This window comes from Carassius gibelio, chromosome A7 (assembly GCF_023724105.1).
Source record: "Carassius gibelio isolate Cgi1373 ecotype wild population from Czech Republic chromosome A7, carGib1.2-hapl.c, whole genome shotgun sequence".
In the NCBI taxonomy this organism is placed as follows: Eukaryota; Metazoa; Chordata; class Actinopteri; order Cypriniformes; family Cyprinidae; genus Carassius; species Carassius gibelio.
Genome location: NC_068377.1, coordinates 28,445,659 through 28,589,837, shown reverse-complemented (window position 1 = coordinate 28,589,837; position 144,179 = coordinate 28,445,659). Strand labels below are relative to the sequence as shown.

At 38.0% G+C, this 144,179-nt stretch overlaps 6 protein-coding genes, 1 long non-coding RNA gene and 1 other non-coding gene across 57 annotated transcripts; 4 read left to right on the top strand and 4 right to left on the bottom strand.

Moving 5' to 3' along the window:
• Positions 1–4,696: 4,696 nt before the first annotated feature.
• Positions 4,697–9,862, top strand: LOC128016325 (histidine N-acetyltransferase-like). The gene is made up of 3 exons (XM_052600812.1): positions 4,697–5,325; positions 8,240–8,464; positions 9,255–9,862. Exons 1-3 carry the CDS (start codon positions 5,137–5,139, stop codon positions 9,825–9,827), a joined length of 987 nt encoding a protein of 328 aa, XP_052456772.1. The 5' UTR covers positions 4,697–5,136; the 3' UTR covers positions 9,828–9,862.
• Positions 9,863–31,550: 21,688 nt separating this feature from the next.
• LOC128017072 (neurosecretory protein VGF-like) lies at positions 31,551–37,476 on the top strand. The gene is made up of 2 exons (XM_052602211.1): positions 31,551–31,958; positions 33,989–37,476. The coding sequence occupies exon 2, from the start codon at positions 34,010–34,012 to the stop codon at positions 35,936–35,938; it is 1,929 nt and encodes a 642-aa protein (XP_052458171.1). The 5' UTR covers positions 31,551–31,958; positions 33,989–34,009; the 3' UTR covers positions 35,939–37,476.
• A 5,232-nt stretch (positions 37,477–42,708) lies between these two features.
• LOC128017071 (AP-1 complex subunit sigma-1A) lies at positions 42,709–49,625 on the bottom strand. The gene is made up of 5 exons (XM_052602210.1): positions 49,454–49,625; positions 47,015–47,193; positions 45,925–46,033; positions 44,146–44,283; positions 42,709–43,928 (listed from the first exon to the last, which is right to left on the bottom strand). The coding sequence occupies exons 1-5, from the start codon at positions 49,454–49,456 to the stop codon at positions 43,881–43,883; spliced, it is 477 nt and encodes a 158-aa protein (XP_052458170.1). The 5' UTR covers positions 49,457–49,625; the 3' UTR covers positions 42,709–43,880.
• Positions 49,626–50,470: 845 nt separating this feature from the next.
• On the bottom strand, positions 50,471–53,881 carry LOC128017068 (plasminogen activator inhibitor 1). The gene is made up of 9 exons (XM_052602209.1): positions 53,723–53,881; positions 52,871–53,120; positions 52,428–52,652; positions 52,074–52,268; positions 51,780–51,978; positions 51,576–51,676; positions 51,371–51,457; positions 51,173–51,256; positions 50,471–51,050 (listed from the first exon to the last, which is right to left on the bottom strand). The coding sequence occupies exons 2-9, from the start codon at positions 53,109–53,111 to the stop codon at positions 51,004–51,006; spliced, it is 1,179 nt and encodes a 392-aa protein (XP_052458169.1). The 5' UTR covers positions 53,112–53,120; positions 53,723–53,881; the 3' UTR covers positions 50,471–51,003.
• Positions 53,882–58,359: 4,478 nt separating this feature from the next.
• LOC128017070 (uncharacterized) lies at positions 58,360–68,865 on the bottom strand. The gene is made up of 3 exons (XR_008184361.1): positions 68,372–68,865; positions 61,651–61,710; positions 58,360–61,072 (listed from the first exon to the last, which is right to left on the bottom strand). It is a non-coding gene; the product is annotated as an uncharacterized LOC128017070 (long non-coding RNA).
• On the top strand, positions 65,691–65,764 carry trnat-agu (transfer RNA threonine (anticodon AGU)). The gene has a single exon. It is a non-coding gene; the product is annotated as a tRNA-Thr (tRNA).
• An 11,703-nt stretch (positions 68,866–80,568) lies between the features above and the next one.
• LOC128017062 (IgGFc-binding protein-like) lies at positions 80,569–127,464 on the top strand. 50 transcript variants are annotated; one of them, XM_052602165.1, is made up of 105 exons: positions 86,002–86,124; positions 86,204–86,342; positions 86,431–86,572; positions 86,667–86,863; positions 86,962–87,100; positions 87,379–87,495; positions 87,660–87,784; positions 88,122–88,267; positions 88,472–88,615; positions 88,728–88,835; positions 88,999–89,168; positions 89,402–89,604; positions 89,699–89,840; positions 90,164–90,357; positions 90,441–90,585; positions 90,783–91,027; positions 91,159–91,307; positions 91,390–91,518; positions 91,598–91,736; positions 91,825–91,966; positions 92,061–92,257; positions 92,356–92,494; positions 92,772–92,888; positions 93,053–93,177; positions 93,515–93,660; positions 93,865–94,008; positions 94,121–94,228; positions 94,392–94,561; positions 94,795–94,997; positions 95,092–95,233; positions 95,557–95,750; positions 95,834–95,978; positions 96,176–96,420; positions 96,552–96,700; positions 96,783–96,911; positions 96,991–97,129; positions 97,218–97,359; positions 97,454–97,650; positions 97,749–97,887; positions 98,165–98,281; positions 98,446–98,570; positions 98,908–99,053; positions 99,258–99,401; positions 99,514–99,621; positions 99,785–99,954; positions 105,561–105,763; positions 105,858–105,999; positions 106,323–106,516; positions 106,600–106,744; positions 106,942–107,186; positions 107,318–107,466; positions 107,549–107,677; positions 107,761–107,899; positions 107,988–108,129; positions 108,224–108,420; positions 108,519–108,657; positions 108,935–109,051; positions 109,216–109,340; positions 109,678–109,823; positions 110,026–110,169; positions 110,282–110,389; positions 110,553–110,722; positions 110,959–111,161; positions 111,256–111,397; positions 111,721–111,914; positions 112,008–112,152; positions 112,350–112,594; positions 112,726–112,874; positions 112,957–113,085; positions 113,169–113,307; positions 113,396–113,537; positions 113,632–113,828; positions 113,927–114,065; positions 114,566–114,682; positions 114,886–115,010; positions 115,333–115,478; positions 115,683–115,826; positions 115,939–116,046; positions 116,210–116,379; positions 116,616–116,818; positions 117,851–117,992; positions 118,119–118,366; positions 118,467–118,644; positions 118,757–118,865; positions 118,994–119,088; positions 119,649–119,825; positions 120,128–120,330; positions 120,495–120,639; positions 120,762–121,003; positions 121,216–121,380; positions 121,596–121,723; positions 121,878–122,149; positions 122,433–122,641; positions 123,139–123,283; positions 123,529–123,776; positions 123,905–124,034; positions 124,148–124,346; positions 124,442–124,603; positions 124,781–124,911; positions 125,692–125,894; positions 126,000–126,135; positions 126,502–126,645; positions 126,767–126,857; positions 127,006–127,058; positions 127,143–127,464. In XM_052602165.1, exons 5-105 carry the CDS (start codon positions 87,052–87,054, stop codon positions 127,217–127,219), a joined length of 15,630 nt encoding a protein of 5,209 aa, XP_052458125.1. In that variant the 5' UTR covers positions 86,002–86,124; positions 86,204–86,342; positions 86,431–86,572; positions 86,667–86,863; positions 86,962–87,051; the 3' UTR covers positions 127,220–127,464. The 50 variants fall into 50 exon arrangements, with proteins under 50 accessions (XP_052458123.1, XP_052458128.1, XP_052458126.1 ...); XM_052602163.1 differs by lacking the exons at positions 86,002–86,124; positions 86,204–86,342; positions 86,431–86,572; ... (9 more) ...; positions 89,699–89,840; positions 90,164–90,357 and adding exons at positions 80,569–80,658; positions 81,222–81,247; positions 81,872–82,015; ... (7 more) ...; positions 84,641–84,678; positions 84,770–84,963; XM_052602168.1 differs by lacking the exons at positions 86,002–86,124; positions 86,204–86,342; positions 86,431–86,572; ... (9 more) ...; positions 89,699–89,840; positions 90,164–90,357 and adding exons at positions 80,583–80,658; positions 81,222–81,247; positions 81,872–82,015; ... (7 more) ...; positions 84,640–84,678; positions 84,770–84,963.
• A 1,879-nt stretch (positions 127,465–129,343) lies between these two features.
• On the bottom strand, positions 129,344–143,864 carry LOC128017067 (trafficking protein particle complex subunit 14-like). Its single transcript, XM_052602208.1, has 10 exons — positions 143,071–143,864; positions 138,907–139,002; positions 138,476–138,605; positions 136,782–136,868; positions 136,134–136,254; positions 132,756–132,903; positions 132,369–132,603; positions 131,038–131,174; positions 130,710–130,909; positions 129,344–129,765 (listed from the first exon to the last, which is right to left on the bottom strand). The coding sequence occupies exons 1-10, from the start codon at positions 143,578–143,580 to the stop codon at positions 129,612–129,614; spliced, it is 1,818 nt and encodes a 605-aa protein (XP_052458168.1). The 5' UTR covers positions 143,581–143,864; the 3' UTR covers positions 129,344–129,611.
• Positions 143,865–144,179: the final 315 nt, after the last annotated feature.

Sequence of the window (144,179 nt, the reverse complement as noted above, 5' to 3'; positions counted from 1 at the left end):
CTTTCCCCTTCTGTACACAAAGGAAACTATTTGGAAGAATGTTTGCAACCAAGCAGATCTTGGGCAACACTTACTGCCGAAGTAGGAAAATAAAATGTCTTAACTCATCATTAGTTCATAGTCAAGTAATTATTAATTCAGGTATTAGTACATGATGATTCATGTACTGTTATTGTAAAGTGTTACCTAGATGGCTTTATTAATAGTATGTTTACTGAGCTTGGTCTTTTTTTAAACACTTTTTTAATGCATTAAGCCATGTACTTTCACGTTCAGTGCTTTAGAATGTTCCAATCATTCATTTGTGAATTTGAGTGATCCAGAAGATAAAATTTGCAGCAGTTAACATCTCGTGATTTAATAAAACCGATATAGTGAATCAAGTTTACAATAAACAACTGTGCATTATAATAAAGGCTTTGCAAAACTGCACAGCATTTTTAAACAATATACTCCGTTCTACACCACCTACGCACACGTTCTATCATGCATGTCTATGAAAAAAAAAAGTTAAAGTTAAGTGACATTCAGCCAAGTATGGTGACCCATACTCAGAATTTGTGTTCTGCATTTAACCCATCCAAAGTGCACACACACATCAGTGAACACACACAAACCATGAACACACACCTGGAGCAGTAGGGAGCCATTTATGCTGTGGCACCCGGGGAGCAGTTGGGGGTTGCACAATGGGCAAGGGGGTTGCTCAAGGGCACCTAAGTCGTGGTATTGCGCCTTTCCTTGATGATCGAAAGATGATCGAACCAATCAGAGTAGGCATGGGGCGGAGTGACACGTGCAGCCTCGTCTCAATCTGCAGGCTGCAGCCGGTTGTACTTGTATCTCAGGACTCTCCAGTTTCAGTCTGTTAAATAGTAAGGTGTTGCCAAAGCCATGTTTGTTAGAAGAAACAGTCGAGCAACAGAAAAGGACAGCAGTTTGTAAGTGTTTTGCCTTGGTTTTCTTGTTGTTCTTCAGTTGTGATTACTAGGAAATTTTTTTCATTTACTGTTTTTTTTACTATGGTAAATATGTTCTGAAGTGGCATTTGATCTCTCGTTTGCCTATTGCGGGACTCTCCAGTTTCGGTTTGTTAAATAGTAAGGCATGGCCATAGCCAGTGAAAGTACTTATTTACCTGTTATTTACTAGTTAAATAGTAAGGCATGGCCATAGCCAGTGAAAGTACTTATTTACCTGTTATTTACTAGTTCAAAATTATGTGCCCTCCAGAAGTTTGCGTTCTGATCGAGTGAACGACGCCTTGTAGTGCCATCCCAAAGATGTTCAAAAATCACTTTCATGGACCTTTTCCTGGATTGTGCTCAGCTGGTGGAATGACCTCCCAATCTCAATTCGAACAGCGGAGTCTTTACTCATGTTAAAAAAAACTCATGCTGCCTGCACCGATATTAGGTGTAGGCCAGGGCTCGGAACAAGTAGTTCCACTCACCATTGCTAAAGCACTACCTCACTGGGTGAGATCGGATAACACTGGGAAAACTTACCCGTTCTGCTTGGAACAGGAATGTTGCGGAAACCCAATCCTTCCCTAAGGAGTTTTCAGGAGCAAATACACATATAGCATACGTTTAGGTGTATATGGAGAACTTTGAGGTGATTGAAACCCTCTTGGGAAGGCAGACGTCTGCTGGGGAAACACACACTCTAACGATATAACGTGGACTATAAACATACAAGTACCGCAGCCTTCCATGGTTCTCATGGATTCATCATGAAGGCCTGGCGCCGGACAATACGGACAATATGTCTGTGGTGGCCTACATAAACCATCAAGGGGGTCTGAGGTCTCGCCCTCTATGCAGACTGGTGCATCAGATCCTATTGTGGTCCCAAGGGAAATTGTTGTCTCTCAGAGCAACATACATCCCAGGGAATCAGAATCAGGGAGCAGACATCCTGTCGAGGCAGGGGCTGAGGCCCGGGGAGTGGAGACTCCACCCCGAGTCCATATGTCAGAGGTTCGGCCCAGTGGAAGTGGATTTATTCGCGTCTCGAGAGACGACTCACTGTCCACTGTGGTTCTCCCTCACACATCCAGCCCCACTGGGGTTGGATGCCATGGTACAGATGTGGCCGAGGCTGCGTCTGTATGCCTTTCCCCCGATCGCTCTGCTCCCGGGAGTTCTAGAGAGGGTTCGTCGCAACGGCATCAGTTTATTATTGGTAGCCCCATTGAACTATGGAAACTGTGGGTCTGGCCCCTGAGGGGGCACAGTACCGAGAGGCCGGCCTGTCAGCAGGAGTAGTGGAGACCATACTCAGCTCTAGGGCTCCCTCCACGAGGAAATTGTACGGCCTAAAATGGAATGTTGTCACCGTTTGGTGCAGAGAGTGTGAGGTGGACCCAGTTAACTGCCCAGTGGCTTCAGTGCTGGAGTTCCACCAAGACCTTACCCCGTCCACTCTCAAGGTGTACGTGGCTGCCATTTCGGCTTTCCACACTCCTCTGAGTGATTTGCCTCTGGGGAGACAGCCGTTGGTCGTACTTTTCCTCCGTGGGGCTTGGAGGATGAGACCTGCGGCTCGTACCAGGGTTCCCACTTGGGACCTGGCGGTGGTTCTCGGAGGGTTGGTTGAGGCCCCCTTCGAACTGCTGGAGTTGGCTGAGGCCAAGAACCTTTCCCTTAAGGTGGCTTTCTTGTTGGCCATTACTTCTCTGAGGAGGGTAGGAGATCTCCAGGCGCTCTCTATATCTGATGGGTGCCTGGAGTTTGCTCCAGGCGACATCAAAGCCATCCCACTTCCTACGCCAGGCTATTTGCCCAAGGTGCCGTCTAATGTGGCACGGCCTACGGTTCTGCAGGCTTTTCATCCTCCACCTCACGTGACGGCGGATGAGGAGAGACTTCACTTGCTCTGCCCTGTCAGAGCTTTGAAGATATATATCCAGAGGTCCTCCTCATGGCGGACGTCAGACCAGTTGTTAGTCTGTTTCGGGTCGCCCAAGAAGGGGCTTCCTGCTTCCAAACAGACCATTAGCAACTGGATTGTCCAAGCTATATCAATGGCCTACCAGGTGCGCAAATTGCCTTCACCTCTGGCTGTGAGGGCTCATTCAACTAGAAGCATGGCGTCCTCTAGAGCCCTCCTCTTAGGGGCCCCCATCCAGGAGGTCTGCGATGCAGCAGGATGGGCCACCCCTCACACTTTCATTAGATTTTACAGCCTGGACATTTCATCGACACCGGGCACCCTTGTGCTCTCGTCCTAAGTGTGCCTGTGCGCAGCTTCACACTAGGACAGGCAGGGCTCATTGTGGCATAGTGGGTACTCGTCCCCCAAAGTGTCATTCGACGCAGTTTGATGTTCCCTCGAAGGGGAACGTCTCGGGTTACGACTGTAACCCTTGTTCCCCGAGAAGGGGAATGAGAACTGCGTCTTGTCGCCACACCTCCCCCTGCCTGGGAGCGCTTGCTTCATCACAAAAGCTATCTCTGTTGTGTGCCGGCGTCCTTTTTATAGCTTCCACGTATGCCGTCACACATTACGTCATGACGCAACACCAATCAAGATTGGCTCAGTTTCATTCATACTTCAGAGGCACTATGCTGAGGGGCTTCCCCCAAAGTGTCGTTCGACGCAGTTCTCGTTCCCCTTCCCGGGAACAAGGGTTACAGTCGTAACCCGAGACATTCACCGTAGACACAGCTGAGCAGACAGGCTTCGAGGTGAAAAGCTGGTATGCATTGCACCTGCTGCCTTGTAATATTCACGCTGTGATCAGCGGCTTGATTAATTTACACTCAAAGTAGATTGGTCTATCAAAGCGATATCCCAATTTCGTCAGTCACTGATGTAACTAGAGATGTTCCGATACCCTTTTTCTCTTCACGATACCGATTCCAATACCTGGGATCAGGGTATTGGCCAATACCGAATACTGATCCAATACCTGGGTGTGTACCTGTGTATACAGCTGTATATACTACTAGCCCTGTGTAAATTGCTAGAATTATTTTATGGTGTGCTTCAGACTTTTATTACAATATTTTTATTATTTGACATGAATTTGACAGTAATATTATTTCTTTTCTTAAGCGAAAAAAAACTTCAAATGCAGCCAAAAATCTAACACTGCAAACTAAAAAAGGTATTTTAGCTTACAATATACGTAACTGTATAAAAAAACTGCAACAAATGAGTCTAGGAATATAAAAAATGATATATTAGTCAGATAATCTCTTTACAACAAAACAATTTGTAAAAAAAAAAAATATTATTATTATTAATAGAGACGTATTATTATTACTAAACCGAACATTTATTTTGATGGGTTGCCATGAAGATCTTTAAGTGTCTGTTTATGATATGACCATTTTCTCAAATTAAATGGTCAATTCTCATGAAGTGACGGTTTATGCATTCATGTCCTCATATAGTGACACAAGGCAGAGACTACAAAACAGTGAGCTCCCATGCATCTGCGCCCGTCACCCACAGAGATGTAGAATTTGCAGGAGTAATATTTAAATAGACTAACACGGAAGCAACTGAACGCAGCTGCAGGTACTCTGGAGTTGGTAATTTACTACCGGTACTACAGAGACGCTGGTATCATCACATTTTTTACATTTTCAGCACCGACTTGGTAGTAAAGTGCCAGTACTTGAGGCATCCCTAGTCGCCGTTTTACTGTCTGGTTGGTCCAGTCTGAAATACTGCTAAACAGCGGACATACTGCTAACCACTGATCTATAATATAGAAGTGGCTTCAATGTCTGTTGGCAGTTTAGAAAGCGATGAGCGATCCAGTCATATATAGATCAGTGCTGCTAACGCGTTTTCATTTCTTCTTCACTGTTCTAAACAGGGGTTGCTTGTGGCAACACAGCACAACTTCCTTTGTTTCAATGCATTCTGAGCAGCGAAGAAGAACCGTGCAGTGGTTAGGCAAAGCTAGCGGTCATAACTAGGTCTTGAAAATGGTATCGGATCAGTATCAAATCGGATCAGATCAGTTCATGTACTCGCCAATGCCAGAATTTGTTGTGGTATCGGTGATATTTCCGATACTAGTATTGGAATCGGAACAACTCTAGAAGTGACGTCGAGAGTGACTGACTGAAAGGGACCTGTATTTACAATCCCCAGGTAACCTGTGCAGAAGTAACAATGGATTCACAATGTGTGGGTGAAATTGATGGACTGACCTTCTTTCTGGCCAAATCCGAGGATTACGATGATGTGATGGCCATCTCTCAAGACATATATAGTGGCAACGATTACCTTCCTCATCGTTATCACTCCTGGATGACTGAGCCAGGAAGAGTGGTTATTATAGCACGGAGAGGAAGGAAGCTGGTAAGAGATACAAGAGTAAAAATGTTTGATAGATTTTATGAGTTTTCTAATTGTAGTTTTAACCTCAGCCAGAAGCTATGAGTGAATATTTTCCTTGTTTAACGGCAAGACTGTTACATTTTATTTTTCAGCACTGTCTTGATTTCAGCAAGTAGACATATTATATTATCAAACTCAAAATAGGATGTTTAAGAAATTAACAAAAAATACGACAATAATGTACAGTATGTGAAAAATGTGATTTTTGAAAATTAAACTGCATATTTCATTACACCAAATAATGTTCTTTTTCACGGCATCATATGACCCCTTTAATGGGCTACTCAATTCAGTAACTCTTATGATAAGAAAAAGTTAATTGGTAAAAAAATGTATGATGTGTCTCTGAGAACTGCAAGACTGGACATTGTTAATAAAGGCAACATTTTAACTTGTGGCTAAAATGAACCACATCAATGCATGTGTTTTCTGCGGTGCACAGTTGATTGGCTCATGGCCCATATACTTGAATGCAGTATCTGACATTTATACCACTGGACAATTTCGCTCTTCATATACTCACAGTCTAGGGTGGTCAAATAAGACCAGCACCATTGTAATTGTTTGTTACTATCATTTCATTAGTATTATTTTGTACTGTTGACCACTAGTGAACTTCTACTGGCTGCCCTAAAGTACCATTAAGCTACTAGGGGCACTTTAGCACATTGGATTTTGTAACTAGCATACTGAATATTAAGAAAAGCAGACCACTTTTTTCTCTTTTTGTTAACAGTAAAATCATAAATAGTATTTTAATATACTATACTATTAATCTCAAAGATGCGTAGCATCTGCTTAGGATCAGGTACGATCGTTTGGGCTTTATGTTGTAGGGATTCCTTTAGCCTTTTGACATTTGCATATAAATTACAGAATCTGGCCCCATAGACTCTCTCTCTCTCTCTCTCTCTCTCTCTCTCTCACACACACACACACACACACACACACACACACACACACACACACACACACACACACATTCACACATGTTTGCTTTTGTGAAAATTGGGGACATCCCATAGGCATAATGTTTTTTATACTGTACAAACTGTATCATCTATGGCCCTATACACCAACCCTACACCTAACCCTAACCCTCAAAGGAAACTTTGTGCATTTTTACTTTCGCAAAAAAACTAATTCTGTACGATTTATAAGGTTTTTTTTTTTTTTTTTAAATGGGGACATGGGTTATGTCTTCATAAGTCACCCTCTCCTTGTAATACTTGTGTCATACCCATGTCATTATACAGAGTTGTGTCCTGATATGTCATAAAAACAAGAGCACACACACACACACACACATTTTATTTATTTAGACTATAATTAATCAGTTACAAATGTATTTAGTATATGTATGTATTGTTTTTTATGTTTCACTATTGTAGTAGCCTAGTTACAATATTTGTATTAGTTAGACTTTCAATGCTTATATCCAGGTATAAGTGTGTATCTCTGCTTTAAGATCTTCATACTATTTGTACCATAGTTTGGGTTATGAGTTAATCACTCCAGTCAAACATGCAAATGTAGGTATCACTGGGACAAAGAAACACTTTCCCCTGAAACTATATGACTTGTTACTGGTCAATTCAACCAAAAGGGGTGTTATCGGCAAACTTGGTACACTTCATCAACACCATGATCTGAGGGTCCATGCCAAGGTTGGGAACGGCACCACCTATGGTTGTTTGAGATACCAAAAAACAAAAAACAAATTGTTGCCTATATTTTCTGAAAAATCAGTCTGAAAATTATGATCTTGATGTCCATGGATTCTTTGGATCATTCCAAATCTGTGAATTTTGTCAAGATTGGCTGATCCACAAATTTTGAAATTTGTCATAAATTGCAATATCTTTTGAACCACTGGACATATCTGCACAAAAATCAGTAGGGATTATGAACACCAAGTCCCCTGAGGTACCTCGGAGGTTTGGAGAGAGCGCCACCTAGTGTTCAAGAGATATAACGATTCTTGCATTACCCCTTATAACTTTTGAAGTAATTTATAAATTTTTGTTATTTTTATGTAATTTTGTTCCTTGTGTTATGTCGAATCCGATGTTGTCTCATTTGTAATTTTCCAACATGGTGTCTGTCTGCTATATTGAATTGAATATAAAACAGTTTTTTTGCTACTTCTCCCACAAATCTTGTTCAGTTTTGTTCAAAATTTGATCAGATGATCTTCAGACCGAGCCGGATAGAAATGACTAAACAGATTTTTAATATTCACTCCCATTCCTGTGATGTACCTCTCGGAAGTTGACCGTGCCTGTGCTAGTTGATTTATGCTAGTTAGCTTAGCATGCTAGATGGTTAGCATGCTAACACGTTTCTATTCACTCTGAGACTCTTTAGGTGTTTGGTTAACCCTAAACAACATTAGAATTTTTAGCTTAGCATTCTAATCTGGTTTAAATGCTAATTCAGGCTTTTGAGAGCTCATTCTCACACTTTAACTTTTCTTCTGTGGCATGTCAAATGCGTGTCAACTAATGTGGCTCACTCTATTAAGGCACTGGTTCTGAACCTGTGAGGTCATGCGTTTGAATCCAGGGTGGCTAATGTTGTTTCTGTTCCATATGTTGAATTTTCTATGTGTGTTCACATTAAATCAAACACGTGTATTGTTCATTCTCATCTGAACTTCTGTTCGATTTCAAAGTTTTCTACTTCTGAACCGATCTATTGTCCTGATGTACATTCCATTTCTGCCATTTTTCTTCTTCCCGCTCTGCTCTCGACTAAAGCCCTTCAGGGCTTGGCCTCGGTATCGCTGCTTGCAGCTATATTTTCAATTAACTATCACAATCATAAACATGCTAGTGTTTTATAATTTTGCAATAATTATCCTGTGTGCCTTTAGGTGGCTCTTGAATCAGGCCTAGTGGTTGATGGAGGTGAAACTGTAATAATTGAGGGATTAAGAGTGTGCCCAAAAGAAAGGGGCTGTAGTATAGCTGGAGTGATCCAGAGATTTGTTGATGGCTATATAAAGAAGGTCTACCCTAATGTGAAGACCAAGCGCCTCACCAGAAGAGATGACCCAGGGCCTGAAAAACTGCGCAAGTTCACACTTTTAGCCAGACGGGTAAGTTAAAACTTGAAAAGTGAGTATTATACATAAACATTATTTAATGTATTATGATCACTGTCCTAAATAAATAACTTTTTCATTGTTGGGATGCAAGCAAATCAAATCTCATTGCAAAGTATTAAATGCATAAAATGGATGACAATCATACTTTCATCATTTTTTTCTTTTAATTTGTTCTAAATAAGCTGCGAAAGAAAGTTTAGAGATCAATATTCATTTAAAAAAATGTTTTGGAAATCTACATTTTGTATCTCTTATTATTTTATATTGCTATTTTTGATAGAAGTTATAAATTAATTATGCACTCCATTAATGTTTATTCTTTTTTATTGACTTCTTCTCACTACCCTTTGATCCATACCAGTAATAGTAATAGTAAGAGTCCTTCGGATGAGATGTTAAACAGAGGTTCTTACTCTCTGTGGTCATTAAAAATCCTAGGATGTCTTTCGAAAAGAGTAGGGGTGTAACCCCGGCATCCTGGCCAAATTTCCCCATTGGCCTCTGACCATCATGGCCTCCTAATCATCCCCATACACTGATTGGCATCTGCACTCTGTCTCCTCTCCACCAGTAAGCTGGTGTGTGGTGGGCGTTCTGGTGCAACATGGCTGCCGTCGCATCCTCCAGGTGGATGCTGCACATTGGTTGAGGAGATTCACCCCCTTTCATTTAAAAGTGCTTTGAGTACTCAGAAAAGTAATATATAAATGTAACAAATTATTATTATTAATGCCACTAATATTAACAGTAATATTTATCTCCATTTTCTCTTTCTATCCAGGCCGCTCTTTCTCTGCAGGGGGATTCTGAAGGTTTTAATAAATTTGTCTCGGATCTGAAGGAAAAACTGGTTGTGTCAGAGGAGACCAACGGCAGCTGTCCTTTAGTGCCAGTTAAGAACTTGGATGCTCTTAAGGCCTTTCTATTTGATTCAGATTTGCCATCCAGACTTCAGCTTCCAGGGGGCGCTATCATCCAGGACTGTCAGCCCTTAAAACTCATGGAAAGTAACCTTCACATCTTGGCAAGGCGAAACCTAACATGGTTTGTAGATGGTTCTGGTAAGAAACCCCTGTTCATGAGCTTCCATACACCTCCCTATCCTATTCCGTATAACGGAGGTTCTCTATGCTTTATTATCGACCTGTTTGGGACGGATACTTCTTTAGCAAAGAAGGCACTAACAACTCACCTGAACAGTGTGAAAAGTGAGATTCAAGGCTTGGTTTGGGTTCATATTTTTATGCATCAGACTCTATGGAAAGATTTAAAGCAGTTTTGTGTGAGCCATGACATGGAAGTGAAGCTGTCACATAAATCCTGGGAGCAGCTCTTTTTGGAAAAAGAGCTATAATAACATCTATAGGATGGAGAAAAGAAATAGATGCCAGCGATAAAGAAAGATTACATTGTTTGATGATTGAAGTTGTAATTAGTAATTAGTTGTCAACTTTGCTTGAACTATTTGTTCAACAAATTAAATAGTTTTAAGATACTGTAAAATTGAAGAACTTTTGTAATTTATGTATGCCCTTAAGAAAAAAAAGGAGTTTATTCAAGTGTGCTAATAGTATACTGGTACACTAAAAATAGGAAAGTTTGCTTTTAATTATCTTTTTATATACTTCTCAGAAATGGGCTTTATGTACTTCTCAGGAATATACTTTAAATGAGATTTAAGTATACTTGACTTTTACTTACAAAAAGTCTAAATAAATTTGAACTATACTTCTGCTCCTAGAATCTGTGTTTTCATTATTATACGGTAGAGGGCGCTTGTACACAAAAACCAAAAAACAAAAAAAAAAACAAGTGAAGAAGAAAAATAAACACCAGATACTAACACATGTGACACGATCGTCTGACATGAAACAGCACCAAAACTGTAACATTATAGAATAAAATGTCAACTGATGAAGAGCTAATAATTACAATTAAGCTCTCCAATGTTGATCGAGGTCATCTACGTTTTGATTATCATTCTGAATCCAGTTCATAGTCTTTTTTTTCCAGCTTTTTTGTTTAAAATTTTATTTCTTTATTTTTATTGAAACTTACTCACGTTAAAGTATTTACAAAAATAATGCATGAAGCTTGAATAAAATGTTTTTGTTTACAAGCAGATACCCTGTTCTTTCTTTGGGTGTTTTGTATGTTCAGATATTCATATAGGCTAACAAAATATATTCAAATTAAAACCTAAATAGGGACATAAAGTTAACTTAAAGGAAACTTATGAGTGTACTTGCAGTATAAAACTACTAAACTAGTAGATTACTGAGACTATACTTCAAAGTGTACAAAGTATTTCATTAGTAAACTATGAGTATACCTATACAGGTACATTCACTTTTAGTATAATTGCAGTACAATAAGAGGTAAACTATTAGTGTACTCAAAGTTTGCTACTGTTATACTTAACTTATACTTTTATATACTAGAAAGTGGGCCAATTTAGTCCCAAGGAGTATTGAAACAGTACACTTACAAGTATACTACTAGAACATTTATATATTTATACTTGCTACATAAAGTATACTTAAAAATATACTTGAACTTTACTTAAGTATAGTTAGTAAAATAAACTTGAAGTATACTACTTTTTGGTAAGGGTGAGTAAAACAAGGCACAGTGAAACAAACTCTGTGAATTCAGTACTTATCCAACGTTGATGTCAGAAACATAAAGCATGTATTTGTTCCTCTATGCCTCATGAGTACAGGATGATTTATGAATTGAGATTTTAAAATTAAAAGCATTTTAAACCGATTGTGTTAAGAATTTAATGTTTAATATAATAAATTAAAATGATGGCTATTTATCAATGCTGAAAACAGTTATGTTGGTTAATATAGTTGTACAAACAGTGCACTGTAAAAAATAAAATTTTAATTAATTAACTTTAATTTCAAACTTAACAAAACCAAAGGTAATTAAACCTTAATTAACTACAATTTATTTTAATCAAGCACAAATACTTACTTTTTAAAGTTAAAACAATGCATTACTTATTCTAATATTGAATTTTAAGTTGTTATAGTCACATTTGATTGAATTTGAGATTTATTAATTTCTTTAAAACTTTAACTGACCCAAACTTGGTTGTGTGTGTGTGTGTGTATATGTTATTTGTTTATCCTTTAACAATTTAATTATACATCTTAGACTAATAGAAAATATATAATTATATGTAACTATGAACAACAATAACTTCAAAAAAAAAAATTTTTTTAATAATAAATACAACAAACCCCGAGTCATGGTCTCTTACTGTATGTATAGTAAATTACAGCTGTTCAGCAACTGATAATGGCAGTGACAAGAAAAAGGGAGGTTAACACTTTGGAAAATCAGCCTCTTTTTCCACTACAGTGTTTCGTAATTGCGTTTCATGATGGAAAAGTACACAAGGAGTCCTTGTAGAAAATATGTGACGTCTGAGAAACAGGAAACTGTGTAATGGATGAGCTGAGAATCTATCCATCAGCAAACTATTCCCCTCCTCTCTCCATCTATGTTGTTCGTCTCTCTCGATCATATTCGTTTCTGTTTCTTTCTCTTTTGTAATTCTCTCCCCTCTGCTTTGCGACCATGATTTATGTCTTTCTGTCATGCTTGCCGCTTCCATCGTTCTAACTGTTTCACCTCTGTCCTTTCGTTTCTCCTCCTCCATTAGTTTCATGTCACTCTTGCTCTGCTGAAGCACTTGGCTTGTATTTATACTCATTAGGTCCAGTTCTGTCTCTCAAATAATGTCCATCCATTCCTCGTAACAGACCTTATGACAGAGGGTCTCATGACAAAGCAGATCACGTTCTCCCTCACTCTTTCCACCAGCAAACATGAAGATACCCATCCAGACACATAATTATAGCCATTAACTTCATTAAATGCACTGATGGAATAAGTGGAGATATCTTGTGCACTCACACTATCTTGGATTAGAGATGTATTCTGCATTGCGTGCATGCTGTTATGAAAATCTTACTTAACTTTTATTTATCCAGATTTCTTCTAATTTGTAACTTGTTATTCATACATTCATTATTAACATTCATACTTAACTTCATCTGTCACATCCTTTCTTACATTTTAACATGGTACACTGAATTATTAACATATGAGAAAGGCTTGGTCATAACTTCACAACTGCGTCACTGACAAACTCATTAACAACTTATCAGTCACTTCAGAGCACAAACTGGATGGTATTCGCTGGATCACAGTGGAGAAAGTGAAAGATGCTAGCAATGAAAAGTTATTAAAGTACTTGAACTTAAAGGGTTAGTTCACCCAATAATCAAAATTATGTCATTAATAACTCACCCTCGTGTCGTTCTAAACCCGTGAGACCTCCGTTCATCTTCGGAACACAGTTTAAGATATTTTAGATTTAGTCAGAGAGCTCTCAGTCCCTCCATTGAAGCTGTGTGTACGGTCTACTGTCCATGTCCAGAAAGGTAAGAAAAACATCATCAAAGTAGTCCATGTGACATCAGAGGGTCACTTAGAATTTTCTGAAGCATCAAGAATACATTTTGGTCCAAAAAAAAAAAAAATTACGACAAAGATAACACGTCAGCAGCGTCACTGCAATGTCATGAACGCACTCACAACAGACCCGGAAGAGAAGACAATGCTGAATAAAGTCGTAATTTTTGTTATCTTTGTGATTATAGCTGTCGGACTAAAAGTAAAATAATTTAAACTGTGTTCCGAAGACGAACGGAGGTCTTACGGGTTTGGAACGACATGACAATAATTTTTATATTTGCGTGAACTAACCCTTTAATAGCATTTACAATATTTCTAAATCGATCACTGTGATTTTAATCATATTTTTAGATAACAGTTTTCCAATTCCCAAGTTTAAAATGTATACAGTTTATATATATATATATATATATATATATATATATATATATATATATATATATATATATATATATATATATATATATATATATTTTTTTTTTTTTTTTTTTTTTTTTTTTTTTTTTTTTACAAAATCACGATCACAAACTAATTTTACAATTAATTTACATTTATCTAAAATACTACTGAATTTTAAGAAATTTTAATTGTGTTTAACATTATATGAAACAAATAATGTATTAACAGTAACCAGAAGTGTTTGACGACTTCCAATTTGAAGTTGATGCTCAAATGAGAAATGCTTTTTGAGCCAGTTTTCCACACAGATTAAACCAAGGCTTGGACTTGGACTAATAGGAGACTGGTATAACTGGCAGTGAAATTTAATCTTGGATTTCACATAACCTGTCTGAGAAACCTATGTCCTGTCTGTAGTTAACTATCAGCCATAGAGCAGGCAGGAACAAAGAAGGCCTCTTTTGAAAAGCTATTATTAATGAAATTCAGTAAATCAGGGATCCTACATGCTGAGGAAAATATGCATTATCTTGTGAACCCAATATACAAGAATATGTGAAGCAAAATGAAAGATTTTCTCTGTACTGTGCAAAATGCAGCCGAAAATACTGCATTAAAAAATAATAATAATGTAAATGAAAGGAAAAAAACTATTTATATATATCATTTTTAAGACACTTACAGTATGTTATAGAAAAGTTTACTCATGTATCACTTACCTGAAATACTTGAGTTGTTTTCTTAAGATACAGTATTGTTCAAAATAATAGCAGTACAATGTGACTAACCAGAATAATCAAGGTTTTTCGTATATTTTTTTATTGCTACGTGGCAAACAAGTTACCAGTAGGTTCAGTAGATTCTCAGAAAACAAATGAGACCCAGCATTCATGATATGCACGCTCTTAAGGCTGTGCAATTGGGCAATTAGTTGAATTAGTTGAAAGGGGTGTGTTCAAAAAAATAGCAGTGTGGCATTCAATCACTGAGGTCATCAATTTTGTGAAGAAACAGGTGTGAATCAGGTGGCCCCTATTTAAGGATGAAGCCAACACTTGTTGAACATGCATTTGAAAGCTGAGGAAAATGGGTCGTTCAAGACATTGTTCAGAAGAACAGCGTACTTTGATTAAAAAGTTGATTAGAGAGGGGAAAACCTATAAAGAGGTGCAAAAAATGATAGGCTGTTCAGCTAAAATGATCTCCAATGCCTTAAAATGGAGAGCAAAACCAGAGAGACGTGGAAGAAAACGGAAGACAACCATCAAAATGGATAGAAGAATAACCAGAATGGCAAAGGCTCAGCCAATGATCACCTCCAGGATGATCAAAGACAGTCTGGAGTTACCTGTAAGTACTGTGACAGTTAGAAGACGTCTGTGTGAAGCTAATCTATTTTCAAGAATCCCCCGCAAAGTCCCTCTGTTAAAAAAAAGGCATGTGCAGAAGAGGTTACAATTTGCCAAAGAACACATCAACTGGCCTAAAGAGAAATGGAGGAACATTTTGTGGACTGATGAGAGTAAAATTGTTCTTTTTGGGTCCAAGGGCCACAGGCAGTTTGTGAGACGACCCCCAAACTCTGAATTCAAGCCACAGTACACAGTGAAGACAGTGAAGCATGGAGGTGCAAGCATCATGATATGGGCATGTTTCTCCTACTATGGTGTTGGGCCTATTTATCGCATACCAGGGATCATGGATCAGTTTGCATATGTTAAAATACTTGAAGAGGTCATGTTGCCCTATGCTGAAGAGGACATGCCCTTGAAATGGTTGTTTCAACAAGACAATGACCCAAAACACACTAGTAAACGGGCAAAGTCTTGGTTCCAAACCAACAAAATTAATGTTATGGAGTGGCCAGCCCAATCTCCAGACCTTAATCCAATTGAGAACTTGTGGGGTGATATCAAAAATGCTGTTTCTGAAGCAAAACCAAGAAATGTGAATGAATTGTGGAATGTTGTTAAAGAATCATGGAGTGGAATAACAGCTGAGAGGTGCCACAAGTTGGTTGACTCCATGCCACACAGATGTCAAGCAGTTTTAAAAAACTGTGGTCATACAACTAAATATTAGTTTAGTGATTCACAGGATTGCTAAATCCCAGAAAAAAAAAATGTTTGTACAAAATAGTTTTGAGTTTGTACAGTCAAAGGTAGACACTGCTATTTTTTTGAACACACCCCTTTCAACTAATTGCCCAATTGCACAGCCTTAAGAGCGTGCATATCATGAATGCTGGGTCTCATTTGTTTTCTGACAATCTACTGAACCTACTGGTAACTTGTTTGCCACGTAGCAATAAAAAATATACTAAAAACCTTGATTATTCTGGTTAGTCACATTGTACTGCTATTATTTTGAACAATACTGTACTGTACTTACCTGAATTCAGGCAGTTGTAAGAATTAGGGCATTTCTGTACATTTGGTTAAGGTTACTATTTTTTATATATATATATATATATATATATATATATATATATATATATATATATATATATATATATATATATATATATATATATATATATGTATATTTAAAAAAATTATCTTGCATGCATTTTTATATTAATATCTTTCAAACGACTTTAAATTTTTTCGGCTCAAGGTCAGGCATAGACCTTGAGTCAAAAATAAGATCATTGATTGCCTTATGACTATCTCTCTGGAGGATCTGGAGGGCCCCTAAAGTAATCCTCTTTCTCTTTCCTTCAGCAGCACAAGTACAAACTGCAGATTGTCAGTAGTCTAATAATAATAGAAAGATAGTAATTTGAAAACATATTTAATGGACCGCGACAGCAATTTCTTACAGTCTAAATTGCATTGTGTAGGTCATATATGACCTTAGGGGAACATTCATTTACTTAATTATTGAGAATCTTTAATATTACTCTCATTTTATGTTTTTTCAAATGAATGTGTGTAATTTCTCTAGTAATGCGGGCACTACATCAGTAGAAAGAAATTGCATGTATGACAATATCGGGTTCTGGAACTAATGCCTCTGTTTTCTATACAGTAGAAAAGACTGCAGTTCTATTTTTCCACCAAAAGTGAGCAGCACTGAGATGCATCTCGGGTTCATAATGGACTACTGTCCTGTCATTCAGAGCTATAACAGGAGAAGTGATAGTGTGGCTGATAGTGTGTCTGTACAGGTGAAGATTCAAGGAATATAGTAGCAAATTGGTATTTAGAAGTTTTGCTCAACTTTTGGAGACTGCATTGGAAAAAGGATCACCCCTCCTTAAAAATGACTAAACTCAATCAGGTGTAGCTTATCACCTTCTCAATGGAACACAAAGCCATTTGACTTTGTGATCAGTTGTGGTCATTTTGATCAGCTCAACATTAAAAGAGCTTTCCTGGAGCATTTCAGTCCCGTAGTGCAACTGAAGCAAAAAGTCAGAGCCCAGACTCAAACCCCATTCAAAATCTATGGAATTACTTGACGACTACAGTCCACAAACACTCACCATCGAATTGAACTTTCCACACAGTCTTTACAGTGGATGATCAATCAGTTTTCCACTGTTATTAAATTGTTCTTTTTACTTGCAAATTAATATTTCTTCTAAATGAGTAGAGAAAACAACTCACGTCACAGTTTTTTTGACTTTGCTTTTGTTTCCAGATGCTAATTTAATTTAATAACCTCCTCATCATGACTCAACCTCCCGATAAGTGTCCATATGTCTTTCTCAACCTGTTGACTCAGATCCGGATTGCCTGAGCAGCAAAGGCCTCTAGTAATGATACAACGTGGAACGAATGCAATGCAAAATTCTACATCATTTCCCAAACAATACATCAATCAGTGTAGCTTCACTTCTATTTTTAGTTTAGTGCTTGACAAATTAGTCTGTTGCTTGAAGACAGAGGACAGGCTTTAAATGATCAACATTGGGACAAAATTACACAGAAGCAATCATGATGCCATGGCAGTTCTTAATCACAGGAAATAAGCCTAGGAATGAAGGATGATGAGCGCCATTAGGCCCAGTGCATGTTGGGTAAAGAGGCAGTAATGAGAGAAACATTAAATTAGTATAATTCTCACTCACAGGGGAACAGTCTTGTGTGTGTGTGTGTGTGTGTGTGTGTGTGAGTGTGATGTAGGGATTGGAGAAAGGAGGAAAATAGGGAGGAAGAAAGACTGTGCAGGAGGGAATGAGTTAAATCAAAGTTTTTAACATGGAAATTGACTGAAAGTGAGAGTGACGTGACATTCAGCCAAGTCAGAATTCATGCTCTGCATTTAACCCATCCGAAGTGCACACACACAGAGCAGTGAACACAAACACACACTGTGAACACACACTCAGAGCAGTGGGCAGCCATTTATGCTGCGGCGCCCAGGGAGCAGTTGGGGGTTCGATGCCTTGCTCAAGGGCACCTAAGTCATGGTATTGAGAGCACTGTACATGCACTCCCCCACCTACAATTCCTGCCGGCCTGAGACTCAAACTCACAACCCTTCGTTTGCGAGTCCGACTCTCTAACCATTAGGCAATGACTTCCCCTGCTTCTGTATTCTAAAAAATATATACATATACACTGCTGGAATTTTGGATTTTTTTTCCTGTTTATGAAAGAAGTCTCTTATGCCATCAAGGCTGCATGTATTTGATCAAACAATTTTAATATTGTGAAAAATTATTACAAGTTAATTTTTTTTTTTTATTATTATTCCTGTGAATGTAAAGCTGAATTTTTATCAGCCACTACCCCAGTCATTAGTGTCCCATGATCCTTCAGAAATTTCTTAAAAAATAAACACAATTAAATGGTATTTTTGATCAAATAAATGCAGTCTCACAGAGAATAAGAGATTGAGGTGTAGAACATAACAGTGGAACATTAATCAACAGCATCAGCCTTAAAATGGCTCACACACTTATAATGATGCAGAAAAATCATAGTCACAAAGCTTGTCACACGTCATGTTCTAGTCATCTGCTGAAGCAAGAATAAATACATTTCTAGTAGAATAGTACAGAGTTATTCTTGTGTCTTTTTTATTCAATCAAACATATTGTGAAAGCAAAACACATTTTACTGTAATTGAAAAATAAAATAATATACTAAAAACACCCACTGCGTGGTCCAAGTTATGGCATGAAGAGGGTGTGTTTTCAGTCGGTGGCAGTAATGCACCATTTTTTTATTTTTGTCAACTGCCAATAAAACCTTGAAAGAAGAAGTAGAGGAGGGTACGTGTTAACACATGGGCTAAATACAGTCTAATGTCTTAACGAAATCTACATTTTGATCATTTTACTGTAACAATTTTAATGACCTTCAACTTATTAATGCAAAATACAGCTGAATGAGCTTCCTATAGGCAGAGCAGGCAATTACATACCTACAGTATAGGGCCTCATGCTTTTGGCAGGGCCTCCATAAAGGTAACCAGGCATCCCTGATATCTTGACATTTAACCACCAATATTTTATGTAGTCCGCAGCGATGCTTACAGGCAATGTAAGTACCAGTGTTACATAAGGTGTGTGTGCGTGTATGTGTGATTTCCAAACCTGCTTACAGCTTTAAAACTCTACAAAATAAACTATGAGTCATCACAGTATGCACTGCGGACATGTGTAATTCTATTCTATCCTTCTCTGCCTTCATAAACTGATTACTTTCTTTATTTTCACACATAAACAAGCTTTATACAGTACAATTAAACCTTCCAAAATAGCAGCAAAGGCATCCGCTGTGAGAAGAAGTGACATAACAGTTGATAGAGTGAAGGGATCTTGGGTTTGCCTTAAGCACAAAGGAAAAACAATATGCCTGCCTCAAATGTTACACGTGCTTTAAGGATTTAAAGTGATGGTAGATATATTTTAATTTCAGTCAGCTTTGCCAAAACGAACACTGAAGATTCCAAGGCTAGTTGGATGAGACTAAAATTGAATTAGGGCAAATGGAACTGAATAGGGCAAAACAGCATCACATTCTTGAGGAAAAATCTGCTGCCCTCTTCCAGAAAGTTGTTAATGGGAGGAAAGTTTACCTTCCAACACAGTGGTAAAAAGAGAAAAAGGTGAATTGCATGATCTAGTCAGAACCCAGACTTAAACCCCATTAAAAAAATCATGTCTTAAAATTAATTGAAGACTGCAGTCTACAAACGCTCACTATCAAATTAAACTGAACTTGAGCAGGTCTGCAAAGAAGAGTAGACAAATATTGCAAAGTCTAGATGTGCAAAGTTAGTAGAGACAGAGACATATCTCAACAGACTAAATGCTGTAATTAGCAAAAGGTGCTTCAACAAAATACTGACACGGGGGTGATCCTTTTTCCAACTTCTGTTATTTTATTTTTTTCACATGTTGGTGTATATTTCACCTGGACAGTATACAGCTAAATAAAATAATGCGGTCCATCTTCTATTAGTAATCCCATTCTGGCCGGGCCGAGTATGTTTCTTGGATCTGATTTCTTTTATCGATGGCGCTCCATGCATGGGAGATTCCCATCAGAAGGGATCTCCTCTCACAGGCGGAAGACACAATATTCCACCTTCGCCTGGACCTATGGAAGTTATGGGTGTTGTCTCTGAGGGGGCACGACTCATAGCTTCTGGTCTCTCAACTGAGGTTCCTGAGACCATCCTTCTATTCAGAAGTCCCTCCACGAGGAAACTGTACGCCTTGAGGTAGAAACCTTTCACCCCCTGGTGTGAAGACGGCCAGCTCAACCCAGTTAATTGCCCAGTTGGGACAATTCTGGAGTTCCTGCAGGCCCTTCTCTCTGCAGGGTTGACCCACTCCACCCTAAAGTTCTATGTGGCGGCCATTGCAGTCTACCATGCCCCTCTTGGAGGCCAGAAGAAGCTTATGCTAAGTGGTTGATCAGGATGCTATCCTAAAACCTTGAGTCCACTGATCTCCCCTCACCACTGGGAGTCAAGGTACACTCAACCAGAAGTATGACAGCTTCCAAGGCCTTCTTGTTAGGTGTGTCTATGCAGGACAGCTGCAACGCAGTTGGATGGTCCACGCCCCTCACATTCGTTCGATTTTATGGTTTAGATCTGTGAGCCACTCCCCGCTCTTATATTCTCTTGCCTTAGCTGTGCTCCTTGTATACACATTAAGCAGGAACTTGCAAGTCTGGCAGCGTGGGCATTCTCATTCCCATTGCTTTTTCGGACACACCGCGAGTTCCTGAAGGTTCCAGGTTACTTATGTAACCATGGTTCTCTGAAAGAAACGAGACGCTGCATCTCAAGGCCATGCTTCCGGCATCCCTGCCGTCTCGAACCATGTTTATATATACTTAACCTGGGAGGTTTTAAAGGGGGTGATTCTTTTGTATGTATGCTCCTTATTATAAATACAGTTGTTTGTTTAGCACTTATCATCTTGTTGTCAAAATGAAGTGCAAAATCATCCTTTGCACTTCGTTCTCATCTATGCCTTTTATCTCACTCATCCTTTTCTGTTTCACTTTTCTCCTCATCTGTTCATGGTCTAGTGGTGAGCAAAAAAGACTGCAGGCATGAAACCTCATTACTGGGAAGACAGAGTGAACGAAAGAAAAAGACACAATTAGGGGGACCACTTGAGAAATGAGAGGAGAACAAAATGAAGAGGGACGACAAAGGCAATTTATGACAAGAAACAGCTGAAAGAGTGAAAGAGGAAGAGGGATAGACAAAGAGCAAAGGGAAGAAGAGCAAGGCTTTGTCAGTTAAAGATTTAAGGTTGCTCCTCAAATGAATAAAAGCTTTAATGAGCATCAGTAAAGGTGATAAATAAAAATATAGCTAAATATCATTAACCACTCTCTGTGTGGCTAAAAACTCTCTCTCACACACACAAAACTTCTTTCATCACGAATCAAAATCTGAAAAAACTCAGATGTGACTACAGTATTAAAAACTGCTGATCACAGGCTTCAGCAAAAGGTTCATCAGATGAACAAATCACTATCAAACCATCTGCTAAGTCTCTGCTTCAGTATGCAATTCTTTGCAATGCAATGGCTTTATCCCAAATGCACAACCATGACAAAAAGTCTATTGCTGAGAAAAGAATGATCTAGTGTCTTGTAAAAAAGGGCTGGATATCAGATGAAGCACACCATCAATGTAAAACTAGCTCAGTTTAGTTGGGTGTAGGGTTTAGTCATTTAGCATTCACCGTGTGGCCGTTGATAAGCCTGACAACCAAATGTGCATCATCAATACTGTCTTCTGTTGTGGTTGCACTGATTAAAGTCACTACATTTTAGCAGCATAAGGCTCTCGTAAGGTGCTATGTGACAGTAACTGAGATTATGATGATGCACTTCTTCATCATGCAGTCATTATTAATCATGAAAGTACTTGTTGCGTCAGCATCATGCTGGTTGCGGGATTTAAAGTAAAACAAACAGGAAGCTTCACTGTCATTGCAACAAGCTGTTCCTTCATCTGGTCCTGTAGCAGTTTATAACAGAGATAGTGGCCAACGTGATTGTGGCCAATCTCACACACAGTCAAAACGAGCATGAGCCACAGTAGCACGAGACAGCAAAATATATATATTACACACACAAACAAAAACTAAACACATTTTATTTAGCACTGTAAAAAACCTATACCTCAATTTAAGTTCAGTAAGTAAATTCAGTTTCTACCACACATTTTTAAGTATAATTATTTTATAAACAACTGGCTGTACAAGTAATAATAATAAAAACATTTTTTTTAAAAACATGTTGCCATGACTAATTGATCATATAATTTTTACAGTGTACCATTCAAAAGTTTGTCATTGGTAAGATACACTCGTGAATGCTGCATTTATTTGATAACAAATACTGTAAAAACAGTGATATTGTACAATTATATTACAGTTAATTATAACAGTTAAAAATAACTAATAATAATACTTTGTTACAGTACTTACTGGTATTTTTGGGTTTTTATATTTAAGCCAACTTTTACTTTTACTCCACTACACATTTCAGTATATTACATTACATACATTATTCCAGCATACACAAAATGTATACCTTTCCCCCCGATACATTTCCCCGAAGCATATTCATTACTTACTACAAAATAGTCAGAAGTCAGAAGAACACAGACTGCAGGAAAGCAGGTTTGAAGAATCAGTTGTCTGGCGTCTGCAAGTTAGACTCCTAAAAACTCCCTTTGCTCATGTGCAAACAAGTGCGCACATGATTCATTTTCCACTCAAGTTGAGGCTGGTGTGTGCGACAATGAGTAAATACAGCTTTATAAAACAAAAACTGTGTCCATCTTCATTTCAGGCTGGAAAGCAACAAAATGTTGTTATTTTAAAGGGGGAGGGGGTCTGTTCATCTGTCTGGTTTCGACAATATATATAAAAAATGGACCAAAATATAAGAAAAAGTCTGAAGATGTTTCTAGTTACAAGCTTGAAAATATAGATGTGTTTTAAAATTTATGATATATTTTTGTCGTGTGAAAATATATTATTTCAGTGTATGGGTCAATTAACATTGTTTCCAAAGGTCTCATGTGGCATGAAAACATCCATTAGCATGATAGCAGATATAACTCATTTGCCTCTGTTAACAGGTACTAATACATTGGCACAACTGAGTACACTGTCACCTCATCAGTAATGAATTGCTTTGGGGCTACATGTGTACACGCTAGTGATCTGAAGTGGAGGTGTGCAGATAAAATCTTGTCCAGCCCTCCCTTCCATAAGGCACAAGTGAACAAAAAGCATGGGTGGCATGGACCTCTGTAACAATTCATTCAATATGTGTCTTTTCTTATGTTTTAATGAGTAAATATTGCATAAACGCTGCTCTATCAGCCCGTTTTGTTGTTCCATTCATGCACTGCTCTCTTTAGGCTTTCACTGTCTGTATTAACAATGATTATGGTCAGCTAACAGGCTGATAAGAAGAAATAATCAGAGTTGGACCTGTTTGTGAACAGTCTTTCACAAAGTCTAAAGCAATCAAGGAATGTGTTTGTATACGTGTGCTTCTTTGTTCTTTGGCAGTCCAGCTCTCAATATGGTCAATGTCTGTTTGTGTGTGTAAAACAAACAAACAAAACACGTCTGACCTTTTTCTGTCAATCTCCACATCTGTTCATAGATTATGTGTGTGTGTGCGTGTATCACTACAGTGCGTATAAATTGGCTGGCCATAATTAAATGCACAGACCTCTCCACTATCTCCACCTCCAGCACCGCACCAGTGACGCACGAGCCAGCAGCAGGAGAGTGAGTCATACAGCCCCCGGGAGCCGCACCCCTCCTTCCTCAATCTTTCTCTGCCTCTCTCTCCTTCTCATTCATTCCTTTTGCTTACATTGTTTTCATTGTCCTTTTTCTCTGTTGTCCTTTCACTCACTTTAGCATTCAGTGTATTCTTAAAAACTCTCAGTCATGCATCACCTTGTTTTTCTCTTTGATTGTTCTGTTCACTTTGCTTGCTTCCTCTCACATGCACACATGTTTATAGCTTTACAGACAATGCTTGTTTTAGTGTTACAAATATGCAGTATTCTGTTATCAGGCAAAGATGAAGGTGTCAAATTAATATCCATATGGCAGTAATATAGATCTATAATATAAAATGTTTCAATGGTGGTTGGTTGACATCCTGTTAACACAATAAACATGTTAGGCAGCGATTACAGCTTGTGCTTGTGATGATTAAAATATTTAAAATATCAAAAACATTTGAGGAAGAAAAAAATAAAAAATAAATAAATATATATATATATATATATATATATATATATATATATAGGCAATATAATTTCTGTATAATGTATTTTAAAATGTATTGTTTAACATAATTGCACTAATAGCACTATGGAATGAAAAAAAAAACATTCACAATTCAAAATACTGGTTAAACACCAGTGAAAAAAAATCATTATTAAAAATGTATTCATATTAACACAGGACATTGGGCACTATTTTATGACATTGGAACTTTTCTGAGTGTAAACAAGCCTAGTGCCAAACCACTGGCCTGTGGAAAAGCACATTTACCAGCATTACATAAATTTGACCCTCCCTCGCAGCTCAGTAAGCTTTACTGGCATCGTATTGAGGGTTGATGTGGCAGTATGCGGAGTGAGAAGTATGTGCATGGGTGTTTTATCAACAGATGACACACCATCTGGAGGCTAAAGGTAATGGTGTGATCAAGCACATGACTGCACACATTTGCTGCCACAGAATCTCTATGATGCTCATTAATCATTGCAGATTTAATGAATAAAAATTTCATGTAGTAATATGAATATGACAAAATTGTCCTAACAGAATCTTAAGGTGTGAGTGAGTTCATGTGTGTGGGAAAGAGCTTGTGAAATGACGTTGAGAAACTGTGTAGACAGTCGTAGGAATTGCAGTGGCCTCTCTCTCTCTCTCTCTCTCTCTCTCCCTGCCCACACGTGTGCAGTGGGGGGTGAAAGTGTGTGGGAGAGAGTCCAGTTCCAAACAAGGCGGTAAATCGTCAGGTCCAATAACATCAGCTCTATTGCACTACAACAAAACCACAGAAAAACAGAGGAAAAGAACGACTAATGCGTATTGACATTATGGGGCGTCTGAAATTAAAAGGGGAAATAAGTGCATTATTTATTTTTTAAAGGATAATTAAATCTTAATTCATTAGCATTCTATGTGCCAAAAGCAAGATTGCATTTGACAAATGAACACTCTTGAAAATAAAGGTTCCAAAAGCTGGTTTTCACACCATTTTTGGGTTTCCCACAGAGCCTTTCAGTGAGCATTTACATTATTATTTGCTATATTTAACAAATAATCCAACAGACCCCTCACCAAACAACCAGACTGGGTGCCAGGATGTCTTTGAACGACCCCCAGGACACTGGTTACCATGGCAGCCAGGACATCTCAGTCAACATAGCTGTTATGGCCAAATGTAATCCTGAGATTTACACTCACTTAATTCACTGTGGAACAGACACATACTGTCTATAGAAAATTGCTTATTTCAGTAATTCACAGATAACCATTTCCATGAATGAACATTGTGTATACTGTATAATTGCTATTTTGTATATTGTCTTTTGTATTGTTGTATCATATACTGTTTTATGCATGCCTTATGTTAGAATTATTACATAGTGTAACCCCATTGGTACCACGTTTGATATCAAAATAACCTTTGTTTAGTCCACCATCCATTGGGGCATACCACCTCCTCATAACATGCATTGTGTGCTTGTTATATTAATCTTTCCCACCAAATGTTTACATTACCATTGGCTTACTGACCCCCCTGGAGGTTTGACCTTGCCAGAAGTTGAAAGTTGAGTTGAGTGCTTTCTTCTCAAGCACTCTTAACTTCTTGTCTCTCAGACATCCCGTCCAACCACGACCCGCGGGGACTCCCCACACCATCAAGACATCAAAGTTGCAGCAAGTCATGTTGCAAGACAAGTTTTGTGTCAGTGTTTATTTAATAAAATTTGTGCACAAATTACATGTGTTTCTGATTCTGCCACTGCTTGTGGATAATGTCCCTTTAATGATCCAATCTTGTAACGTGCTCTAATGCACTAGTACTGTAAGAAAGTTATTTTCTGTGGCCACACCAATATAATTTCTTAGAGCTGGCATGACATTACACTAAATGTTTGCTGGAAGAAACATTAGTTGATGGTAATATTAATTCTGCTACAGTTACTACTGGCAGCTGATACAAATAATTGTAATTAACTGTAATTATTTGTATTACCCTTTTGAGATAATCTGCTACAGTACATATGTACATAAAGTACCTATATTAAATCCTTCTTAAAGTACCAAAGAAGATTCTTGATGGACCCATATATGTCAATAAAAACCTTTATTTTTAAAGGGTATTTGTAAACTGAAGTAGCAATACAGATACATGAGTGTAATGCATTATTGAAAAAGAAAAATGTAGGCCAGTACTTGGTTCTTAATTGGATTTTGAGATATGGGCATATGAAATCCCGAAATGGGGAATGGTGACTTTGGGTCCCCTGAAAATATGATTTAAAACATGCTGTGTATTGTAAATAACAATGATTTATACTTGAAATAATTGTGTAAGTGGTAAAACATAAACAGGGATAAAATGAGTTATAAGTTTAGAAACATTTTGAGTCTCCCTCTCCCTTGCCTCACAGTGCTTTGGTTAGACAACAGTTGGCTTTGTTCTCTCTCAACGCTGTGTGTAAGGATATTTTATTCACTTCTGATTATTTTCTATTTAATACAGATGATGTTAACATATTTTCAGTGAGTTTGCCATGTCAACAATAATAAAAAAGTTAAAAACTCAAGCCCGAAAACGGCCCGAAACTCAAAATCACAACCTTTGGATTACGAGTCCAAATCTCTAACCATTAGGTCACAACTTCTCAGACTCTGTTACCTGCTTGAGGGGAAATGGTTGTCAGGTTTTCATAACAAAACCCACCCAATTTCTACTTAAAAGTAACCAAAAACTATACCAAACTATCTGTGTTTTAAGGGGGTCCCCCAGTAAAAATCGAGTTCTGGGTGCTAAACTACATGTTATTAGGGTCGCTTCAACCTGCGGACATGAAAAACAAATCACGACAACAGTGATAAGTAGCCCAATTCCCAAAACCGTGGACCTGGCAACACTGTGATTGACAGTAGCCTAATGTCTACAACGGACATGAGCGATGTCACGGCGCAACCACAACAGCTTGAAGTTGTCTGCTTTGGCAAAGTCTCCCTGCTGCACTAATAGAAGTAAGCCATTCCTCTGTGTATACATATCTTTACAAGTATAATTTTAGCTGTATTATTTATGTCCCCTTCAAAAATGTTATCTTTATTGTCCCCCCCTATTGTTAGTAAGGCTCATCATTCTATACTTTTCCTCCCAGAACACGTTCAATTTCAGGCCCATCTGTTTTTTACTTTAATGCATCAGTTTTTGAATCAATGCTTAAAACATGCAGCTCAGGCTCAAATAAAGCTGGCTAATCTTACAGAGATAAAGCCCAGAATAAAAGTCAGTAGAGTTTATCTTTGTTTAGTACAGCTAATGTGAAAATGGTTTTAAAGGTTGAGATAACTATCACAATTTGTACAGTATGTACTTACATATAAAGGTGATGAAAGTGGTTTCCAAGGCTTAGAAATTAAAAGATGTAAGCTTAGACAGTGTTTCAATATGTTCAATATGTATCAATATCAATGACACTAAAAAGGTCACTAGGCCTGGATGCTCTGGGCGGGTGATGGGGGAGGGGGGGTGAATCATTCAGCATGTTCTTTACCTCCTTCATAGTTGCCTTTGTCTGGTTGAGTCCCTATTTTCATCTTGTTGTCAAATCAGCTGTGGTAAAAGAATATTTGAATGGTTTGCTGGAACCCAGAATGTGTCAAAAGTGATTCTGTTGTTTTTGATCTTCTAACAATTAAGTCATGTAGGCCATTCATCAACATCGTGGACGCTTATAAATCACATCAGGCTGTGGTTTTTCACTCTAAATTGAATCTGCAGGGAGGAGGTAAATACCATGCTATTTCAAAGACAAGTAGCCACAGATTAAATCTAAACAGTTTCATAAGAGTCCGGCTGTGCAGAGCACTGAAGTGCATTGCAAATATCAGTTTATCAAAATGATGTCCTCTAGCTACCAATTGTTTGCCTTTTTACAAGTTACAAATAATATGTCCCCATTCTATATCATGACAGATCAGTTTAGTGGGAAACTTTCTTTTCATGAGGAATCCAAATGAAAAAAACTGATCAAGTGATTTCTCTGTATGGATGTATTTGCATGACGAAAACATAGCATTAAGAAAAGACTGTGGTCAGCTGTAAAATCTACTGTACAGATGATAGATCTAACTCAACATTGGCTGTGGCATGTTGACAATCAGTTACATAAGCCTAGTCAAACACTGAATTGTTCAATTATATGATCACTGATTGAAGCTTGCGAAAAAAAAAGTTTCTTTGGCAGAATGACGACAACAACAACAACAACAAAGAAGACATTGTAAGGTTGCAGTCATAACAAAAGGCTTACTAAAAAATTTAAACAGCTGAATGCATGCTCTGTAAGTGCTGCATTATATAGATTATACAGTATAGTGTATTGACAACGTGACACATCCATGTATGACCACATTCCATTGCTGGCAGTTTTAGAGGACAATCAATATACGCAATGGAAATATATAATGGTATTTTAAAGATTATTTGTTCACTTTAACAGTCTTAAAATATAATGTACTTCAGCATATATGCGATTCCCACCACAGATGTGGGCTGTTCCATAAATAGAACCATCAATGGCTCTGCATGTCTCTTCACTGGCAGTTCATTTTCCAACATTGGTAAATTATTGATTCCCATGGCCGTGTACAAATGTGCACTTTTTTTTTTTTTTACATTTTGTCACATCATGTCATTTCATGCAATTCACTTGAACATAAATGTACTTTTATCCCATTTGTGTTGGGTAGTATAGGGTGAACATATGTCATGGTTGGGAATTCCTTAACTGCCTAAAATTTCCAGGTGTTGGCTTTGTTTTTGCTATTGACATGCTCTCTAAAGTCCTTATACATTATATGTACATGTATTTACATGCTTTGGCAGTACTAAGGTAGATCCCATCTTCTTTCAGGCAGTGTTTGATCAACTATGTACAACTTTTTTGTCATTACCCTCAGTAAGCACGAAAACAGTTAGGATTACAAACCAAAACCCAGACATTTTAGGCAATTTAAATATATGGCCATCCTAGTGTTAGGCCTGCATGAATCTTTTTTGTTGTTATTTGGCATGGAAACTGGGAATGTGGTTCCTTGTTCCCAGCATGTTTTGATTGGGAATACATGGGAAATGCACCAAAAAAAAAAAAAAAAACTTAAGATTACCCATTGCCTACTATTGGGCCAAATGAGAAATACTGTGTTAATTAATGTGACTGGAATTTGTTTCCGCTATTGATTTAAATGGAACAACCCCGAATATTTGTTATATCAAAGGTAGGCGTTTTTCAAAATGGGAAGGTGGTGCTCGCATGTTGTCAAATTGACAGGGGAACTCTATTTGGATAGTACTGTGTTAGCAAGAATCTCCTCGCATTGTTTGCACGTAAGCGTGGGCAGGAAGGCTCTGTCACATATCCAGTCTAAGGGCATCCCTCCCACGGTTAGTTGTTTAAATCGATAATAAATGGATTATTATTTTTTTTAAAGCGCCCTTGGAAGGCTTGGGGTGCATAAATTATGTTTGCTGTAGCACGAGAGATTCATCTGGGGAAGACCAAGACACAGTGGATGCCGCAACATTAACTCGCAGTCAGAGCCGGGAGAACAAACGATCAGTTTGCGCCGCCTCCGCCTTTGCAAAGAACGCCAACGCGGCGTTTCCCATCCTGCGACTTACGCAGCCCAGGGCGGAAATGATGGAAGTGGAAGAATTTCTCTTTCGGCTTCAGGAGATCATAGTGGGATAGGTCATTTGTCAACAGAGTGCTGTTATTACTCGGAGGCAGAACGTACCTCTTCAGTTGCCTGCTCCTGTGACACAATCGACATGCAGAGACACTATCTTTTCCAACAGCCATGTCAAGCCACTGTCAACTCATTCTCACAATGGGCTAATCCAATTAGTTCAAGTTTAACATAATTAGTATTAAACTTTAGATCGATATATTAACGGTTCTTTAATTGCAACAGGAAAAAGAAGATTTAAGCACATTTAAAATAATTTAACTAATGGCTCTAGAGCTTCCTCGCTAGTTCTATGGTCTGAAGAAAATTGGGGGAGGAGTACAATAAAGAGAACGCTTGGACTGCATGAAAAGAGCACCCCACAGTTTTCTAAATTAGGCTACTTTACGTGGATAAGTGTTTTAATCACCGGTTTAGCTCGTGCAGAGATGCGGCCTTTTCCATCGTCCATTCTGCATCTATGTTCTTGACAACAACTTAATGCGTGTCGATCTGCTCAAGTACAGACCTTCCACGTTGGTTGGTTAGCCCTGTAAAACAATTTCACTAGTGATGCTGCAAAACTTAATACGTGCAAAATGAACAATTTTCATTTTAAAAGGAAAAAGAAGTGGTCCGCCCGGAAACATTCTGAAAACAAGCTTGAAAATAAAAAAGGGAATGATTAGGTCTGCACCACCGAGTTCATCATAACATTAATGAATTTAATTATATAGCCAAAGTTGCTTAAAGCTATCATTGCTTTATCGTTGCTTAAAGGTTTCATCATCCTAGTGCCAAACAAACCCTTTGTTTTGTCCGTGAAAAAAAATAAAGTAGATGTTGGGGATGACAGTCTCAGTCACATTTACTTTAGTAGAGAAAAAAGATGGAGTGAATGGTGACTGAGACTGTTCCTAACATCTACTAAAACAACATAAGGGTGAATAATAATGACAGAAAAAAATACCTTTTGGGTGATCTAGGCTTTTAAAATTTCAGCTGTTTGTTCAAACAGATAAAGTGGTCACTGAAAACTATACTGCTGACAAAAGGCATTTTTTTCTTTCACTTTTTTTCTTTCACAGTCGAACTGCTCATTCATTACATTTACCAACTATAGCGTCTCTGTAACACTCCTGTAATCCTAACAATTAGGAAGGAAATGTGCATTAAATAGCCTATAGAACGAAATACAACTTTACATTAGATGTGGCATAACGCTGATTGTCAGCAATGATGCATTCTACACAATAGGCTATTGTTGCAAATTTAAATAGTGTTTACTTCTCGAGAACATTTTAAGATACCATAACCTGTCGTATCTATGCAGCTTAAAAACTGTCGTTTCATCACGTTGGATAAGTGGCATACAGAAACACTATATAGGCTAATAACATTGTAGTTTAAACGTTTATTGTCCAATTGCACCTTGTAGAAAAATGCGTTCAGACATACATTTCAAACCATCCTGTCATGTTACGAGTGCGGAACAAAACGTGTAGGCTATAATATGCGATTGTGGTCGCTTTTTCACCCTGTACTGAGGATTCATTCGCCAGCTGTTTCTTCTGTGAATTTCATGGTGTAATTACATTAATACGTTTTCTAGTGAGGCAATGCACATCGTGATGAGGATCGTTGGTTCCTTTGTGTTGCGCTGTCAGCATGCAGCTGCATCTGGAAGAGATCGGTCTCGCTCTCCCCGGGTTGTCTAGCCCTCTCTACTCGGCGAAAAAAAAAGTACTATTTCATTCATCCCGTTTCCTTCCATTCATCTGGGCACTGCAGCGTAGCGGAGACTCGAGGTTCGATCAGCACGAAAATTCTTATCAATGGAGAGGGTGACGTCAATGAGCTAGAGTGACGTGCAGTCACGTGGGCGCAGCGGGGCCGAAATAAAAACACGGAGAGCTGACCGTGGTACTGAAAATATCCCAAAGCGCCGTGGAAGAAAAGCCAAACAGACGACTTTTACAAACGAAAACACTTTACAAACAAAACTGCAACATTCAACCAAATAATTTATTATTGAAGCGGATCCTTATAGGCTACCTAGATAACTTAAATACAAAGTTTGAAGAGGAGACAATTTGTGCGTCGGACTGCCCACTGACAGGATTCCCGGTAAGTCCCGGTTTTCTTTTTATAGTAACAAGCAATATAATGGTAGAAGCCTTGGGAAAATAAATGTATATTATAATAGGGACAGAAGGAACTAAATAAAAACGTAAAATATTTTCTATATTAGTATAAAAAACCCTTCAAAAACACATTTAAAAATGTGCATATAAAAAAGTAGTTAATATATACAAAGTATAACATTTAATAAAATCTACATAATTATTGGTAAAGGCGGTAATGCAACTTATTAATACCACTTTAGTGATACTAAATATTGCAGTGATGACTTATACACGTAATGATGACGATGATAGGTCTAATCAATAGCACAGCTCTCATAATGATTTTTACCACGCCCTTGCTAATGCTTTCATCATCTTTCTCATCACCATAGCACCAGATACCCAAAATAACAACATCGAGTCCAATCACAAAAGCACACGAGAGACACGGAGATAAAAACATGTTGTTTTACTTTGACTTGCCTTGACTTTTGCCTGTTGGAGTCCAGTCTGACTTTAATTTTACATACGTATGGAGCAGAGAAATGTTGACACGACATTTTACAGCAGTGAGTTCACGATATGTTTTCATGTTGATTGGGTTCAATTTGTGATTACATTATGGCCAGGTTTAAATCTTAATTCTAATAGATCTGTTTTAAGACAGAAGATTAAGGGCCTACTTGAGGACAAGGGTTCTTAGAGCCGGATTGCTTACGTGCTTTGTTGATGAGAACTCCCCAGTGTGCGCTGTCATTGGCGGCAGTTAAAGAGGGCGTAAGGAGTTGTGGCTACATTGTGGAGACATGATTTCTAATACTAACAAGTGAATCACTCCAAATTGGAGAGGATATATATACTTTTTTTATCAAAATGAGAAAGAGTTTCTGCAGCATTTCACATATGGCAAACACTGATGTCAAACTTTAGACTTGTAAATCCATGCATTCAAAGCGACTTGGCACATATTTGACGATTGCAGCAGTATTTGCTCGAGCAACGGCAAGTGGAAATCTAGCTACACAACCAGATTTAACCATAAACATCCGTGTCGTGATAAGCATACCATGAGCTCCACAATCGCTTAATTTTCAGTTCAAACTTAATTTGAGATAACTATGCTGTTTTATCCACGTTCATTGATATTGCGCTTCCGAAGCTTTGAAATCCAAATTGCATGGGGTGTTTCATCCATACGAGTATTTTTTTTTTTTTTTTTGGTGGGGATCTCAAACTTGTTTTTCATGGTCATACTAAGATCCTCAGATCATGTTTGTATTGCTTACTCATTAACCTCCCCCCCATCGGAAGGGCTCCCCCTAAGGCGCTTTTCCTCCTAAATGTACTTTATTAGGACCGCGCTGCGTGTGCGAGCAATAACGTGCACAAAATCGTTTCCGAGCCTTCACGAAACGCACCAGCTCAAGCCACAGAGCCAATTAGAATGCCTTTCCAATTTCAGCCAAGCAGCAGGTAATAAAACATAAATTATACCTTACAGATACACCACCACCGATTATTATTATTATTATTATTATTGTGTGTGTGTGTGTGTGTGTGTGTGTGTGTGAAATATAAATATGGTATGTTATTTTAGTTTGTTGTATGATCTCTCCAGAACATAAGAATACTCACAGGATGACAAAGGAAAAAAAATTGCTCAAGTGCACATTAACAATAGTTCTTCCATTACAGCAATAAGAAAATGGGTCATGAAATCCTCTCAGCAAATGCAAGTAATTCATAAAAATATTTATATATAATAGACAGTGAGTGTTGCATTCAGGCAGTCTGCAAAGAAGTGAATCACAAAATGTGTCCATCTTACCTGAGAAAATCCTTCATCTTTTGCTATATTGCTGTAAAGTAATGTGTACTCAAATTCATTTTCAAATTCAAATTCATTCAATACTACATAATTGTCACAAAAGTACATCAAAACACCATATACATATAAAGCACACATATAAAATAAGTTATTTGGCAGTATCAGATTTGATCTTTGACCATTTTTGTACTTTTGTCTTTCAGATTCAACACATATGTGCGGTCATGATCTGGTGCCAACAAACTTCAAATGTCCCATTCATTTTCCTGTTCATGTTATTTAGCCTCACGTTCAATCCTGCAACCTTCAGTCCAGTGACCGCAGATAGAAACACAGCAAGTGACAACTATGCAGCATCCTCCTCCGCTCAATATACTGAACCAGCTGAGGAACAGGGCATGCTACATGAAGAAAATGAAGATGATGATGAACTCTTCAAAGACGTGGATCCTAGAACTCTAGCAGCAGTCCTTCTCGAGGCCCTCAACCAGCCCCAGAAGGAAAAGATGAGTGAACGAGAAGATAAGGGAACAGAAGTGGAAAAGGAGAAGGATCTTCAGGGTGCAACAAGAGACCAAGATAGTCATAAAGAGCTGGAGCTGGTCATGGCAGCTGCTGCAGCCCAAGGAAAAGATGAGAAAGAAAGAGAGGAGGAAGAGGAGAAAAAAAGGGCTGAGGAGGAGGAACGGCTAACGGAAAAAGTGACGAGCCGCACCACCAGTCAGACACTACCATTAAATGAGCAGGTGGACCCACAGGAGGGGACCACAAAAGAGGAGTTGATCAAGGAGAAGGAGAGGCAGGAGCCAGAGAGAGGAGAACTGGCGGAGGAGGAAGAGCAGCTGAGTCCAGAGGAAGTGAAGAATTTGGAGACTATGTTAGAGGAATTCCAGAGCTACAGCACAGCCACTAAGAGAGAGCGTGACACGTCCACAGGCCAGAGGGAGAGCCGTGGGGAGTATTTCGATTACCTGGACCTTAATGGCCTAATGAACAATAAGATCAAGCCTAAAGCTAAAGGCAATGACCTAGCACTGTCCAAGAAGAAGCTAAAGTGGCAGCTTGAACAAGAAAAGAACAAAATTCTGAATACAGGCAATTTCATGGATGACTTTACCAACAACCTTGCTGACCCAGAGGAAGAAGAGGAAGACCAAGAGGACGAAGAGCAGCTGAGCCCTGAACAAGAGGAAACTCTGGCCAAAGCAGAGCAAGAGGAGGTACGAAGACAAGCAGCAGAAGCACAAAGAGCCAAAGCGGAGGAAGAAAAGCTTGCAGATATTGCATCCGACATGCTCCTGAAATACATCATGAAACAGGACAAGAAAAAGTACCAAGACAACAATGGTGCAGAAGACAAGCGCTCTGATGAGGAGGACACTGGTAATGATGATGATGACATTGACCCACAGACTATCGATAAGCTGATTGAGATCTCCAGCAAGCTGCATCTTCCTGCTGATGATGTGGTGGACATCATTAACGATGTGGAGAAGAAGAAGAAAAAAGATGCTCCTGAAAATCTCCCGTGGCAACGTCCTCTCGTGCCGCCTCCAGCCCCCGTTGGACCTTCTATGCCGTTACGGAAATCTCATCCTTCAAAACCTCCTCAACCGAACACAAACCCATTAAAAGTCTGGTTCAAAGAAAGGGCCTCGGTCAAGCCCAGCAAGCAAGACATTTGGACGAGGCAGCAGTGGCCCTTTCGTACTTACCCTTCCTACAATATCTATCAAAAACCCTACCGGGCATATTACCCAATCTATGTCCCACCTACAAACCCAAGATCCCGCTACTATCCCAAGCCTTCTTTCTCCCTCAATGACGTCTTGGGAAACTCACTGGACTATGACTTTGATTACTCCCCCAGACGGAAGTCTCATCTCTGGGCACAGTCTCGCCAAAGACTTCAACCAGCCTTCCAGAGAAACCTCTACTTCCCTCACTCTCAGACTTTCAAAGCTGTACCTTTGCCTAAACCCCGGTCACCTCTGCGTCATTGGCCGTCCTTCTATTACCCAGCCCGAGCTCCTGTAGTCACCAGGGAGGATGATTACTATAGTCCGCTGAGGCAGCCGCCACAGGACAGTGAAGAGAAGCTGGAGAACTTCATTGAGAGGGTCTTTATGAAACATCCCAGGATGTTTCATTAAGCAGACTGGGGGAAAAACAGATTGACGAGGTAAAGGAGGAGTAGGGGAAAGCGAAAGGGAACAACTTAAAGACTGTTCATAGCCAACCTATCACATTCTGGTTTCCTTTGCTGAAAATAAGTTCCATCATACTCATTTATTTGCTTCAGACAGAACATATTTAGGACCTTCATGTCCACACCTTCTACCCCTTGAGAGACTGAAAGACCAGCAAAGCTACTGGAGCAGTGAGAGGAAAGGGTGCTTAAATATTTCAAATACCCAACACTGCATGAAGGAGCAGATACCTGATAACATGAAACACCATGTTTTCATCCAATTCAAAGACATTCAAGATGGAATCTTAAAAGACTTGCCAGTATTACGGAAGCAACTCCATTTACCAAGACTTATTTAAGTACCTTGTTTTGTTTTATATATTTTGGACATTTCAAATGACAGTGGTCAATATCATTGATCACAATGTAGAAGGATAGCAAAAAATATTCTAATTGCACCTTTAAAGAATGCAAACACGTAGATTTATTCAAACAGAGAAACCATCACAGTGCCATAATGGTGGAAATATACATTTAGTTTATTCCATACACCAAATGTATTAAGTCTTACTTGAACCTCAAAGTATTCTGCTTGAGCATTTACCAATTGTGTGTTCACTTGTGAAACAAAGAGGACACACTCGAAGTCTTGTACATAGAATTAGTTTCTTATCGCTGTCTGCATTTAGAATGCGTTTATACCATTGTTTTTTATGCAAAAAGATAGATAGTTGGTGCGAAGGACATTCATACATTCCAACGATTTCTAAGAAACAAATTTATTATTTCATAGAAGCCGTTTTGAATACAACTTTTAATTGCCTTAAGACACTCTCTTCCCCTTTTCAGATGAGCAGCATTTTTGTCACAGAGTGGGTGAAAGGTTTGTTCTCAAGCTCATAAACTGGAAAGCAGTGATCAGCCTTTTAACATGTTTTACAAATAAAACAAATATATAAAGAGAATTAAAAACATTTCATGTTTGTGGTTTCAAATGTGTCAAATGTTAATGGATCTTTCAAGAGTAACCTTGACTGTACGACAGTTTCCAAAAATCAATCGCTGGGCCAATGAGAGCTCAGTCAAAATAGCATAGACCATCTATTAAATCAAATGATTACCATTCACATGGGAAGGAAGTAATCTAGATCTACTCAATATCAGTGTTATAATTAAGCAAAAGTGTAAATCAGTAAAATCATATTTCCCTTATAAAATAGTTGAACCAGTGGAGGAGAAGAATTTCTGCATGTTGCTGTAAACTTGCACCTAAAAATATCTTTAAAGAAATTATGAGCATTAAAAAAATATATGAATGTCTAGTGAATCCAAGTAAAAATGCCATTGAGTCTTGTGTGAGGAAAAAATGTTTATGTCCTTTCTAGATGCATCTTGGACGTAACGTAATAAACATGCGTTTGCTGGATGTAAATAACCGCATGTTGATGACTAGTTTTGCTACACAGAGAGAAATAAATAAACTTGACTATTTTTTATTAAGATTGTTTCTAAATTCCTTCTTGGAAAGAACTTGGTTGTGAGATTTGCACACATCTCATACATTTATTTACACACTGTTAGTTCCTGCATATAGCACACTCAAATTAAATTCAGCACGAATTGCTACAAATTTAAAGATTTGATCAACCTTGTTCCATTACTTGATGGTACCATAAAACCTTATAACAGACAAAAGCATGTTGAGACAATATACTTACAATATACAATATACTGAGATCAGAGTACATTACCAAAAGGAAGTTAAACGTTAACATTCACAGAGCCAGAGTGAAAATCTTTCAATGATGATCTCTCTAATGAGCTCATTTGATCAGCAATTAACTGAACAAAATGTGTGAACCCCAGAGCCAATCAATGCCATGTAATGTCTCTGTAATTGCATGCCAAGTCAAATTTTCTCTTAGCTTTGATATGCTGTACGTGAGCAAACACAGACATGTATATGAAAGCACATATTATTAAGGACAAAGGAATATTAAAATGTGGCTAGAGGACATATTTACTGTTGAAAAGGGTTATGACAAGAAACTGTACGCTATGTAACAAGCAAGGAAGCAGGGCAGGGGTCTTGACTAATGAGAGACTGAGCACCTTAGCACTAACTAGGACTGCTGCGTGCAATCAAAGACTTTCAGCAAGGAAGGCTGTTCTAGGTGAGAGACGTCCCACTATCACACCACATAAGACAGGTTTAGGAGTGAAGTTTGCTTTGCATTCATGTAAATAAACTTGAAGGGATAGTTCACTGAAGAAAATAAAATCTGTTATCATTTACTCGCCTTCATGTCTTGAAGTCATAGGAATCCCAAATAAAATAGATTTTCATTATATGAAGAAAAAAATAAGTTTTTTTTTTTTTCTCTATCTGCTTTTATGTTCAGTGTAAGAATGAAAATCATGCAGGTTTGGAAAAACATGAGGGTGATTAGATGATGACAGAACTTTTTTTGGATCAACTATTTTGAAAGAATATAACTCACCTGCATTAAAAAGCCTATATACAGTAAATGAAGCCCAAATTAATTACTTTTGTCCTTGCTCATGTTTAATTAGTTACCACACTCTAATGGCTTGAATTAGTTTTTAATTAGTCTTAAAAATTCTAACAGTACAGTACGATGCACTTATATAAAATCAAACCCATTCATTGACAGAAAGTCAGAAATCTATATATATTTTGACTGGTAAATTACACAAAAATACAGATGAAGAATATGATTTTTGTAGTGCATTTAGAGGGTTTTTAAAAATTATTATTCAATGTGACTGTTGGACAATCTCCCCAGAACAAACAGAATTGTAGTGCTAATACTTAACCATTAGGCTACCACTACTCATATAACATCAATTTTATTCCTATTAATTTATTGATATAATTCTATCTCTTACGAAACTGTTCTGCAAAAGTGATTAGATTACAACCTCAAGGGTACAACAACAGTAGTCAAACATGGTTTTGTGAACAGGGACCTTCATATGCAAAGTCCTTAACACTTAATCACTTGATACCAGGATTTTTTTCAATTCACAATGTTATCAACAACTATTCGAGACAATGCAACAAACAAGTAGCTACAGGAACAATTTCCAGTGAATAGACTGATAAAAAGAGAAAACGAGGAAGATTTTCAGAAAAATGGACAGAAAATTAAGGAAACAACATAAGACCAAGACAAAGAAAATGACAGACTGTTGAATTGTAATCAACAACAAAAAGGCTTGGAATATAGAGATACCAAAGAAGTGGCGAGAGGTAGTCAATAATAATGTTAATGAAGAAAGTGAGGGGGTGGAAGAGAGAAAGAGAAATAGAGAGAATGGGGCGATGAAGAGGTTGATAAGGAGAGCGCAGCCCACGGAGGAGCAATGATTCATGAGTCACATGGTTGAGAGGTGAGTCATACTCGCTCTACTGCAGAACCCTCAGCCTCCAACACACACTGACAAACCTTTGTCATATTCACTTACTCAGGCTCAGCCACTGGGAAGAGTAATTGTCAAATTCAGTCTTTGATGTAATTGTCAAAAAACAGATTCTATATTACCACCCAATTCAATTAAATAAAAGAGAAACATTTAACAATGCGTGTTAAATACAATTGTGCACAATTAGGCAATTTTGCACACTGACAAATGCCAGAAAAGAAAGCATGTGCACTGATCAAAAAGAAAAACACTCCCTTCCTGTGACACCTGCGCACCAGCACACAAGCAAAATCACAAACATGATTTGTTTGCCCTGAAGGCTTGCCCAGAAAACAGTGCAATGAAAATGCATTTTGTTCTCTTGATCAAATATCGAATCCGTCCAACATTCTCTATAACTCAAAACCCAACACCCCCGATATAGAAAAAAAAAAGAGATCAGCATAATGGGAAAACCCACGGTAAGCCCATATGTCCCGCCTCTGCTAAAAACAATCTCTGCCAAGTCCATCAGCATATTGGCCTGGACTCTGGAGCAGCCTTCACATATCATTATGGAGGTGGGAAGCTGTAGCGTGGGTTTGCCTGTAAACATTGTCCCAAGATCAGCTTACATTGGCAATCATCCAAACAAAAAAAAAACGGATGGAAGAAAATATCCTAACCTTACACGATTTAAAGGGCAAGTCCAAAATAATAAGGCCAAATTACAAAACAATGTATTACTGAATGGACTCCTCACAGGGACAGAGATAAGTTCTATGGGGCTCCGTTTCCAGAAAGGTCTCACAGGTTAACCTAAACTTCATAGGAGTGGCCTTTATAAAGCTAAAGAAAGATTGAGACTCACTCTTTATAGTGGATGAAGAGTTGCTGTCCATAAGGATAATGGGAAAGGAGTAACAACAAGACATTAAAAATTCATCATGAGGTAGGTAGAGAGGCCAGGCAATTATGATGGGTGGAAGGAGGTGGGGGAGTGAGACACAGAGAGAGAGGGAGAGAGAGAGGGAGAGATAGAGAGAGAGGGAGAGATGGGGGGGGGGGGGGGGGGCACTTGGCAGAAATTTTCCACTGGCTCCAGATCAACAGAAAAAAAACTCATCCAGGGGAGAAATGAGGGCAGTCATCCATCAAACCATCAGTGCGAGATCAGCATATTATACTTACTGTCATAAAATTTGCTCCACAGAAGCTAAACACTGTTTCAGGTTATCTCAAAGACAAGTTTGATAAACTTTGCAATTATAATGACTCACTCATCAAATTACACACTGCAGAAATGTATCGGCTGCAAAGGCCACTTTGAGGATGAGGCTGTATGTTTTGTTGGCTTGGAGTTTGCATAATTGCCATTATCTTGTGGATCTCTAAAGGTAAATATAATGGCATTGATGCAACAAAAGGTAACAGATTCTGGACTATTGTGAACACGCAATAAAAAAAAACAAAAACAAAAAAAAAAAACAAAAAAAGAGCATGAACTGTCACTAGCGAAGGAACATCTTATCTGTCTATAAAAGGTGCATATTTTTACCTAGGGTATGCTTTAGGGGTAGATAAGGTATAAAAATGTACCTTTAAAATGAATATACAGGGATATGCTAGATTGATAGAAAAAAAAGTTTTTCACTTTAAAAACATTTCTTCTGGACAATATAATCCATAATAACACATTCTCCATCTTTTTCTGTCTTCTCACATCCACTGGCATGTTTGTTTTGGACCAGTTTTGGAATATTTGCCGCTTGTAAATGGTGCTTTATCTCTGCATATTTCTCTCCTGATTCAAACAAGATTACTTTTACCAATGGAAATAAAATCTATAATACATAATAAAACAAAATCTATAGATACAGGACTCATATTTTAGCTGGATGAAGTTAAAACATCTTAATGATTAATTTGTTCATCACAAACACAGACTTAATTTGATGTGGATTATTGTGATGTTTTTATCAGCTGTTTGACTCTTATTCTGACAGCAACCATTCACTGCAGAGGATTCATTGGTGAGCATGTGATGTAAGGCTAAATTTCTCTAAATATTCAGATGAAGAAACAAACTCTTCTACAACTTGGATGACCTGAGGATGAGTACATTTTCAGCTAATTTAAATTTGTGTGTGTACTATTCCCTGAAGGACAACTATAGCTATTGAACCAGTACCCTTAAAAGGTACAATGTTTTCACTTTTATAAGGGAACAAAATATATATGCATAGCCATACATTGAATATACATTGTTTTAGGCCCACTTTTAATTACCTGTATGATTTTAACTAAATGTTTTGTTTTTTACAGGGGTAAAAAGATTTAAAACTGCAAATATACAGGAAAATAATATTAACAAATTATTTTATGCAGAATTTGATCCATTACATGAATGCTGCACTCATATTGGGGGAAACAATACATTAGTGGACTTCCAAACTTGTAAGCAGACATGCAATTTGACAGGAAGGTGAAAAGCCGAAAGGCACATGACAGTGTCCCTAGAAACGGTCTACTGTCCATATCGACAGAGGAGATAAAGGGAGACACTCTGACCAACAGCTGAGCTTTTAGACAAAGGAGGGAGGACTGCAATCACGCTGAGGCTCAAATCATTCGACACCTTCACACTGGTGAAAATCACATCAGATTTCTGTTTTCATAAATCCCCAAACAAGGGGAAGGAAACACAAACAGACAAAAATAAGTCACGTTGAGAAAAGTGCAGTCGAAAAAGAACCACCTTTATGCAAATTATTAGCTCACACAAAACTGAATTTTTTTTTTTTTTTTTCGTCTTGAACACATGCTGTTGTGTGATGGACTCCATCAACATAATTTTTTACTCTTGAAAGCATATCTTCACCTGTAAAATCTTTTTTCTAATTTTCCATTGCTCCTTCATTTTCTTTTATTTGCCACATTGATGGTGCAGTCAGCTTCACTGCACCACTGTCACAAATGACTGACTGGTGACTCATCCACTTACATACTCAATATCACTCGCTCTTCATTTTCTCTCTTCAGCACTTTGCTCTAGCATCTTTGCTCTACACACACACAAATAATAATAAATTCCTGACAAAGCCTCCTTTTTTCCAGTCAGTGCAAACATTATACCAACCGAGGTCACAGCATGATGGATGTAAAAAAAAATAAAAAAAATTAAACAAACGAAAAAGGTTGGACGAAATGCTCCACAAGTTTCCCCTAGAAACAGTAACTGCTTTCATTGGGTATAAGGTTATATATAAAAAAGAGATGAGGAACAAATGTCAATGTACTTGAAAGTTTAGGCTGAAATTGTGTTTTATTATTTATAAAATTACATTCACACATAATTCTGTTTTGGTAACCTGACAGATTTTACACAGGTAAAAACATGCCCTCATGCTGAATTATTCAATTGCTTAAAAAAAAAAAGAAAAGAAGAAGAAAAGAAACACAGTTAATCTCAAAATGTTCCCTTGTTTCACACCACGTTTAAAAAGCTATGTAAATACATCACACTTAATATCAAAGCCCTCTTCTGTTATCTGAAACAAGCTACAAATACTCCCTTACTTATTATAACTCAAACGCCACGCTTGCGGTCAGAAACACGTCTTTGGAAAGCAGGATGTAGATCAAGACAAACAGGAAAGAGCTTTCACGCCATTTGTGGTTGAGATTCAGTGTCCTGTCCTCGAAGTAACACACATTCAGACGCTTTACTACTGAGGCTCAAGGGACAGAACAAAATGAATAGACCGCACAATATAGTCCATTCAGTATCGTAACCATTTAAAAAGGTCTATTTAATATTCCTCCCATTTGGTGAATATATCTTCAAAATCGATCCATTAGAAGAAGAAAAAAAACATTAGAAGATTTACTTATGATCCATATGCTGCAATAGCACGTCATTTAAAGTGTTACAAGTACAAATATTTGCATCTTACACAAATAAACATGGCTGGATGGTCAATGTCATTGTTTCCTGAGCAGCTACAGCAGATGTATAGTAATGGCATTTAGGAAGATTCAATTTGGGGGTTTTATCTCCTACAGATAGCTTTTCCAAAGCAGGTCACTTGATCAATGTAACAATAAATCATTCTTTGAAGAAAAAAATTAATAGCTGAGATTGCATGACCTGTTAAAATAGCAAGGCTCAGCTCATTTTTCTAAATATGTTTCTGATTGATAGATTTGAGTGTCTATCTGCAACTCTCTTTCTACAGTGTCTCTTAAGAAAGATGAGATCCCAGCTAGGCAGCCATTTAAAAATTTAAAAAGACAAAAAAAAAAAGGTTGGAATTGAAATACAATCACATGCTGATCTCAGTAGTACCAAAATTAACCCCACCAACCCTCTCTTGTTCCCCAGTTCTCCTCCCACCCTTTGGACCCATTCACATAAACCCACATGTCGCAGTAGTACCTAAATTAAACATCTGTCTTGACTGCATTGGAAACTAGTACTAGGCCAGCCCCATCTCCTCTAGGACGCTCCTGGGTGACTCATCCTCCTGTCCGGAGAAAAGGAGAAAAGTGTTTCCACTGAGGGGTCCTCACAGTGTACTTTACACAATGCACAGTGATAACTTAACTTGGCAGCTTACAATGTGCAATACTCTTGATAATTTAAAAGAATAAGGAGCCACAAGATGAGAATTCAAGTAACATGTCTGGACTTGCCCAGGCAAACAACATTCAAAAATACATAAATAACATGCATGCACACACCTCTTGTAGAAGGTCGGCTTGCTCGATGGCCTTCAGCACGCTCTTCTTGGATGTGTCCTGAATTTCTCCCCCCATAAGAAACTCGTCCAGGATAAAGTAAGCTTTCTCAAAGTTAAAAATAATGTCAAGCTCACAAACCTACATTGGGTACAACGCACACAAAAAACAGTGGAGACGTGAGCACAATCTTGTTTACATGCACAATAATCTGCTCTTATTCTATCACATAAATAAGTCAAAATTCCAGTTCAAAGAAATATGAATAAGACAGCAGTTATATGCCTATATTATTCAATGAGAATTCTGTCTCAAGGAAACATTACAGTTCAAACAAACATTTTTTCCCCATATTTTTGAGAGAAAATCGCATGCTAACCAATGCTGCATGAAAATTAATCAAAAAATACAGCAAAGGCAGTGATATTGTGAAATATTACAGTATTCAGTGTCACATGATTTTTCAGAAATCATTTTGTTATACTGATTTGGTGCTGAAGAAACATTGTGACATTGATATTATCAATAATGTAAAAAATCTGCTTGTGGAAAAAGTATTACCTACTGTTTTCAGGATTCTTTGATGAATACATAGAAATTTCAAGAGCAGCATTTATTTAATAACATCTATTTATAACATTACAGATGTCACTACTCTTAATTTAGATCAATTTAATGCATCATTGATGAAAAGAAATATTAATTCATTTCTAAACCTTGAACTTTTACATGAAAAGTATTACAATTTGAACTGAAAAAAGTACATTATTTAGGACTGTCATTAACTTTAACTTTCTGCAAATCAGTAACTGACTTGACTCATCAATAATGAAACTTGTTAATGAAACGATAATGAAACGATTCAGAAAATTTGTTGCGCGAACTACTAAAGTCAATGTTTCTTAATAAACGGCAAGAACAACCAAAATCGACGCTCTCAACGGCCAAGTCGCACCGCGCCGCTCCTCGACGCCGGCTCACATTGAAAATGAATGACTTCCGGCCACTTTGACGCTCTCGACGCTGGCGGTGTGAACGCACAGTTGGCCGTTGAGAGCGTCGAGGAGAGTTGAAATCAGGGCAACTTTATGGTAATGATCTATGACGCGGTTGGGCAGCAACCAATCGGAACGTAGAAGTCCACCGCTTGAGAGGATTCCAGAGAACGCAGCTCCGACCATAAAAACATAAAAACATATAAAACGACATAAAAAATAGATTAAAAGTGATACGTGGACCAAGGTGTCTGAGATTGTTCATTTTAAGTAAAGGATCTTAATATTTAGTCCACAACAATATTTAATGAGGTTAACTTATAACTTTACCCTCCTTGTGGTTAGTCTGCACGAGATCAACAAGCTGTTTGCTTTGCGGCCGCTTTAAATTCAAAATAAGCATTCGATCTACGTCAGAGCGTCTGAGCGCTCACGAATCTTTCTGCAGCGTCGTGAGCAGAGCGGCAAGAGCGATTTTTGACGCTCTAGACGCCGGCGGTGTGAACGCACAGTTATTGTTGATAAATGACAGGCAACCAGAAAAAAAGCAGCAAATAACATCAACATGGTAGGAGATAAAAGGCTTCATGTGACATTTACTGAGAAAAACAGACATAGGAGGATAAAAGTAGAGAAGAGGACAGACAAAAAAGGCAAAAAAAGATGTGAAAGTAAGGAGAATTTCACAGGTCTTGTGTTGCTGTGATGTGAGGTATGAATTAGTGAGAAAGGAGGAGAGAAAGAGAGAGGCCAGATGAAAGAGGAGCGGTGGCGAGGAATGACTCACGCTGCCAAAGTACTTATCCAGCAGCTCCACAAAGCGATGGATGACCTCCAGAGTAATCAGCTCATTGTCCTGCTCCTCCACCGCACAGCAGAAATATAGACTGGCATACCTGCATACACACACACAAACACACCTCTAATAAATGGACGCATTAGATGTAACCCAATTAAAAAGTGCATACGAAGGCAATCATGTAAACAAACCAAAAATTAGATGGAAATTAGATATCTTGCCTAGGCAACTAACTGAACATTCAACTCTGATATATATATGTTTGTGTGTATAATAAATTAATAAATATAATAATATTAATTCTATAATTGTAGAAGAGCCAAATGACTATTAAAACAAATGAACCCTATGTATTTCTAATAAATCAATTAGAAAGAAAAAAGCATGTGTAAAAACTACACTGCAGGTGCTGGTTGGATGTCTGGGGAGTAGATATGGTGGATGATGACAACAATGACATGAAAGTGTCTCTGAAATACTCTACACTCTTTCTTAGTGCGTGGAAGTGACCATTGAAAATGTAATAAGGAATGACCCAACATGTATGCATGACTGCAGAAATGTTATAGTGAAACCTAATTCTAAATCAAACCTCTATGACATAAAGTAGATGCCGAATCAAGTACATATTAGATGGATTGCAGGTGAAAAACAAAAACAAGCTTCACAATGAAGAACAAGCTGGCTTTTCTTTCAGTGCCCCCTTGTGACTAGAATCGATGACCACCTCTCTTCACCTCTTTTTATTGTCTATCTTGAGTGCAGTAATAGCATTAGATACATACAAAAAGGGCATATTATTATGCAGTGCAAAGGGGCACGAGAGGTTGCTAATGAATTAAGGCAAAGATGAAATGAATTTTGATGTTTCAAACAATTCTACTCTTCAATAACACAAAAAATGAGTCATCCTTCACAAGTTTGATGTACACGTTACTAGACAGTTAAGAGTAAAAAAAAACAGGTCAGCGGGAATATATATGTGAGAACGTATTTGTGAGAAACCAACAACTAGAGAGACATTTATAATCAACATTTCTATCTCACAAAGGCATCAAAAGCATGTGTGGTTTTCTACCTCTTGTAGACTATCTTTAGATCTCTCCATTCCAGGAAGCTGCACATTTTGGGTTTTCTGGCCAGAACCACCTGCATGAGCTCTCGGACCATCTTTTTCTTGTCACGCTCAGCTGTAGCCGTGTACCATTTCTGGAGCCGCAGCTTCCCCTGCCGGCTGAACAGAAGCATAAAGCGCATCTACAGAGACACAGGAGAGGATCACATTTAGAAAAAAAATTATTTCCTACCAGACAATACTCCATATGGCAGAGAATGTTGAGCTAAATAAATAAAAAAACAAACCAGTCTCTGGAAATAAATAATTGGAGTAGTGTTATTTTAGTATAATTTATATACTATTATAGTATTTATTAATATTTACAAGCTTTTTGTGTGCCTGTGTAGTTTATATTTATTTTATTTTATATGATTTATTTATTTTTATATTTTAGTATTTATTTTTAGCTAGATTTTTTTTTAATTTCAGATTTTGTGATTTTAGTATTTCAACTTAAACTTATTTAATTTCAGGTAGTCGTCAAAAAGGTTTCAATTAACAATAATAACACTGAATTTCATAATTAAATACCAAATAAGAAGACCAAAAATATATAACAACAATTTTACTATTTTTTTAAAATTATTAGACATGTAGGTTTTATGAACTCATATTAAGTAAGAAACTACTAGTTTTAGAAATTCACACACCACTACAGAACTAGGCAAGTAAAAACCAAAAGCAATTAAAACTAACAAATAAAAAATATATATTCAATTTAGCTACACATTCAAATAAATTACAACCAAAAACTTTGATGTTGGTAAAAAAATAAAATAAAATAAAAATAAAAAAAAACATCATCTGCATGCATAGTGGGAAAATAAATAAAAAAAACACAAGAAGAAATTACCTCTTTTGCTCCTAATAGAACTTCAGTATCATCCATCATTATAAAATTAGAAAGTGAGCTGGCCTATACATGTCAGAAGTGTTAAATATTTAAGAGGAGAGCTGAAGAGCACTGTATCTGCTCCCATTTGACATGGCCCACATTTCCAACACGGTGCATTCAGCTCAATTCACTTGAAAGGCTAACTATCACATTTTTTGATTAAAGAGCTAGTAAAAACCCACAAAAGCTCACATTAGTTTAATTGTGGAACATTCTTTCCAGCTTGCTAAATTAAGGATTTATACTTTGTGCCAGAATTTATCAGCCTACCCTTGAATAGTCTAAAACTGATGTACTGTGCTTGGCAATGAAAGGCTCAGATGTGGGACAAAAAATGTATTGAGGCCAAAGATGAGAATAGTAACCTCCTAAGGGAAGGAGAGTCTCTTCTTCGACGCTATAAAAAAAGGATTCAAGTGCATATTTAGAGGTCAAATCAAGTGACAGTTTAGCATCCACACATACAGACAAGTTTGTTAAAACCGTGCACTGTTTTTACTTGATCGGTGCAATGCCTTATAACACTTGTTAGTAGTTTAAACACACAACTATCTGACATTAAATTCACACATTTATGAAATTCTACTGTTGAGAAAGAACATGAAAATCTACCGTCTACTGTCTGCTACACTACTCATCTTTACTTACAGCGATGAATGTTTTCTGCCGTTTGTCTAGTACCACAGAAAGAGGGGGGGAAAACGAAAGGTCTTATTTTGAGAAATAAATGCTCTCTTTAGACTGATACTTAAGTAACATGTGTTTATAGATCTCATCTAAGCAAAAGCAAGTTCAGGTCTGTCAGTTTACTTATCATGACAAACAGGGAAATGTTGAACAGACGTTATAGTTTGCTTCCATCTGCTATGATCATTAGTGCTTTCTTCAGTTAAACACTGATGTACTACGTGCTGGATATTATCTCTCAGAGCAGCACTTCCTTTCATGCTTAACTGATTAAACAAAGGAAATATGTTGTGAAATACTTCTATATATTTTTGAGAGAACACAATGTTTTGACACCATAAACCACAGTGAAATGTACTGTGTGGGATTAAAGGCTGACTCGCAGTTCATCTGAATCTCACTCAAATACAAAGCAGCAACTAGATAGAAAACCGTTTCCGGGTCGAATCAACAGTCAAAAGACAGCTTTAAAGCTGAAGCATTCAGGAAATGCTTCGTATGAAAATGCAAGCAGTGAACAGCGTTCAGGTGATTCATTAATAGTGTGCCAACTTCACATATTAAATCCAGCTGTCAAACTGACCGGCTGGTGAACAAACGCTTTGCATTAACGTTACATCACAACGTGATGATATTAATTTATTTGATAAATAAACTGTCCACACTGAACAGACCACCTATAGGGCCCGACAGGTGAGATGTGATTATGAAACAGGGTTTGATGTGTCCAGGAAGCTGACTGTACTAACTTAGCCTTAGCTAGCTGTTAGCTCTTCCTGAAAAGTGCAGATTAATGTCTCTGTAAGAGTATAACTTACCATTTTGAAGGCTTATTGAGAGCAGTCAGTTATTGTCAGTGAAGAGCAAACCGCTTTTCGGTAAATACCGCAAGATATTATCAATACATGTCTAGTTGACTGCTCGTAGTCTCACAGCCCCATTGAAGCAGCTTGGAGTCGCGTTACCCAGTTTGTGAACGAATCGCTCTTTTGAGTCGGATCTTTTCAATGCATCATTTAAACCGATTCGTTAATGAATTGAACACTAGGGTAAACATCTTTATTAATGAAACTTATTCGAAAACTCGTAATACACAGTACAACAACATTTTAGAGTGCTTAATAGTCTTTGCTACGTCGACACGCCAGGGACCACATTTGATCATGACGGAGTTCTGGCATAGCGTGAAAGAACAATTGAGTCGGTTTGTTTAATCGAACAGTTTGAAAGAACCGATTCGCAAATTCGAGCCGGACTTCCCGTCGCTGGAGAGGCGTTGGGTAGCGTCATCATCACCAGCGCGCACGCGCTCTGCGCGTCCCTGTCCCCACAAGACCTGGCAGAAATTCCTCATGCTGTACTGCCTTTACAAGAAATTAATTCCCACTTCTAACAAAAATAAAATAACGTATGTTTTATGTGTTTACGTTTACAAAGCTAAGTTGTGTTTTTTCTTATCTATTTGTAAACCTTAACAGTTTTGCCTCTGACATCTGGGTAAGATGTTCAGATGTTGTTGCCATGACAAAACAGGGGGCTGATTCAGGTTTCCATGGTAACAGAGATAGGGTGGGTTACAGACATTAATATTTTAGTTCCAGATTCGTGCTGCTCACTTTGGGTCATTCATTGCAACAATCATCATGGCAAATTAAATCACAATGACATTTATACTGCCAGCTAGCGCATTTATCTGAAAGGTTATTAGTCCAATAGCACAATCCATTTATCCAATAAGTGTTGCAATTTATTTGACTTTTTTTTTTTTTTTTGCCAAACTTTGAACACAAGATGTCGCCAGCTCCAAAGTAATTGAATAAAGAACGTAAAACGAATTCATGTGTGCGTATGGTCCCTTTTATTATAAAATAAAGCCATTTTAATAAACCGTATTCAAGAAAATATAACATTCGACAATAAATTAATATAAATATGCTACTGTAAAATACAACTTAAAAAAATAAACAAATTAAACAGATGAAACAAAGCAAACAAATGAATTCACTCTTGAAATTATTAGTGCATGTAGAAGCACTGTCTGCAGAGCCTATAAAATTTGTTCATCAAATGTCCCTGATTGTTTCAGCCATATGTTTCAAACAGTAATGCTTTCTTTTTATAGTACATATATATATATATATATATATATATATATATATATATATATATATATATATATATATATATATATCGTTTCTCCCCCATAGCAGGACACATACTGAATAAACAATTATATGTTGCTTAAAGTTTCAATTTAAACTAGAACTCCAAGCATCTCCTGACTTCAGTAGTATGTTGTGTGCAGACTTGTTGGCAGTTTCTTTGGTCCTTCTGTTCACGTGGTTACTTCAGGCACAACCAAGGTGTGTTAGTTTTCCTGAGGCTGGTTTACTTGCCCGCTAAACAACAACGCACCTGTGAATTTAAACAGGGGATATTAATGGAGACAACCAACAACTCCACCGACACATATCCAGATAAAGCAAGCAAAATTAAATGTAACAAGTTAAAGGAATAGAAATGAAAGCACAACTGACCGGTGGGTTTGTGCTGAATGAGGAAATAGAAGGGTCTGTCCAGAGTGATCTCCTCAACAGCCATCCGAGAGTAGATAACAGCCGCTGTGGAATCACAGAAAAAAAAAAAAAAAAGTAAATATGCATTTTGTTTTCACTATAATGACAGTTAATGCAATTAAATAACTGTTGCAGTGTATTGCAATTTGTAGTCTATACCTGTGGCAGATGAGCCTTTAGTTCCTTCTTCATTCACCTCAAGTTTTACTCTCTGAAGGACCTTGGATACACATAAAAGTTCCTCAGCTAATTGGACAAAAAGAGAGAGAAAACAACTTTAGAAAGTGAATCCATTACCATTTATTCTTTAAAACAAAACCCATATCATTGCCAAAAATCAAATCTGGTTATTTCCCATACTCACTGGTAATGCGAGAGAAATCAGCTTTGCTCTGGCTGAAGATTTCTCCAAGACCCATCTTGCTCAGTGTGGACTTCAGATCAATTTCTGTATCCATGGAGAACCTGAGATATCATCATGTTATAACACATACATTAGGCCTCGTATTTTAATATGTTCATCACAATATAAAAATCCTACAAAGGTTTGCAGAAATAGATGCGTCACCTTGGAATAGCAAGTTGTTTGTTAATCTTTCTCATCTGTTTTCTCCATTGGTCAATCTTGCTGCTTCTCAGCTCTGTCTTCAAGGCCAAAAGAGGCACATCCCTCTCAAATGGCATCACCAGAAGCATACTTAGTGACTCCCCCTCATAAGGCACCTCAATGACATCATAGTCCACACCGTCTTCAGTCACAAACTCACCTAGATGGAGAAAAATGTTGTAAATAACCATTACAAATTTCTTTATTTTCTTATCAGTTTTAAACATATCATTTAAACAAATCATTGACACTCACCACAGTTGAATTTTGAAGTCATAGTCATCATAGGAACGGATACGGCACTGCCGTTGACTCTGTGGAATAGCTGTTCCCTGGTAAGTTTAGGGTCAAACGGTGTCTTCCAGACCCCATGGAAGTGGATGGCATTCAACAGGACCAACCGTGTCAGTTCACTCAACACCCCAGAGGGGAGGAAGTCCTTAATCATTCCTAATAAATGAAACATAAATCAGTTAATCGTCTTGTAAATGCGTATGGTGAGTGAGCTTACATTTAACCATTTAGCAGGCATTTTTATTCACACTGATGTACAAATGAGGAACATCACAGGAAATGCAATCAAATTAGAAGGTACTTTAAATTACTTACCACCAGTGTGGTCGGATGTCCAGGAGTTAATCAACTTCCGGGCCATCTCTGGTTGGCTGAAGTTTATTTGGTGAGGGACACTCTGGAAGGCTTTGGTCAGGCTGCGCATAAAAATCTTTTCTAGGATTATCTTCTTGTCAACCATGACACCGCTGGCCACTTCTACCCAGTCTTCACTGGCCAGATCTCTCTGAAGAAGCCTCTGTAGCTTTGGCATTCCTCGTGCTATCAAAGAGAAATAGGGAATCAGAAAAACAGCAATCTTTACACAGTGCATTATGTAAGATAGGAGTTAAACATAAGAATGCAAGATATAAATGATACACAAAAGCCTATTCTCTACATATATATGCTTTATTAAAATGATCCATTCTGAATTATGTAATTTTTCTAAGCTATTCCAGAACATAATAGAATTACATCAACTGCTCTCATTCATCTACCTTGCAGTGAGTAGCCCATCTTGGAGGTGAGCATTCGAAGAGTGCTGCCATAAGCACCCAACTGAGCCATGCCTAGCACTGAAGAGATGCCATAGGGAGAGAGAACCAGATTTCTGTCCGGAGCAGATTGGATGGCTTCGGAGAACACCTGCAGCCCAAAATCTGTCTGTTTCTCCTGCATAAGGTTGCACAAGCTTGACCCACAAAGGGTAAAGATCAGCAGTACACTCAGGCTCTGCATTCTGAATAACTGAGGAAGACAAGTTAGAAGAAGTGTCAGCAGTCAATTGTAAATAGTACAGATTTTATGAAAAAGAAAAAGAAAAAGCTCCATTAGGTTTTTTTTCTTTGTCACAATACAGGTGTCTTCACTTGGCAAAACCACTGAGACCTATAAATGTTTGCACCTCCTCCAAAAACAGAACAAGCTGCTGCTTTACTTTCCCTTGTGAAAATTCTCCCTCATGTGCAAGACACAACACCCACCATTCAAACACAATAACATGCCATTTCTGTTTTGACTCATGCCTCAAAGAATAATACAGCACTTAAGAACATGTGTCTATAAACACGTATCCCAGTTTTAAGATTCATATCTTTATTCTGTGTATTATGTCTGGGTAAACAACTTGTCATATATATCAATTAACAATTAAATTATCCAATTTCACATCTTATTCAGTTCTGCCAATGCCATTCAGTTCAAAACTCATGGGAAAAATCTAACAGAACAAGCAATCATTCACTTGAGCTAAATACGACCATAAGTTTACAACTTTAAAAAGCTCCACATTGGTTATATAAGTTTTGAGTCCATTTGCGGTATGATGCAAAACAAGAATATAAAATTACCTGGAAGACGCTTTAATTTTGAAGAGATCCTTTGTAGATTTAGCTGGTTACTGTGATCTTCAGTGCAGCGCAAGCCTTGAACTGCCCTAAATGTGTGTTGTGAGTAGATCTGTCGCTATTTAAAGTACTTGAGACCTCCCCTTCAGACGCGCACACACACACTAGCGGAAAGTAATGACGTCATCATCGTCTGCCTTTTCATCAGCCTCTACCCTTTTTCACACAGACAAACATAAACACTTTTTCACCCAGTCTCTTTCCTGGTCTGTCTCTCCTTTTTTCACAGTCTAAGTCATAGCAACGTTTAGTCTACTCATTGCCAATTTTGGCAGCATAAAGTATTTGAAGTTTCTTTGTTTAAAGAAAACTCTCGCATCTTCCTTTAAATCAGTTTATTAATGAATGTTATTATTTAATTATCATTTGTCGACTTCAACAACAGTACATATTTACATAATATGTAATAATGAAACGGCAATTATTTACAAAAAACAATTACTCAAGAACAAAACTAGTTTTAGCAAGCACACCTAATCAATTTTAATAAGGCCACTGACAGGACTGGATGTTTTAAAATCTATGCAGTGTCAGGACTGGATGTTTTAACACCAAAATATAAAAGCTGACATAATTCATACCCTTATCACTCTATTCAGCAACCACAATAACTGTAAAAATAGGTTCTTCATCTGAAATCATTAAGAACATTAGGCTGAAGTAACACTGACCCACCTTTCGGAAAGATGACACATCACATGACCATATTTGGTCTACTATAAGCACATTCCTTCAAACATGCTCATGAGGAAGGCCACATTCTCGATAAGGGATATAGGAAATTGTAAGGACCAGAACGGAAGGACAGGAGACATGGAAAACTTGTCTAATGATCCCTGATTTTAGCTTTACTATCAAGACCAGTGTCCTCAGAGACTATGACACAAACTAAATGTTTAAAGAAAGTCTGCAGAGAAGCAGGTCTATATAACAGGGGAAACACACACAAGCCAGTTACTTCTTGTGAGGAATGTTAAAGCACTTATCAACTGTTTTACTGAAATACAATATCTTAGCAACTGGAAGAGCTTTAAAAAACCAGACAATAATAATGTGTCAAAATGAAAATTCACAGGTCATAAAGATTGTATACTCTGAATACAAACATTATGTCATGCTTTAATTAAGTTCACAGAAGTTCTTTATGTCTTTGTTTTCAATTCTTGCATGCAAGTTACAAACAGTTAAATACATTGTTAAATGTACTATAATATCTCCTCTCTCTTGACTTTTGTTATATATACACACTTATGATGATGATACAAGGGGCAACTTTTTTGAACAATGTTGCTTGGGCACTTTCCCACTGAGAATGGGTAACACATTTCTATCTGGAAACTTTAGATTGATTGTGGGCCCTGTATTATACCTGGTTGCCCCTTTAAAGGCATTGACCAGCAACATTACTCAAAAAGGAGCCTTGTGTATCATCACCTTTACACATAGGTGTCTTAAGAATTTAGACTTCATTCCCTCTAACATAATGGCCTATATAAGTCTCTTTGTGTCTATGTTTTGCCACGGGATTTACTAGGATATACACAAGCTCCAGTCTGGATCCAGAACACCTGAGAAGAGATGATGCTGACTCTCAGAGGACCTCAGATGATGGTAATCCTGAATCAACAAACAGAACAAACAAATATTGCTACATGTGTGACTGCATCATATAATAACTATTAATTCTTAATAATATTAATAATGTTAATTGTCTAGCTGACTACGTCTTGTATAAATGTTTCTGAAATATCCTGTCACACGTGCACAAACTGACCATCACCACTTATAAGCTGTTACTAATTATTGCAGAAACATAATTTTCTGTAAAGTTGCTTTGTAACGATTTGTATTGTAAAAAGCGCTATACAAATAAACCTGAATTGAAAATTGAATTGAATATAAAAATTCTGCTATATCATGGATTATTTTATTAGTACTCTAACAGACAAAATACTTATCTGGTACAGTAACATTTTACTTTTAACTCCCTCATAATAATTGTGTCATGTTGTCATGTCAACTGAGCCTCTCCTCCAGTAAACTTTTGAATGGAAAATTGGACTCACAGCACTCAGAAGTTACGCCAACTCCATTTCCCACTGGAATGAGCATGAGAATTTAGTTTCCAGAGGATCTAAGTTTCACTGTCACCATAGTCAATCATTAAGAAAAGTTTGAGAAAAGAACATTCAAAAACCACATTTTGGAAGATTATAATACTTTTATGCAATTCAAAAACTCTAGCTACCTGCTTGAGAAGAAAAAATAGCTTAAAAGTAAAAACAATATTCACCCACAGAATAATACATTATTTTCATTTATTGTTGTTGTTGTTGTTGCTGTTGTAGCACCTTTATTAGCACATTTACATTTGTGTGAAAATCATTCATGGTTTTCGTTATGAGTTCTCCTTATTTTTTCAAGCTGTAATGATATTTCCTGAATTTGGTTTTAACATCCACTATGACAAATCCATCACGAACATGTCTAAATTCCATAAATCTTTTCTCTCTTATTGTGAAAGCAAAATTCAACTGACCTAATGTGGATGTGCTTGTTTTTTGTTTTGTTTTTGTTTTTTCTTGTACATTTTGCAATGTAAAAAAATATCACTAAAATACATTTTATAGCTTTGAAATGATCTCATGTAATAATTTTAATTCCTTTTTCCCCCCTTCAACATCTAAGTCTAATTGGAGAAACAGTCTTAATGTGTTGGTTAAAAACGACTCACCATCATGATCCAGCAGTATGCAGTATCGTGTTGATCGGGAAGGGATGTTCTCACTTGACCTTTACATTCGATCCCATACTCTTAATTGCAGCATTGTCAGGGAGTTTAAACAAACAGTCAGACAATATTTAAATATTTTCTTTGTGGTCATTATGACTAATAACTAATAAACAATAGCTAATGAGTAGGCGAAAGACACCAGATGTGGTTGAGAAGAACTTAATGGAAAACAAATGTACCTTGGTGTTGAGAAAGGGAGCTCTTGAAAGTAAAACTGATGCATCTTTCCTCAGAAACATGAAATCAGTGTATCAGACATGTTGAAGAGTGTAGTTTATTTGACACAGGGCCAAATATGAACCTAATGAATAAACTGAAAATGCAATTCAAAATGTGAACCTACATCTACTCTCTATGTCTGTAAGTAAGATTCTGCTGATGTATTTATATATGTACTACATTCTGACTGCTCTTAAATCTACTGAACTTTTACACAGTGTCCATACCAGCCATGCTGAAGTGAATTATCTGGATTTATCTGGATTTAAGGAATCTATTCTGCTGATGAATGAATGCAAAATTGTGAAATTACAAAAGTTAAATGCTTTCTGGATGTTCATAGCCTTCATCCTCAATCATGGACGTCACCTCATGCCTCTTTTACTTGCACAAATCTTGTTTTTCTCATTTCAAATAGCACAGATCCCAGTTAAAGAACCCGGTTCTTAAGAAGGTTATTTATTTTATAACCAAATCAAGTTTCAAGAGCATGAAGGATATACCAGGTGATAGTTTGTTACACAAGGAGAGCTGAACAGGGCAGTAGGAATGCAGCAACCCAGCAGCAGGACCAGTGTGTGCACCTTTGTGTTTGAATTCAGCCCTCAGTGTTTTGATGATTTTGGCTTTTCATTGACAACTGTCACACCATATTATTCTCAACAAATTACACAATGTATATAAGTAAAGATTTTCAAACTGAATATTTTGTTTATCGAGATCCAATGTGTGGATTTTTCCTTAAATCTTTTGAGCAGTGTATATATCATATTTTTAGAACATAGGCAGATGGGGTTGAACATGGAAAAAGTCTAATTCTTTAGAATTCTCATTTTTTGCTCATAAGGAGGTGAGTAAGAAGAAAAGGCTGAGGGAACTAGCAAGGGAAACGATGAGTGTGTGACAAAAAATGCTATGTAAGTGGGACATGGGGCATTTCTGACCCCTGACACTTGTGTGGGTCACCAACCAAGGAAAGTGATGATTTGTATCCTCAACTGATGATGAAAATGAAAGTTAATTCAGCAAGAAAATGTTCAAAGAACATTTTTCAGAAGGTACTAAATGCCCATGTAAAGCTTAAATGAGAAGTTGACATTTAGGTAATTGTTTTTCATTAGAATTATGAAATAGCCTTTAAACAACTCCAGTTTATAGGCTGAAGTCATGTATTTTTATTTAAATGTTAAAGTTTAATTTGTTATGATGCACAAAGGTTGATGTTATATATTAATATGGAGACTAATGATGACTACATTTGGACCACAAAGCTCTTGCCAAATAGATAAGGTACAGGATATGACCAATGAGGAGAGAGCATTGAATTAGACTAAAACATGTCCTGTTTCTCACCCTTGAAGTGTCACAACAGATTTATACATCCAAGGCTACCAAAATGGCTCGTACTTGAGTGAGCAAAGGGCTTCAGGGGGTAAACAAGAAAGCTGAACCATCCAACTGTCAAGTGCCATGAACTCTTTAACGTTTCCATGAAATTGTGTGTTTTTCTGAAGAGGTGATGGATACTGTTGATGGGAAGCGTGGAATTTGAAGGCCAAACAATGACTGTGAATAAGATACGTTTAATGTTTTTCAGTTGAGAAATGTTGAGCAGGAGTCTTTAATTCAATGCCACAAAGAAGTTCAGACTTACAGTGGACTTACATATTTATTTGACCTCCTGCTGATTTTGTAAGTTTGCCCACTTACAAACTTACAAAACTTTTAGTCTGTAATTTTTATGGTAGGTTTATTTTAACGAGACAGAATACAAACCAAAAAAATCCATGAAAAAACACATTATATAAAGGTTAGAAAACTGATTTGCATTTCAGTGAGTGAAAAGTATTTGATCTCCATGCAAAACATGACAGGAAACCCTTGTTGGCAAGCCCAGAGGTACTGTATGATGTTCTTTGTAGTTGGTCATCAGGTTTGCACACATCTCAGAAGAGATTTTAATCCACTCCCCTTTACATATTCTCTCTAAATATTGAAGGTTTTTTGGCTGTCGTTTGGCAACTCAAAGTTTCTGCTCCCTCCACAGATTTTCTATAGGGCTGAGGTCTGGAGACTAGCTAGGCCACTCCACGACCTTAATGCACTTCTTCTTGAGCCACTCCTTTGTTGCCTTGGCGGTATGTTTTGGGTCACTGTAATCCTTGAATACTTTCCATGACCCATCTTCAGTGTTCTGGCTGAGGGAAGGAGGTTCTCAAATGGGGGAAGTTGTTGACTAATGGTTAGCAATTAGGTCTCCTAACCCAAAGGCTGTGGGTTTTAGTCTCGTGCCGGCAGGGATTGTGGGTGGTTGGTAGGGGATGAAATACTTATTTTACTCACTGAAAAGCAAATCAGTTTCTAACCTTTATATCATGTTTTTTGTTGTTGTTGTTTTGTTTTTTGGTTGATAATCTAATAAAAAAAATATTTCTCCCATTATGTTTTTTTGTAACTAATAGAGTTGAATTTGTTTAATTTGACAAATTTTATTACAATGTTTATCTGTTTAAGATATCATTGTAACATTAAATATCAGGGCTTTCCTGTAGGGCCAACTAAAATAGATTGCTAACAAAAGGCATTTCGTTCAAGGTTGCATAACTGAAGGCATAACATGGCAAAACTATTATATCTGGCAAACCCAAATACACCAAAAGATAAACATCTGACTACAACTGCCTTCAAGTGTTCAAATTTATGAAATGATTCAGAGGCTGAGAGTTGAAAGACTTAAGAGTCAAAACTTGTGTTAACTTGTTTTGGCTGCAGTGCCTATGAGTGGAAGCTATGGTTACAGACAGAGAACAAACTGTGATCAGAATCTTCTCCTCATCTGCACATACATCTACAGCCACATTAACTAATAAAAAAAATATAATAATAAATCAAAACTGGTAAAATTCCTTTTGACTTCAAATCTCTACATTTTAAAACTATTTCTGATAACTGGGACTTTGTAAAAAGAAACACTTCCAACTTTATATTTTGCAAACGTTGCCAAATTGGGAAATAAACGCATACTTTTATACAAGGATGCATTAAACTAACCAAAGGTGACAGTAAACACTTTTTAATAAACAGAAATGTTGTAATAAAATAATGAATGTATAATTAATAATAAAGGTGTCACAATCTCCTGCTGGAATGCCCCTGACTCCTCCAAAGGGCACTCCACCCGTGACTCTTGCCACTCTACCCCGGACTACATTTCCCATAACCACTGCCTAGGAACTCATTATCACACTCACACCTGTTCCCATCAGTGACACTATAAAAGATGCACATACACACACTCACACTGCTGACTATTGCTAGCCTGTAGTGTTCCTGTGTTTCCTAGTTCCTTGTTTTCTTGCCTTACTGTTCTTTGACCCTGGACTGCTTACCTTGTTTGCTGCCTGACCTGACCTTTGCCTGTTCTGTGGATTACTCTGCCACTCTTTTGAGTAAGGCCTGCATTTGGATCCACTTCTGTGTTGTCATGCTTCCTTATGTTACAGAATGCTCAGATCCAGCAGCTTTATGCGTGCATCCAGGCCAGCCATGAATCCAGCAGAAAAAAATAATTAGTCTCTGTCAAGGTGAGCGGTCTATTGAGTATGTGCTTATTATGTGATTATTTTTTGAACTGGTCCATTTAACTGTGGATGAGATATGCCTCATGATATTTTTCTGAGGAGGCCTAGTTGAGCCGCTGCAATCGATTATGCCACTGCACAATACAAACTGTATTCTGGACTCTTATATCGATCTGGCACTCCAACTGAGTGGCTCTGCATTTACTGTGGGTGTTTTTGAGGAGGAACATGATGAGCCAGCAGTCTTCAGCCATCACAGATGCCACTCCAGTGTTCCCCGTCATTGTAAACGTACCGCTTGAAGACACCCAGGCATTTCGCCAGGGGTTTCAGGCTAGCTTCCAATCTGGCCAAGGAGTCCGTCTCTGAACTCTCAGCCAGGCTTTGAGCTCTTTGCCTGTCCATCCGTGGCCTAAGAGGCTGTCTGTGCACCCTCTGCCTGTCCTGTTACGGCCACAGAGGCCATTGTTAACCTCTCTGTTCTCTCTGTTCCAGTCTGCCTGATCTGCCTTGGTTGTCCCAGCACCATCAGGTCCACTGAAGTGGTCCTCTGTTCCTTCGGCTTCACTATGGGGATCTTCGTCCCATCTGCTCTACTGTGGTGGTCATCTGCTCTGCCGTGAGGATCTTTGTTCCCATCTGCTCTGCTATGGTGGTCTTTAGCTCCACCCTTGTGGTCCTCTGCTCCGTCGGCCCCACCTTGACAACACATAACAAAACAAAATTATGAAGTCATTATGAAGTGCAAGTAACATTTAATTCTATTCAATAAATGAGTAATAAATTAGCATTTGTGAGAAAAAAAAGTCACAGTCACAAAAACAATCATGCCATGTGTTTAATTCATTGCAATAGTTACAACACCGTAGATTTATCAAAATCAAATGTGCAATATTATGTTACATTTCTTTGTTTATTTTTACAACATGCATATCAACTTTATTTTAATGCCTTGGTTAGGGAAGTCGGGCAGCTGCAGGCCTATCAACTCATGCAGACATATGAGCAGAAGTCACAAAACCAGACTTTTGTAACTTAAACCTGTCTTCATCTGACAAAAACCTTGCGGAAACACTTCTCTCTGATATCTCTCAAAGTAATCAGACAGACACTGTGCCCCAGACATTTCCTGACATCAGATTTCTATGACATTAACAAAATCGAAAACATGCAGCATGTGTGTGCAAGTACATGTGTATGTGCATCTATGACTCATTTTTGCACAGTTGCCAAATCACGTTTATGCTGCTATTTTTACTGTTCTTATCTCTTCTTACCTTGATACAGCGTGTTTCCCACAGTCACTGTCTGGGATGGTTCAAGAAGTGTTCATCTGTCTGGAGAAAAAAATTGTCATTAAGGAGCAACAATATCCCACCATACAGTCATGCTTGTTTGGCTTGAAGTGTGGCTCAGTTTGAAGGCAGTTAGAGGGATTTGTGGTATAAAAACATGAGTTTGACACATTTTCTTGTAGAAAAGCATTATTCACTTTACTTACTAAAATGAAAATTTGCCTTCACAGAGATGTAATGATGGGTATTGACACGATTAGATTCTATTCTGATTCGATTCAGTATTGGTATTTTGGATATCAGGTACAGTATTGCAAATTCTGTCAGTCAGTTGGTACTATATTACTATAATATTGAAGGCTAAATAGGCAACTGATTTGTATACAAACACTTAAATTACAGTCAATTATGTTTTTGTAATAATGAAGTTATAATACTAACTTTACATTTACATAATGTACATATAAATGTCTACTCCAATTAGTTTAAAAGGGCTAATGGCTGTCATGAAAACTTGACAGATTTATTCCAACATAAATTTAAGAAGAGTACAATTATATGGTGCATTATATAGCAAAATGATTACGTAAAAAAATAAATCTATAAAAATCATTTATAATACTAATTTTGTTGGGACTTAGGCTATGTACAGTTAAACATGTATATTATGTAACATGGAAAAATAACATAACGTGTAATATTGCAGATGATCCTGTAAACTCATTAACAAACCTTTACATTTATGCATTACTGGTCCTTTTATTTAAAGTGACATCCAGTACTTACAGTAGGCCTACATGGCATGTTTGTATTTTTGTGCTGGGCAGTAATTAAATGCATGTTAATTACATTTAAAAGAGTGAAGCTTTGTGCAAGACCATGTTCAATCTTTTGAAATGCTTGCTCACATTTTCCCAGTGTTTAGGGAGATGACTCTATGAAACCACAGTGATTCATATGGTCTTTGGTGTGTGTGCTCAAGACAAAATGGAAACAGAGGGACCCTTAAGATGCCGTATACAAGACATGCTGTTCTACAAAAGCCAACCTGAAAGAACAAAAATGTTGAGTTGCTTTGCCAACACCCACACACACACACAAACAAACAAACACTTGTATAAGGTCATTGCCAAGCACAAAGAACACAAAACAACTACAAATATTTGCTATAATAAGATGCATATGAGAATATTCCGGAAAAGGCTCATGACAATCCTGGAACAAATCTAAACTAAGGCCATCTAAACAAGCCTAAGAGGGACTCTGTTTTGGGAACCCTGACCTTCACTGACCAAGGTCTCTCCCCAGACACCTCGCTCTCTCATTTCTGTAGAAAAACAAGAAATAACTCCAATACCATTGTTCATTCCTCATTTAAAACCAGTTTATCTACTGAAATACCTTTGTGACTGTATTTGTAATAATATATAGTAGCCTACTATACAGGAAGTATGAACCAAAACTAATTTCTCCCCTTTCTTCCCTTTCGTTTTTCTAAATGACATTTTACATCATATACTTACAAAATTACTTAATATGCTTTCGAGATGAGAGTGCCATCCCATTTTGCAATTGTGAAACTGAATTCTGTGTTAAGACAGCGGGCTCCACCAAGTCAGTTGAACACAACACATGTGTGTGTTTTTCTGTGTTTGAATTATTGTTCTTAATCTGTCCAAGATCATTTGGCTCTCACCACCTTCCACTTTATCCACATTCTAACTCACAGAAGAAAGAAAAAAAACAACAACAATAATATCTGGCCTCAGCAGTGTGTCAAATTCAGATTTCAATCATCACTACCTACATTTTGGTAAGACTAAATAAAGGTAATACACAGGGCCATCCCAGGCTCTGTTGGTGCCCTAGGTGAGATTTTGAGTCTGTGCATATGTACAATGGAAAAAGGACATACTTAAACTTAATTATTTCATTTTATGAAGCCTAAATTATAGTCCTAGTCATGGTCTTTTTCAAAAGACATTTAGACACTTTTTGGTGAATTAAAAGCAAGCAGTAGACTATGTAACTGATATTACAACAACATTACAGAAGCTTAAATTCATTTGGAAGAAAATAAAGTCAAATTAAATAAGCAGTTACCTCAAGCAAAAACATTCCATGGTGTCAGTTTTGCCAGTCAAGATGTTCTAAAAAGTGTATTTCAAAATTCTACATAAACATCACGAGCTACAGTAATACACATCTGATTACTTGTGATTTTTATCTCTATATTGATATTTTTTTGCTCCTCTTCTTCGCATCGCTTCCTGCCTTGTGCACCTGATCTTTTTCTTTTTTCATCCAATTTTTTTAAATTATATTTTAAGAGCACATAAATGGCTAAAAAATATTTTAACTATGTGCGCCATGCATAATTAATGAGTTATGATGTATTATAATCATGTCATGATGCAGAAAGTTTTTTTAATTAGTCCAACTTGACAGTGTTGTCGTTGATGTAAATTTTATTTCATTCTAACACTATTTTAATCAGTTTGATGATTGATCAGTACTAAAATTATGTTAACTGTTAATGATTTATTAATTACTTAAAGTCACCATGAAATCAATATTTATACTCTTATTGTTTAACAGAATGTTATTGTTTTTTATGAATATGGCTTAACCTGTTGGAAGACACACTCAGGCATTCAGGTGGTCTCTCTCTCTCTCTCTCTCTCTTAGGCATGTTGTGTGCCATTGATTGTCCTCATCACCATCTTCTGCAATAAATAAAACATTTCTTAATAGCTACTTATAATATTCTTAATATTGAATATAACACATATCAAAGAGTGATGCATAGAAATTTTAAGTGACTCTACACTGTACCTATGAGACACTGTGGTAGCTACAAAGGATATTACATCACTCAGAAAACAAGTGGAATAAGAAAAATGTGCAGTCAAGAAAAAAAACAGTAGAGTGGAATAGTACAGATGAGTAAAAACATCTGGAAGCAGTATACACACGTGTTTTAAGCCTAAAATCATTTTTAAAAAGAGAAAATAAATAATAGGTGTATTAAAATTGCAGCTCCAAGATTCAAACATAGGATTTATTAATTGTGACTCTTTTAGAGAATTTTGCCATTATTAAATATGTTATTTATTTGTAACTAATGGGGTTAACAAATGTGGAGTGGCGAGGTTTAGTGCTTTAAACGACACCTTTGCATTTTAGTTTTTGGCTATGTGCAATTAAATATTTGTTTGAGGTGAATCCTGTCCATTTTTTTATGTTTCAAGCTTCCAAAAATAACAGAGCTAGTCGACGGTGAATAAGCAGAATGTAAAAAGTATGAGACCACGAAATTCCTGAACGATGCGGTTGAATGAATAATTCGTGGTCCTTTTTTATCTCCCTAGTAGACCCTATTTCTGGGATGGCGACATCAGTGAAAGTTACTTATATGGAAATAACCAGTCAGTGACTCAGAATTGTGCTTGGGTGGTGTGTCTGCATTGTTTCAGCACATTGTTTATTTCAGTTTTCACAGTTTTAAAATTTCGAGTGACCAAATTGAAAATATGCCAATTCAGACGGCGATATAGGGCCATAAAATGTTAAATTGCGCCAAGTTGCTGTTTAAAATGCCATGATACGCCTTCTCGTGGTGATGTAGGACGTGCTGCCACCGTGTGGCTGGAGAATTATTTGCTGCACTATTAACATGAGCGTCGTGAGTTATATAAACTACCGCAGTAAATCAGTTGCTTTTCACGGTGTTTCCATGAAGCTGTTTTATGATCGAACTTCTAAACAGTGTTGCTATATCAAAACTGTCAGAATTAATTGGCGAAATATATTTAAAGCTCAAAAATAATTAAAAAGTGTATGTATGTGTTCAACTTGATTACATGTTAACGTGAGTCAGAATAACAGATTTCGGAAAAGTCGTGCGATTTCGATGTCCACATGTTTTGAGAACAGAAATTAGTTCAATAAAGAAATGAAAAATTCGTTTAAAAAGCAGACTACGACATTCTTGGCATCAAAATTTCAACCTTTCGTCGGGTGGCGCCGTGGCTTAGTTGGTTAAAGCGCCTGTCTAGTAAACAGGAGATCCTGGGTTCGAATCCCAGCGGTGCCTTTTATGTGGATATGCATTCATCAGCTACTCTGCTTATGGTTATGCTTTTTGAAGAACTGCCCATCTGACACAGTGAAAATATATATGAGAATGGGTTTTGATATCATAGGTTATTTGCATGTCTTTTAAAGACCCGCTGAAATCAAATAAATACCATATTACCATATGACAAGGTGATTGGACTCATCAGAGACAACTGTTATTAAAGAGACTGCCGCCCTACAGGGAGGAGGTACCATAGACAGTAAAAGAAATGGACACAGCGACCCCATTGGAACTCAACTGAGACAAGTGAAGTCTGACGCGCAGATTCAAACGAAGCTTGACGATGTCAGCAACCTGTCTGACAGATGTAAATCTTCTAGTGGCTGTGCGTGCAAACTGCCATCGTTAATCTTGCAGAGACGGCGAGCTTGAGCGGGGAGTTCTTTGTCGTGAGTGAGCAGGAGTAAGTATTCTGATTAATTATTTTGTATAGTATTTTAAAATGTAACGCCAGTACGCCATATTAAGTTAATTGCCTGCGAGCCTTCCTCCTGTCTGTACGGTAATTTCTTTACTGTGCTACAGAGAGTCGAGTGGTTATGACGCAATCGTTAGCCTATTTTTACAAAAACTGTTTCTACGGGGCCATAATGTAACATAGAAGGTAATGCAGCCCTTTATACATTGTCGTGGATCTTTAGAAATAAATAAAGAAATAAATAATGGACAAACGGAGTCTTTAAACGCCTCAGATGTAAAGTTATTCGCTGTCAAAGTGACGCCAAAATGAATGGGAGTCAATGGGAATGCTAACGCAAGTGAAGTTCTGCTACAAGATGGCAGCACGCAGCCGACTTCAACTTCCGGTCGACTTCCTTGCCGCCTGGGAGGTACAGCACCTGGCCGCTTGGTGTGCTGACAACAACCTGCTCCTCAACACCAGTAAGAGAAAAAAGCTCAATGTGGCACGAGGAAGGTCCCAAACCTGAGTTATATTCAGGTCTAATCGAATCCATAAAATCACTTCATTTTGGCCATGCAGAACATACAAACACATGATAACTAACACATGATAGCAATGTATAACTGTATGTGGAGTAGACCTGCAGATTAGGCCAAATTGTAACAAACTATTAAAATTGCCAAATGCCTCATTTATCATTGCAAAACAATGCTAAAACAACAGGCTAACACATACTGCAACTAGGCAGTCAGTGCAGTTTAATTATGAAATATATTTTATACATAAATAGTAAAACAACGACTATTAAGCCAGTAATTCACACTAATACATTAAGCTACAGGTAAATCTAACGAACCTTACATCAACCATGCTATTGTCATCTGATAAGTTTAATTAATGTGCAGGCTAGATTCACTTATAATACTTCATCATTAAAACGGATTTATGAAATCATAGCCACGAATTAACGTCGTAGTAATTATTAAAGGGGGGGTGAAATGCTTGTTTTCACTCAATATCCTGTTAATCTTGAGTACATATAGAGTAGTACTGCATCCTTCATAAATCCCAAAAGTCTTTAGTTTTATTATATTCATAAGAGAAAGATAGTCTGTACCGATTTTTCCCGGAAAAACACGACCGATTGGAGGCGTGACGTGTGGGCGGGGCTAAAGAATCACGAGCGCGAATAGGCTTTTGCGTTGAGAGCATGTGGAAGTTGTGACATTACCATGAGGGAAAACCCATCATCCAAAACAAACCATGTCTAACAGTCAGATTCAGCCGTTTATTTATAATCCAGAATCAGATCCAGAGGCTGAAACGGAACGAAAGCAGCAGCAGCAAGTACTCGCTGCGAGCGGGGCTCGAACCCGGGTCTCTGGCATGGGAGGGGACGCACTAACAAGGAGGCAGAGATATTTGAAGCAGTTTTACCCACCGCCTGCGGTTCCAACACAAGATCGTGACCCCTTTTCCTTGGGATTGCATCATCCTTAAGAAATAAACGATAAGCAAATCCGTCGACAAACTGGGCCTTGTGAACAAGCATCTTCGAAATGCAGGGAACAAACAAAAACACTTGCACAACTCCGTTGATGCTCTGTAAAAATAAACTCCATCCACTGGTCCCTTAATGCTGTTTTTTTTATTTGGTAATCTGTGCAGGGTTGTCTTGCCCTGGCAACCAAAAACACACTTCTTTTGTGACATTTCGCGACGCTCTCGCTCTGATCAGTGAATCGCTCAGATCAGTGAAATGTGTGCTCAGCCTCACTATACGGGAGCGCGCGCTCTTCCGACAAACGTGACCTCAGGACCCATATAAGGAAATTCCGCTCCCTCTAAGGTCACACAGAGCAATACTCGAAAAAAACTTTCCGAAACTTGTGACAAACTGGAAGGAGTATTTTGGGAACAAAACTTAATTTTCGAAACTTTGTCCATGTTTAGCATGGGAATCCAACTCTTTAACAGTGTAAAAAACTCAGTATGCATGAAATAGCATTTCACCCCCCCCCCCCCCCCTTTAAAACTAGCTCACAAATTCTTAATTTGGTGGGAATTAATTATTAATTCATATGTAGCAGTTCTCAATATGTAAACTTTGCACCGTTTAAACGTTATAAAATAAAACTTAATTAAATATCGATACTCACCGTCTGGTTGCTGTCCACGTCGTCCATCTTTAATTAGTGTTGATTCAGTACAGTAGGTGGCGCTGTCACAAAAATACTAGGGTCCTAAAGCTGCGGTCACAGAATTGCGGTCCTGTAACTGCAGCCTCCGGTTGTGCAGGAATACCCTTCTCGTTTATATTCGGACTATTTTAGATTGCTTCGGGGATACCGCGGCGGAGTAACCCAGTACCTTTGTGATTCTTCATAGACATAAACAGAGAGAAGTAGCTCCAGCTACGATGTTCTTCCACAAGACGCAAGCAGTTCTGTTTATTAACCGCTAGAGCGTCAAAAGTTCCCTACTGCAGCTCCATATCATAAGTATATTTCCATATGCTTACTGTATTTCGAGCTGTTATCTAGCTGTCCTCGGGTGACCAGTACAGAGGCCTGTCAGTCTCTCAAAGCAACCGAATGTGAATGATGCGATGGAATATGTCCAGCTAACCCGGTGTTGTGTAATAGTTGTAATAGTTGTAGTAATAGTTCCAGTGAAGAACTGTTCCCGTGGGTGGAGTTTACGTGAACATTCATTAGTTCCCTTGTTGTGGGCGTGTCCTCGAAACAACGCGCAAGCGAATCAAGAGTAAAAATATCAGTGCACGCTCCTCAGATCACTACTTGTTTAATGGATTATTTTGAACAGACACTGTAATGATGTTTAAATGTTATGCATTCAAGCATTGCAACAGTGCAAGACAATGCAGTTTGTGTAATACGATAAATCGTCTGTAAGCTGTTTTGCTTTATGCTAACCGTGGGTAATATAGTTTCTTATTTTTTGATGTGTTTAGCTTTTTATACATTTCATTTGTGCGGCATTGATTTCTGTTTGAACAGTTATTAAAGGGTTAGTTCACCCAAAAATCTAAATTGTCATAAATGACTCACCCTCATGCCGTTCCAAACCCGTAAGACCTCTGTTACATCTTCGGAATACAGTTTAAAATATTTTAGATTTAGTCAGAGAGCTCTCAGTCCCTCCATTGAAACTGTGTGCACGGTATACTGTCCATGTCCAGAAAGGTAAGAAAAACATTATCAGAGTAGTCCATGTGACATCAGAGGGTCAGTTAGAATTTTTTGAAGCATTGAAAATACATTTTGGTCCAAAAATAGCAAATGAATCCGGTTCGCAAATGAATCATTCGATTTAACCAGTTCTTCTTTCAAACGATTCAGTTCGATTTGGTGAACTGGTTTGTGTCTCCAATAAGCAACCACAAATGACTTAAGCTGTTAACTTTTTTAATGTGGCTGACCCTCCCTCTGAGTTAAAACAAAAATCAATATCCTGGAGTAATTCATTTACAAACAGTACACTGACTGAACTGCTGTGAAGAGAAAACTGAAGATGAACACTGAGCAGAGCCAGATAACGAACAAAAGACTGACTCGTTCTCGAGTCAAGAACCGTTTCTGTCAGACACGTCAGATTCGAGAACCGAGGAGCTGATGATACTGATGATACACAGAGCGTCTGAACAGAACAGTTTTTTTTTTTTTTTTTTGGTGATTAATTCTGAACTGATTCTGTGCTAATGTTATTAGCACGGTAAACTGAAAGCTTGAATCAAGGGCAATTATATTTTGAGCGCAAAAGAACCGGTGAACCGTTTTCTTCAACCGGTTTATTGAATCGATTTGTCCGAAAGAACTACTGGTGATCCGAAAACCAATGCAACCGGTTCTTGACTCGCAAACGATTCAATGTTTCTTTCATTATCTGGCTCTGCTCAATGTGTTCATCTTCAGTTCTCTCTTCACAGCAGTTCAGTCAGTGTACAGTTTGAGTAAATGAATTACTCCGGGAGATTGGTTTATTTGAACTCAGAGGGAGTGTCGGCCACATTAAAAAAGTTAACAGCTTAAGTCATTTGTGGATTAATGCTTATTGGACACCCGAACTGTTTCAAACGATTCAGTTCAATTTGGTGAACTGGTTCAAAAAGAACCGGTTAAATCGAACGATTCATTCGTAAACCTGATATCACTAAACTGCAGTGTTTTGAACTCTCTAACAACAGACACGGAAGAGAAGAAAATGCTGAACAAAGTCATAGTTTTTGTTATTTTAAGACCAAAATGTATTTTCGATGCTTCAAAAAATTCTAACTGACCCTCTGATGTCACTTTGCAGTTAATGCTAATTCATGTGTAACACTGACACTTCATTACCAAAATAATCCATTAAACAAGTAACGATTTGAGGAGCGTGCATTGATATTTTCAGTTCCGTTCGTTTGTGCGTTATTTCAAGGACACGCCCATAACAAGGGAACTAATGAATATTAATATTAAGTTCACTTCCAGTGCTACCAGGCTAAAGTTAGCATATTCCCAGATCTACTGCATGTTTAATATGGGCAGGCATTCAGTCGTAGACAATCGTATATGTGTTTTGACCTACACTGTACATGACCTGAGAACAGTCCGCTAGTTAGGTTGGTAAGTGAACATGGACTCACTTACTAGTTAACTATTTTTAGACACCTTGCTGAAGCACAAGATGAAATGAATGTTCTGCTTGAGCAGATGAAATGATAACTTAATGTATGACAAACAGAAAATGAACGTTTTCGTCTTAACTGGGATTGGGGTTGAATTCTTAGGAATATTTTACTCTGTACTATTTTGGTTTAGGAAATATAATAAAATAAATTCCATTGCCCATCCTCTCAGGATACCTGGAATAAGGGGTTACAAGTACCAAAGGCACAATTGTTCTTCCATTTTGTAACATAAACACCATCAAACCAATGAAAGCTTCCGATTCTCCAATATTTCACCATGGCGCTGAAACCTGAAGATGTGCGAGTTGCAGCTGATACTCAACTGCTATTTGCTCATCTGAGTACAAGGGGAAGGGTTTACCGATAGGTTTCTCTTCCTCAAAACGATAAATTCCGCTGCGAGCAGGGTTCGAACCTGCGCGGGGAGACCCCATTGGATTTCGAGCGCTAGCTGACGAAGGATAGTCCGACATAATTTCAGAAATGTTGAGCAATGTCGAACTGCGCAGCCAATCGCATCGAAGCGCTATGACATTTGGACCAATCGCGTCGAAGCGCCTTAACATTTCCAGCCAATCAAAAAGCGCAATTTATAACATTATCTTGACATTCGTGACATTTGACCAATCAGAGAGCAGGGGGATTTCGACGGCACGTTTCCGCGTCTCACCGCTAGGTGGAGGGGTCAGCGCTTCTAGTCAGGTGTCAATCAAGTTGCCGAACCGTGCCGAAGGTGTACGAAAGAATGACATCATCCTCAGGGGGCGTGTCAGAGGTAAAAAAGGTTAATTACTCAAGTTTGTGACCTATGACAAGGGTCATTGTCGCGTAGTTCGACATAAAAAGTGGTACGAGATTTGTCAATGGGTGAGTGTTTGTTACCTTTGCATTATAGATGTATAAAAATAAAAAATAATCGTAATCGAACATTATTAGTATCTTGGTTTAGTGTATTTGCATAAGAGAACAACACATCAGGCTTCAGAACAAACATTTACCTGGTCCCATTCATTTGAACGATGTAATGTGATGGTTGTGTTATGTTATGGCTTTCAACAGGGCAAACCAGAGTGTGTAATAATTGTTTATAGACATTTATGTAATGTTGCAGGTATTTTAAGAAATGTTCCTGTCTTGTATCTTTCTCCTCTAAATAGAGATACCAGTTGTAACATTATATATAAGATAAATGGGACTTGTGTCCTAGAAATGAATGAATGAATGAATAAATATATGAATTTAATGAAGTATTTTATGCTCTCTTAAGGGACTCACTTGTATTGTGCATTATATTTGTTATAATGTTTACAGATAGAGAAATGTCAGATGCTGTCTCGTGGCCAAAAAACCTTGCTTGGAGGTGTGCTGAAATGCATGTTTTTTATTAGTATCATTAGTATATTTACTGAAAAGGTTTCTTTCTGAATTATGTATTAAGGGTTTTTTTTTTTTTTTTTTTTTTTTTGTCTTAAGCCTCTACTGGACCAGCACAAAGGGTGGTGGAAGAACCTCATGATGCTGAAACAGCAAAGAAGGCCATGGAGCAGAGTCAGCCTGACCCCCAGCCTCATCCCATGCCCCTGCCCCGGCCCCAGCCTACTGCACCTGTGGAAGCAAGAGTTGCAACACAATTTTCAATGGTAAGAATTACTATTTAACTTTTTTAATAATACCACTTAAGAATGTGCTCAATTAAAATTCAAGAAAGTTCAGAACGTAAGATGAAGAAAAAAAGAAAAAGCAAGAATGCTATGAGATGCTGGCTGAGACCTACTAATTGTCACCCCTCTTGTACAGTGGGGGCACCTGTTGTCTGCTGAATGGTCAGTTTGAATATCTCAGATTTGGTTTAAGTCACATGGTCAAGGATAAATGTAGAATGTAACCTGTTTGCTTTCTCTCTTGAGACTAGACTCATGTCCCTCATGGCATCCCTCTCAATACTTCTCATGTGTTAAAGCTACATTATCTTTCTTTCTCAATCTCAGGTAACATACCACATAGATGCTGGCTATCATTAACTGTACACATTAACAATTATTCCATCATGCAAATACTTTGTAGTAATTTCAGGAGTCAATACTGCTAATAAATATGGATGACACTTCTATTCAGAAAGAAATGTTTTTAAAAACCTGCATTTACTTAAAATAGTAATATTAATATAAATCGTAATTCTTGCTATTATAACACATTCTGTCTTCTCACATTTTTGATTTACCAAACCAAGATTTACTGGCTCTCACATTGCTGCAGCAAAGCCAAATCTTAGTGTGGTCAGGAGACCTTCTCAGGTTGAAGACCAACCCAGCGCAGCATTGTCTTGTGCCTCTATACCAAGCAGTACTGTCTCTGTAAGTAATGGCATAATGTATAAAGTATTCTATAAAGGCACTTTTCACGTTCCATTCTGTACGAATTATTAAACTTGTTCAATTTTTCTTTTAATACCAGAAAACCATATTTTTGTCGATGTTTCAGGGTGTGCCAGTGTTCCAGGGTCTACAAATGGTTCAAAGACTGTCAGCGGTCCATAGGATGCCGCTGTTACAGCCTATTTTGCAGAGCACCAATTCACAACCAGCTCCACAAACCATGCCCAAGAGACCCTACAAGGCAAACACTTGCAGGAAGTGTGGAAAATTCAAAACCAGTGCAACGGGACATAGCCAGTACAGGGGCAAGGTGTATATACTGTCCACAGACTGAGAACATTACAAAAGAAAAGTGGTTAGAGTAAATCCGGAGAACCTTCTCCCAAATAATGTATACACTATATATTTTTATTTATTGTTGTGTGTATATAGTTGTTTAAATATAGTTCACTATTGTTAATATTTGTGTCTAACATTATTTTATTTAACTTGCTTTTTTAATCCTATTTAACTTTTACTTTTACCTTTTTAATTTATTGTTTGAAAACTTCATTTAATATTCATTACTTTTCTATTAGCATAATTGTAAAATAAATAAAAAAACAAATTGAGAAATGTGTTTTGATTTCTACATTTATTTTCCTTTTATTTCCCTTTTAAATTTTTTTTTTTGAAAACTTATATAAATTTAATTTGTTTAATATTCATTACTGTTATGTTGGCATAATTGTAAAAAAAAAAAAAAGAGAATGATTGCTTTTTATTTGTACTTTAGTAAACATTTCATCAGTACACTGCAACAATAGAACGTATTCCTATAAAAAGATAATTTGCACTTTGTCATTTGTCACAGACATTTTTAAGCATAATAATGACTATTTTTGCATCCTTTTTTAATTAAAAATGACAGATTTAAAGGTGTCTTGAATGAATGTAACCTTAAAAAAAATCTGATTTAATATCAATAAAATCACAACTAATAACATGCTTAAAATAAATATGAATACAACTACACATAATAACATGCTTAATAACAAAAATAATACAACAACTACTAAATAACTAATAATAACAAAACACATTTCCATTGGTGTATTAAAATGTAATAAAAAAATATCAAACAAGCACATATATACATTTAATTAACCTTGAAACTTCATTTATTTAAAGCAATTAACAATAAAACAAAAAGTTGTCTTTAGCTGGATTCGAACCCGCGTCGAGGGGAGCACCTGCAATAGAAAACAGTGTAATATAAATGCGCGAATTTACCGCAAGAAGAAACCGGAAGATGTATCACTGCGCGCATGCTAAGGAAGATCCGTCTTTGAACATCAAATTTCCCCCTTTCTTTTCTTCGTTTTTTCTTTCTCTTCTTCCCCTTCTCTTTTTCTTCCTTCCCTCTTTTCTTCCCTTCTTCCCCGTCTTTGACGGACTATTGTTCCCCAGCTTAAGTCCAACGCCTTAACCACTCGGCCATCGCAGCACCGGAACTACTTTTCATGACGACTTCCTTAATTATTGAGAGAAATTAATTGATTAAGACATTAAATGCTCCGCATAAATTAGAATGGAACGCCACCTTTCTTTACGACTTAAAATTTACTGTCAAGATCTATTTTATACTGATGTTGTTTTAGTTGGGTTTAGTAGAACCCACTTCGCATCTTAATTTCTTCTTGAGAAAAGTGGCGAGTTTATCCTTATTTAATTAAGGAAAACCTAAGAGTAGACCTTAAAGTTAAGACCTTAAAATTAAAAATACAGAAACATTCTTCTTCTTTTTTGTGGTAAAATGACATGCATGTATATTCCGAAAAACGTCCAGTAGGCGGAGGTAGATTAATGCCACATAAATAAATAATATTATCGCATTGTTATCTACAACTTTAACGTTACTGACATATATTCAAAGTCATATCAATATATGGTCGGAATCCTTGGAGTGCAACTATTGTCTTTCTCACATTACAAATAATGGCAACTCACAGCACAAATAATCACGTTTGTTAATTATGTGTCTTTGAACTGATGACTATATTTACAGATTTTCCTTTCCATGCAAAGGTGTTTCATATAATAAAGGAATCTCAGCTTTTTTACATCAGAAAATATTTGATAAATTAAGACCAAAACAATTAAAACATGAAGAAGTGTGTCTGTTATTGCACAGCAGCTATAATCAAATAAACAAATAATGAAGATTCAAGTCAGAACAAGAGTCAGAATTGGACCAGGATGGGCAATTTCAGTAAAGACTAAACTGTTCCAGAAAGTCAAAACGCCCTGACAATAGGGGAGAACAATTTAAAACCGCACCCAGTATCATGCAATGGCTCAGTCAAGTGGACCTCTTTGTACAAAGATCAATGCACTCTACCCACATTTCACAAGTACACTGTTTAATGTTGTTGCTGGAAACCACAAATGTCATAATAACCACACACAATGCCAATTAAAAGTGTACAACCTTTTACACAGACTGCCTACATAATCTAAAATTGAGATGTTTCTGTTAATGTATCTTTAACACTATCAGTGTACTGAGACAACAAAATGGGTTTCACAATTAGCAACCATAAACGTTTCATGGTGATCTTTTTAGTAAAAGATGCTTATTTAAATTAAAGGATCTTTTTGTGTGAGTTAAGAAAACTAAAAGGTTTTTTGTTTCTTGAGACCCGATGAAGGATTTATTATTTCCAGAAATTATGAGACACAACATCATGTTAATGTGGACAGAGCAAGTATACCCAGGATGTCAGTGATGAGTTTCAATGGAACGCATTTTAAATAAATAAATAGAAAAATCAAATAAAATGATTATTGTGGACTTCGGGGCCTCAAAGATTACAGGTACTATTGGAATCCTTGTACATCCATCACACCTACAGGAGATAAAAAGATTAGATGCCTGAGATCACTGAGATCAACTAAAACATCCCGGTTAAAGAGCAACATCTTTCAGCTGTCAAGTTTCCAACAAATACTTCTAATAATAACCGCACCGTATAATCCATGTTTAAATAGCATTCTGTCACATTAGAAGTATCTTAATCTATCATTCTTTACCTTTAGTGACCTTTTCTACAATCTCTATATCTCGGTTTATGTACTGTTTTATACAATGGGCTGTATATGGTTTTTGTACCTTGTACTGTATTGTATGTACTGTACTCTACAGTCTTACACATACATTAAAAAAATAAAGGTCCCAAAAAAGGGGATCTTCGCAGGGATGCAATAGAAGAGCGATTCTGGGTTCCCCAAAGAACCAGTTATTGAAATAACATTTTGTGTGTGTGCAGATAATCCTTTCATAATATAAAGACAATGTGTACATTTCTTCAAAAAAACATCAGTGCTAATAAAAAACCTTTATTTTTAAGAGTGTATTGTCTGTGCACAGTTCCATAGTGTAAGTGTAAGTGTAAGTTTCCACAAGCTATGCTGTGTGCAACACTGAATTCTATTCCACATTCTGATCTGTTCTATAATCTATGAATTCTTTCCGCTAACTGTGTAATTCTAGATACTTATCTGTCCACTATCAGCATAACAAGCAATTAAATCATATTTTCATGATATCTCCAGCATAGAGTCGGGTTGAATTCAATTCACTGACATCAAAAGGTTGTGCTTGAATGCAGACAAGTTCTAAATTCTTCATTTCTAGTGCCAGATAACATAGACTGTCGTGCTACCGTTTTTCCTTCCACAGGTTTACAGCATTAAGGAAATAATAAAATGCTCTATAAATGCAGAATATTATGCAGACTTTTGGTCTAAAGTATGCAGGTGTGTCAGGAGAACCATACAACCTCGATGAACTCAAAGAAGCAAATGTAGATGCTTATAAAGCTGGTTTATAAGGCTGTTTTCAGTTGCAAAATCCATCATTCCACAGTGATACTGAACAAATAAAAAAAACAACATTGGATATAGTTGCCAAGTACAGTTGAGACACTGTGACAGGATCTTGAGAAATGTTTAATATAATTAATGAACAGAAGCAATGCTGTGAGGAGAAGTGGCCGTTGAATTTGAGAAAATGGAGGATATGCTTTAGTTTAAACATCCTTGTACAAGCCATCTGAACATATTGGCATTTGCTATGTAATGTTCATAATTATGTCTATAACAGGGAAAACCATTTTTACGGAGGAAGGCTAAAGACAATAAATTGTTAAATTCCTACATTTTATAAAATAAAAATATAAAAATAAATGTTGCAACATTGTGTTGTTTGATGTGAGATTATACACAGATGAAAAAACACATGAGTAACAAAGTGTGGGAGGCAGTTTTGTATAGAATTTCTTAGCTATGACAATATACGTAAACTATTTTTTTTCAGTGACAGAGACATTATTGTTAACATTCAAAGAGCAGCAGAAACCTGTATGGGAAGACAGATTTAAGTAGCCTAAGTGATTAATTAGAGGGGTCTGTACATTGTGTGTGTGAATATGACTCACTATAGGAACACTGTGATTGTGCGTCAAGGTTGATTATTAAATCATGTGTTGATCAATAGCAACAGTGAGGAGGTTTTGGTGCAGTCATGACTCAGAGGACTAATCTACCATAATACACCATGGGACAAAGGTTTAAACTTATCGCCATCCTGGGATCAAGCAACTAATGTTTTAGGCAATAAAAATAAAAAAAAGTTCCCCACGGTACATACATGAATAGATAAAAAAAAAAGAAAAATCGAAATGTTAGGGAAAACATTATATATGTTAACATACTTAATGCAATAGGTAATGAACAATACTCCATTTATTGTTTAATGTTATATAAAAGCATTTACATTTTTAAAGTAATTTTTTTACATTTAAAAGTCATTTGATCAAAAATACAGTAAAAAACTAACATTGTGAAAATTTGTTACAGTTGAAAATAACTCTTTTCTATTTGAATATAATTTAAAATGTAAATTATTCCAATGATTGCAAAGCAGATTACTCATACATTTCTTATTATAAGTGTTGAAAACAGTTGTGCCGTTTAATATTTTGAGGAAACCATTATACTCTTTTTACTGGATTCTAACAAAGAGAAATTCAAAAGAACAACACTTATTTTAAATAGAAATATTTTGAAACATTATAAATGTCTGCACCCTAACTTTTAATCATTTAATGCTTCCTTGCTGTTTAAGAATATTCTTTCTTTATTTTTGTCATTTTTTACAGCCTTTAAACCTCTGAATGATAGCGCATAATAAATTACATTTTTTAACATTTTCTGTTTGTACAAGGAGCACTACATATTATGTAACTAACAATTAACAACAGTATAGGCATGGCAAGTTTATTTATATAGCACATTTCATAAGCAATGCTTATTCAAAGCGTTTTACATAATACAAGGAAGTAAAATAATCATAAAAAAATAATCACAACAATAAAACAAGGAATTTCAAAACTTTTAAAATGATTTAAAATATGTATTAAAACTGAATTTAAAACAGTTAAACATGGAAAATTATTATAAATACATAAAATACTGCACAATCAGTTCAGACATTGCACAGTGCTCATTCAATAAATGCACAGCTAAACACAAGAGTTTTGAGTCTAGATTTGAATGTTACTAAAGTTTTAACACATCTGATCTCTTCTGAAGCTAGTAAGTAATAAAACCATGAATGAGTTTCTTCAAGTCTTGACTGGAAACAAAACATCGAATTCTTGCAATGTTTTTGAGATGATAGTATGCTGATATAGTTAATGCTTTGACATGACTATTGAAACTAGGTCTGTACTGTATATCTAAAATTATTACCATAGATGAATGAAAAATATAAAACTGTTTTTATGATAAGGTGAAGTATAACCTTACTGTAAAGTGTCATCTAACCTTCATTTCAACTGAGTCACACTTATTGGTCATGTCTATACATGAATACAGTTCTAATGTATTGTTGCATTTTCTCCCAGCTTCTAATACCATTAACGGGCAACACTTTAACATTCAAAATGATGCAACTAAGCAAACAGATGCAAAGGTTTTCAGTTGTACAATAGTTTCACATTTTGAAACTCGGGAAGAACACAAAAAAAGCAAAACTTCTTTAAGCCAGACTTAATCCCATTATTAATTCAAGCATCTTTAAACAAACAAAACCACTCATTTTCATCAGGAGGCTACATTTCGTATTCAAATGATTCACTAGCACTTTACAGTAAAGTCATAACAAACATAATAAAATGCTCAACTTATCAATATGCACATTCACATTTGTTAAACATTATATAATATGATGGTAATCAAAGTTCCTATATATCTGATATTCGAATGATCCATTGAAGAAAAACAAGTTTGAAATGATAATTTTTATTGAAAGTTTAGCTTGGGCCAAATACTTCAGAATAATATAAGAAGGGGCTGAGCTCTACTCATCTAACTTCAACGGTTCACACTCCTGGGCTGGACCTGATATGGAATATCATACACAGGGAGCCTCTTTTTACAGGCGTTATAAACGTACGTGCTTTATCATAAAACAGGGTGGAATCTCAGTTACACGAGTAATTTCCATTAGTTCTGGTCACAAGACAAGAAATAAATTTACATCAGAAGTAATAGTTGTAAGCATGGATTCATTTTCTTAATAAAAATAACTACCTCAGTGAAAATTTATGCTTTTTTGGATGTTGCTAACTTGCTTCTTTTGCTGGAAATCTGAAAAATCTTTTGTCACACAGTGATGAAAAACAAAACGTCTTCATGCATTTGTTTAATTTAATTATTACAAGATACAAGCAAAACAAAAAAAGCTCAATATTGATCTCCCAGGATGACTTCAGACTGGTCTGGCCTCCTTTGAAACATAATAGTTCATTGAAATAAGTTTTTTTTTTTATATTTTGAATTTGGATTTCTAACCCACATCAGAAACGAATTCTTGGTACTATTCAGACTAGTAAAAAAAAATATTGTAAAAAAAATAAAAATAAACAAACAAACACCTTAATAAACCGAATGGGGATTTCTGATTTAAGAGATGGATTCAAAGGTCTCTGTACTGTGTGGGCTGAATTTCACGGCATCTTCTGATAAATGTTACCACCCATAAGAGAACAGGGGGAACACACCCTGGTCCTATCACAAACAGTTACTGATTCACTAAACCGGTTTTGCAAAGCTATGTAAAATAATATTCATGAAAGTGATAAAAATGATCCACACCTTCTCATGCCCTGCCCCACTGGCCGTGCATCAAACGACCCTTTATAAACCCAAACAGGTTTCATATTTCTGCCTTAGTAAACCTTACACCATCCATTAATCCAGACATGGGACATCTGGAGCTAATACTAGTACTAACATGGATAATAGGTTGCTTTACCATAGACAACACAAATAGGTGAGATGCACTTAATTATTTCGTTATTTGGTTTAATGTTTCAGTAGTAATATGAATTTCAATCTAATTTAGTTTTAATTAAGTACAAGATTCAGTAAAAGATAGATAATAGTGTATACTAGCAATATGATGCAGCCTGCAATGTGTACATATTTATATGTATAATATGCAAATACATATTATAAATAAATATATATATATATATTAGAAATATGAATATCTTTACAATGTACATGAACATAGAGTCACACGTTTCAAATTAAATGTTATATGACAACTGGTAAGTGTGAAAGCATATTAACATATCAGAGTTTTACCATTTCTTAATTTTATACAAGACATCATTGTATTGCAAAGGCATTAATTGTCACTTCCTTATAGTTTTTAGAGTTTCCTTACGGATGGTGACAACTATTACGTAACTCAATTACACTAGTTTTATGCCTTTGTAGATAGGAAATTCTTAAGTGATTGTGAAGCTAATCTAATACTTAAGCATAGTAAAATATATCCAGCTTCTTCATCTTTTCCATTTTCCTGTTTCTTATATCCTGTTTTTACAGATATGACGTGACAAAGAGAGATGCTGGTAAGAAATGTGTCATGTAAAATGCAATTTGGATAATGATTAACTAGGGAATTAGTATTATTGCAAAATTTCTATATTTCCATTTTTTTTATATTAAGAAAGATTTTAAGATAAATAAATTACTACAATACAACTAAGAACTACTATTATCATTTCCTACAAATATGTGCAAAGACCCTTATCATGTCTGTCTTATACCAATGAACATTGGGGAGAGACTTTGTTCTGTCACAAAAAAAAACAACAACAAAAAAATAAACATGCTTGACATTGCACAAAGTGTTCACGCTTGCAATCAAGCAAGGACACATATGATTACAAAATGACATGAGAACTGGTTGTAAACGGGTGGAGTACGGTAGGCCCCCATAAAGCATATCTAAGGTCCATGTCCATTACCAACACATTAAGAACATAAAGTGCATTTATTGCATTGTACCATTGGAAGATGATGCACATAAAAAATGTCAGCATTACTCATTCCTCATTTTAGTACTGGTATTGTTTTAAGAGCATATGCTTAAATAAGTAATCCAAAGTCAACTGGGATTCCTAGTATAGTCAGTTCTAGACCATTTCTACCAATGAAAACTGAAACCTTGTGTTTTTTAATCTTTTAAACAGTGCTGGCCTCGTGTGATTTCAACAAAAATGAAGATCCTCTCTGCAACTTCCAACAAGACACTGCAGATAATGGGGACTGGACGCGTCACAGTGGGCCCACCCCAACCCCAGGGACTGGACCTAATGGAGACTATCCGGATGGAAGTGAGTATGAACACCAAACCAACAAAAAACAGTCCAGTGATCTGTCAATGGACTGAAGAGGCATAATGCAAAACTGAATATTACTGAAATGATGGCTACCACAAATGTTTACAAAATTAGTTACATTTACAATTACATAATTACTGATTGAAGCGAAATGCATTAGGAAAGTGATTGCGATAGAGCGTTGCGTTAGCAGTGCAAAAGGTCATGCATGGGTTTGATTCCTTAACACACATAAAAAAAAAAGATATATAAAAAAAAGTATAGCCTATATACAATATACATTGCTTTGGATAAAATTGTCGGATAAATATAAATGCACTATACAATGTATTCTCTAGCAACCTTTGAATAACTTTTTTTCTTGCTCTCTTTAAATTGAACCCTTTCCACCCCACAGCTGGCTTTTACATATATCATGAGGCTGACAACTCCGTAAATGGACAGAAGATACGCCTTCTCAGCCCAGTTATTAGTAGTGGACCTTCTGAGATCTGTGTACAGTTCAACTACTACATGTATGGCACTGACGGTCATAACACCCTGAATGTGTTGGCCAAACGTCCTGACTCTGAAGACCAAATGTGGCAAAAAACTGGGATACAGAGCCCATCATGGCTTGGAGCCTCTGTCACTGTGCCCATACCAGCAGGACAGACCGCTCAGGTAAATGTGTCTGCTTACAAACATCAAAAGATCGTCACTGGTGCTAATGCAAGTGTTTGTGTAAGGCTATGGAGGTGTCATTTGTTCTTCTATAGTTCTAACATGCATTTGTAAATTGAATACATATGGGTACAGTCTTGTCATACCTAGTTATATTTGTAAGAGTATAATGGCCTTTATAGAAGACTTATTAAATTTCAGTGTTTACTGTGTTTATGGCAAAAGGCAAAAGTCTGTGCATTATAGTAATATGTCTTATCTATATAGGCCTTTTCTTCAGAATCAGTTAAAAAAGTCAGTGTTACCAAGAAAAGGATACTTCTGAAGCTCTTGATGACAGAATGAACTTTGTGACTCTTACAGTGTGACAGAAAATCCCCTGTCAGTAAGTTTTAATGTAATTTTTCTCTTCTAGATTGTCTTTCAAGCTACACGTGGGCTCTCTTCATCATGTGACACTGCCCTGGATAACATTGTCATAACCGTGGGAGGCTGTGATGGTACTTTATATTTAACCTCTATTGCATGCTACAAAAAAAAAAATCAGTTTTATATTATAATAATGATTTTATTGTATTTGATTTGCAGGCTGTATAGCTGGGTGTGATTTTGATGACTCTGATTTCTGTGGCTGGACAAATGTAATAACTAACGAAGAAATCTCTGGTTGGGAGTCTTGGTCTGGACAGACAGAAACCCCAGGCACTGGCCCTAATGATGACTTCTCCAAACCAGGACGTGAGTCCAACATTCCATCCTTATCTTATATTGATGATTTTAAGGATGACTTTCAGTACTCTTCACATTCTCTTTGTCCTCAAACTGTTTATTTCCAATGCAGTGGGGATATACCTGTTATTGGACTCCAGCTTTAGCATTGAAGGAGAATCTGCTCAGCTCTGGAGCCCCTCTACCTCAGCCTCTGGTTGCCTACAGCTGGACTTCCATTACTACATGTATGGCAGTGCCGCCAACATGGAGCTTAATGTCCATGCAGTCACCACTGGTAAGAGTAACAAGCCTACAGCCATTGTATAGAGTGAAGATGAATAGATTATTAAAACATCTGTAGGTTCAAAGGATAGTTATGAAATGAAAATTATGATATGAGGACCATATTCACATTTACACACAATGAATCAACTTTCAAATCTACTTTCAAAAATGTTATTTTACATATTAATTACTAAAATTCCGACTCAGTTTTTTACAATTATTATAATTATTTTTTTTTTTTTGTTTAATGTAATTTTTTTTTTTTTTTTTTTTTTAGGTGTGGAACTTGGGGCCCCTCTTTTCAGCATCAAAGGAAATCAAGGTCAGGGCTGGAAGCCTGCAAGTATTCGCTACATCGGTTCAGCTGATTCAGTAGAGGTCCGTTTTATTCTCTCAATTAAAAAAAGAACATGAATGAGCTTTTTAAATTGTTTGTTATAATGATCTAGCCCATTTGAGTTATAATGTAATTTAATGGATCATAAATATTGCCACATTTTTACATTGAAATTCACGTTTTTCATTTCAGTTTGTAATTGTTGGTGTTTATGGTGAAACAGACAAGACAGATATTGCAATTGATAGTGTCTGCATTACCACTTGTACAGGTAGGTGGCAGACAATGTTACTAATGCTATTGTAAGTCTAAAAGTACCAGCAGCCATATAATACATATTGTATGGATGATGCACCAGTCTATTAATTGTTTTCTTGCTTGATTTTAGCACCTACAACAACACCTAAACCAATTACAGCACAATCCACTACACCTAAAACAACAACACCGCAATCCACTACTCCTAAACCAACGACACCACAATCCACTACACCTAAACCAATGACACCACAATCCACTACACCTAAACCAACGACACCACAATCCACTACACCTAAACCAATGACACCACAATCCACTACACCTAAACCAACGACACCGGTTCCTTCAACTCCTAAACCAACAACACCTAAGCCAACTACTCCAGCACCAACAGCCCCAGGTAAGTTGAACTTGTTCTATTTTGAATAAAAACATTAATCAAAACATTATAACTCTGTATAGATAAACAAACTCTTCTTGTCTTCAAACAGTCATCTGCCCTCCAGACTCTGAGTACATTGATTGTGGCCCAGCCTGTATTCCTTCATGCTCAGCACCCTCTACTAACTGCTCTGGTTCTTGCATCAGCGGCTGCTTCTGTAAACCAGGATTTGTTTTCCGTGGCCGGCGCTGTGTTCCTATTGAGCAGTGTGGATGTCTGGATGAAGAAAACAATTACTTTGAGGTACATTGTTGTGAGGCAGCATTTTCCCCAGTTTTGGGACCGAAGCCTTTACTCTAAAAATCTTGGTCTGTGTTTACACTCAGCCCGGTGAGATCATATTTGGAGATGGCTGTTCCAAGTTGTGTCGCTGTGCTGGCAACTACACTTTCGACTGTGTGGACAACACCTGTGACCCTGTGACAGAAGAATGTCGGGAGGTTGGTGGAGTGCATGGCTGCTACCCTAAAGGTATTACAGAAAGCCACAACAATCTTCCCTTAATCTATGATTATTTTTACAGACAAGCTATCAGTTTACAGATTATCTTTGAATACCCTCAAACAACATGTTAACTTCCAAACGCAAAGCCATTTTATACAATCTGCTACTTTAAGCACTTTTGTTTGAATTTATATCTTTGACACCAAGGGATTTTTCTCTCACAGGAACCTCCACCTGTATTGCTTCTGGTGACCCCCATTACACCACCTTTGATAACCGGCGCTATGACTTCATGGGAAACTGTTCTTACCTGATGTCCGAGCCTTGTAACAGCACAGACGTGCCTCACTTCGCTGTATACACAGACAATGAGAATCGCTTCAACAATCCTCATATCAGCTATGTAAAGGCAGTTCATGTCCATGCACTGGGAGTAATAGTGTCCATTCTGAAAGGAGGTATTGTGCAGGTAAGAGAAAAGAACATTGTTTTCAATATTAATGATTCATACACCATCATGTATACAATAGTAAATGTTATATATACATCTAATTTAGTGGCACATTCAAATGGACAATTCTGTTTTCTGACTTTTCTCAGGTCAATGGTACCAATGTGAACATTCCTCTGAGTCCTGTCAGTGGTGTTGATATTTTTATGTCTGGCAAGCACTACACAGTGGCCTTGAACTTTGGAGTAACTGTACGTTACGATGGAAACCACTATATGGACATTAAAGTTATCAAGAAGTGAGTATGGTTCTTATTAAATTCTTCTTTTATAACTTGATTCACTTTTGAATATCTCTACATGCTTGTGATCATTTTACAGCTATGAGGACAAACTTTGTGGGCTGTGTGGGGACTACAACGGAGACTCTCAGGATGACTTCCAGACCCCAACTGGTGAACTGGTCCAAAGCCCCAATGACTTTGGCCACAGCTGGAACATAGACCCTGAGTAAGGCACTATGCTGTGACAACAGCCTTATCTCTATTAACTCAGATCATAGAGACCTCACCTCTGATTCCTCCTTCAGGTGTAACAAGCCAGAGGTTGGTCCATCCACAGGGTGTACAGATGCTGAGGAGGAGTTGTATGAAGGTCCTGCTTACTGTGGTATCATATTGAACAGCAATGGCCCATTTGCTGCTTGTCATCCAAAAGTCAACCCCAATGTGAGTAAAATCAAATCTGTTAATGCTTTTGAATTTGAATGCTTAATCGAACAACAGATATTTAAAGATCTTAACCCTGTGTGTATAGGGCTTCTTCAAAGACTGCTTGTTTGATGTTTGTGAGCTGGATGGTGCTCAATCTGCATTGTGTGAAGCAATAGAGTCATACGTCAATGAATGTCAGGACCGTGGCGTCACAATTGGACCCTGGAGAAACAGCACCTTCTGTCGTATGTCTGAAGAACAGATAGTCCTTTACCATAAACTCTGACAAAAATACAGACAAAATGATGATACGCACTAACACACATTGTTCCTCTCCAGCTCTGAAATGCCCAGCCAACAGTCACTTTGAATCATGTGCACCAGTTTGCCAGCCTTCCTGCAATCCAACTCCACCAAGTCAGTGCAGCGGGCCTTGCTCTGAAGGATGTGTTTGTGACCCTGGATATATCCTCAGTGCTGGCCAGTGTGTGAAAGAAGATACATGTGGCTGCAGCTATAACGGACATTATTATAAGGTGAGGAAATTGAATGTGGTATCATTTAGAACAAAAATGGTTTGTCATAGTCAATCAACTAGTATTTGTCATGACTTTTCCTCTCTCTGTGGATTTAGCCAGGTGAAGAGTTCTTCACTAAGGACTGTGAGCTACAGTGTAAGTGCAACCCCCCATTTGTTACCTGTAGTGCTGCTGACTGCCCACCAATGGAACAATGTGGAGTACAGGATGGAGTAATTGGGTGTTACCCACAAGGTGAGTACTCGGGTTAACTCAGAAAGTGTGTTTCCATCAAAAGTTTGATTTCAATCAGAATAAAGTAATTCATTTTTAAAGTAAATTTTTTTTTTTTATTATTATACATGCGACTGTTACTTGGCTTCATCTAGTTAAACAGATTACTACTGGCCTCAGTGCTGTGTATGTTTTGGGGTCCTAGGAGGTTGCATTATTTTCAAATAACTGAATATATACAATACTAAATATACAATATTTGTAGCATATCATTTTTATCTCTTTTCTCATTTTCTCAGAATCTAAAGACTGTATTATCTCTGGTGATCCTCATTATAACACCTTTGATGGCAAATACTACAGCTACATGGGCACTTGTACCTACACTCTGGCCCGCACCTGCAAAAACAACACTGGTAAGCAATAGTCAAGATAGGATACAAAGATCCACAACTACAGTAGCAATGAGTTTACTATTGATTTAATGTGCATAACATATCCCTGAAATAATCTTCAAAAGTTTTAAGAGTTTAAAGAATTACAGAGCTTCAAAATAACAATACCTTACTCTCTTCTGCAGGTCCCTGGTTCTCCATTGAGGCCAAGAATGAAGAGAGAGGAGTTTCTGGCGTTTCTTACCTGAGGAAACTGTACGTGACTGTTGACGGCATCACAGTGACAATGATGAAAAACAGGAGAACTCTGGTCAGTATCCACAGCAGCTGCCTTCATTAAACCATAACTGAAGTCATTCTGTAGTCTTGATATCATGAATTGAGGTTTTAAATAAATGGTTTCAGTATATGAAACTCTCTCTGGGATTTAATCCTTGAGATTAAGTAAATGGACATAATAGTTTTTATCAAATATTTTCTTTCAGTTGTTCATAATCTGTTCATAGTGAGATTATCCATCTGTCCATTTTTTCAATTTTCCAGGAACTATCTAGAAAATAAAGCGAAATAAATAAAATCATAGTTCTTCTTGTTAATTTTATCATTAGCCTTCAATCCCCCTCTGGTTATCTCTTTTCCACACACAGGTGAATGGACTCAGGGTGTCTCTCCCTCACTCCCCATCTCCGCTCATTTCACTGTCTGTTGCTGGACAATATGTAATCCTCACAACTCCGTTCGGCCTGAAGGTGCAGTGGGACGGCAATCATTACGCTAAAATCTCTGTTCCCAGGTACTTAAACTATTTAAACATCCTGATGAAGTTTATGCATCATTGTGACCTGAAGCATTTGACAGGAAACACTAAGAACCACAGTGATTGTTAAGGGTTGCAGATCTTAAGTAAATCCTCTAAAAGAAAAATCAAAAAGCTTCTCTGGGAAATGTATATCTTTACATTAATCTATCTTTTTATTCCTCTGACTCATTTTATCAGTTCCTACTATGACCAGATGTGTGGCCTGTGTGGGGACTATGATGGAAACCCCAATAATGATTTCACTAAGCCTGATGGCTCCCAAACCGACAGCTCAAATCAGTTTGGCGACAGCTGGAAAACTGATGAGGATGAGGATGCAACGTCAGTAAATTTCACTCTTCTTCATAATCAGACTGTTTTATTAGGATTAAGTTAACTTCCCATGCTCGATAATGTCAGTGTTGATCACTTCAGATCTTTGTTGTGTTTTCAGGTGCAAGCCTGACCCCGGGCCTCAACCTCCCTGCGATCCTGTGCTGGAGGGCGTCGTGTCAAACCCAGAGAACTGTGGGAGAATAACTGACACAAATGGAGCATTTAGGTTAGGATTTACCAAACTACGAAAACAATGTTGAAACATTCAATTTGAAATGAATCATAAGGAATAAGCACGCTGTGTTATTCATACGGATTCTAGCATGAGACAATGAAGGTCTTTTAATGATTAATAATTGCCCACTTTCTCTCATATTTGCTCCTCACAGGGACTGTATAAAGGTGGTGAACCCGTTGCCTTACTTCCAGAGCTGTGTGTTTGATATGTGCCGTTATCAGGGGCTTCAGCAGGTCCTTTGTGACCAGCTTCAGGCTTACACTGACGCTTGCCTGAGTGCAGGTGCACCTGTCCATCCATGGAGAGAGCCAGACTTCTGTCGTGAGTCATTCTCTCATTTATTGTATCAAACTGGATTAAGGTATAGGAAATATAGGAATAGGAAAGCTAGAATTGAACAATTACTTTAGCCTTATTATTTTTATTATTTATGGGGCCTTTATGCCTTTAATGGCCAAGGCAGAGAAGGCAGGAATGCCATCACAGTACAGGTACCTATGCCTTGGAAACTTATTTTCATAATTTAATGCTGTTTTTCCTTCATTTTTGTACAGCTCTGGAATGTCCTCTAAACAGCCATTACTCCATGTGTGTGAGCTCCTGTCCGGAGACGTGTCTGGGTATCAATGGACCCCCGGGCTGCAGTGAGAAGTGTGTCGAGGGCTGTGAGTGTGACGCTGGCTTCATCCTCAGTGACAGCAAATGTGTTCCTGTTAAAGACTGCGGCTGTGTGGACTCCTCAGGCTCCTACCATCCAGTGAGTTTAACACTAAGGCTGACTGATGTAGCATTGACAAAACTTTGATTCAAACATTCATAAAAACACAGCAAACTTGTCTTTTGATATTTAGGTAAATGAGAGCTGGTATCTGGAGGGCTGTAAACAGCATTGCACATGTGAAGGTGGAGGAAATATTCACTGTTATGACACCAGCTGTCCTCCTAGTGAGAGCTGCCAGCTTCAAGATGGAGACTATGTCTGCAAACCAAGCGGTAACAATTATAGTACTGGTGTATACATGATAAAGTTTTGATCACATGTACTGGTGCATTTACATATCTCATCATATAATGAATATACACACGTCAAGATAAACAAACCAGTTGGCAATCCTGATATATCTAGAGCTTATCTTTCTGAATTGTACTCCTTCATTTTTATCCTTCTCTTTATATTTAATCTCTGGTGACCCTCAATACCTCCTTTGATAAAGTACATCACTTAAGTACCTGCACATGGGTTCTTGTTCCTACACTATCAAGAAGTTACACCTTATGTATAGTTACTGTAAGCAACTCTTCTTGTCTTCAAACAGTGACCTGCCCTCCAGACTCTGAGTACATTGATTGTGGCCCAGCCTGTATTCCTTCATGCTCAGCACCCTCTACTAACTGCTCTGGTTCTTGCATCAGCGGCTGCTTCTGTAAACCAGGATTTGTTTTCCGTGGCCGGCGCTGTGTTCCTATTGAGCAGTGTGGATGTCTGGATGAAGAAAACAATTACTTTGAGGTACATTGTTGTGAGGCAGCATTTTCCCCAGTTTTGGGACCGAAGCCTTTACTCTAAAAATCTTGGTCTGTGTTTACACTCAGCCCGGTGAGATCATATTTGGAGATGGCTGTTCCAAGTTGTGTCGCTGTGCTGGCAACTACACTTTCGACTGTGTGGACAACACCTGTGACCCTGTGACAGAAGAATGTCGGGAGGTTGGTGGAGTGCATGGCTGCTACCCTAAAGGTATTACAGAAAGCCACAACAATCTTCCCTTAATCTATGATTATTTTTACAGACAAGCTATCAGTTTACAGATTATCTTTGAATACCCTCAAACAACATGTTAACTTCCAAACGCAAAGCCATTTTATACAATCTGCTACTTTAAGCACTTTTGTTTGAATTTATATCTTTGACACCAAGGGATTTTTCTCTCACAGGAACCTCCACCTGTATTGCTTCTGGTGACCCCCATTACACCACCTTTGATAACCGGCGCTATGACTTCATGGGAAACTGTTCTTACCTGATGTCCGAGCCTTGTAACAGCACAGACGTGCCTCACTTCGCTGTATACACAGACAATGAGAATCGCTTCAACAATCCTCATATCAGCTATGTAAAGGCAGTTCATGTCCATGCACTGGGAGTAATAGTGTCCATTCTGAAAGGAGGTATTGTGCAGGTAAGAGAAAAGAACATTGTTTTCAATATTAATGATTCATACACCATCATGTATACAATAGTAAATGTTATATATACATCTAATTTAGTGGCACATTCAAATGGACAATTCTGTTTTCTGACTTTTCTCAGGTCAATGGCACCAATGTGAACATTCCTCTGAGTCCTGTCAGTGGTGTTGATATTTTTATGTCTGGCAAGCACTACACAGTGGCCTTGAACTTTGGAGTAACTGTACGTTACGATGGAAACCACTATATGGACATTAAAGTTATCAAGGAGTGAGTATGGTTCTTATTAAATTCTTCTTTTATAACTTGATTCACTTTTGAATATCTCTACATGCTTGTGATCATTTTAAAGCTATGAGGACAAACTTTGTGGGCTGTGTGGGGACTACAACGGAGACTCTCAGGATGACTTCCAGACCCCAACTGGTGAACTGGTCCAAAGCCCCAATGACTTTGGCCACAGCTGGAACATAGACCCTGAGTAAGGCACTATGCTGTGACAACAGCCTTATCTCTATTAACTCAGATCATAGAGACCTCACCTCTGATTCCTCCTTCAGGTGTAACAAGCCAGAGGTTGGTCCATCCACAGGGTGTACAGATGCTGAGGAGGAGTTGTATGAAGGTCCTGCTTACTGTGGTATCATATTGAACAGCAATGGCCCATTTGCTGCTTGCCATCCAAAAGTCAATCCCAATGTGAGTAAAATCAAATATGTTAATGCTTTTGAATTTGAATGCTTAATCGAACAACAGATATTTAAAGATCTTAACCCTGTGTGTATAGGGCTTCTTCAAAGACTGCTTGTTTGATGTTTGTGAGCTGGATGGTGCTCATTCTGCATTGTGTGAAGCAATAGAGTCATACGTCAACGAATGTCAGGACCGTGGCGTCACAATTGGACCCTGGAGAAACAGCACCTTCTGTCGTATGTCTGAAGAAAAAATAGCCCTTTACCATAAACTCTGACAAAAATACAGACAAAATGATGATACGCACTAACACACATTGTTCCTCTCCAGCTCTGAAATGCCCAGCCAACAGTCACTTTGAATCATGTGCACCAGTTTGCCAGCCTTCCTGCAATCCAACTCCACCAAGTCAGTGCAGCGGGCCTTGCTCTGAAGGATGTGTTTGTGACCCTGGATATATCCTCAGTGCTGGCCAGTGTGTGAAAGAAGATACATGTGGCTGCAGCTATAACGGACATTATTATAAGGTGAGGAAATTGAATGTGGTATCATTTAGGACAGAAATGGTTTGTCATAGTCAATCAACTAGTATTTGTCATGACTTTTCCTCTCTCTGTGGATTTAGCCAGGTGAAGAGTTCTTCACTAAGGACTGTGAGCTACAGTGTAAGTGCAACCCCCCATTTGTTACCTGTAGTGCTGCTGACTGCCCACCAATGGAACAATGTGGAGTACAGGATGGAGTAATTGGGTGTTACCCACAAGGTGAGTACTCGGGTTAACTCAGAAAGTGTGTTTCCATCAAAAGTTTGATTTCAATCAGAATAAAGTAATTCATTTTTAAAGTAAATATTTTTTTTTATTATTATACATGCGACTGTTACTTGGCTTCATCTAGTTAAACAGATTACTACTGGCCTCAGTGCTGTGTATGTTTTGGGGTCCTAGGAGGTTGCATTATTTTCAAATAACTGAATATATACAATACTAAATATACAATATTTGTAGCATATCATTTTTATCTCTTTTCTCATTTTCTCAGAATCTAAAGACTGTATTATCTCTGGTGATCCTCATTATAACACCTTTGATGGCAAATACTACAGCTACATGGGCACTTGTACCTACACTCTGGCCCGCACCTGCAAAAACAACACTGGTAAGCAATAGTCAAGATAGGATACAAAGATCCACAACTACAGTAGCAATGAGTTTACTATTGATTTAATGTGCATAACATATCCCTGAAATAATCTTCAAAAGTTTTAAGAGTTTAAAGAATTACAGAGCTTCAAAATAACAATACCTTACTCTCTTCTGCAGGTCCCTGGTTCTCCATTGAGGCCAAGAATGAAGAGAGAGGAGTTTCTGGCGTTTCTTACCTGAGGAAACTGTACGTGACTGTTGACGGCATCACAGTGACAATGATGAAAAACAGGAGAACTCTGGTCAGTATCCACAGCAGCTGCCTTCATTAAACCATAACTGAAGTCATTCTGTAATCTTGATATCATGATTTGAGGTTTTAAATAAATGATTTCAGTATATTAAACTCTCTCTGGGATTTAATCCTTGAGATTAAGTAAATGGACATAATAGTTGTTATCAAATATTTTCTTTCAGTTGTTCATAATCTCTTCATAGTGAGATTATCCATCTGTCCATTTTTTCAATTTTCCAGGAACTATCTAGAAAATAAAGCGAAATAAATAAAATCATAGTTCTTCTTGTTAATTTTATCATTAGCCTTCAATCCCCCTCTGGTTATCTCTTTTCCACACACAGGTGAATGGACTCAGGGTGTCTCTCCCTCACTCCCCATCTCCGCTCATTTCACTGTCTGTTGCTGGACAATATGTAATCCTCACAACTCCGTTCGGCCTGAAGGTGCAGTGGGACGGCAATCATTACGCTAAAATCTCTGTTCCCAGGTAATTAAACTATTTAAACATCCTGATGAAGTTTATGCATCATTGTGACCTGAAGCATTTGACAGGAAACACTAAGAACCACAATGATTGTTAAGGGTTGCAGATCTTAAGTAAATCCTCTAAAAGAAAAATCAAAAAGCTTCTCTGGGAAATGTATATCTTTACATTAATCTATCTTTTTATTCCTCTGACTCATTTTATCAGTTCCTACTATGACCAGATGTGTGGCCTGTGTGGGGACTATGATGGAAACCCCAATAATGATTTCACTAAGCCTGATGGCTCCCAAACCGACAGCTCAAATCAGTTTGGCGACAGCTGGAAAACTGATGAGGATGAGGATGCAACGTCAGTAAATTTCACTCTTCTTCATAATCAGACTGTTTTATTAGGATTAAGTTAACTTCCCATGCTCGATAATGTCAGTGTTGATCACTTCAGATCTTTGTTGTGTTTTCAGGTGCAAGCCTGACCCCGGGCCTCAACCTCCCTGCGATCCTGTGCTGGAGGGCGTCGTGTCAAACCCAGAGAACTGTGGGAGAATAACTGACACAAATGGAGCATTTAGGTTAGGATTTACCAAACTACGAAAACAATGTTGAAACATTCAATTTGAAATGAATCATAAGGAATAAGCACGCTGTGTTATTCATACGGATTCTAGCATGAGACAATGAAGGTCTTTTAATGATTAATAATTGCCCACTTTCTCTCATATTTGCTCCTCACAGGGACTGTATAAAGGTGGTGAACCCGTTGCCTTACTTCCAGAGCTGTGTGTTTGATATGTGCCGTTATCAGGGGCTTCAGCAGGTCCTTTGTGACCAGCTTCAGGCTTACACTGACGCTTGCCTGAGTGCAGGTGCACCTGTCCATCCATGGAGAGAGCCAGACTTCTGTCGTGAGTCATTCTCTCATTTATTGTATCAAACTGGATTAAGGTATAGGAAATATAGGAATAGGAAAGCTAGAATTGAACAATTACTTTAGCCTTATTATTTTTATTATTTATGGGGCCTTTATGCCTTTAATGGCCAAGGCAGAGAAGGCAGGAATGCCATCACAGTACAGGTACCTATGCCTTGGAAACTTATTTTCATAATTTAATGCTGTTTTTCCTTCATTTTTGTACAGCTCTGGAATGTCCTCTAAACAGCCATTACTCCATGTGTGTGAGCTCCTGTCCGGAGACGTGTCTGGGTATCAATGGACCCCCGGGCTGCAGTGAGAAGTGTGTCGAGGGCTGTGAGTGTGACGCTGGCTTCATCCTCAGTGACAGCAAATGTGTTCCTGTTAAAGACTGCGGCTGTGTGGACTCCTCAGGCTCCTACCATCCAGTGAGTTTAACACTAAGGCTGACTGATGTAGCATTGACAAAACTTTGATTCAAACATTCATAAAAACACAGCAAACTTGTCTTTTGATATTTAGGTAAATGAGAGCTGGTATCTGGAGGGCTGTAAACAGCATTGCACATGTGAAGGTGGAGGAAATATTCACTGTTATGACACCAGCTGTCCTCCTAGTGAGAGCTGCCAGCTTCAAGATGGAGACTATGTCTGCAAACCAAGCGGTAACAATTATAGTACTGGTGTATACATGATAAAGTTTTGATCACATGTACTGGTGCATTTACATATCTCATCATATAATGAATATACACACGTCAAGATAAACAAACCAGTTGGCAATCCTGATATATCTAGAGCTTATCTTTCTGAATTGTACTCCTTCATTTTTATCCTTCTCTTTATATTTAATCTCTGGTGACCCTCAATACCTCCTTTGATAAAGTACATCACTTAAGTACCTGCACATGGGTTCTTGTTCCTACACTATCAAGAAGTTACACCTTATGTATAGTTACTGTAAGCAACTCTTCTTGTCTTCAAACAGTGACCTGCCCTCCAGACTCTGAGTACATTGATTGTGGCCCAGCCTGTATTCCTTCATGCTCAGCACCCTCTACTAACTGCTCTGGTTCTTGCATCAGCGGCTGCTTCTGTAAACCAGGATTTGTTTTCCGTGGCCGGCGCTGTGTTCCTATTGAGCAGTGTGGATGTCTGGATGAAGAAAACAATTACTTTGAGGTACATTGTTGTGAGGCAGCATTTTCCCCAGTTTTGGGACCGAAGCCTTTACTCTAAAAATCTTGGTCTGTGTTTACACTCAGCCCGGTGAGATCATATTTGGAGATGGCTGTTCCAAGTTGTGTCGCTGTGCTGGCAACTACACTTTCGACTGTGTGGACAACACCTGTGACCCTGTGACAGAAGAATGTCGGGAGGTTGGTGGAGTGCATGGCTGCTACCCTAAAGGTATTACAGAAAGCCACAACAATCTTCCCTTAATCTATGATTATTTTTACAGACAAGCTATCAGTTTACAGATTATCTTTGAATACCCTCAAACAACATGTTAACTTCCAAACGCAAAGCCATTTTATACAATCTGCTACTTTAAGCACTTTTGTTTGAATTTATATCTTTGACACCAAGGGATTTTTCTCTCACAGGAACCTCCACCTGTATTGCTTCTGGTGACCCCCATTACACCACCTTTGATAACCGGCGCTATGACTTCATGGGAAACTGTTCTTACCTGATGTCCGAGCCTTGTAACAGCACAGACGTGCCTCACTTCGCTGTATACACAGACAATGAGAATCGCTTCAACAATCCTCATATCAGCTATGTAAAGGCAGTTCATGTCCATGCACTGGGAGTAATAGTGTCCATTCTGAAAGGAGGTATTGTGCAGGTAAGAGAAAAGAACATTGTTTTCAATATTAATGATTCATACACCATCATGTATACAATAGTAAATGTTATATATACATCTAATTTAGTGGCACATTCAAATGGACAATTCTGTTTTCTGACTTTTCTCAGGTCAATGGCACCAATGTGAACATTCCTCTGAGTCCTGTCAGTGGTGTTGATATTTTTATGTCTGGCAAGCACTACACAGTGGCCTTGAACTTTGGAGTAACTGTACGTTACGATGGAAACCACTATATGGACATTAAAGTTATCAAGGAGTGAGTATGGTTCTTATTAAATTCTTCTTTTATAACTTGATTCACTTTTGAATATCTCTACATGCTTGTGATCATTTTAAAGCTATGAGGACAAACTTTGTGGGCTGTGTGGGGACTACAACGGAGACTCTCAGGATGACTTCCAGACCCCAACTGGTGAACTGGTCCAAAGCCCCAATGACTTTGGCCACAGCTGGAACATAGACCCTGAGTAAGGCACTATGCTGTGACAACAGCCTTATCTCTATTAACTCAGATCATAGAGACCTCACCTCTGATTCCTCCTTCAGGTGTAACAAGCCAGAGGTTGGTCCATCCACAGGGTGTACAGATGCTGAGGAGGAGTTGTATGAAGGTCCTGCTTACTGTGGTATCATATTGAACAGCAATGGCCCATTTGCTGCTTGTCATCCAAAAGTCAACCCCAATGTGAGTAAAATCAAATCTGTTAATGCTTTTGAATTTGAATGCTTAATCGAACAACAGATATTTAAAGATCTTAACCCTGTGTGTATAGGGCTTCTTCAAAGACTGCTTGTTTGATGTTTGTGAGCTGGATGGTGCTCATTCTGCATTGTGTGAAGCAATAGAGTCATACGTCAACGAATGTCAGGACCGTGGCGTCACAATTGGACCCTGGAGAAACAGCACCTTCTGTCGTATGTCTGAAGAAAAAATAGCCCTTTACCATAAACTCTGACAAAAATACAGACAAAATGATGATACGCACTAACACACATTGTTCCTCTCCAGCTCTGAAATGCCCAGCCAACAGTCACTTTGAATCATGTGCACCAGTTTGCCAGCCTTCCTGCAATCCAACTCCACCAAGTCAGTGCAGCGGGCCTTGCTCTGAAGGATGTGTTTGTGACCCTGGATATATCCTCAGTGCTGGCCAGTGTGTGAAAGAAGATACATGTGGCTGCAGCTATAACGGACATTATTATAAGGTGAGGAAATTGAATGTGGTATCATTTAGGACAGAAATGGTTTGTCATAGTCAATCAACTAGTATTTGTCATGACTTTTCCTCTCTCTGTGGATTTAGCCAGGTGAAGAGTTCTTCACTAAGGACTGTGAGCTACAGTGTAAGTGCAACCCCCCATTTGTTACCTGCAGTGCTGCTGACTGCCCACCAATGGAACAATGTGGAGTACAGGATGGAGTAATTGGGTGTTACCCACAAGGTGAGTACTCGGGTTAACTCAGAAAGTGTGTTTCCATCAAAAGTTTGATTTCAATCAGAATAAAGTAATTCATTTTTAAAGTAAATATTTTTTTTTATTATTATACATGCGACTGTTACTTGGCTTCATCTAGTTAAACAGATTACTACTGGCCTCAGTGCTGTGTATGTTTTGGGGTCCTAGGAGGTTGCATTATTTTCAAATAACTGAATATATACAATACTAAATATACAATATTTGTAGCATATCATTTTTATCTCTTTTCTCATTTTCTCAGAATCTAAAGACTGTATTATCTCTGGTGATCCTCATTATAACACCTTTGATGGCAAATACTACAGCTACATGGGCACTTGTACCTACACTCTGGCCCGCACCTGCAAAAACAACACTGGTAAGCAATAGTCAAGATAGGATACAAAGATCCACAACTACAGTAGCAATGAGTTTACTATTGATTTAATGTGCATAACATATCCCTGAAATAATCTTCAAAAGTTTTAAGAGTTTAAAGAATTACAGAGCTTCAAAATAACAATACCTTACTCTCTTCTGCAGGTCCCTGGTTCTCCATTGAGGCCAAGAATGAAGAGAGAGGAGTTTCTGGCGTTTCTTACCTGAGGAAACTGTACGTGACTGTTGACGGCATCACAGTGACAATGATGAAAAACAGGAGAACTCTGGTCAGTATCCACAGCAGCTGCCTTCATTAAACCATAACTGAAGTCATTCTGTAATCTTGATATCATGATTTGAGGTTTTAAATAAATGGTTTCAGTATATTAAACTCTCTCTGGGATTTAATCCTTCAGATTAAGTAAATGGACATAATAGTTGTTATCAAATATTTTCTTTCAGTTGTTCATAATCTCTTCATAGTGAGATTATCCATCTGTCCATTTTTTCAATTTTCCAGGAACTATCTAGAAAATAAAGCGAAATAAATAAAATCATAGTTCTTCTTGTTAATTTTATCATTAGCCTTCAATCCCCCTCTGGTTATCTCTTTTCCACACACAGGTGAATGGACTCAGGGTGTCTCTCCCTCACTCCCCATCTCCGCTCATTTCACTGTCTGTTGCTGGACAATATGTAATCCTCACAACTCCGTTCGGCCTGAAGGTGCAGTGGGACGGCAATCATTACGCTAAAATCTCTGTTCCCAGGTAATTAAACTATTTAAACATCCTGATGAAGTTTATGCATCATTGTGACCTGAAGCATTTGACAGGAAACACTAAGAACCACAATGATTGTTAAGGGTTGCAGATCTTAAGTAAATCCTCTAAAAGAAAAATCAAAAAGCTTCTCTGGGAAATGTATATCTTTACATTAATCTATCTTTTTATTCCTCTGACTCATTTTATCAGTTCCTACTATGACCAGATGTGTGGCCTGTGTGGGGACTATGATGGAAACCCCAATAATGATTTCACTAAGCCTGATGGCTCCCAAACCGACAGCTCAAATCAGTTTGGCGACAGCTGGAAAACTGATGAGGATGAGGATGCAACGTCAGTAAATTTCACTCTTCTTCATAATCAGACTGTTTTATTAGGATTAAGTTAACTTCCCATGCTCGATAATGTCAGTGTTGATCACTTCAGATCTTTGTTGTGTTTTCAGGTGCAAGCCTGACCCCGGGCCTCAACCTCCCTGCGATCCTGTGCTGGAGGGCGTCGTGTCAAACCCAGAGAACTGTGGGAGAATAACTGACACAAATGGAGCATTTAGGTTAGGATTTACCAAACTACGAAAACAATGTTGAAACATTCAATTTGAAATGAATCATAAGGAATAAGCACGCTGTGTTATTCATACGGATTCTAGCATGAGACAATGAAGGTCTTTTAATGATTAATAATTGCCCACTTTCTCTCATATTTGCTCCTCACAGGGACTGTATAAAGGTGGTGAACCCGTTGCCTTACTTCCAGAGCTGTGTGTTTGATATGTGCCGTTATCAGGGGCTTCAGCAGGTCCTTTGTGACCAGCTTCAGGCTTACACTGACGCTTGCCTGAGTGCAGGTGCACCTGTCCATCCATGGAGAGAGCCAGACTTCTGTCGTGAGTCATTCTCTCATTTATTGTATCAAACTGGATTAAGGTATAGGAAATATAGGAATAGGAAAGCTAGAATTGAACAATTACTTTAGCCTTATTATTTTTATTATTTATGGGGCCTTTATGCCTTTAATGGCCAAGGCAGAGAAGGCAGGAATGCCATCACAGTACAGGTACCTATGCCTTGGAAACTTATTTTCATAATTTAATGCTGTTTTTCCTTCATTTTTGTACAGCTCTGGAATGTCATCTAAACAGCCATTACTCCATGTGTGTGAGCTCCTGTCCGGAGACGTGTCTGGGTATCAATGGACCCCCGGGCTGCAGTGAGAAGTGTGTCGAGGGCTGTGAGTGTGACGCTGGCTTCATCCTCAGTGACAGCAAATGTGTTCCTGTTAAAGACTGCGGCTGTGTGGACTCCTCAGGCTCCTACCATCCAGTGAGTTTAACACTAAGGCTGACTGATGTAGCATTGACAAAACTTTGATTCAAACATTCATAAAAACACAGCAAACTTGTCTTTTGATATTTAGGTAAATGAGAGCTGGTATCTGGAGGGCTGTAAACAGCATTGCACATGTGAAGGTGGAGGAAATATTCACTGTTATGACACCAGCTGTCCTCCTAGTGAGAGCTGCCAGCTTCAAGATGGAGACTATGTCTGCAAACCAAGCGGTAACAATTATAGTACTGGTGTATACATGATAAAGTTTTGATCACATGTACTGGTGCATTTACATATCTCATCATATAATGAATATACACACGTCAAGATAAACAAACCAGTTGGCAATCCTGATATATCTAGAGCTTATCTTTCTGAATTGTACTCCTTCATTTTTATCCTTCTCTTTATATTTAATCTCTGGTGACCCTCAATACCTCCTTTGATAAAGTACATCACTTAAGTACCTGCACATGGGTTCTTGTTCCTACACTATCAAGAAGTTACACCTTATGTATAGTTACTGTAAGCAACTCTTCTTGTCTTCAAACAGTGACCTGCCCTCCAGACTCTGAGTACATTGATTGTGGCCCAGCCTGTATTCCTTCATGCTCAGCACCCTCTACTAACTGCTCTGGTTCTTGCATCAGCGGCTGCTTCTGTAAACCAGGATTTGTTTTCCGTGGCCGGCGCTGTGTTCCTATTGAGCAGTGTGGATGTCTGGATGAAGAAAACAATTACTTTGAGGTACATTGTTGTGAGGCAGCATTTTCCCCAGTTTTGGGACCGAAGCCTTTACTCTAAAAATCTTGGTCTGTGTTTACACTCAGCCCGGTGAGATCATATTTGGAGATGGCTGTTCCAAGTTGTGTCGCTGTGCTGGCAACTACACTTTCGACTGTGTGGACAACACCTGTGACCCTGTGACAGAAGAATGTCGGGAGGTTGGTGGAGTGCATGGCTGCTACCCTAAAGGTATTACAGAAAGCCACAACAATCTTCCCTTAATCTATGATTATTTTTACAGACAAGCTATCAGTTTACAGATTATCTTTGAATACCCTCAAACAACATGTTAACTTCCAAACGCAAAGCCATTTTATACAATCTGCTACTTTAAGCACTTTTGTTTGAATTTATATCTTTGACACCAAGGGATTTTTCTCTCACAGGAACCTCCACCTGTATTGCTTCTGGTGACCCCCATTACACCACCTTTGATAACCGGCGCTATGACTTCATGGGAAACTGTTCTTACCTGATGTCCGAGCCTTGTAACAGCACAGACGTGCCTCACTTCGCTGTATACACAGACAATGAGAATCGCTTCAACAATCCTCATATCAGCTATGTAAAGGCAGTTCATGTCCATGCACTGGGAGTAATAGTGTCCATTCTGAAAGGAGGTATTGTGCAGGTAAGAGAAAAGAACATTGTTTTCAATATTAATGATTCATACACCATCATGTATACAATAGTAAATGTTATATATACATCTAATTTAGTGGCACATTCAAATGGACAATTCTGTTTTCTGACTTTTCTCAGGTCAATGGTACCAATGTGAACATTCCTCTGAGTCCTGTCAGTGGTGTTGATATTTTTATGTCTGGCAAGCACTACACAGTGGCCTTGAACTTTGGAGTAACTGTACGTTACGATGGAAACCACTATATGGACATTAAAGTTATCAAGGAGTGAGTATGGTTCTTATTAAATTCTTCTTTTATAACTTGATTCACTTTTGAATATCTCTACATGCTTGTGATCATTTTAAAGCTATGAGGACAAACTTTGTGGGCTGTGTGGGGACTACAACGGAGACTCTCAGGATGACTTCCAGACCCCAACTGGTGAACTGGTCCAAAGCCCCAATGACTTTGGCCACAGCTGGAACATAGACCCTGAGTAAGGCACTATGCTGTGACAACAGCCTTATCTCTATTAACTCAGATCATAGAGACCTCACCTCTGATTCCTCCTTCAGGTGTAACAAGCCAGAGGTTGGTCCATCCACAGGGTGTACAGATGCTGAGGAGGAGTTGTATGAAGGTCCTGCTTACTGTGGTATCATATTGAACAGCAATGGCCCATTTGCTGCTTGTCATCCAAAAGTCAACCCCAATGTGAGTAAAATCAAATCTGTTAATGCTTTTGAATTTGAATGCTTAATCGAACAACAGATATTTAAAGATCTTAACCCTGTGTGTATAGGGCTTCTTCAAAGACTGCTTGTTTGATGTTTGTGAGCTGGATGGTGCTCATTCTGCATTGTGTGAAGCAATAGAGTCATACGTCAATGAATGTCAGGACCGTGGCGTCACAATTGGACCCTGGAGAAACAGCACCTTCTGTCGTATGTCTGAAGAAAAAATAGCCCTTTACCATAAACTCTGACAAAAATACAGACAAAATGATGACACGCACTAACACACATTGTTCCTCTCCAGCTCTGAAATGCCCAGCCAACAGTCACTTTGAATCATGTGCACCAGTTTGCCAGCCTTCCTGCAATCCAACTCCACCAAGTCAGTGCAGCGGGCCTTGCTCTGAAGGATGTGTTTGTGACCCTGGATATATCCTCAGTGCTGGCCAGTGTGTGAAAGAAGATACATGTGGCTGCAGCTATAACGGACATTATTATAAGGTGAGGAAATTGAATGTGGTATCATTTAGGACAGAAATGGTTTGTCATAGTCAATCAACTAGTATTTGTCATGACTTTTCCTCTCTCTGTGGATTTAGCCAGGTGAAGAGTTCTTCACTAAGGACTGTGAGCTACAGTGTAAGTGCAACCCCCCATTTGTTACCTGTAGTGCTGCTGACTGCCCACCAATGGAACAATGTGGAGTACAGGATGGAGTAATTGGGTGTTACCCAGAAGGTGAGTACTCGGGTTAACTCAGAAAGTGTGTTTCCATCAAAAGTTTGATTTCAATCAGAATAAAGTAATTCATTTTTAAAGTAAATATTTTTTTTTATTATTATACATGCGACTGTTACTTGGCTTCATCTAGTTAAACAGATTACTACTGGCCTCAGTGCTGTGTATGTTTTGGGGTCCTAGGAGGTTGCATTATTTTCAAATAATTGAATATATAAAAAACTATATATACAATATTTGTAACATATCATTTTTATCTCTTTTCTCATTTTCTCAGAATCTAAAGACTGTATTATCTCTGGTGATCCTCATTATAACACCTTTGATGGCAAATACTACAGCTACATGGGCACTTGTACCTACACTCTGGCCCGCACCTGCAAAAACAACACTGGTAAGCAATAGTCAAGATAGGATACAAAGATCCACAACTACAGTAGCAATGAGTTTACTATTGATTTAATGTGCATAACATATCCCTGAAATAAACTTCAAAAGTTTTAAGAGTTTAAAGAATTACAGAGCTTCAAAATAACAATACCTTACTCTCTTCTGCAGGTCCCTGGTTCTCCATTGAGGCCAAGAATGAAGAGAGAGGAGTTTCTGGCGTTTCTTACCTGAGGAAACTGTACGTGACTGTTGACGGCATCACAGTGACAATGATGAAAAACAGGAGAACTCTGGTCAGTATCCACAGCAGCTGCCTTCATTAAACCATAACTGAAGTCATTCTGTAGTCTTGATATCATGAATTGAGGTTTTAAATAAATGGTTTCAGTATATGAAACTCTCTCTGGGATTTAATCCTTGAGATTAAGTAAATGGACATAATAGTTGTTATCAAATATTTTCTTTCAGTTGTTCATAATCTGTTCATAGTGAGATTATCCATCTGTCCATTTTTTCAATTTTCCAGGAACTATCTAGAAAATAAAGCGAAATAAATAAAATCATAGTTCTTCTTGTTAATTTTATCATTAGCCTTCAATCCCCCTCTGGTTATCTCTTTTCCACACACAGGTGAATGGACTCAGGGTGTCTCTCCCTCACTCCCCATCTCCGCTCATTTCACTGTCTGTTGCTGGACAATATGTAATCCTCACAACTCCGTTCGGCCTGAAGGTGCAGTGGGACGGCAATCATTACGCTAAAATCTCTGTTCCCAGGTACTTAAACTATTTAAACATCCTGATGAAGTTTATGCATCATTCTGACCTGAAGCATTTGACAGGAAACACTAAGAACCACAATGATTGTTAAGGGTTGCAGATCTTAAGTAAATCCTCTAAAAGAAAAATCTAAAAGCTTCTCTGGGAAATGTATATCTTTACATTAATCTATCTTTTTATTCCTCTGACTCATTTTATCAGTTCCTACTATGACCAGATGTGTGGCCTGTGTGGGGACTATGATGGAAACCCCAATAATGATTTCACTAAGCCTGATGGCTCCCAAACCGACAGCTCAAATCAGTTTGGCGACAGCTGGAAAACTGATGAGGATGAGGATGCAACGTCAGTAACTCTCACTCTTCTTCATAATCAGACTGTTTTATTAGGATTAAGTTAACTTCCCATGCTCGATAATGTCAGTGTTGATCACTTCAGATCTGTGTTGTGTTTTCAGGTGCAAGCCTGACCCCGGGCCTCAACCTCCCTGCGATCCTGTGCTGGAGGGCGTCGTGTCAAACCCAGAGAACTGTGGGAGAATAACTGACACAAATGGAGCATTTAGGTTAGGATTTACCAAACTACGAAAACAATGTTGAAACATTCAATTTGAAATGAATCATAAGGAATAAACACGCTGTGTTATTCATACGGACTCTAGCATGAGACAATGAAGGTCTTTTAATGATAAATAATTGCCCACTTTCTCTCATATTTGCTCCTCACAGGGACTGTATAAAGGTGGTGAACCCGTTGCCTTACTTCCAGAGCTGTGTGTTTGATATGTGCCGTTATCAGGGGCTTCAGCAGGTCCTTTGTGACCAGCTTCAGGCTTACACTGACGCTTGCCTGAGTGCAGGTGCACCTGTCCATCCATGGAGAGAGCCAGACTTCTGTCGTGAGTCATTCTCTCATTTATTGTATCAAACTGGATTAAGGTATAGGAAATATAGGAATAGGAAAGCTAGAATTGAACAATTACTTTATCCTTATTATTTTTATTATTTATGGGGCCTTTATGCCTTTAATGGCCAAGGTAAAAAGACAGGTACCTATGCCTTGGAAACTTATTTTCATAATTTAATGCTGTTTTTCCTTCATTTTTGTACAGCTCTGGAATGTCCTCCAAACAGCCATTACTCCATGTGTGTGAGCTCCTGTCCGGAGACATGTCTGGGTATCAATGGACCCCCGGGCTGCAGTGAGAAGTGTGTCGAGGGCTGTGAGTGTGACGCTGGCTTCATCCTCAGTGACAGCAAATGTGTTCCTGTTAAAGACTGCGGCTGTGTGGACTCCTCAGGCTCCTACCATCCAGTGAGTTTAACACTAAGACTGACTGATGTAGCATTGACAAAACTTTGATTCAAACATTCATAAAAACACAGCAAACTTGTCTTTTGATATTTAGGTAAATGAGAGCTGGTATCTGGAGGGCTGTAAACAGCACTGCACATGTGAAGGTGGAGGAAATATTCACTGTTATGACACCAGCTGTCCTCCTAGTGAGAGCTGCCAGCTTCAAGATGGAGACTATGTCTGCAAACCAAGCGGTAACAATTATAGTACTGGTGTATACATGATAAAGTTTTGATCACATGTACTGGTGCATTTACATATCTCATCATATAATGAATATACACACGTCAAGATAAACAAACCAGTTGGCAATCCTGATATATCTAGAGCTTATCTTTCTGAATTGTACTCCTTCATTTTTATCCTTCTCTTTATATTTAATCTCTGGTGACCCTCAATACCTCCTTTGATAAAGTACATCACTTAAGTACCTGCACATGGTTTCTTGTTCCTACACTATCAAGAAGTTACACCTTATGTATAGTTACTGTAAGCAACTCTTCTTGTCTTCAAACAGTGACCTGCCCTCCAGACTCTGAGTACATTGATTGTGGCCCAGCCTGTATTCCTTCATGCTCAGCACCCTCTACTAACTGCTCTGGTTCTTGCATCAGCGGCTGCTTCTGTAAACCAGGATTTGTTTTCCGTGGCCGGCGCTGTGTTCCTATTGAGCAGTGTGGATGTCTGGATGAAGAAAACAATTACTTTGAGGTACATTGTTGTGAGGCAGCATTTTCCCCAGTTTTGGGACCGAAGCCTTTACTCTAAAAATCTTGGTCTGTGTTTACACTCAGCCCGGTGAGATCATATTTGGAGATGGCTGTTCCAAGTTGTGTCGCTGTGCTGGCAACTACACTTTCGACTGTGTGGACAACACCTGTGACCCTGTGACAGAAGAATGTCGGGAGGTTGGTGGAGTGCATGGCTGCTACCCTAAAGGTATTACAGAAAGCCACAACAATCTTCCCTTAATCTATGATTATTTTTACAGACAAGCTATCAGTTTACAGATTATCTTTGAATACCCTCAAACAACATGTTAACTTCTAAACGCAAAGCCATTTTATACAATCTGCTACTTTAAGCACTTTTGTTTGAATTTATATCTTTGACACCAAGGGATTTTTCTCTCACAGGAACCTCCACCTGTATTGCTTCTGGTGACCCCCATTACACCACCTTTGATAACCGGCGCTATGACTTCATGGGAAACTGTTCTTACCTGATGTCCGAGCCTTGTAACAGCACAGACGTGCCTCACTTCGCTGTATACACAGACAATGAGAATCGCTTCAACAATCCTCATATCAGCTATGTAAAGGCAGTTCATGTCCATGCACTGGGAGTAATAGTGTCCATTCTGAAAGGAGGTATTGTGCAGGTAAGAGAAAAGAACATTGTTTTCAATATTAATGATTCATACACCATTATGTATACAATAGTAAATGTTATATATACATCTAATTTAGTGGCACATTCAAATGGACAATTCTGTTTTCTGACTTTTCTCAGGTCAATGGCACCAATGTGAACATTCCTCTGAGTCCTGTCAGTGGTGTTGATATTTTTATGTCTGGCAAGCACTACACAGTGGCCTTGAACTTTGGAGTAACTGTACGTTACGATGGAAACCACTATATGGACATTAAAGTTATCAAGGAGTGAGTATGGTTCTTATTAAATTCTTCTTTTATAACTTGATTCACTTTTGAATATCTCTACATGCTTGTGATCATTTTACAGCTATGAGGACAAACTTTGTGGGCTGTGTGGGGACTACAACGGAGACTCTCAGGATGACTTCCAGACCCCAACTGGTGAACTGGTCCAAAGCCCCAATGACTTTGGCCACAGCTGGAACATAGACCCTGAGTAAGGCACTATGCTGTGACAACTAACAGCCTTATCTCTATTAACTCAGATCATAGAGACCTCACCTCTGATTCCTCCTTCAGGTGTAACAAGCCAGAGGTTGGTCCATCCACAGGGTGTACAGATGCTGAGGAGGAGTTGTATGAAGGTCCTGCTTACTGTGGTATCATATTGAACAGCAATGGCCCATTTGCTGCTTGCCATCCAAAAGTCAACCCCAATGTGAGTAAAATCAAATCTGTTAATGCTTTTGAATTTGAATGCTTAATCAAACAACAGATATTTAAAGATCTTAACCCTGTGTGTATAGGGCTTCTTCAAAGACTGCTTGTTTGATGTTTGTGAGCTGGATGGTGCTCATTCTGCATTGTGTGAAGCAATAGAGTCATACGTCAACGAATGTCAGGACCGTGGCGTCACAATTGGACCCTGGAGAAACAGCACCTTCTGTCGTATGTCTGAAGAAAAAATAGCCCTTTACCATAAACTCTGACAAAAATACAGACAAAATGATGATTCACACTAACACACATTGTTCCTCTCCAGCTCTGAAATGCCCAGCCAACAGTCACTTTGAATCATGTGCACCAGTTTGCCAGCCTTCCTGCAATCCAACTCCACCAAGTCAGTGCAGCGGGCCTTGCTCTGAAGGATGTGTTTGTGACCCTGGATATATCCTCAGTGCTGGCCAGTGTGTGAAAGAAGATACATGTGGCTGCAGCTATAACGGACATTATTATAAGGTGAGGAAATTGAATGTGGTATCATCTAGGACAGAAATGGTTTGTCATAGTCAATCAACTAGTATTTGTCATGACTTTTCCTCTCTCTGTGGATTTAGCCAGGTGAAGAGTTCTTCACTAAGGACTGTGAGCTACAGTGTAAGTGCAACCCCCCATTTGTTACCTGTAGTGCTGCTGACTGCCCACCAATGGAACAATGTGGAGTACAGGATGGAGTAATTGGGTGTTACCCACAAGGTGAGTACTCGGGTTAACTCAGAAAGTGTGTTTCCATCAAAAGTTTGATTTCAATCAGAATAAAGTAATTCATTTTTAAAGTAAATATTTTTTTTTATTATTATACATGCGACTGTTACTTGGCTTCATCTAGTTAAACAGATTACTACTGGCCTCAGTGCTGTGTATGTTTTGGGGTCCTAGGAGGTTGCATTATTTTCAAATAATTGAATATATACAAAACTAAATATACAATATTTGTAGCATATCATTTTTATCTCTTTTCTCATTTTCTCAGAATCTAAAGACTGTATTATCTCTGGTGATCCTCATTATAACACCTTTGATGGCAAATACTACAGCTACATGGGCACTTGTACCTACACTCTGGCCCGCACCTGCAAAAACAACACTGGTAAGCAATAGTCAAGATAGGATACAAAGATCCACAACTACAGTAGCAATGAGTTTACTATTGATTTAATGTGCATAACATATCCCTGAAATAAACTTCAAAAGTTTTAAGAGTTTAAAGAATTACAGAGCTTCAAAATAACAATACCTTACTCTCTTCTGCAGGTCCCTGGTTCTCCATTGAGGCCAAGAATGAAGAGAGAGGAGTTTCTGGCGTTTCTTACCTGAGGAAACTGTACGTGACTGTTGACGGCATCACAGTGACAATGATGAAAAACAGGAGAACTCTGGTCAGTATCCACAGCAGCTGCCTTCATTAAACCATAACTGAAGTCATTCTGTAGTCTTGATATCATGATTCTAGGTTTTAAATAAATGGTTTCAGTATATTAAACTCTCTCTGGGATGTAATCCTTGAGATTAAGTAAATGGACATAATAGTTGTTATCAAATATTTTCTTTCAGTTGTTCATAATCTGTTCATAGTGAGATTATCCATCTGTCCATTTTTTCAATTTTCCAGGAACTATCTAGAAAATAAAGCGAAATAAATAAAATCATAGTTCTTCTTGTTAATTTTATCATTAGCCTTCAATCCCCCTCTGGTTATCTCTTTTCCACACACAGGTGAATGGACTCAGGGTGTCTCTCCCTCACTCCCCATCTCCGCTCATTTCACTGTCTGTTGCTGGACAATATGTAATCCTCACAACTCCGTTCGGCCTGAAGGTGCAGTGGGACGGCAATCATTACGCTAAAATCTCTGTTCCCAGGTACTTAAACTATTTAAACATCCTGATGAAGTTTATGCATCATTCTGACCTGAAGCATTTGACAGGAAACACTAAGAACCACAGTGATTGTTAAGGGTTGCAGATCTTAAGTAAATCCTCTACGAAAAATCAAAAAGCTTCTCTGGGAAATGTATATCTTTACATTAATCTATCTTTTTATTCCTCTGACTCATTTTATCAGTTCCTACTATGACCAGATGTGTGGCCTGTGTGGGGACTATGATGGAAACCCCAATAATGATTTCACTAAGCCTGATGGCTCCCAAACCGACAGCTCAAATCAGTTTGGCGACAGCTGGAAAACTGATGAGGATGAGGATGCAACGTCAGTAAATTTCACTCTTCTTCATAATCAGACTGTTTTATTAGGATTAAGTTAACTTCCCATGCTCGATAATGTCAGTGTTGATCACTTCAGATCTTTGTTGTGTTTTCAGGTGCAAGCCTGACCCCGGGCCTCAACCTCCCTGCGATCCTGTGCTGGAGGGCGTCGTGTCAAACCCAGAGAACTGTGGGAGAATAACTGACACAAATGGAGCATTTAGGTTAGGATTTACCAAACTACGAAAACAATGTTGAAACATTCAATTTGAAATGAATCATAAGGAATAAGCACGCTGTGTTATTCATACGGATTCTAGCATGAGACAATGAAGGTCTTTTAATGATTAATAATTGCCCACTTTCTCTCATATTTGCTCCTCACAGGGACTGTATAAAGGTGGTGAACCCGTTGCCTTACTTCCAGAGCTGTGTGTTTGATATGTGCCGTTATCAGGGGCTTCAGCAGGTCCTTTGTGACCAGCTTCAGGCTTACACTGACGCTTGCCTGAGTGCAGGTGCACCTGTCCATCCATGGAGAGAGCCAGACTTCTGTCGTGAGTCATTCTCTCATTTATTGTATCAAACTGGATTAAGGTATAGGAAATATAGGAATAGGAAAGCTAGAATTGAACAATTACTTTAGCCTTATTATTTTTATTATTTATGGGGCCTTTATGCCTTTAATGGCCAAGGCAGAGAAGCCAGGAATGCCATCACAGAAAGACAGGTACCTATGCCTTGGAAACTTATTTTCATAATTTAATGCTGTTTTTCCTTCATTTTTGTACAGCTCTGGAATGTCCTCCAAACAGCCATTACTCCATGTGTGTGAGCTCCTGTCCGGAGACATGTCTGGGTATCAATGGACCCCCGGGATGCAGTGAGAAGTGTGTCGAGGGCTGTGAGTGTGACGCTGGCTTCATCCTCAGTGACAGCAAATGTGTTCCTGTTAAAGACTGCGGCTGTGTGGACTCCTCAGGCTCCTACCATCCAGTGAGTTTAACACTAAGGCTGACTGATGTAGCATTGACAAAACTTTGATTCAAACTTTCATAAAAACACAGCAAACTTGTCTTTTGATATTTAGGTAAATGAGAGCTGGTATCTGGAGGGCTGTAAACAGCATTGCACATGTGAAGGTGGAGGAAATATTCACTGTTATGACACCAGCTGTCCTCCTAGTGAGAGCTGCCAGCTTCAAGATGGAGACTATGTCTGCAAACCAAGCGGTAACAATTATAGTACTGGTGTATACATGATAAAGTTTTGATCACATGTACTGGTGCATTTACATATCTCATCATAAAATGAATATACACACATCAAGATAAACAAACCAGTTGGCAATCCTGATATATCTAGAGCTTATCTTTCTGAATTGTACTCCTTCATTGTTATCCTTCTCTTTATATTTAATCTCTGGTGACCCTCAATACCTCCTTTGATAAAGTACATCACTTAAGTACCTGCACATGGGTTCTTGTTCCTACATTATCAAGAAGTTACACCTTATGTATAGTTACTGTAAGCAACTCTTCTTGTCTTCAAACAGTGACCTGCCCTCCAGACTCTGAGTACATTGATTGTGGCCCAGCCTGTATTCCTTCATGCTCAGCACCCTCTACTAACTGCTCTGGTTCTTGCATCAGCGGCTGCTTCTGTAAACCAGGATTTGTTTTCCGTGGCCAGCGCTGTGTTCCTATTGAGCAGTGTGGATGTCTGGATGAAGAAAACAATTACTTTGAGGTACATGAGTTGTCATTGTTGTGAGGCAGCATTTTTCCCAGTTTTGGGACCGAAGCCTTTACTCTAAAAATCTTGGTCTGTGTTTACACTCAGCCCGGTGAGATCATATTTGGAGATGGCTGTTCCAAGTTGTGTCGCTGTGCTGGCAACTACACTTTCGACTGTGTGGACAACACCTGTGACCCTGTGACAGAAGAATGTCGGGAGGTTGGTGGAGTGCATGGCTGCTACCCTAAAGGTATTACAGAAAGCCACAACAATCTTCTCTTAATCTATGATTATTTTTACAGACAAGCTATCAGTTTACAGATTATCTTTGAATACCCTCAAACAACATGCTAACTTCCAAACGCAAAGCCATTTCATACAATCTGCTACTTTAAGCATTTTGGTTTGAATTTATATCTTTGACACCAAGGGATTTTTCTCTCACAGGAACCTCCACCTGTATTGCTTCTGGTGACCCCCATTACACCACCTTTGATAACCGGCGCTATGACTTCATGGGAAACTGTTCTTACCTGATGTCCGAGCCTTGTAACAGCACAGACGTGCCTCACTTCGCTGTATACACAGACAATGAGAATCGCTTCAACAATCCTCATATCAGCTATGTAAAGGCAGTTCATGTCCATGCACTGGGAGTAATAGTGTCCATTCTGAAAGGAGGTATTGTGCAGGTAAGAGAAAAGAACATTGTTTTCAATATTAATGATTCATACACCATCATGTATACAATAGTAAATGTTATATATACATCTAATTTAGTGGCACATTCAAATGGACAATTCTGTTTTCTGACTTTTCTCAGGTCAATGGTACCAATGTGAACATTCCTCTGAGTCCTGTCAGTGGTGTTGATATTTTTATGTCTGGCAAGCACTACACAGTGGCCTTGAACTTTGGAGTAACTGTACGTTATGATGGAAACCACTATATGGACATTAAAGTTATCAAGGAGTGAGTATGGTTCTTATTAAATTCTTCTTTTATAACTTGATTCACTTTTGAATATCTCTACATGCTTGTGATCATTTTAAAGCTATGAGGACAAACTTTGTGGGCTGTGTGGGGACTACAACGGAGACTCTCAGGATGACTTCCAGACCCCAACTGGTGAACTGGTCCAAAGCCCCAATGACTTTGGCCACAGCTGGAACATAGACCCTGAGTAAGGCACTATGCTGTGACAACTAACAGCCTTATCTCTATTAACTCAGATCATAGAGACCTCACCTCTGATTCCTCCTTCAGGTGTAACAAGCCAGAGGTTGGTCCATCCACAGGGTGTACAGATGCTGAGGAGGAGTTGTATGAAGGTCCTGCTTACTGTGGTATCATATTGAACAGCAATGGCCCATTTGCTGCTTGCCATCCAAAAGTCAACCCCAATGTGAGTAAAATCAAATCTGTTAATGCTTTTGAATATGAATGCTTAATCAAACAACAGATATTTAAAGATCTTAACCCTGTGTGTATAGGGCTTCTTCAAAGACTGCTTGTTTGATGTTTGTGAGCTGGATGGTGCTCATTCTGCATTGTGTGAAGCAATAGAGTCATACGTCAATGAATGTCAGGACCGTGGCGTCACAATTGGACCCTGGAGAAACAGCACCTTCTGTCGTATGTCTGAAGAACAGATAGTCCTTTACCATAAACTCTGACAAAAATACAGACAAAATGATGATTCACACTAACACACATTGTTCCTCTCCAGCTCTGAAATGCCCAGCCAACAGTCACTTTGAATCATGTGCACCAGTTTGCCAGCCTTCCTGCAATCCAACTCCACCAAGTCAGTGCAGCGGGCCTTGCTCTGAAGGATGTGTTTGTGACCCTGGATATATCCTCAGTGCTGGCCAGTGTGTGAAAGAAGATACATGTGGCTGCAGCTATAACGGACATTATTATAAGGTGAGGAAATTGAATGTGGTATTATTTAGGACAGAAATGGTTTGTTATAGTCAATCAACTAGTATTTGTCATGACTTTTCCTCTCTCTGTGGATTTAGCCAGGTGAAGAGTTCTTCACTAAGGACTGTGAGCTACAGTGTAAGTGCAACCCCCCATTTGTTACCTGCAGTGCTGCTGACTGCCCACCAATGGAACAATGTGGAGTACAGGATGGAGTAATTGGGTGTTACCCACAAGGTGAGTACTCTGGTTAACTCAGTTTCCATTCAGTTTTTAAACAACCATCCATCCAATCTCAGACAGATTAAAGCAATAATGTATTTTTAAAATAAATGTCTGACTTAAAAATCATACAAATCCAGTTTTTGCAATGCTGAACTAACAGATTTAGATGCATTTTTAGCTCTGGTTTATCCAGCATGTATTTCCATTAATGAGACAGCAACTGATATCAGCTTTGTGGACTGGCTCTAAAAGGAAAGATATGGTGTGAAATTAATCCTCCTAAATATTATTTTAAGTATATTTGGCTAGAGAGATGGACACTCTAGCTTGGTTATGCTTGTGAACGTACTTTATATAATAGTATTCCGTGAGTCATATGATGTTGTATCACATGCAAACAGGTCAAAACATCAGCTTTTCATTATTTACAAACAGTGTGCAACAGTAAACTATTTAAGTTCACACATTCTAAAGCTGGAAAATAGTTAATCAATCTCTTTTTTCTCTCTCAGAGTCTCAAGACTGTATTATCTCTGGTGATCCTCATTATAACACCTTTGATGGCAAATACTACAGCTACATGGGCACTTGTACCTACTCTCTGGCCCGCACCTGCAAAAACAACACTGGTAAGTAATGGCCAAAGCCAACTATCAGCAGTGACATTAGAGTGCTTTGGTCATCAGCAGGTGATATGAAGTGGTAAACTCTTGTATTCTTACTATTGATAAAATGTATACTAAATGTCCCCTAAATCAACTTAGAATAAGAATATACATGCACAGCTTCAAAATTAACTTCACTATCACTTCACACTATCTTGGGACTGCAGGTCCCTGGTTCTCCATTGAGGCCAAGAATGAGGAAAGAGGCATTTCTGGCGTTTCTTACCTGAGGAAACTGTACGTGACTGTTGACGGCATCACAGTGACAATGATGAAAAACAGGAGAACTCTGGTCAGTATCCACAGCAGCTGCCTTCATTAAACCATAACTGAAGTCATTCTGTAGTCTTGATATCAAGGATTGGGATTTTTAGTAAACAGTCACAATATATTTTAGTCTCTCTTAGATTATAATCTCTGGGGTTGTGTTATTGCACATAACAGTTTTGAGACATAACTCTTGTCTTAAATATTTTCTATTAAGTGTTCCTATTCTGTTCATAGTAACATTATCCCTATGTCAATGTTTCTGTTTTACTAGATTAATCTTATTTTTAAAGAAAAAAAGTCATTTGCCTTCAATCCACCTCTGGTTATCTCTTTTCCACACACAGGTGAATGGACTCAGGGTGTCTCTCCCTCACTCCCCATCTCCGCTCATTTCACTGTCTGTTGCTGGACAATATGTAATCCTCACAACTCCGTTCGGCCTGAAGGTGCAGTGGGACGGCAATCATTACGCTAAAATCTCTGTTCCCAGGTAATTAAACTATTTAAACATCCTGATGAAGTTTATGCATCATTGTGACCTGAAGCATTTGACAGGAAACACTAAGAACCACAATGATTGTTAAGGGTTGCAGATCTTAAGTAAATCCTCTAAAAGAAAAATCAAAAAGCTTCTCTGGGAAATGTATATCTTTACATTAATCTATCTTTTTATTCCTCTGACTCATTTTATCAGTTCCTACTATGACCAGATGTGTGGCCTGTGTGGGGACTATGATGGAAACCCCAATAATGATTTCACTAAGCCTGATGGCTCCCAAACCGACAGCTCAAATCAGTTTGGCGACAGCTGGAAAACTGATGAGGATGAGGATGCAACGTCAGTAACTCTCACTCTTCTTCATAATCAGGCTGTTTTTTTAGGATTAAGTTATTTTCCCATGCTCGATAATGTCAGTGTTGATCACTTCAGATCTGTGTTGTGTTTTCAGGTGCAAGCCTGACCCCGGGCCTCAACCTCCCTGCGATCATGTGCTGGAGGGCGTCGTGTCAAACCCAGAGAACTGTGGGAGAATAACTGACACAAATGGAGCATTTAGGTTAGGATTTACCAAACTACGAAAACAATGTTGAAACATTCAATTTGAAATGAATCATAAGGAATAAACACGCTGTGTTATTCATACGGACTCTAGCATGAGACAATGAAGGTCTTTTAATGATTAATAATTGCCCACTTTCTCTCATATTTGCTCCTCACAGGGACTGTATAAAGGTGGTGAACCCGTTGCCTTACTTCCAGAGCTGTGTGTTTGATATGTGCCGTTATCAGGGGCTTCAGCAGGTCCTTTGTGACCAGCTTCAGGCTTACACTGATGCTTGCCTGAGTGCAGGTGCACCTGTCCATCCATGGAGAGAGCCAGACTTCTGTCGTGAGTCATTCTCTCATTTATTGTATCAAACTGGATTAAGGTATAGGAAATATAGGAATAGGAAAGCTAGAATTGAACAATTACTTTAGCCTTATTATTTTTATTATTTATGGGGCCTTTATGCCTTTAATGGCCAAGGCAGAGAAGGCAGGAATGCCATCACAGAAAGACAGGTACCTATGCCTTGGAGACTTATTTTCATAATTTAATGCTGTTTTTCCTTCATTTTTCTACAGCTCTGGAATGTCCTCCAAACAGCCATTACTCCATGTGTGTGAGCTCCTGTCCGGAGACATGTCTGGGTATCAATGGACCCCCGGGCTGCAGTGAGAAGTGTGTCGAGGGCTGTGAGTGTGACCCTGGCTTCATCCTCAGTGACAGCAAATGTGTTCCTGTTAAAGACTGCGGCTGTGTGGACTCCTCAGGCTCCTACCATCCAGTGAGTTTAACACTAAGGCTGACCCATGCAGTTCTGGGGCCATAGGCAAGATTATGAAAATGACGCCTGGAGTAGGGAAGTTGGGAAGTTTTGATTAAAATATCCAAAGAACCACTACAAACAAAACGAGTAAACTGAAAACATACATTTCTCTTCATTACATTATCCATCATTTTAGCTTTTGTAGTTCACCTAAATAGAAGTTAAGTGAAATTAATTATTAAAGATTTCGTTCAAATTTTTAGGCTTGTTGTAAGTTTGTCATTCTTGCAAGAAAATGACAAGCAAGCTCTCCAAATGTGCTTTAAACACTACACAGCAAAATCAACAACTCAAATAGCCAAACAACAAGCTCTTCCACTTAAGCACTGAAAAAACTGCATATGCTGGTAAGGTATGTTTTTCCCAGCGTTAAAACATACTTAACCGGCATATGCAGTTTTATTCAACAGGGACATTGACCAATCTGGGGATCTACATGGTACTCGAGTTGCCCACAATGCACCGCGGCATGTATAAATGATTCAGTTTGCTACTTTATTTGTGCTGTTGTTGTTATGTTTCACTTTGAGATCGTTTGTTGCTTTCAGTTATTTGTATTTTATGCTTGATTCTCATTCATGTGATTTATATATGTTAAATGCTTATTCATTTATTTAGCTATAGAAATAATGACATTTTATGGCTATATCAGACAAATTAATATTAAATATAAATATATAACATTCATCAGCTTTATATTTTATTACAGTTCGGTTGAGTTAAAATGCTTTATTAATCCCTGCACAAAACAACATGGCATTGTCGCCACCTACTGGACGAATCTCGATTCGAATCAATGCAATAATCTTTTGATAAACTGATTAAAATGAGTCGAGTTACTGTGATAAATCAAAACCCATGCTAGTAGCATCTATATTACCTATTGCTGAAAACGCAATGCAGAATATAAGATGTTAATGTTCAAAAATAGGAGAAATGTGCTTGCCTTGTGGATTTCTAACACATACCTATCAATGTGGCCGTATTTAGGTAAATGAGAGCTGGTATCTGGAGGGCTGTACACAGAAGTGTACATGTGAGGGAGGAGGAAATATACAGTGTTACAACACCAGTTGTCTTCCTACTGAGAGCTGCCAACTTCAAGATGGAGACTATGGCTGCAAACCACTTGGTAACAAATATAAACTAGTCTACACATTGTATAGTTTTTAGCATCTTATCACATTAAAAAAAAGCATGTAGATCTGCACAAACTGATTGATAAATAGAACTAAACTTTTATCTCTTTCTGTTTTAGGTACAGGCATTTGCTCAGTTTCTGGTGACCCTCATTATAACACCTTTGACGATAAAGTACATCACTTCATGGGTGCCTGTTCCTACGTTCTCACCAAGCCCTGTAATGAGACCTCAGGCTTGCCATACTTCTCTGTGGAGACACAGAACGAGCACAGAGACAATAATAAGAAAGTATCTTATGTAAGATCTGTCATCATCAATGTTCATGACACAACAGTCATTTTGGACAAAGGTCGCAAAGTTCAGGTACGGGACATTTCTAAGGTTTGTGAGACATAAATAACATATTACAGGAGATCAGAACAGCAGTCCAATCATGTCCCTACCTTATTTGTACATCCTGCAGGTGAATGGAGTTCAGGTCACTGTGCCGGTCACACTTTCAAATGGTATTAAGATCTTCCTAAGTGGCAAATTTGTGGTGCTCGAGACAGACTTCGGATTGCGTGTCCGTTTTGATGGAAACCATCATGCAGATGTCACCTTGCCTTCCTCTTACAGCGGACTGTTATGTGGACTCTGTGGTAAGGACTGCAAATTCAGTTATCTAACTAACTAATGGAGATTCAAGAGCTACGTAATACTGCTACTAACCAAAGATTGATGTCAGTCATTTTAACAATAATAATTTTACAGGAAATTATAATGATAATCCTAATGATGACAACATCAAGCCAGATGGAACGCCGACAGACAGCACTAATGAGCTTGGAGAAAGCTGGCAGGTGCCAGACGACAGACCTGAGTAAGTAAAAGCATATTTAATTGTGTACTGCACCAATAATAGTAAGATTTCATTTATTTTGTTTCTAAACATGCTCTTTTTTTATCATTGAAGCTTTTATCATTCATGCCTGTTCCTATCTCACATAGTTGTACTCACGGTGGAGGAGACATTGAATGTGATGACAAGATCCAGAATGAAGCACAGAAGCCTACTAGCTGTGGCATGATCACCGACCCCAATGGTGGGACACACATGCATTTAAATATACATTTTAAAATGTTTTAATAATGAGGTCACTGGAAAAATACATAAAAAGCTTTATCACAATTAAAAATTTGTGTCATATTATTTTTTTATAGTTTTTATTTTATTTTACTTCATTTACCTAATTGTATCTATTTATTTTTATCCTCATACAATTTCAAATCAGCGTATGATAGCGTTGTTTTTACAGGATGTAATAATTAAATATTTTTTGAGGGCTTATTTTTTTTTTTTTTTAATTTAGTCAACATTTGTAAATGATATTCCACCTTTTATGTTAGAACACATGATTATTTACCAGCATTGAATGGTCTGACTACAAACCTTGTAATACATTTTGGATGAAATATTACCAATGACTTGAACATGACTTGAAGAGTAAATGGCAAATGTGCAAGAGGTCTTATTTTACTTTATTTATGACTATAATCCAGCACATCTGTTTATTGCATAGAGCTTTGCAGTTTTATAGAGCTGTTCTGTGACACAACACCTGTTTTATGAATCATCAAAGCCTACTTATCACTCTTTTCCCAGGAATCTTCAAGCCATGTCATGCAGTGGTGCCTCCTGGTCCTTACTTTGAGAACTGTGTGTTTGATCAGTGTGGCACTGGTGGCGCCACAGTGGCTCTGTGCCAAGCTATTCAAAGCTATGCTGACCTGTGCGCTCAAGCCGGGGTGCCAATTAACTGGAGGAATAACACCTTCTGTCGTAAGTGTTTGAGCCCTGTGTCCTTAAAACCTGCAATTAACTCTATCCTGGTAACCTTTCCAAGACTCAGCCTTTGTATTGTGCATGCCTCAATTAGGGAGTGATCAGTGAATGCCGTTTGTATTTTTGTGTTTCTAAATTAGCTGTGCTAAAACAGTTCTACTTTTATGTTTCTCTGTCTCTGCCCATAGTTTCTCATCCATCTTTCTCTTTTTTCCAACTATTTTAATTTTTTCATTTGTTTTTCTATAACTGAATTTCTCTTCTGACACATTGCACCCATTTATTTCCATTTCTTCCAGCTATTAAATGTCTGGTTGGCAGTCACTATGAGCCGTGCGGTTCAGCCTGTCCAGCCAGCTGTCAGGACCCTGGATCTGAAAGCACCTGTTCTGAGCCCTGCGTTGAGGGATGTGTGTGTGACCCTGGTTTTGTCCTCAGTGGGGACAAGTGTGTGCCCTTCAGCGAGTGTGGTTGCACCGACAGAGACAACAACTACAGACCTGTGAGTTCTTCAGAAGATTGAATGAAGCTTTTCATACAAGTTAAACAAATTTCAGTTCGCAGTACGAATAGAGGTGTAGTTTAATTATGCACGTTTTAATTTCTAGTTTAGGCTATGTGCCTTTTTGCCTTTTAATTATTAATGTGTATCTGTGTGGTTTTCAGGTTGGAGACAGCTGGTTCACAAAAGATGATTGCACAGAGCGCTGTGTTTGTTCACCTTTCAATACGGTGACGTGCGAGGCATGGCAATGTGGTCCCGCTCAGGAATGTAAGGTCAATGAGGGTGAACTGGGCTGTGTGAACACAGGTACATGCTCTTTATATGTCTTCTGTCTATCTATATCACTATCCATCTATGTCTTTTTATGTGTCTGTGTATGTTTTTATGTGTCTCTCTGTCTGACACATGCTAATTGACCTTCTTTGCAGGAGTGGGCATTTGCCACATTGCTGGTGATCCTCACTACTACACTTTTGACGGCATCATGCACACCTACATGGGTACCTGCACTTACACGCTGGTGGCGATATGCGACACCTCTATGGTGACACCCTTCACCATCGTGGCCAAGAACGAAGAGCGCGGCCAACCAGAAGCCTCGTATGTTCGCTCTGTGACCGTCTACCTGCCCACTGCCAACATCACCATCAGCAAGAGTGGAAGAGTACTGGTGAGAGCCCGAGAAGGAAGGAAGAACAGATGCAGTAGTGGTTTTGACTAGGCCGCATTTGCATGTCTTCTTCTGATTAATCATCATGAATAGACATATTACAGTGACATATTGCATAATATCATAGATGAGATTCTAAACAATAGTTATTCGGTGATATGATTGTGTTAATTCTCTGGTTTGTACACGTATCTGTCCTCTCCGCTGACTAGCTGGATGAACGCAGGATAAAAACCCCCTACGACATCAGTTCAGCCAAGGCAAGGGTGTTCACCAGTGGAGTAAACACCGTCCTCGACACTGACTTTGGCCTGATTGTGAAGTTTGATGGAGTGCACCATGTCGAAATCACAGTCCCTGGAGACTATTTCAACAAGGTATGAAACTATACAAAAACATAGCTAGAACAGAACCCTACCTGATATTTATTGTGAATGTAGTATTTCGATACAAATGTTTATTAGTAAACCAGATTTTTTATTTTATTTGTCTGAATTGCAAAAAGAAAAGGGAAAGAATTTCCCCAAGCAGATTTTACACATCACTCACTGAAACTTATTTTTTTTCCTGTAACTTAACTTTCTTTTTATAGGTGTGTGGAATGTGTGGTAACTACAACGGAGATTCCTCTGATGACAACTTGAAGCCTGATGGCAAACCAGCCAAAGATGCCATTGAACTTGGTGACAGCTGGAAGGCTGAGGGAGACAGTGATCCTGGGTGAGTGTTCAATTATTTAGTTACTCTAAACAAACTACAACTATAAACAAACCTTGATAGACCTTTGGTGCTTATGAATTTGAGCCAATCATGGTGAAAAATCAGTACAATTTCTTCTCTTGTGTTCATCCGTGCCTCGTTCCTCCATCCGCAGATGTCAACCTGATCCACGGCCGGATGACAAACCCAACTGCAACAAGAATGAGGAAGAAATCTACAAGTCCCAGTGTGCGGCTTCTATCCTGTCCGATCACTTCAAGCCCTGTCACGCTCTCATTCCTCCAGAATCTTTCCTGGAGAACTGCGTCTATGACATGTGCGAGTATAATGGCATGCAGTCGACTCTGTGCGATAACATTGATGCTTACGCTCAGGCCTGTCATAGCGCTGGAGTCACGATCAGCTGGAGAAACAGCACCTTCTGTCGTAAGTGAAAGTGGAAAGAGGATAGGAAAGATGAAGAGATGTGCTGAGAATGGAGAAAGAATCATTTGCCTTTTTATTTGCAATGATAAAAAGAGAAGGACTTTGATGCTAAATAAATTAAGCATTTATGAGATTCTTCACTGATGACCTCTAGGCTATGCATAAATATTAATTAATTTCTAGCATATTTTGAAGGAAGAAATGTTCTGTGAGTATGTCAAAGAATCCTTGTTGTTCAAATCCGATGCATAAAAATTCTTTCCTTTGTGTTTTTTCTTTCCAGCTCTCCCGTGTCCACCAAACAGTCACTATTCTGAGTGCACAGCACCATGTCCTCCTACTTGTGCCGATCTCTTCCCCATATTCTGCCCATTACCACCCAACAGCTGTGTAGAGGGCTGCCAGTGCAATGGAGGTTTTGTGCTAAGTGACGGCAAGTGTATTCCCCTCTCAAGCTGTGGATGTGTTGACAGCAGTGGAGAGTATCATGATGTGAGTAAAGTTGCTTGATTTCTGTGACACATGACTGAATATTGAAAGTTTTTTTTTATTTTTTTTAAGAAATTTAAGATACTTTTATTCAGCTAAGAACAACTAAAAGGTTACAAAATGATAATAACACATTTATAATCTATTATTTCTATTATTTCAAATTAATGCTGTTTTTTTTTTTTTTTACCTCATATTGATAGAAGAATCCTGAAAAAAAAAGTGATTCACATTTTGAAATATGCTAAAATAGAAGTTATTGTAAATTGTTATAATATTTCATAGGATTACAGCTTTTACTTTTTTGATTAAATAAATGCAGCCTTGGAGAATATAAGAGACTTCTTTAAAAATCTCACTGACCCCAACTTTTCTGTTCTTTCTACCTTCATGAATTATGGCAAAAACATGATACAGTATTAGAAAAAGGTGCTGCAAAGATGGCCGCGCTTTAATTTTTTGTCACAAAATGTTACAATACTGCCTGGTATCAATTTTAGGTGGGAGATTCGTGGATAACGGACCACTGTGAACAGAGGTGCAGCTGCAGTCTTGGAGGAGTGCTGTCCTGCACGTCCTTTGAATGCAATGAGAACTCGATCTGTGATCTCAACAGCAATGGAGACCGTTACTGCAAACCTGAGAGTGAGTTTAGGACAGTTTTACTGTAAATAAAGTCAATTTACAAAATGTTGTATTTGATATAGATAAATGAACAAAAAAATTGGCATTTTCTTTTACACATTTTTATCTTGTTTCCCGTCTTGACGTTTTTGGGGTTTAATGACATCTAAAGTAATGTAAATGTTTAACCCTTGAAGCAGGTTCAAAGTCAGTCGTAAAGTCCATCTCAGGAATGAACTAACTCAAACTTCTTTTACACTTCATAGAATTCGATGACTGCAGTATTGCCGGGGACCCTCACTATCGTACCTTTGACAAATACAATCACCACTACCAGGGAGCGTATACCTATGTATTAACTCAGAGCAACAATCTACCGAGCTCCCTCACCCCTTTCACAGTCCGTGGCAAAAACCAGCGGCAGGGAGGCATCGGCCGGGTGTCACTGCTGCGCGAGGTCTATGTGGATGTGTACGGCATTACTGTTCGCATGCAGCAGAATAAGAAAGTTCTGGTGAGAGATTCATGGGACATGTAGTCAATCCTAATAGTTGTATCTAACACACATTCAAACTACTACTGACCAGGCAATATAGTAACATTACAATATCATGTATGTCTTTGCATTTTTTTCTCCATCAGGTCAATGATGAGAAAGTTGGTCTACCATTCAGTCCTGTACGTGGAGTGAACATAAAAACCAAGTCTCGCTTTGTTATGCTCACAACTGACTTTGGCCTTTCTGTGCGCTTTGATGGAAATGCTCAAGCAGGTAGATCAAAACTTAAAATCGTCAATTTGTCAGGGATTTTTTATGCACAATTTTTTTAAAGTATATAATAACAAAAACTATCTCTCTCTCTCTCTCTCTCTCTTTCCCTAAAGTGGTAACTCTGCCTAGTGTATACAGATCTCGTGTTCTCGGCCTTTGCGGTAATTATGATGGGCAGAACGGTAATGAGTACACAAAACCAGACGGCACAGTAACCCGCAACCTCAATGAGTTTGGAGACAGCTGGAGAGTAACTGACAGACAGGCGGGTCTTCGTACCACATCCCTACCAAAGATGGTGCACCTACACAAGTACGGAAGAAAGCTATGCATTATAAATCAACTGGGAATTTCTCATGCACTTCACTCTAATCATAATATAAAAATCCTGTCTTCTTTACTATTAGGCGTGAAGTGCAGGCCGATCCAGATTCAGGGTTTGAGACGACGGGCTGCACAGATGCTCTGCTGAATGAGCTGAATGGGAATAAAATGTGTGGGGCTATCAGTGACCCTAATGGGCCTTTTGCTGCCTGTCATGCTGTGAATGCTCCGAATGTCTTCCAGGAGTAAGTAATGTGTGCATGTGTTTGAGGGAGTGTACAAGTAATGCAAAGTGGGTGTGTGTTGCACAAACTTATGTATGCTTATGTATGTGTGTGCGTTTGACTGAGATAAACTTGTGATATGCCGATGTTGCTGCGGATGCACAGTCCTTCCTGACCGTGTGTGTGTTTGCATTGCAGGAATTGTGTGTTTGACCTGTGTGCTGAGCAGGGCAGTGAAGTACTGCGCTGTGAAAATTACGCGGTCTACGCTCGGGCTTGCCAAGATCAGGGTGTCAAAATAGGGCCGTGGAGAAAAGAACTGAATTGCGGTATGAAAAATGTAGTAATTTACACAATGTGGAGTTAATGCATGCTATAGCAATATAAACACACAATGTTTCATTAAAAAATAAAATAAAAACCCTGTCGAAAATCAGATTCCAAAAAAAATATATAGCAGTTTCCACTTTCAACATTGATAATAATAAGAAATGTTTCTTTAGCAAAAAATCAGCATACTGGATTGATTTCTCTAGGATCATGTGACACTGAACCTTCAGCATTGCCATCACTGAAAAAGAAAACATTTAAAATATATTAAAAAATATACATTTTATTTAAAATTGTAATAATACTGCACAACATTACTTTTTTATTGTATTTGTGAACACATAAATGCAGCCTTGTTGTGCACAAGTTTTTTTTTTTTTTTTTTTTTTTTTTTTTTTTTAAACATGTTGCTCATCAGTGAAAACTACAGTAGCACTCATTATGTCTATTATTAAGGGGAAATTTGGTTATTATTGTTATTTATTTATTTTTTGGAGACATTTTGTTCATCCGTTTCAAAAAGCAAAGTTTAACCAATGTCATGAAAAGTGACGTTAATGCATTAATTTCGAGAGGTGATTGGCTGCCGTGGCTGGAGAGTATACATCAACATCTTCAGTTTTATGAGCTTTTCTCAAGGTTATATTCTTGAGAATGTACTCTTATGATCCAGTCATTGTGATGTATGCATATTGCAGTGGAGAATTTATAAATAGATAGATAGATAGATGTTCCTTCTTTTGTGTGTTCTTTCCTTATTGTGTGTGTTGGTGATTTAGGTCTGCAGTGTGGGCCCAATAGCAACTACACAGACTGTATGACTCCTTGCCCAGCGTCCTGCGCAGACCTGGCGGCTCCCTCCGAGTGTGAGCAAACACTGTGTGTGGAGGGATGTAACTGCGCCCCTGGCTTTGTCCTGAGCGACCAAGACTGTGTTCCTTACAGCGAGTGTGGATGCACTTACCTCGATCGCTATTATCTGGTGAGCCTTTTGATGCATGTAAAATACTACAGGTTAAAGGTTGTGATATCGAATGAACTGCACAAGTCTTGATGATCATGTTTCTCTGTACACTTCCACACGCAGCTGAAGGAGACATTTGTGACAGAAGATTGTTCTCAGAGGTGTGAATGTACTTCCACCGGTGCTGTGTGTCAAACTAAGGGCTGTGGAGACAATGAGCTCTGCACTGTGTACGACACCAAACGTGACTGTTATAAATGTGAGCTATTACACTCTTTATATTATCACAGGATGTTCTCAAAATATGTTTTTTAGTCTGGAAACGATACAGCATTGGATATCATGTAGTTACATTATTATTTACTATGGAAGCTTATTTTTGCCATGCAATAAAAAATAATTGTGAATTTGTATGTAATTCATTAGAACTGTGAGATATATATAAAAAAATTCAGACTTTCATTTTCCTTTTTTTTGGGAGTTTACATCTCACAATTCAGTTTTAGAGAAAAAAAGACAGCATTGTAAGATAAATTGTGCGAAAACAAGCTTTCATATACTACAGATGCTGTGCATTATTAAATAATGCACTTATTTTTAACTTCTTTTGCCCTCTGTCTCTCAGCGAGTCCATGTTTGAGCTCGCCCTGTCAGAATGACGGGACCTGTGTGGAAAAAGCAGATGGTCCTGGTTACACCTGCACTTGCTCTGAAGGTTTTGAGGGCACAAACTGTGAGGTCTTTAAAACCCCCTCTGCGGGAGGCCTGGGTAAGTGAATGGGAACAGACTGTATTTATTCTTTAACCTAACTAGTATTTGCGTGCCTAAATGTGAAAACATATATGCCGGCCACGTGCAATTAAAGTTTTTCCTGCTTGCTGTTTTATAGATAAAACATCTATTATCTTGATTGGAGTCCTCGTGCCCCTTGGCGTCATCCTCATAGTCACAGCGATTGTGTGCATTTACAAGAAGTGCAGGTAAAGCCCATTTAAAGAATAAGGCAGATCTAAAGACACTCTTCTTGCAATAAAGTTAAAAACATTCCTAGCCTAGCACTGACTTGAAATAGTTTCAAACACTGGTTTTCTAAAGTAAATTAATGATTGTTAATCCCTTTTTACACAGCGGCAAAAAGATGAGTGATGAATCAAGTCAAATTGAGTTGAACAAAAATACAGGTATGTGGTAAAGGATTATACTTTCTTCTTTCTAAAAAGAAAACAACAGAGTTGTAATTTGAGCATTTCTAAATTTGTCCACAGATCAACCCTATGAAACTCTAGATGAGGATAAGAGGGAGGAAACAGACAACAGGGTGGTGAATGCCACAACATTTTGAAGCAAAACCGTTTTTTTGACAATGATTTGCTGACAAGATTTTGTTTATATTTATTCACTTTAAATGTCTTTGTGAAATATTTGAACTAAGTTGCAAAACCTGTTTATATTTTACTTTTTAAAATGTTTCCAGTAACATATTTATAAACTTTATTGTAATTTTTGGTCTTAGCTATGTTGTGATTTGGGGAATGAGTGCAATTATCAAATGTCTATAAATATCTAATGTGAAATAAATGATATTTTCTTCTGAAAATATTTTGTGCTTTATTATTATTTTTTTATTATTTTAAATAAATTAACAAAACAAGTTATGCCCTAGCTGCTTTTATTGAACTTGTTCCAGTGCAACAATCCAATAGCAGCAGCTCATAGAAGAGAAAAGTAAAAATGGTCTTGCTTGACCAGCTTTCTAAATGATTGAGTTCCACAAGGACTGTCCTCCAGAAGAGCTTCTTGGTGAGTATTGGCAATTCAGAAATGTTTAAAAGTTCAAACAAACAACACAATAGCAATACTCAACATATATTGCCTCAGCTTTGATACCTCTTGTATAACTTCTAACCTCAAGCTATTTATAAAGACGGAGTAAATCCAGTGGTTAGACTGGCCAATTATCCATTGTTCTGTGATTTGCCTTGTCAAGAGGAAAAAAAAATAAAATAAAGAATCCAAATGTTTTTGAAGATACAAGCTGTTCAGGAAAACATCAGATCCAGCCACCAGTCCTTTGAACATTCCTTCCTCCTTCAAAAAACAGGTTTAAAATTTTAAATAAAGAAAAGATAAATAAAAATAAACATGATCCAAATCTTTGTGTTCATAAATTATCTAATCATGCCAAGCAACTTTTTTTCCACAAGTTGTCAATGTAAAATAATTCTTAAATAGTCCAAAACAAGAAAACTGGCCAAGATGCAAATATGGAAATTTCAATTCAATTGTAAAATTGAAATAAATCACAGTGTTTCTATTAAAACATATTATGTACACCCACAAAGCAGTTTTGGATAATTGTTATATTTCCGCAGAATAAGAAGTCTGTCTAAATATTTCAGTCTGAAAAAATGAAACATTCAAGATTCCTATAATCGGGTACAATATAAAACCTTCAGTCCCAAGGATTAATCAGTAGTCCTCAAATGTGCACAGAAATGTAAACATTCATAAAAGAAATCAATCGTACACCCCATTAAATGGCACAATGGGTTGAAGCTTCATGCTAGTTGATTATTGATTATCACTACAGTCTGAGGGGATGTGCACATATTTCCAAAACCATGAAGGGAGAGCAGAAATCAAATGGCATCTGCCAATAACACAAGCTCAACCTTCAGGAACCAGAAGTGATTGATTTGATATTAATAGGTTGTGTGTAACCACATTGATTAAACTTGATTGGTAACTGGAGTGTACTGTTAACATTACAACTGTGAAAAAATCTGATGAATAAAATAAATACAAATTTAACAACAAACATAACTATTGCGTAAGAAATATCAGTGATATGGAGGGCGGCACTACAGTTACACTGAAGGGTGCAATATATCCCAGACCAAAACCATTCCAGTGTACAAGACCGAAAAATAAAGAAGCCTTCACAAACACAACATTGCAAACCATCTTTCAAGTAATTAAGGAAAACAATAAAAGCACTTTTAAAAAGAGGAATTAAATATGGGCAGGGAAATGTTGGCAGTACTGACCAAAAAAATGTAAAGACATTTTAAAAAATATATCTAATATTAAGTAGTAAACAAAGAAAAACATGAATTTGTATGTGACATGTTTTTACAGTGGATATGACCAGGCCCAGATGGAATCTGATGAATTCTTCATTCTTTGCACTGATTTTGGAAGAAAAATCTACAGAATAGATTTAAGCAAACACAATGTGTTTAATAAAGTGCTAGAGTTATTTGTGTCTGAAAACATTGGCAAAACGATTAAATAAACAAGCATGCATGTCCTATGGAGGATCAGTTTCTTCAGAAAGATTTCTGAGCACACAGATTCCATGTGGGTCTGGGTTATGACCAACCATAACCATCCATCTTCCCTTTAAACAGCCATCAGAACAATATTTTAACTTGTATGTAACACAAGTTTCAGAACTTCACGACTCTTTTCATTCCTTCTGTCGAAATTGTCAAAACAGTAGCTGCATGTAAACTGCATTGAAATTATTTTCAAATAATCATAACTGTACAGCATTTATACAATGAATGCTGATAAAACGAAAAGAAAAATACATATTGAACTGAAACTTACAGACCACTTTACACTGCTTCGATGACACGTGGCTCTTTCTCAAAGTTCAAAAATATTCTTACTTCCTCTCCACTGTGTGTGTGTGTGTGTGTGTGTGTGTGTCTGTGTTTGTGTGTGTGCATTTAGGTGTGTGAATCCAGTACCAGCACCTTGCACTCACGCTTGGCAATTTTGTCAAGTGACAAGATGTTCCTGTCTGGAGGGAGGTACAGCGGCCGTCCAACAGGAGAGCCCACAGGAGGGGTGATGGCCCTGCGCTCCATAACACTGCCTGTCCTGTAACACAAACAAACATAAACATAGACAATGATCTGTGCTGCATAAATGACACAATCATGATTTGACAAAGAAAACATTGAGAAGTGAGATAATTGTAAGAGGATGTATCAGTCTACCATAGGCTAGATCCTATATCCTAGTTCCTGCCTATGAAGACAGTCCTAAATCAGTCAACTGAGATCTTCCATTGCAGTTGGAATTATAGTGTTTTGCACAAATATTACTAACTTGTAAAGACAGCTAAATACATTCATGTATAGACCCATTAATACTGTGTGTGATCAAACGTTTGGGGTCACTTAGATTTACCAAGATGCATTTAATTGATTAGTAATAATGTGAAATATTACTGCTACTTAAAACAAGAGATCTCTTGCATTATTGTTTAAAATGTAATTTATTGCTGTGATGACAAAGCTGAATTTTCACATGATCCTTGTGAAAATAATTATAATAATAAATGTTTCTTATTATTATCAATGTTAAAAACAGTTGTCGTGCTTAATATTTAATAAATATTATTATTATTCTTATTTCTCTTAAAAACAATATTGTTCAACACGACCTTTTGACCTTTTAGTGTTTATTGTCACTGCAAAAATAAAATAATTAAATGTAACTAATTAATTTAAACATTTTTGATTGGCAGTGCATCTTTGTTCACCCACTGTGTAACAAAGATGAAGTAATATCAAACCTTTCAAATGGATTTTTCGAATGAATTCAAATAAATAAATCAAAATTACTTATTAAAAAGGCTGTCAATTTATTGCTATGTTATTTATTGCTATGTTAAACATATTAAATTCATATATAATGTGTACATTGTATGTGTGAGAGAGAACCTGTAAGATTGAACTGTATTTACATCAAGTGAAATAAATAAAGATCATATGTGTGTGTGTGTGTGTGTGTGTGTGTGCGCACGTTCAACGCTATACCTTGTGAGGTGAAACTTGGATGGCTGCTGGTGAGAAAAGGACTGAGAGCGGCCCAGACTGAGACTGGCCTGATGTCGGTCCAGAATATCTCTAACCGCTGGACTGGACGGACTGTTCTTGCGGGACAACGGACGGGCATCAGGGGGAGGGTTGGACACGGACGCTGTGAACTGTAACTTCAGTTTCATGTGCTGACTCAACTAAAGTCAGACAAGACAGAATAGCAGATATTGAGGTGTGCAGATCCAGTAATGTAACTCATTGGTTTTGTTGAAGGAAGTAAAACAGAATACTGAATTGCTCAGGTCACACACATTTGACTCTTTACCTCAAAAAGACCTGCTTGGAGTATCTGGAAAGCTACACTGACGGAAAGGGTACTGCCTTTTCGACAGTAACCCAGGTTACTGAGAGGAGAATGACACACCACTGCATTGACTGCAGGATCCTCTTTCTGTCCACGACCTGAGAAGAAGAGAGGGTCAAAAAACATCGGGACATACAGTAGAAGGCAATATTTTAGTCATGATCAAGCAGTTGACACACACACACACACACACACCAGACACACACACCAGACACATTGAGATGTGCTGTTTTCTCTGCACAATCCTTATCAGTAAAATAGCCTACAAAAACAAACAAGCACAAAATAAGCTGAAAACTACAATAACATTAAACCTTCCATTCCTAAAGACATTTAAAAAATCGAATCAAATATGAATGAGTCTTTAAGGTTTATTGTCCATCTGCTATGCAGTTAATGTGCAGTCTGGATTCTTCTACTCATTTGTGTTTGATGAGCTAGGCCTGACATTAGCTCATCTGGCATTACATTACAAATAGTCACATACACAGCTACAGCCTCAGACTCTGCGTTATCTACAGCTACAAGCATGAACCACAACCTTTATGAGCAAATAAAATTTAGCAACTTTTGCCTTTGCTCTCTACTTTGCTTTTATCAGGCCTGTCTCTGATAGTGGCGACACTTTTTCCATGGTTGCAATATTTTTTATCAACTTTGCAAACAACAATTGACTGTCAGTCACACGTTGCTTAATACCTTCTCACTTTCTCTGCTACATTTCCCCACTTTAGCCTAACACTCTTCTTAGCACTTTTTTTTTAACATGATACACAAAGTTTCTCTCCTCCCTCTTCAAACTAGTGTTGTTAATGTTTACTAAAACAAAAACTATTAAAACATTCCTTCTATATTAATTGAAGTAAAGGTTAAATAAATGCAAAATAAATATTAAAAAATAAACTCAGTGGATTCGAAAATAGATCATAGGTAATAATCCACCTCTTCGGGTGTCTCCTTTTTGTTTTCTAACTTATAAAATAATATCCCATTACACTGTAAAAAACAGCTACAGATGTTTCAGTGCTTGAGTGTACTGTCCATATGAATAAAACCCAATCACAAACAGTTTCAGGCCTTTCAGCAAACCTGTTTGATCTATTAGATCAAAAGAGTAACTGATTTATGATCTGGCATCACACAGCAGATAGAGAACACTTTCTGATATATTATCAGAGAAAATGATTCTCAGGTGTCACAAGTAAATATATCAAAGCAGTCACACTAATCAATTCAATCGCCATGCAGCTATATGTTCTTAAACTGGTTTTTACTATTTTACCCATCCTCACCTTCAGGAGTCCAGACTAGACGGACTGCCAGAAAGTCCTGCAAGTTGTTGAGGAGGGTATATCTCACCCGGAAATGTTCGTGAGCCTTGACCGCACTGGGGCAGCTAGCTGTCATAATGAAGCGCGGCCGGTCCAGTCTCACACTAGGGAGACTATAGTGAGTGTAGATAGAGTTGGTGAAGGGCAATTTAGAAGTGGACCACTGTAAGACTGCAACTAATGGCACCTCTAGTCCCTGCAGCAAAAAGAAACATGACATTTTATTAATACTATTTATTTAATTAATACATTTATATCATCAAGGTTTTAAATAATCGCAAAGAAGATAATTGGCTGTTGGATACATATTTGTAGCCTGTTATCACTCAAAATATCCTGATGGCCCACCTCAGTTGATTCATCTTGTGGCTGGTTATTGAGCTGCAGCTGGAAGAGAAAGTTTTGCTCCTCTAGAGCACTGAGCATGCTGGGAAGGTGACTGGACTCACTGTCCATTCTGTAAAATGATGCCATGGCAACTTCTCCTGACTGATGACTGAAGCACAAAACAATTACACATTAACACAAACTCTCTCAGATGCATCTGGGTGAATCTATGATTGCAGGTACACTTGGTGTCCTTTTTTATTTATTAATATTTTTAGTTATTTTAATAATTTGTTACTCATGGTCATGGATCACATGATTTCACAGGCCATAGCAATACAATATTTGATGTAAAAGGTGTCTTGTATGGCTAAAAATTAGGATTTCTTGTTTTGTGAATTAAGAGTCAATTCTGTTACCAAGGTAGAGTGACAGTGTTGACAGTATGTAACAGAATGGACAGTCATACACAGAGAAACACACACACACAGACACACACACACACACACAAAGTCGTATATTATATTACATACTGTCACCTGTGAGCCATCAAGAATAATTACATTAGCATTCCTCAAGGAAATAGTGCTATTTCAAAGTGTTTTACAAAATGTTTGTTTTTGGGCTTTGGTTCTGTATTTTATATATATATATGCACTGAACAAAATTATAAACGCTTTTGTTTTTGCACCCATTTTTCATGAGTTGAGCTCAAAGATCTAAGACTTTTTCTATGCACACAAAAGGCCTATTTCTCTCAAATATTGTTCACAAATCTGTCTAAATCTGTGTTAGAGAACACTTCTGCTTTGCCAAGATAATCCATCCACCTCAAAGGTGTGGCATATCAGGATGCTGATTAGACAGCATGATTATTGCACAGGTGTGCCTTAGGTTGCCCACAATAAAAGGCCACTCTAAAATGTGCAGTTTTACAGTAATGGGGGGTTCGGAGGGTCCAAAAACCAGTCAGTATCCGGTGTGACCACCATTTGCCTCATGCAGTGCAACACATCTCCTTCACATAGAATAGATCAGGTTGTTGATTGTGGCCTGTGGAATGTTGGTCCACTTCTCTTCAATGGCTGTGCGAAGTTGCTGAATATTGGGAGGAACTGGAACATGCTGTCATATAAGCCGATCCAGAGCATCCCAGATATGGAGCCAGAAGAGTCTCAATAAAGATAAATGCACACACTACATTCACATATGCACACACAGGATTCATAGATGCACACACATGATTCATAAATACACACACAAGATGCACAAATGCGCACAAAATTCACAAATGCACACACAAAATTTAAAAAGCACAGAAGATTCACAAATGCATACAAAATTCAGAAATGCACACAAAAATCAGAAATACACACACAATTCAGAAATGCAAACAACATTTACAAATGCACTCAAGATTCACAAATGCACAGAACAAGATTCAGAAATGTATTTCTGATGCACACACACATATATCTTGATTCACAAACTGCTTGCGGTCTGTGAACTTCACTGCATTTGTGTGTGAATTTTGAGACTCCCCTGACTTGGCTCTACACACAAATGCTTTTTTTTAAACAGGGAATGATCTGCAACCAATCAGATATCTCTCTTGTTTTAGCCAATCACAATAATGCACCCCACGTGGGGGGATTGTTTACTTATAAGCCAATCAGATGAACATGTTCACACAGCAATTGTATTAAATTGTATGAAAATACAGATGTTTAGATTACAATTCAGGTTTTTTTTTTTTATTTTTTTTCAAAATATAAATTTAAAAATGTCTCAATACATATAGCCCAGTGACTGCAGAAAAAAAGTTAACCATGGATTCATAAATTTGCAATAGGCAATTATTTCATTTTATTGAAAGTAAAAAAAAAAAAAATTGTTTAAACCTTTTTGAATATTTAAATATATCTAAATATTCTTTTGGATGCAATATAGAAGTCACTTTAATTATAATATTCAGTCCCTACATGAAGAGAGAGTCAGTGGTCCGCTGCAAGAGGAAAGTGACTCTCTGGCTGCGAAAAGTGGGTCTCCGGCTGTCATTCGCTTAGGAAAGTGAGTTGATCGCTGCGTGTGGAAAGTGAATCGTTCGCTGAGGAAAGTGAGTTGATCGCTGGGTGAGAAAAGTGAGTCGTTCGCTGCGTGACTCGTGAGGAAAGTGAGTCGTTCGCTGGGCAAAGTGGGTCGCTGGCTGCGAAAAGTGAATCGCCGGCTGCGTGAGGTAAGTGAGTCGTTCGCTGCGTGAGAAAAGTGAGTCGTTCGCTGATTGGCTTATAAGTAAACAATCCCCCACGTGGGGTGCATTCTTGTGATTGGCTAAAACAAGAGAGATATCTGATTGGTTGCAGATCATTCCCTGTTTAAAAAAAGGCATTTGTGTGTCGAGCCAAGTCAAGGGAGTCTCAAAATTCACACACAAATGCAGTGAAGTTCACAGACCGCAAGCAGTTTGTAAATCAAGATATATGTGTGTGTGCATCAGAAATACATTTCTGAATCTTGTCCTGTGCATTTGTGAATCTTGTTCTGTGCATTTGTGAATCTTGAGTGCATTTGTAAATGTTGTTTGCATTTCTAAACTGTGTGTGTATTTCTGAATTTTGTGTGCATTTCTGAATTTTGTATGCATTTGTGAATCTTCTGTGCTTTTTAAATTTTGTGTGTGCATTTGTGAATTTTGTGTGCATTTGTGTATCCTGTGTGTGTATTTATGAATTATGTGTGTGCATGTATGAATCCTATGTGTGCATATGTGACTGTAGTGTGTGCATTTATCTTTATTGAGACTCTTCTGGCTCCATACCCAGACATGCTCAATGGGGGACCTGTCCGGTGAGTATGCTGGCCATGCAAGAACTGGGATGTTTTCAGTTTTCAGGAATTGTGTACACCTCCTTCCAACATGTGGACGTGCGTTATCATGCTGCAACATGAGGTGATGGTCGTGGATGAATGGCACAACAATGTGCCTCAGGATCTCATCACTGTATCTCTGTGCATTCAAAATGCCATCAATAAAATACACCTGTGTCCGTTGTGCATAACATACACCTGCCTATACCATAACCCCACCGCCACCATGGGCCACTCGATCCACAACACTGACATCATCAAACCACTCAACCACACAATTTATAATTTTGTTCAGTGTAAATAAATTTGTATATAAAGTTACTTTTTAAATGTTCAACATTATATAAAATGTATAAACTGTCAATAACTAAACCAATCCATCTTGTGTTATCTGCAAAACAATATTTAAACACTGAAGTGGTTCGGGCTGAAAAAATAGCAGCTGTTTATTAATCAAGGACAGGAATTTTATAACAACCCCTAATCAGAACGTTTGGTGTACACGGTTGTACCCAGTGTTTTTTTTCTTACCAAACATTGTCCACCAGCAGTACAGAGCCATCTGGCATCATTGGTAAGTACGAAGAATTGAAGTTGGGAAAGATCTTGATGTCACGTACACACACTTCCTCTTGAGAACTTGCATTTAACACTGAAACAGTCAGATGTTCAACCATACATACACAGGCGTCTATCACATAAAGATACAGGAAACCACAAAAATAAAAGAGACGTAGTGCATACACCACAGCACTACAGAACTACTGCCTATTTCTAGCACAAATTCTGTATAATATAGCAGTGGAGACAAAAATTGAGACTTTTCTCACCAGATAGATACAGGGTTACTTTTATAATGAGGTATGAATGTCTTTCTTAACTCCCTTACATCAGGACCACTAAGGACCTATTATATCATAAGACATACATATCAAATTACATTGAATATTATTATCAGCTCCATATTTTTCTGGAAACCATGATAAAACCAGCCCCCCCCTCACCACCTCATTATAAATGTCTGTACTGTCATTTTGATTTTAAATAATCCTTGCTTAAAAAAGTATTATTTCTAAAAAAAAAAAAAAACTTAATGACCCCAACCTTTTCAGCGGTATTGTATATTTATCATGTGTGCTTATAAAATGTGCAAAGAGGTAGAAATAGCACTGACGTTACCTTTGAGGACAGTCAAGTGTCTCCCTGAGACTGTCATCTGTTGACACTTTACAGTCGGAGGGGGCAGGACACTAAGTGTGGTGCTGACTGTTGGCAAGCGAGAGAAAACAACACCAATTTAAAGCAATTTCCTAAACAGCACATGTATCAAAAAACGTTTAACAGTAAAGTTAATATATGTTAGCTACAGTTCTGAAATACCTGACATTTCAATAATGTAGGTGACTAGTGCTGGGCAATACGGCCCAAATAACTGTCATGGTAAGATTTTTCATATTAGTCGATATCAATAATTATCAGAATAAATTTCAAATCTTTATTCCTTTCAAGTTTAAAGGCAGATTTTTGCTCCTAAGTGAAAGCTGTAGAAATCAGACAGTTAATTGTGGTTTTAAATGACTCTTTTTGTCAGAACATGACAAACAGTAAATGGTTTTGAATTCTTTAAACATTTTTTTAGCAATTCATCCTTAACAAAATAAATATCAATATAGAAAAATTTATTTCTTAATATCTGCATGTGATATTGTTTTAAATCATGAAACAGGTTTGTGTTGCCTGACTTTGATGAAGTGTTATCTTCAGCACAGTTGATAATGTTAAATTTTTCGTCTCTTACAAATGCACATTTGACAGTAGCTTGAGTATAGATGACAGTAGTAGCTTGAGTTTGGATGCAGATGTTAATTTATGTTCATTATCAATTATGTTGATGTCAACTTTTATTAACAGCAACATCTGTAAAAACTGTAACCACCTCATTTTTAAATGGTGAAATTTAATTATCCGAACTGAGATTTATTAAATTTAACCATTCGTCTTCCAGAGTAGCATACATGTAGATCATGATAACCACACTTAAAACAACACATACAGCACCTCAATACCACAGTAAACATTTAACTATGTAATTATGGTTTCTAGGTATTTATATGAAAAATACATTTAGTATAAATGCAAAAATGCTATAGCATAACCACAAAAAATATTGTAATTAACTATATTCCATTACTTCTTTAATACATAATCCATTAATAATATAATACAATTCCGTATGAATATCCCTCATTTATGCCACAATACATAGTGTTACTAAAGTAAATCCATGGTAAATGATGGCGATTTGTAGATTTAAAGCCTTCTGACTGTCTCGTTGCTCCGGTTTCTCGGCACTGTGTAATCTGGCTCTAAGCTACTTTAAATCACAGATTCATTTGTGTCCCTCTCTGAAGTCCAGCGCATCTCATCGGATCTCACAGTGCTGTTGAGTGTCATGTGACCGAGACTCATCAGCGAGTGAATGCATCTGCTCTAGTCTAGTGAGCTCATGTGCCGTTTGAGTCGAGCAGATAAATGTTCCTTGTGGCAGGCTTCAAATGAGTAGCGCTGATACCTTCGCTTTAGGCAAAAACATTATAAATAAAAATGTCGAACTCTTTATATAGCTTTTTTTTATCGAGGCAAAATTATATCGCAAATCGCAATAATTACCGTTTTCGTTTTATCACCCAGCCCTATATGTGGCACAGAGAGAAAAAAAACTAACATTGACACTCGGCAGATAAAGAAACAGAGAGGAGAGATAATGAAAGGAAAGCAATGGCGATTAAAGACGAGCGTAAAAGGAAGATCCCTGAGGTCCCACATCAATAATGAGATCATGCAAAATTTGGATGAAGGATCCAAGAGCTCACCCTGTGCTTTGAAGGTGTTTAGATCCTGGCGAAATGTTTGGCAGGGGCTCTTTTGTTGGAGGATGCTGAGGTAGCCATGCTCCTGGATCTCAGCTTTCTCCTCTTCTTGCTTCCACACAGTTACAATTATCTGGTAACACACAAGCACATAAATCAGAGGTGCAGTCAGCAACACATGCAACATGACATATCATGAGCATATGTGTTTGAATTTATCTACATTTCTTGCACACACAAACTCACACTGCTTTGCATTAGAACCTTGCACAAGCATGCAAAACTAATCAGCAATACAACCATGTGTAAAGAAATGCATTAGTTCCTGTTCCATTTATAACAATACCACAATACCAGTATCTGAAAATACACAGCCATATGCATAAATGCAAGAACCGAACACACACACAAACCCACACACATATTAGTCATACCTTCACTTTGAGAGTGTTGACAGGGAGCTTATCCAGTGACACAGTCAGGGGGAAGATGACCTCATCGCTTAAAACAACTGGCTCATCCACAGGAGACTAAAGAAACAAAGTAAAATACTTCAAGGTGACACATGGGACAAGGGAAGACGCTATTTTTTCTGTATGTGTAGAGCAGGGTTTCCCAAACAGGGGTTCCCAAACCCCTGGGGGTCCTTGAAGGAAACTTCAAGTGGATTGTAATTTGTGAGTTTTCAAAGCACTTTGCACTGTGTTCATGTGAGCAGCTTGTGATCCAGTGTATTCAGCATCTAAAAGTTTCTCGTTTCACAGTAAGTGCAGCAAACTCCATCTCTGCATGAGCTGATAGTTCACAGTTTTTCTCAGCACTGTAAGTGCAATTATCACAACTGTGTCCTGGAACATCACAACTCTGTAAAACCATTTAATTCATGCTTCAAAACCTAGTTATTGTGTGAGCGACATGGCCAATGCCACAAAAACACAATGCAATTGACTTAAATCAATAAAAAATTCAAATCTGATATGATACCTTTTTAAAAAACAATTATTATTAAATATTTTTCAGTTTATTTGTAATTTGTAATATATTTCTGTCTTCATTTGTGTAATTAGAGTTAATACATCATCATCATCATCTACCCCTTTCACAAGTAAAAAAAAAAAAGGGTTTAGTATATTTTAAAGTTCCGATACAAAAAACAAAACAAAACACTTAGTAAAAAATAAATTCCTGTTGCTTTACAGCAGAATTCGTCTCATATTTTAAGTAGTTTGCATTATTGACTCTGTTATTTGCCGTTTAATACTGTGAAGCAGTTTCTAGACAATCTATATATTGTATAAAGTGCTATATAAACAAAGGTGACTTGATTTGATCTGTTTAGTTGCATGTCATGTGACCATCAATCGACATCAGAGAATATGTGACGTGTCTTTATTGAAAAATTAACTTCAAATGACAGGGGGTACTTCAAGTAAATAAATTACGTCTAAGGAGTCCAGCCTGGTGTAGGGTTTCTGCTTGTTCTTGTAACTCAGAGACAATAACAAAGTCATACAACCTTGAGTATTATAGCTCTGTAATGACTGACTCCTAAAACTGGATTGGTGCATTTTAAAAGATTTGCACTTCTGGGTGTGTGACTGGCAAAGAAAGCAGTGCAAACAGTAGACTAAGCTCTCATTTTACAAGGTGGGTTCTACCTCTGTTTGAAAAATGCATTGCCTTGCTTTGCTTCTTATGAGAATTTCCAATAGGAAAAAACACAGAAGCACTGCACTTTGGTGGACTGTCAAACTTTTGTTAGATGTGAACATTCTGTGCTAAATTCTTGATTTTAACAGACTTGACTTAAACATTACAATGAACATACAGTCATGCCCACAAATATTGGCACCCTTGGCAAATATGATCAAAAAAGGCTGTGAAAATTCATCTGCATTGTTAATCCTTTTGATTTTTTATTTAAAAAATTCACAAGAATGTATCCTTTCATTGGATAATAAGAATTTAAAACGGAAGGGAAATATCATTATGAAATTAATGTTTTTCTCAAATACTCGTTGGACACAATTATTGGCACCCCTAGAAATTCTTATGAGTAAAATATCTCTGAAGTATATTCCTATTCATATTCACAATTTTGAGCACTCCAGCATGATTATAAACATGAAATTATCCAGCCATTGCTTCCTGTTTCACAGAAATATAAAGTGGAGGGAAAACAAAGCCCAAATGCCCTTAATCATCCATCACAATCAGAAAAACCAAAGAATATATTTCTGATGTGCAGCAAAAGATGATTGAGCTTCACAAATTGGTGAAGTGGCTTTAAGAAAAGGGCTAGAGCAGTGACAATTCCCATTTCCACCATCAGGACAATAATTAAGAATTTCCAATCAACAGAAAATGTTAGAAAACTACCTGGAAAAGTTCGTGTGTCTATATCATCCTAATGCACGGTGAGGAGGTCAGTTTGAGTGGCTAAAGACTCTCCAAGGATCACAGCTGGAGAATTGCAGAAAACAGTTGAGTTTCTGGTTCAGAAAACCTTTAAAATAATTGTCAAACAGAACCTACATCAACACATGTTGTTTGGGAGGGTTTCAAGAAAAATTCTCCTAGCTCATCCAAAAACAAACTAAAGCATATTCAGTTATCAGACACGACTGAACTTCAAATGGGACGGGCTTCTATGATCAAATTAAACTAAAAATGAGCTTTTTAGCAGTAAACACTCAAGATGGGTTTGGTGAAAACAGGGATATAAAGTACCCCATGTATACAATGGAATATACAGCTGTATTTTTGATGTTGTGGGCCTATATTTCTACTGGAGGTCCTGGACATCTTGTTTAGACACATGGCATCATGGATTCTATTAAATACCAACAGATAAAAAATCAGTAAGTGACTGACTCTGTTAGAAATCTTATAAAGGGCCATGTTTGGATCATTCAACCGTACAATAATCCAAACACAAACCTCAAAAACAACACCGAAATGGGTCACTGAGCTCAAAACCAAGCTTCTGCTATAGCCAGTCCTCTGACCTGAACCCTACAGAAAATAAGAGGAGTGAAGTGAAGAGGAGAAGCTGGGAATCTGAAGGGTCTGGAGTGATTCTGGATGAAGGAATGGTCTCTGATCTCTTGTGAGGTGTTCTCTAACCTCATCAGGCATTATAGGAGACAGTTTTGAGCTGTTAAACTGGCAAATGGAGGTTTAAAAAATAATTCAATAAAAGGGTGTCCTTAATTGTGGCCAATGTGTATTAGAGAAAAACATTTCATAATGATATTTCCCCCCATTTTAAATTCTTATTATCCAATGTAAGGATATATTTTTGTGAATTTTTCAAATAAAACATCAAAAGGATTAACAATGCAGATTAATTTTCACAGCCTTATTTGATCATATTTGCCAAGTGTGCCAATATTTGTGGGCATGACTGTATTTCATTCTCCAGATGCTATTTACAATCTGCATATGTTATTTATCTCTTAAATTTCTTCTGTATGCTGGGCTGGGGTATACAGAGGCTAGGGGGAGCAAACAGGTCCAACTTCTGAGAAGAAACACTGAAAAGGAGTCCCTAAAAATACTCTGGTCAAATGACTTAGGATATAACCTCTCTTGGTATCAAAATTGTTTTAATCTAAAAAGAGCAGAATGCTATGAGAAGTCCTCAAGGTAAATGTTTCTTTTTTTTCTTTACACATAACTTTCATTGTCAACGTAAATGATAAAATTACAAAAGCATAAATAAAAAGCTGAATCCATATTTTCCACTTCAGAAGAAAAGTTCAACAATCTGATGATTACTGAAGGCTTTAAATTTGTCCAAAATGTCACTGTTTTTAAAGAATTAAAGTCAAGCCTATGTTTGTGGAATGAGTGTTGCACTTTCCTTCTAAAGTCTGAAATTATATACAGAAATTAATTTAATCTTCATGCCCTTTTAAAATTTACTCAGCCCTTATTTGTTTCAGAAGTAGTGTTGAGTTTTTACTTTAGCTTATCTGTGTGGATTCATGAAGCTTGCTGACTAACATTGGATTGTGTCACACTGAAGCTGGCTGTTTATCTTCGGTCTTGTTCTAGTTTTGTGTGTCCTTCTCCATCTAATACTACATATATCAATATTTGATGTTCACATATGGCAACACCTCATAGATAAATGCCTCTTGTGAAATCAAATAGCTTTTTCCTAGAAGATGTTTGGAGTCTTCATCTTGTGTGACTATCATATTATTCGATGATATTTCTCAAAATTGCTGTCCACTTCTTTTGGTATAAAATGTTTTTAAGTTAAAACATAACTGAGTGCACCTGCAAGGGTTCAAGTAAGGAACTGTTATAGAAATATACTGCATGAGAGCATTCTGGCCAGAAAACTAAAATGAGGAAGTACTTTGCGGTAATATGACTATCCTCTATTATAAATAAAACAAGACTGTGTTCTGTAGGGTTGCCAGCCATAAGAAAAGGCAAACACATCTCTCTCTCAAACAGTACAACAGGAAATGTCAACACTTCCGTGTTTTATGTAGATCGTCAGATATATTTGTATGCTTAGCAGTGAAAGTTAACTGTACAGTAAACAGCTATTCTGCAATAGACTTGAGTGTTTGTTTAAGCACCTGTACAGGAGCCTTGCGGAATTCCCTCACGCCGTTGCCGGGGTTGTTGTGAATGAGGAGCGGCTTGCATTCCCTGAAGCCCCGGTACCTCGGGCCCCCTCTAACGTTACCTGCGCAGCCCACCTCCGCAGCATCATCATCGTCCGTGTCCTCCACACACTCGTCCCCGCTGCTGTGGTAGTCGTGATACAGAGGCTGTGTTCGCTGTCGGTTGTCACCAGGGCTAACGCTGGCCACGGCGCAGAGAGAACCGGCCAGCTCCCTCCAAGAGCGACTGCTGTGATGCTCCGAGCTGCTGCCATCCGCTGCCGCAGTGCAGGTCGACCCGGACACCGACGCGACGCTCTGAGAGCGCAAAACCAGCAGAAAGCGCACGGTTTCCCCGAGATAAAGGTGACTGCGACGCGGGAGCGTGCGGTATTTGGCCGGGTCCGACAGGTCTGAGATGGGGACGGCCGGAAAATACATAAAGTACTCGCATTGCGATTCCATCATTAACACCATGACCATCACAGCGCGCGCTGCAATCAGACAGCGAAGGTATCCGGTTAGCCTGAGCAGCCTGCAAATAACACTCCCATTCAATAAATAATCTTTAAATTAAACGAGCCCGTTTAACCTTTCACCTCGCATAATATCACGGTTTCCCATACTGAACAAAAATAACATTCATCCTATTTTGTCCCATTTCTGTTGGCTACCAGTAACGCATCGCACGCATTCAAGTGCGCTGTATGACAGGCACGCTTATCGATGCAGAGCGGCATAACAGCTAGGCAAGAATAGTCGCTTGTCGATAAAGGTAAACAATGGTATAGATGTGAGAACCGCCACAGTTTTGTTTAATTCTGCGATTCATTATTATAACTGTTATATTTCACTACTTTGTCTGTGATGATGTTCGACTGAAATGTATTATATTATTATTTCCAACAAAATAACGTTTTAATAATTAATAATGATATATTTGACAATTTATGCATGGGAAATTAGCTGCTTTGTATCTAATGTCTACATTTAAATGTAAAAAAAAAAAAAAAAAAAACCACTAACATACCAACATACAACCCTTCATAAAATTCACTATTTATAGTTATACATGTTGCCCC

Excerpts from the sequence above, each read along its gene's own strand:
- LOC128017062 (XM_052602163.1), top strand. The coding sequence starts at position 80,588 with ATGGGACATCTGGAGCTAATACTAGTACTAACATGGATAATAGGTTGC. Across the intron at positions 83,691-83,957 it reads TGTCCATGCAGTCACCACTG|GTGTGGAACTTGGGGCCCCT; the intron begins GTAAGAGTAACA and ends TTTTTTTTTTAG. Across the intron at positions 124,912-125,691 it reads GAGAAAAGAACTGAATTGCG|GTCTGCAGTGTGGGCCCAAT; the intron begins GTATGAAAAATG and ends TTGGTGATTTAG.
- LOC128016325 (XM_052600812.1), top strand. The coding sequence starts at position 5,137 with ATGGATTCACAATGTGTGGGTGAAATTGATGGACTGACCTTCTTTCTG. Across the intron at positions 5,326-8,239 it reads CACGGAGAGGAAGGAAGCTG|GTGGCTCTTGAATCAGGCCT; the intron begins GTAAGAGATACA and ends GTGTGCCTTTAG. Across the intron at positions 8,465-9,254 it reads TCACACTTTTAGCCAGACGG|GCCGCTCTTTCTCTGCAGGG; the intron begins GTAAGTTAAAAC and ends CTTTCTATCCAG.
- LOC128017068 (XM_052602209.1), bottom strand. The coding sequence starts at position 53,111 with ATGCAGAGCCTGAGTGTACTGCTGATCTTTACCCTTTGTGGGTCAAGC. Across the intron at positions 52,653-52,870 it reads GATGGGCTACTCACTGCAAG|CACGAGGAATGCCAAAGCTA; the intron begins GTAGATGAATGA and ends TCTCTTTGATAG. Across the intron at positions 51,051-51,172 it reads CATTCAGCACAAACCCACCG|GTGCGTTGTTGTTTAGCGGG; the intron begins GTCAGTTGTGCT and ends TTAAATTCACAG.
- LOC128017067 (XM_052602208.1), bottom strand. The coding sequence starts at position 143,580 with ATGGTCATGGTGTTAATGATGGAATCGCAATGCGAGTACTTTATGTAT. Across the intron at positions 139,003-143,070 it reads TCCGCAAGGCTCCTGTACAG|TCTCCTGTGGATGAGCCAGT; the intron begins GTGCTTAAACAA and ends TTGTTTCTTTAG. Across the intron at positions 129,766-130,709 it reads TCCAAGTTTCACCTCACAAG|GACAGGCAGTGTTATGGAGC; the intron begins GTATAGCGTTGA and ends TTTGTGTTACAG.
- LOC128017072 (XM_052602211.1), top strand. The coding sequence starts at position 34,010 with ATGATCTGGTGCCAACAAACTTCAAATGTCCCATTCATTTTCCTGTTC.
- LOC128017071 (XM_052602210.1), bottom strand. Across the intron at positions 44,284-45,924 it reads TGGATAAGTACTTTGGCAGC|GTTTGTGAGCTTGACATTAT; the intron begins GTGAGTCATTCC and ends TACCCAATGTAG. Across the intron at positions 43,929-44,145 it reads AAGCCGACCTTCTACAAGAG|GAGGATGAGTCACCCAGGAG; the intron begins GTGTGTGCATGC and ends TTCTCCGGACAG.